Source organism: Oryza sativa, chromosome 1 (assembly GCF_034140825.1).
Source record: "Oryza sativa Japonica Group chromosome 1, ASM3414082v1".
NCBI classification, from domain to species: domain Eukaryota; kingdom Viridiplantae; phylum Streptophyta; class Magnoliopsida; order Poales; family Poaceae; genus Oryza; species Oryza sativa.
The window spans coordinates 8,258,242-8,368,416 of record NC_089035.1 but is presented as its reverse complement, the minus strand read 5'-3'; the positions used below and the strand labels follow the sequence as shown (position 1 = coordinate 8,368,416).

At 43.0% G+C, this 110,175-nt stretch overlaps 12 protein-coding genes and 1 non-coding gene across 21 annotated transcripts; 4 read left to right on the top strand and 9 right to left on the bottom strand.

The window, feature by feature from the left end:
- Window positions 1–5,546: 5,546 nt before the first annotated feature.
- LOC4327112 (probable glycerol-3-phosphate acyltransferase 3) lies at window positions 5,547–8,753 on the bottom strand. The gene is made up of 2 exons (XM_015781686.3): window positions 7,862–8,753; window positions 5,547–6,639 (listed from the first exon to the last, which is right to left on the bottom strand). Exons 1-2 carry the CDS (start codon window positions 8,657–8,659, stop codon window positions 5,725–5,727), a joined length of 1,713 nt encoding a protein of 570 aa, XP_015637172.2. The 5' UTR covers window positions 8,660–8,753; the 3' UTR covers window positions 5,547–5,724.
- A 1,753-nt stretch (window positions 8,754–10,506) lies between these two features.
- On the bottom strand, window positions 10,507–12,124 carry LOC4327111 (uncharacterized). Its single transcript, XM_015786607.3, has 5 exons — window positions 11,761–12,124; window positions 11,515–11,654; window positions 11,228–11,416; window positions 11,043–11,094; window positions 10,507–10,964 (listed from the first exon to the last, which is right to left on the bottom strand). Exons 1-5 carry the CDS (start codon window positions 12,070–12,072, stop codon window positions 10,857–10,859), a joined length of 801 nt encoding a protein of 266 aa, XP_015642093.1. The 5' UTR covers window positions 12,073–12,124; the 3' UTR covers window positions 10,507–10,856.
- Window positions 12,125–18,929: 6,805 nt separating this feature from the next.
- LOC4327109 (zinc finger CCCH domain-containing protein 3-like) lies at window positions 18,930–22,143 on the bottom strand. The gene is made up of 5 exons (NM_001409122.1): window positions 21,825–22,143; window positions 21,653–21,741; window positions 21,474–21,552; window positions 20,334–20,429; window positions 18,930–19,227 (listed from the first exon to the last, which is right to left on the bottom strand). Exons 1-5 carry the CDS (start codon window positions 21,958–21,960, stop codon window positions 19,124–19,126), a joined length of 504 nt encoding a protein of 167 aa, NP_001396051.1. The 5' UTR covers window positions 21,961–22,143; the 3' UTR covers window positions 18,930–19,123.
- A 356-nt stretch (window positions 22,144–22,499) lies between these two features.
- Window positions 22,500–26,846, bottom strand: LOC4327108 (shaggy-related protein kinase alpha). Of its 3 annotated transcripts, none has more exons than NM_001409047.1 (13): window positions 26,600–26,846; window positions 25,415–25,600; window positions 25,231–25,323; window positions 25,048–25,107; window positions 24,577–24,849; window positions 24,371–24,445; window positions 24,227–24,283; window positions 24,003–24,143; window positions 23,846–23,896; window positions 23,662–23,757; window positions 23,495–23,578; window positions 23,279–23,381; window positions 22,500–23,101 (listed from the first exon to the last, which is right to left on the bottom strand). In NM_001409047.1, the coding sequence occupies exons 2-13, from the start codon at window positions 25,523–25,525 to the stop codon at window positions 23,019–23,021; spliced, it is 1,227 nt and encodes a 408-aa protein (NP_001395976.1). In that variant the 5' UTR covers window positions 25,526–25,600; window positions 26,600–26,846; the 3' UTR covers window positions 22,500–23,018. The 3 variants fall into 3 exon arrangements, with proteins under 3 accessions (NP_001395976.1, NP_001395975.1, XP_066162990.1); NM_001409046.1 differs by having other exon boundaries at window positions 26,638–26,846; XM_066306893.1 differs by lacking the exon at window positions 25,048–25,107 and having other exon boundaries at window positions 22,591–23,101; window positions 24,577–24,873; window positions 25,210–25,323; window positions 26,638–26,759.
- Window positions 26,847–50,052: 23,206 nt separating this feature from the next.
- Window positions 50,053–50,861, top strand: LOC4327106 (MFS18 protein). The gene has a single exon (XM_015755407.3). The coding sequence runs from the start codon at window positions 50,132–50,134 to the stop codon at window positions 50,495–50,497; it is 366 nt and encodes a 121-aa protein (XP_015610893.1). The 5' UTR covers window positions 50,053–50,131; the 3' UTR covers window positions 50,498–50,861.
- A 3,341-nt stretch (window positions 50,862–54,202) lies between these two features.
- LOC4327105 (E3 ubiquitin-protein ligase hel2) lies at window positions 54,203–59,025 on the bottom strand. The gene is made up of 6 exons (XM_015755397.3): window positions 58,629–59,025; window positions 58,186–58,506; window positions 56,422–56,630; window positions 56,298–56,346; window positions 55,896–55,985; window positions 54,203–55,788 (listed from the first exon to the last, which is right to left on the bottom strand). The coding sequence occupies exons 1-6, from the start codon at window positions 58,980–58,982 to the stop codon at window positions 54,598–54,600; spliced, it is 2,214 nt and encodes a 737-aa protein (XP_015610883.1). The 5' UTR covers window positions 58,983–59,025; the 3' UTR covers window positions 54,203–54,597.
- Window positions 59,026–60,517: 1,492 nt separating this feature from the next.
- LOC4327104 (large ribosomal subunit protein uL3m) lies at window positions 60,518–65,237 on the bottom strand. The gene is made up of 5 exons (XM_015761895.3): window positions 64,848–65,237; window positions 63,788–63,997; window positions 62,630–62,734; window positions 61,069–61,182; window positions 60,518–60,976 (listed from the first exon to the last, which is right to left on the bottom strand). The coding sequence occupies exons 1-5, from the start codon at window positions 65,211–65,213 to the stop codon at window positions 60,812–60,814; spliced, it is 960 nt and encodes a 319-aa protein (XP_015617381.1). The 5' UTR covers window positions 65,214–65,237; the 3' UTR covers window positions 60,518–60,811.
- Window positions 65,238–67,574: 2,337 nt separating this feature from the next.
- LOC4327103 (protein TRIGALACTOSYLDIACYLGLYCEROL 4, chloroplastic) lies at window positions 67,575–72,154 on the bottom strand. The gene is made up of 5 exons (XM_026024363.2): window positions 71,826–72,154; window positions 70,826–71,057; window positions 70,219–70,576; window positions 69,411–69,748; window positions 67,575–68,209 (listed from the first exon to the last, which is right to left on the bottom strand). Exons 1-5 carry the CDS (start codon window positions 72,089–72,091, stop codon window positions 68,012–68,014), a joined length of 1,392 nt encoding a protein of 463 aa, XP_025880148.1. The 5' UTR covers window positions 72,092–72,154; the 3' UTR covers window positions 67,575–68,011.
- A 493-nt stretch (window positions 72,155–72,647) lies between these two features.
- LOC4327102 (uncharacterized) lies at window positions 72,648–81,131 on the bottom strand. The gene is made up of 17 exons (XM_015763686.3): window positions 80,718–81,131; window positions 80,362–80,459; window positions 79,301–79,420; window positions 78,974–79,063; window positions 78,772–78,887; window positions 78,591–78,690; window positions 77,729–77,800; window positions 77,607–77,654; window positions 77,438–77,515; window positions 77,217–77,336; window positions 77,007–77,112; window positions 75,871–76,034; window positions 75,071–75,205; window positions 74,712–74,842; window positions 73,682–73,744; window positions 73,514–73,592; window positions 72,648–73,139 (listed from the first exon to the last, which is right to left on the bottom strand). Exons 1-17 carry the CDS (start codon window positions 81,061–81,063, stop codon window positions 73,092–73,094), a joined length of 1,914 nt encoding a protein of 637 aa, XP_015619172.1. The 5' UTR covers window positions 81,064–81,131; the 3' UTR covers window positions 72,648–73,091.
- A 2,840-nt stretch (window positions 81,132–83,971) lies between these two features.
- On the bottom strand, window positions 83,972–87,006 carry LOC4327100 (uncharacterized). The gene is made up of 3 exons (XM_015767235.3): window positions 86,785–87,006; window positions 84,535–84,793; window positions 83,972–84,433 (listed from the first exon to the last, which is right to left on the bottom strand). The coding sequence occupies exons 2-3, from the start codon at window positions 84,680–84,682 to the stop codon at window positions 84,279–84,281; spliced, it is 303 nt and encodes a 100-aa protein (XP_015622721.1). The 5' UTR covers window positions 84,683–84,793; window positions 86,785–87,006; the 3' UTR covers window positions 83,972–84,278.
- A 6,060-nt stretch (window positions 87,007–93,066) lies between these two features.
- LOC4327224 (uncharacterized) lies at window positions 93,067–103,105 on the top strand. 5 transcript variants are annotated; one of them, XM_066306724.1, is made up of 13 exons: window positions 93,067–93,511; window positions 95,071–95,375; window positions 95,503–95,825; window positions 95,893–95,943; window positions 96,014–96,162; window positions 96,501–96,889; window positions 97,152–97,301; window positions 97,385–97,591; window positions 97,677–97,790; window positions 97,907–97,969; window positions 98,048–98,191; window positions 102,739–102,882; window positions 102,957–103,105. In XM_066306724.1, exons 6-12 carry the CDS (start codon window positions 96,520–96,522, stop codon window positions 102,759–102,761), a joined length of 1,071 nt encoding a protein of 356 aa, XP_066162821.1. In that variant the 5' UTR covers window positions 93,067–93,511; window positions 95,071–95,375; window positions 95,503–95,825; window positions 95,893–95,943; window positions 96,014–96,162; window positions 96,501–96,519; the 3' UTR covers window positions 102,762–102,882; window positions 102,957–103,105. The 5 variants fall into 5 exon arrangements, with proteins under 5 accessions (XP_066162821.1, XP_066162822.1, XP_066162823.1 ...); XM_066306725.1 differs by having other exon boundaries at window positions 95,071–95,825; window positions 96,501–96,654; window positions 96,742–96,889; XM_066306726.1 differs by lacking the exon at window positions 98,048–98,191.
- LOC107279559 (uncharacterized) lies at window positions 102,968–105,826 on the top strand. 3 transcript variants are annotated; one of them, XM_066306729.1, is made up of 10 exons: window positions 102,968–103,230; window positions 103,331–103,415; window positions 103,662–103,789; window positions 103,873–103,954; window positions 104,048–104,168; window positions 104,252–104,412; window positions 104,495–105,017; window positions 105,109–105,188; window positions 105,272–105,346; window positions 105,455–105,826. In XM_066306729.1, exons 6-10 carry the CDS (start codon window positions 104,294–104,296, stop codon window positions 105,471–105,473), a joined length of 816 nt encoding a protein of 271 aa, XP_066162826.1. In that variant the 5' UTR covers window positions 102,968–103,230; window positions 103,331–103,415; window positions 103,662–103,789; window positions 103,873–103,954; window positions 104,048–104,168; window positions 104,252–104,293; the 3' UTR covers window positions 105,474–105,826. The 3 variants fall into 3 exon arrangements, 2 of the variants coding, with proteins under 2 accessions (XP_066162826.1, XP_066162825.1); XM_066306728.1 differs by having other exon boundaries at window positions 103,077–103,230; window positions 103,331–103,789; XR_010738755.1 differs by having other exon boundaries at window positions 103,080–103,230; window positions 103,331–103,789; window positions 105,097–105,188.
- Window positions 105,827–106,191: 365 nt separating this feature from the next.
- LOC112938319 (uncharacterized) lies at window positions 106,192–107,764 on the top strand. Its single transcript, XR_010738756.1, has 2 exons — window positions 106,192–106,289; window positions 106,717–107,764. It is a non-coding gene; the product is annotated as an uncharacterized protein (transcript).
- The last annotated feature ends 2,411 nt before the right edge of the window (window positions 107,765–110,175 follow it).

The following is a 110,175-nucleotide window of genomic DNA, read 5'->3' as shown; positions in this document are numbered from 1 at the left end:
TGGTTCGGTATTCATGCAAGGTATTCGCATTCCCCAACTACTTTTTACTTGTAGGACACTAGCTTGTGCAATTTAGTTAGTTTAAATCCAATCAAACTCTACAAGTATCCAACTTGATTTTCTAGGGCATATCTTAATTACTCCGTGCAATCACAACAGAGTTCTGTGTTGGGTTACAAGCAATTGAACCCTTTTAAACTCATCAGATAACACAAATATCTAATGAGGTTGAACCTAGAAGAAACCATTTATGTATGTCTCCTCAGGAGTACCTCAACAATATTAGTTTGAAAGATGTTTTGTGAATATATTACGATTGAAAACAATGTTTAACTTTGTATTTTGGAGATCATGTCGGTCCCTCGGCGGCCCTAAAATTTACTTATCCATTGATGTACAAAGTTTAGTGAAACATTGTCAAATGGCAGGCAGTATTGTTGTCTTCTCAATTCTTGTTTTGTGATGGATGGAATTTTTAGTATTTTTTGAACTTCTGTTTTTTAATTTCAAAATAAACCTTTCTAAAATTTATTCTAAAATCTGAATCTTTTGGCCACGCCAAACAGTCATGCCACCTGCGGCGGGCGTGATAGTTTTGTTATTTATCCTACCATGCCAGTCAGGGTGGCGTGGTAGAACAATGTTGCCACGTCAGTCAGATCGGTGTGACCAAAAGGTTCCTATCTTAAAAATAAGTCTAGGAACGTTTATTTTGAAAATTAAAAATTAAAAAACACTCAAAATATAAAATATATCCGTGAAAGGAAGGCTTTATCAAATTTGATTGAAATTTTCTTTTTTTTGGCATGGTCTTTTCTGTACTGGTAATGCTATGCTAGGGCGTCTTTGTTAAAAAAAAATCACGTTTTCTCATGCGTGACAGTTTTCTTTCCTTTGATTATAACTTTGGAGGGGGTATATTAATTCCTGTTTGTTCTCGCGAGTTTTCTCCTTGTTTCTTTTTCATCGTTCTTTGGGTTGTAAGCATGTCGAATTGTCAATCTTGAAAGAGTAAATTACATGTTTGATATTTTTTTACCATGGTTTCACTTTGGGCTATCCTTAATATAATGTTTTCACCTTAGGCCAAATTTTATACCAAAACCTTTCACTTTGGGCGTATGGCCCATAGTCAGTCTCTCAGAGCCAATCTCTCATCACTATCTGATCATCTCCAACTGTTTTCATCGATGGCTGTAGACCACGAAGACTACGACGCCTAAGAGAGCTCGAGCATATATAACAGAGCTGACGCCCGCGCATCTCAAGCTCGTAGTCTAGCCAGCACGGGGTCAACCTCCCGCCAACACGGCGTCACGCTAGCTCGACTTTTGTTCCCGTCGTGCCGGCCGGTGATTAAAATCAAGCTCGATGTCCGGTGGCTTGATCTCGACTTCCGCCCACACTCGCACGCCATTCCCTGGCTTGATTTCAATCTCCGCCGATGTCGTCCGCTGGCTCGACCTCGACTTCCGCCTGTTCCCGCATGCATGCATTTCCCAGTCTCGATTTCAATCTCCGCTATCGTCATGCCCCGTCTTGACCTCGAACTCTCCCATAGTCCCATGCTGGCGTGCCACCCTCGGCCTTGACCTCTGCCGTGTCTCCCCCCGCTCGACGTCGACCTCCAGGCACCAGCAGGCAGCAGCATCCACACGCTGTCCTTGAGCTCGAGCTCCTATCCACCACCCCAGCTTGACCTACGCGGCTCCGTCGCCCCAGCGTGCCGTCCTCAAGCTCGAGCTCTTCTCCGCCGCCGTCGGCCCTCGCTAGCTTGACTTCGTTCTTCACCTACGCCCGCACGTCGTCCCCGAGCTAGAGCTCCTCTCCGCCGTCGTCGCACCTCGCTTGACCTCAATATTCAGTAGCACTAGCACGTCATACTTGGGCTCAAGCTCCTCTCTGCCGTCCCGGCTCAACCTCGATCTCCACGGCTACTCCGATGCCCGCGCGCCATCCCGGAGCTCAAGCTCCTCTCCACCACCGTCGCCTCCGTGACTCGACTTTTGCTGTACCTGGACGTGCACGAGCTCCTCTTTGCTGACGTCGCCTAACATCGACCTCCACACGAGTCTTTCCAGTCCCAAGCTCCCCATGTTGCCCCCAAGGCTTTAGCGTGATCTCTGCCCACACCGCCATGAGATGGTTGGGTGAAGTTGGAAAGAGATCGACGGTGTGGTAGGAGATGAGTCAGCGGACTCGCTGGTTCCTTCCCAACCGAGAAGTTTCCTTTTTTTTTCCCCTCAGCCACACTGGCAAGTGGGCCACTGGTCCAAAGTGATATATTTTGGTAATAAAATCTGGTGTAAAGTGAAAGCATTCAGTTAATGGTGGTCCAATGTGAAACCATGGTTAAAAAACATGGACCAATATATGCAATTTGCTCATCTTGAAAATACCCATATATGCATGCATGTAGCGATGGATTGACAATCTTGAGCACTCTCCTTTTGTACTTAAAACGTGAAGGGTACTTATCTGAACTACTTTGATATGGACCTTTTTCTTTTTTTTAAAAAAAAAAGCTAGATCTGAACACTTATCCAAAGTATTAGCTGGAGATGAACATGAACTCGACACTCCGGATGCACGCATGCCGTTGGACGTAGTCGTCCTTGGAGAAATGCATCGCAATCTTTGTCGTGCTGTGTTCGTGTCGCAATAATTTCGATTTCGGGATATCCTTCTGCTCGTATCTGTTTATCTACCTTTTTTATTCTTTTATGCCTGTTGCTTCATCCTGCTGAACTTCCATCAACTAGACAAATTGGAAACGAAATCATTAAATTTGTGCCGAGCCGAACGCTCCTGCAAATTGGTTGCATAGCCACATTTACATGATATACACACGGGTGCCCTTCTGTAGAAAGTTCAAAAAGCGCACGGGTTTACCCTTAGTTATCGTTTACTGAGTGTAGAACTACTGTACCATCCAGTGTGAATTGGGAGAAAAAAATATTTGTGTGTTGTAGTACATTACAGCGCATACTGCTAAATTAAATAAATTGCGCTATAATGTACTAATAGTACATTATAGCGCGCGCTGTGCATGATTTAACACTAACAGAGTGTTTTTTTTAAAAAAAGTAAATTGCACCCTTCGCTAGGTAGAGCGAACCTTGATTCACTTTGCATCTAGTTAAACAAGTACTTATGTAAGGGTATATTAAAATAGGTATGTGAGTAAAATATGCATTCATAGGTGTGATGCACTCGCTTTTGAGTTTGCCTTAAAAAAGCAGCGTTTGTATTCTTATCTTTGTTTTAACATCAATTATGATTTTGCCCTACTTTTCCTACTGTCCCCATTTTCCTTAACAGAATCTTGTGTTTGCCCTATTCCGCGAGAGGAAGATTCAACGGTTTTAAAATTCATGTCAAGCATGTGTGCACTCTTTTTTTTTAGCTGAATAAGTAAAAAGTTCATGTTAAAATTTTGATGTCAAAACAGAGGTAAAATCATAATTAAAGTCCTCATACAAGTAGGGCCAAATCTGTTAGGGCATACATAAATTTTAACATCGTTTAGTCCTCTTAAAAAGAACGAGGGCATAATAAGTTTTTAAAAAATGAGGACAAAATCACACAGTTGAAGAAGAAATAGTAGAATTACAATTGGAGATAAAATCAGGTGTACGAGTGCAATCCCCCTCCCCCACCCCAATACCCCAAACACACGGAAAGAAAGGGGAAGAAAAAAAAAAAAGCTTACCAAGCCAGGGTTTTCCAAACCGCGTCCCGGTGGTAAGCACGGTTACCGCGCGGTAACCGTGGTAACCGTAAAAAATCGTACAAAATTTATCAAAAATTTAAATTATTTTTTAAATTTATTTAAATTTAAGAAGGTTACTATTGTATTTATATTACTGTTCCCCGCGGTAAACCCTGCCTGGAGCCAATTGCTTGGTTAACAACATGCGCAAGCTCCCAAGCATATGCCATATTGCCATCTGCTGTTACGTGTGATAACCCCATGACTGCCTTTGAGCTAAATCGTTTGTTCTGTTTAATGCCATTGGCAATGCTGCCTGTTACGTGTGATAACCCCATGATATTTTATATTTACACAGAGTACGATCCATAACATATGTCTTGACGTGCTTATTGAAAATAACATGATGCTTAATTTTGGGAGGGAAAGGAGATGTTGATGCTAATTGTTAATTAAATGATTACACAAATCTTCATTAGTACAATTTGAATAGAGTGTTGTGCGGATATCTGATGACTACATCTGCATGTGGGTATCTCATGGACCACATGGAATAGGCCTCAACAATGTTGATGCTGACTAAATAATGTTTGACTTTATCAGTGATGCCATTTTTGAAATAATTAATATTGCTCCCAAGTAACAGACTAACCACATATATAGTGCTATTTAACGGACTTGAAAGCGATGCTCTAGTACAATGTCATGCAAAAGTAATTAACTATGTGTATTTTTTTTATTATATAGAAGACGCATGCGCACACATCACTTAAGACAGTATGTTCAATGGGACGGAGGCTAGTAGGTAAATCCTAACCTTACTTATATACTCCATTCGTCAAAAAAAAAAACTAACCTAGAATAATATGTGACTTCTTATAGGACAACCAATCTGAATAAATCTAAATTTAGGTTGGTTTTTGTAAACAAAAGGAAGTATGTATTCTTATTGAACGTGGTTTGGAATCTTTGGAGGACCGAGAACAGTTTTGTTTACTTAAATTGAAACCCATGATAAGCTTTGTTCCGAGCAACAAGCTAATGTTAGCGAAAATTAAGTTATATACCCGACTAAGTTTAAATTAATTTTATGGACAAGACTAGGGGTCAAACACCCGACCTGAGCCTCAAAACAAGGTGATCAAAATATTAAGTTATACATTTTGAAGAAAAAAAGTTTAGTTGTTAAAACATTCGAAACAAAATATGTGAGAAATCACCGCGAATGAAACAATTATAAATACACGGATTGAACATCTTTATAAGGGAAGCAACATAAAAATGAATTAAAAAAAAGTAAAGCACAGCTAAATCCAAATCAGAAACATGTTGCTCACATGTATGAAGAAACATTGAATTCTGATTACTAAAACATAAAAATAGATTAAAAATTAAAAATGTGAAATACAATATAATCTCTATCGGAACATTTCGCTCTCGCTATGAAACATCAAATTTTATTGGTTGAAACATATATATTTTTGTTATTAAAATATAATATGAGATCTTGTTTAAATACATTAGTGTAATCTTATCACGTACCATATAAATAGGTTAGGAGAAGAAAAATCATTAAACTCACTTATTTGGACCCTCTCCTTGTTACATGCATGTATGCTTGCGGACTTGCAGATATCGATAAATAAAAACAGAGTTTAGTGAATGCATTGCTCATGAGTCATGACTCGTGATGGCGTCTGATTTTTGTTTTATCTTGCAATCCAGCGCATGGTCATAGGCATTTTCTTTAATTTTATCAATAGATAATTAAGAGTACTATTAATTATTTTTTAGAAATTTTCTTCAAATCAAAACCCCAGAGTCCGGACCAAAATGAGCTATATAAAGTCTTTAATAAACTATTTTCGTGTTTATATATTTAATTACACGATTATGAGTATCATAAGAACTGTGTGAAGCAAGTTCTTCCTAGCTGTTGTTATGGTAACTGAGTTTGCAGTGTATGCATGTGCGATACATCGCCGGCGACGACGACCGGATCGAACACCTGTTCAACGACTGGCTTTGATGGTCGCCGCCGCCGCCGCGGCGGCGGCCACGACGCCTTCGTTGCCGGCGAGCATCATGTACTTGTCCTTCCTGGTCATCCCGGTGAGCTCGAACCCGAGCGCCTCGCCGATCTGTCGCTGCACCCGGTTCGCGACGCGGATGCTGTCGCCGCCGTCCTCCGCCGCCGGCGCCGGCGCCGCGCGGGGCAGGAACTCGACGCGGTACGACGGCTTCGGGTTCATCATGAAGTAGAAGGGGTCCATCCACTTGGCCGCCGGCGTCGTCGACGTGCCGTGGAACATGTCGACGCGGGCGTCGAGCGCGACGGGGTTCACGTCGGCGCCGAGCTCGGCGAACAGCGGGCTGAACCGGAGCAGGTAACCCTCCCGGCACGTCGTCCCCTCGGGGCACACCACCAGGTCGCCGCGCGCCAGCAGCGCCGCCATGCTCCGGCGATCCTCCTCCCGGTCGCGCGTCAGCCTCGCCGTCCGGATCGGCGCGATCATCTCCGACACCCGGCTCAGGCTGTACGTCACCGCGGTCACCGGCTTCCCCAGCGCCGCCGCCACCACGATCGGGTCGAGCAGCGTGCGGTGGTTGCACACGTAGAGCCTCCCCCCGCCGCCGCCGGCGGCGGCGTCGTGGCCGGCGCCGACGAGGCGGTAGTGCACGCCGGTGAGCGCGCCGACGAGGAACGTGGCGCGGCCGTAGGGGAGGAGGGACAGCGCGATGATGCGCGACACGGCGAGCGCGACGCCGAAGGGGAGGTAGGCGTACATGGCGAGCGCGGCGGACGGCGTCGGCGGGAAGGCGAGGCGGCCGTCGTGGAAGACGAGCGGCTTGACGCCGCCGCACTCGCCGCCCGGCGGCAGCGGCCGCCACCGCCGCTTGTCAGCCTCAGTCGCAGTGAAGGTTTCCTGCAAGGATTGGACACATGCACGTTAATTAATTGACATTAATTGTGTACACGTCACGCTCTGTGATAACAACGGTGTTAACTAAGTAACAGTAGTTGATTGCAACAATATCGAATCAAAGAAAAAACTCTTTAAATTATTATTAGGAGCATGTATATATAGAAAGGAAAGAGTATTCATTCTTTAATCACTAATTCACATTAACTACTTATGCATTGTTTCGCAAATGATATTAATTAGTAGCTTTCTTTTCTGGGGACATATTAATTAGCTTTTTTATCCCTGGGACATTAATTAGATTTAATTATTTTTCTAGGGACATTCGTTGGCCCTTTTCTTTGCTAGGGACATCAGTTAACAGTACTTTATAATTGGATAGTGCGAAAAGGATGTTCACCAAATTGGAAAAGAAAAACAGAGAGTAGCCAATCGTGGAGGTCATCTACTCATCTTTTAAGCAAATTAATGAGGTCGGCATGTGTCGCTTGCTGCTTAATTTGTCACTTACTCCTATTTTGGTACTACAGTGTTTAGGGAAAATACCATGTGATGTCTACAAGGAAAAATACCAAAAGACACAGATCGACTTTTTTTTTTCTCACGTCCATCTGCACCTATTTCATGATACAAAATCCACGTGAGCACACGACGAATACAAAATAATTAAGGTGCTGGCATACACATGGATATCAAAATGAATTTTTGAAAGAAAAACAAAAAGAAGACAAGAAGATGACATCACAACGCTATCCCTATAAGTTGTACTACCTAATTGGTATAAACACCAAAGCAGATATCTCGAGATGAATAAATGAAAAATGTAGAGTTCGGTTGAGATGCACAATGGTGCAAATGCAACTTTCTCTTATCTCCATTTAATTTGAAACTAATTACACCCTTTGTCCTAAAATATATGACGGCTTCGTACAAAAGTAAAATAAACAGAAAGAGTACTCCATCTATCCCATAAAAACTTTATTTCTAGATATAGTGACTGGCCGTCTTATTTGAAAAATTATGCAAAAAGTTAGAAAAAATAGTTGCATAGAAAGTACTATTCATATTTCATAATCTAATAAAAATAAAAATACTAATCATAATTTTTTTTAATAAATAAGATGTGCTGCGAAATGTTATATCCAAAAACTGAAAAATGGAGTTTTTTTTTAAGTATGGAGAGAGCAGTAAAAAGGAAAAGCTCAACGTAACTAGCTCGGCTCACCTTGCAGTAGTAACGCGAGAAGAGGTAGTGCACCGTGCCACCACTCCTCCCCTCTCCGACGAGCCCCACGGCGGCGCCGGCACCGTCGGCCTCGCCCTGATCCATCTCGTCGCCGAGCAGCGCCCGGAGCCTCCTCGCCGCCACCCGGGCCGCGTCGGCGTCATCCATGATCCCGGCGACGACGCCGGCGACCGACCTCAGCTCTGGCCCCACGACGGCGTCCACGCCGACGTGCTCCCGCAGGAACGCCTCCACCATCACCCGCGGGAGCGTCGCGCTCACGGCGACCGACCGCCGCGCCGCCCTCACCGCCTCCGCGCCCTCCGCCGCCGCCGCCGCCATGAGGAACCTCGGCATCACCGCCCGGCCCACCCTGGCCACCTCCCTCTCCTCCAGCCCCACCAGCGCCACCGTCGCCATGGCCCTCGCCCTCGCGCCGCCGCCGCCATCGCCGTCGCCGAGGAGGAGGCACAGAAGCGGGTAGACGAGCAGAAGCAGGAGGCCGCGGAGGAACCCGCCGGCCTCGACGGCGACGACCATGAAGAAGGTGAACGCGTCCACGGCCGGCAGCAGCAGCCACGCGTCCACGTCCACCACCACCGTCCGTCCGTACAGCCTGTCGAGCTCGAGCGGCGACGACGACGGAGGAGGAGGAGGAGGGACGTCGCTGCTTGCCGGCGGCGTGTTCCGGCCGCGGTGGTGGCGGACGGCGGCGGAGAGGCGGCGGAGGAGGAGGGAGGAGAGGGCGAGGAGTGGCTCGAAGAGTGAGGAGTAGGAGGAGGAGAGATTGGTCGGCATGGTGCTCGATCGAGAGCTAGCGTGCGTTGCCCTAGTCTCTGTCTGGGTGTTGCATGTAGGAGTACTTACTTGTCTTCAACCTCGCGTCTCGTAGTCGTTGGCTGTCCGTGTTAGATTACCTTCTTATATAGACGCCGATCATTTTCAGCGTGTAAAGTAATGGCATCTTTTAATTGTGTGTAATCTATCCGTCACTAAATATTTGACGCCATTGACTTTTTTACACATGTTTGATCATTCGTCTTATTCAAAAAATTTAAGTAAATTTTAATTCTTCATTTGATTCATTGTTAAATATACACTACTTAAGTTTTTGAATAATATTCACAAAAAAATTTTAATAAGACGAATGGTCAAGCATGTTTAGAAAAATTAATGGTGTTAAATATTTAGGGAAGGAGGGAGTATGTGGTGTACTTACATACATGCATGACGTTGGATCATGACTCATGAGACGGCATTTCAATGATCTTGCGTACAGAAGTTCGTAGAAAAAAAGTACTACGTCCGTTCTAAATAGATGATTTTTTTAGGACTTCAAAATTTGTATGTATCGCACTGCTACATAATTGATTTCTCCAGATAAGAACCATCCTGACGGTTCAAGAATCGTTTGTGAAAATAAACATATTTCGCAGACGGGTCAGTTGAGAGGCCTGCATGCCACAAACCCATCATCAGGTTGAGCTCATCCTTTAAATATTTCAGTTCCCCCTCTCTCTCTCTCCCCTCATCCTCTCCACTCCACCTCTCCTCCACTTCCTCTCCACCTTATCTCCATCACCTCATCCTCGTCCTCCTCCCTCTCTCTTTCTCGGCAGAAGCTCAGCATCGATGATAGTTCGGTGTGCGGAGGCAGGTCCGATAGTGTGGCACACATCGATGTCGGCAACGGGGACGGCCACCGGCGGTGGATCTGCCACTGCCAGCGATGGGAGGGGTGGATTCGCCTTCGTCGGCCTCGGAGCAGCCAACCTCCCTCACTTCTTCCTCTTCATTGTTGATCCAGCGGCGGCGACCACGGGTTGTGTGGATACACCGCCACTGGACTTGAGATCGGCCGGCCTCCCTTGTCTCTCCCTCTCTGTCGTCCATCTGGCGGTGACGGCCTTGGGAGATCCGCCACCGCCAGACTCGGGAACGGCTGACCTCCCTTCGCCTCTCCTTCTCCATTGTCAGATCTGGCGGCGGTGGCCTCAGGAGGATCGGATCTGCCACCGCCAGACTTGGGAGCGGAGGCAGCGGGCTTTGACTGAGCGGATCAATTATACTCCCTCCTTCCCTAAATGTTTGACGCCGTTGACTTTTTTAAACATGTTTGACCGTTCGTCTTATTCAAAAACTTTTGTGAAATATGTAAAACTATATGTATACATAAAAGTATATTTAACAATGAATCAAATGATAGGAAAATAATTAATAATTACTTAAATTTTTTGAATAAGACGAACGGTCAAACATGTTTAAAAAAGTCAACGACGTCAAACATTTTGGAATAGAGGGAGTAGTAGCGTGTGTGGTTGCCAAATGACAAATGGGGTCCAAATTAACAGAGGTGCCGATGATGGATAGTTCATCGATTACAGTTGCTAATTACCCCCCTCCCCCCAATCTTATTTAAATTATACTTGCTATGTTCAAATCACTTATTGTTTCAGCTTTGTAGTAAGTCACATAGTTAACTTTATCGTCGGTTCTAAAAATTTATATAGTTTAACACTAGACTCCTTCCGTCCCAAATATAGATACATTATACTAGGTTGCGTCTAATCCTCTCTTAGGTTGCCATATTTTGAAACGGAGGAGGTAAGATTTATGTTTTTAGTAACCATGATATATAATCCACATGCTGTCAAACTATATCACTTTTTATAAATTGATGGTAAAGTTAAAAGTATTTGATTTAGGACAGAGTTAAATCGAGAAGTACGGATGGGGAACGTCGATTACTTGAGACTTGAGAGAGATCAATTCTGGGCCATGAAACTTAATCCCACCTTAGCTTCAGGTCAAATGTTCAGATCCCCAAGAGATTCAGCAACTATCTCTCTCTACATTGATCTGCGTGATTTCCACTGCAATTGTCTCAGTCCTGCAGGTGCGTGTTGTCCAGTGTGGGCAGCGGCTGATCCGAGCAGAGAATGAACACATCAGTTGGACACCATGGCTGGTGGTGTGATCTTGCTCGCTTTCACCGTCACCGAGCTGCGTCGTCCACCGCCAGCTCCGCCTTGACCCATCTCGCCAGGTTCGCCAAGAACGGCGTGTACACGAAGTAGCACGTCGTCGTCCAGCTCACGATCCCCTGCACGCAACCATGCTCAGCTCAGCTCCCACCAATGGCGGCCGCTTCAGGGAGTGAGAAGATGCGGGTGTTCTTTACCTCGCCAAGAAGCTGGACGTCGGCGTTGGGGTAGCTCCAGCAGTCGAACAACCTGCGCACGATGCGGCGGGCAATCGTTGGTGAGATCAATCAATCAAGCTAGGCGCGAGCTCGACGCGACGCCATTGATGGGGGGAAGAGAGAATCAAGAATGTGGGAGGTGGCTAGTAGCTATATATGTGTACTTGATCAGTGGGATCTCGGCGAGGGGGCAGGCGGTGCCGACGAGGCACGCGACGGCGAAGCCCAGCCAGGTGCCGTCGAGGAGCAGCCACGCGAGCTCGGCGCCGGCGAACAGCACGTACGCCTCCACGTTGCTGGGCACCCCCGCCCTGTACATCTCCGCGCTCGCCTCGATGAACACCGCCAGGAACCTGCACCGGCGGCGGCGGCGATCGGAGATCATTAGTCACCAGAGAAACGAATCATCAGTGGTGGCGAAGATGTGCACACAGCATGGACATGGACGAACACTAGCGACGCCGCCGTCTTCTGCGGGCTCCCGGTGGCCTTCGATCCGCCCGCCGCCGCCGCCGGCGGCGACACCCTCTCGTCCAAGAACAGCTGGAGCATCCCGACGGTGGAGTAGAACGCTCCGAGCAGCGGCGGCACCTGCGCCGGCACGGCGACCACGGTTCAGCAACTCCGGCGAAGAGCAGAGCAAAGATGCAAAGAATCGTTAATGGATGGAGGATGTGAACGCGTCGCCGGTCATCACCAGGATGTGCGTGTGGAGGGGGCCGACATCGACGGCGCCGTTGTGGTAGAGCTGGAGGCCGACGCGGGAGTGGATGCCGTCGAGGAGCGGGCCGAGGACGAACCCGGCGCCGAAGAGCGCGGCGGCGACGCCCGGCCATGCGCGTCCCAGGGGGCTACCGCCACCGCCGCCGCCGCCGCCGTTCCCAAGGGCGCGCGCGGGTGTGGCGGGCGCACGGGTGGGTGGTGTTCTGGGGCGGAGGCAGCGGAACGTGACGGAGGGCGGCCGCGGCGGCGCCGGCGAGGGGACCGGCACGGCGAGCTTGGCGCGCATCGGGTGTGTTATCCTGTGGGGCTTTACCAGTGCCACCCGTTGTAAAGCAGTACATCTGCCCACGGTTGATTTGGATCCAACGGTGCTCAGCTCCGGTACAGTTTTGCTAAAAAAATATGGTGCCAATTTTTTTTTTCGGTTTTGCTACTTCACATGCGCATATTTTTGGAGGGCTGCTACCCCACGGTATTCCGTTGCTCCTAGCAGTCACGGGATAACTAAAATCCCGAGAGATTTAATAAGCTTCATCAATTTCGTGTGGAGGCCCACGCTATCCTGCGATTCCACCATATCCAATCCTCGTATCTTGGGTAAGGTACCGAGGTGGTACCTGGTACATTGGTATCAACTGGTACCCTGGTATCGACTATCGACTGATACCTGGTACCCTGGGTATCGAGCTAATACTAAGTATCAGGCCTTGGTACCTGGGTATCGACTGATACCTGGTACCCTGGGTGTCAAGCTGATACCTAGGTATCAGGCCTTGGTACCTGAGTATCGACTGATAACTAGGTATCAGGCCTTGGTACTTGGGTATCAGCGTGATATCCCAAGAGAGAGGAGGAGGAGGAGGAGGAGTCGTGGGTCAGGGAAGTCGAGCAGCGGGGCGGCGGCGGAGGAAGAGGAAGAGAAGGCGATAGATCTGGTGCCTACCTTGTGCCATTCCGTCGCTCGTCGTTGTGCCTCGCTCCAAACCGCCGAACCCGTGGCTCCATCGACGCCGCCTAGAGCAGCTCCTCATCGCTCATGTTGTGCCAAGCGCTCGCCCCCGGTGACCGCGTCCACCGCTCCCCGACCGTAGGAGGCGCCAGCGCCGCCGAGGAGGAGGAGGGCGGCATCGGCCAGGAAGCTACCGACAAGAACGACGAAGAGGAGGAGCGCCTTGAGGAGCTTGATGGGGAGGCTTCTCAACGGCGGTCGTCGCCCGTGATGGTCAGGAGCTCCGCCGGCTGTCGTCCAGGTCGTCCGCGGGGGCCGATGGTGATTGCACCGTCGTCGTTGTCATCGCCGTCGTTGCCGCCGCCGCCGTCTTCGCCGCTGTCGTCACCGCCGCCGTCGTCACCGCCGCCGTCGTCACCGTTGCCGTCGTTGCCGCCGCCGTCGTCGCCGCCTCCGTGCTCATGGGTGGTAGTCACAGAGAGAGGGATCGAGTGGAGGGGAAGATAGAGAGAGAGAGTGAGTGGAGGGGAAGAGACACAGAAAGAAGGGAAGAGACGGAATACTGTAGGATAGATTTTCTCTATTTTTGGGCTCTGATCTTTCACTCTTTCGTCCGTAGGATCTTGGGCCAGGTGTCCTAATACAGTTGCAAGGACGATGACTGCTACTCCCTCCCTTTGAAGTCAAACCGCTTCAAGTTTGATCAAAATTATAGAAAAAATAGTAATATTTTTTATCCAAGATAAATTTATTATAAAATTATATTTAATTATTAATTTAATAAAATTAATTTGGTAATGTAAATATTACTATATTTGTCTATAAACTTAGTTAAATTTGAAACAGTTTGACTTTGACCAAAGTCAAAACATTTTATAACCTGAAACGAAATGAAATGAGTATAATTTTTAATCTCTTAAGGTGAGGCATCTTGTGTGCCAATTAAATTTGTACAACTACAACTTCTCAATATTTCTTGGCAAAAGCAGGCCTAGGGTCATGAGCTATGAAAATCTGTCTAGGAAGATACAGAATCATTAGAAAAGAGAGCTGCTGAGACTAATGATCAGGAAAAGGAACTTGATTTTGATTAAACTTTGTTTTGCCAATTTCTCATAATTTTCCCCTTTCTTTTGTTTTGCTGTTGTGTTATTGGCATGCTGACCTAGTTTTCAAATGTCATTCTTGCAGATAACCAACGTGGCTGCTCAATTGCCAATTTTCTGATTTTGTTTCTTTTGTTGAAACTGTATATCTCTCCTTTGAGATAACTTGCTGGTTAATTTGCGATTGCACAGATTGTTACCATGACATATTCCATATTCAGAAATTAGTACTGATTGTGTTCATTATATAATTCTAATATCTGAATCTAGTGTCATTTTCTTAAGATCAATCGTCAATGATGCCATATCATTTATAGCTTGGACAGCAAGGTGTGGAGGGAGGCCGGAGGACTAGGATCCGGCTCCTCTGACCTTAGGAGCAAATGGTAGAGACGCACAGTAAAATGAGTCTGATGTTACAGTATGCAATAGTGATATGCAGTTGTTTACTGTAGACAAATGTATTGTACCAGGGTACTATTCACGATATACTGTAGTATACTGTAGCGATTACTCTCGTTCGTTCGCTGTAGATCGGAGGGCTGAAAATACCCCAAAGTTATGGCAATGTGCTTGATCTCAATCCAGAGGGCTAGCCCCGACACCGTTTGAAAAATGCACTTGAGGGCGTTCAGTTTGTTACCAAAATCAACCATACCAAATTTTTATATTGCCATTCTCTAAAAAAATTGATATTGCCAAATTTTGATAAGACAACAAACTAAACAAGATTTTACCATCACAACTTTCACTATTGCTACCAACATTTGGTAATTCTAGAAACTTCTACTCACAAAACTATGCCAAAATTTTGTAATGTATCAAACTAAAGACCACCTTCATATATTAGGGCCTGTTTACATTGATATAAAAAAAACCTTACCAAATTTTGGCATTACCATTTTGGCAACTTGCCAAAATTTTGGCAGGATTTCTTATATAGTTACCAAAATTTGGCAACAAACTAAATGTAGCCACTTTTTTAGCAACTTTATCAAAATTTGGTAAGGTTGAAAATGGCATCAAAGTGAACAGGCCCTTAATCTTGCTAAATTTTGTCTACACCAACAAATGGTAAGGTTTTTTTTTTTTCAATGAACTGAACAAGCCTTGAGTTAGTATGAATTTAAGTTTTTTTTTTAAAAAAAAAAAGAAATAATGCAACTATATTCAGCCTCTCCATCAGTAGTGATTTTTTTGTGTTTCTTATTTCGACTCCGCTACTGACTACTGAGCAAGCAAAACAGTCAATTTTCTCATTTTTTTTTGGAATCCGTTTATTTGGGAGCTCATAGAACATGGCAAAATTTACTACAGGACACCGAAAGATTGCAGACTTTGCTATGAGACACCTGAAGATCGTGATCTTTTCATGGGTACTATAAATAGTGGTAATTAGCTGCTGCACATTTCTCCTATTATTTTATTATTTCCGGTTAAAATAGAGAGAGAAAGCGTTGTGTAAGTAACAAAATGCCCCTAAACACTGTTCTTCTTCCCGCTTCCAGCCGAGTAACAGAGGAGAGGGAGAGAGTAGGGCGTTGGTGCTCCGGTGGCCGGGGATCGGCTACGTTGGTGGCGGATGATGTTCTTGAGCGACGCGCATCCGGGGAGGGTGGTGTCAAGCAAAGGGGAGAAGGAGATAGCCGGAACAGCAACACAAAGAGCTCAGCTCCGGCTGGCTATGGTGGTGGCGGTGGTGGTCTGGCTCAGAGGTGGAGGGAGAGGGGAAAGGGGAAAACGGACTCTCCTCGGTGAGGCAAAGCCTATGGTGAAAGGGAATAGGAAGGGGAGCAACGGAGGAGGAGATCGGCTGGCGGGAGGCGGCAGTCGGTCATGGCAGCGGCTGCGCGGTGGTGGGCAACCTGGGATGCGGCTTAGCCACTGACTTCGACACCGCCGTCGCCATCCCCGTCGGATCCGCAACGGCGAGTTCAAGCGTTCAACGAGAGTGGCCCGATCCGTGCGGAGGTCGTCAGATCCAGTCGGCCGTCCACGCCGTCCATCGCGGTCTGCCCGTCAGGCCTCGCCGCGGCTCGTCGTCATCGCTCTACCCGCCGCCGGCGCGGCAATTCCATCCAACTCACGCCACCTGTTAGCAGCAGCAAGCCCTCCTTGTCGTTTGGTTCGTCCTCAAGCAGCAGAATTTTGGTTTCTCATCTTCAAGCAAGAAGCAAGCAGCCCGTGATCCAGCCCGTCGCTGCCCTCTCCGCTGCCCATCGTGGTGCCTGGATTCAGCGGCTGTTCGCTCCGCCCGACGCATGCATGTCGCTCGCCGCCGGGGCTGGGGAGCTGAGGGTCCAACGACACACAGAAAGAGAGGAAGAAGAAGAATAGAGAAAGAGAGATTGACCATAGGCAAACTTGTCTTTAACCAAAGTTTCTCTCTCCGTTTCCACCGAAAATAATAAAATAATGCGGCCAATGTCCGCCAGCTAATTACCACATTTTTTAAGTGACCACGAGCAAATACACGATCTTCGGGTATCTCACAATAAAGGGTCCAATCTTTCGGTGTCCTGTAGCAAATTTTGCCTTAGAACATACAAGAAATACAGAAAGGCGTATTATCATATGAGAATGAGCACAAGTGTCATATTCTGAAGGGTTTTATTTAGTTTGTCAGACTAACTGGTATTGACACGACTGATAATATATCTTGCTAATTGTTATATGTATCAACGAGATGCAGAGAGAGCAAACATTGCAGTCATTTTTGTGCCATTTGTAGAAGAAAACGAGCTGTACTGGGCCTGGATCAGCAGTTGGTATGACCAACAAAGAGCTTGGTCATGGCGTATACTTCACCTGCTAATGCAGTGCACGAATTGAACGAATTGAGAATAGAATTCAGTTATTCAGTTAGGTAACACTGTACCAAATCATGCAGTGCAAAACTATGTGCTAAACCGAGAGAAAAATTCAGACAGAGAAGGACAGAACATTGTGCATGCATAAAGGGCTATCCTTTTCACCTAAAAGCACAACTAGAATGTTGGATGAACAAACTGAAGAACTAGCAGATATTTCGATTTACAGCATTCGCCTAATGATTCTGTTCACCTAGAGTCCACACTAGCAGAGCCCCAGAACAACCAAACCCTTGTCACAACCTTTCTGTGACCCACCAGCAAAAATATCCTTGCAAGAACAGTGCAAATTCCTTGCAAGAAATCCAGATTTACCTGAAACCTCTAAACAAACAACTTAAAAGCTCACTATAAGTAGCTCCTCCTTGAGCATCATTCCAAACCGCCATTGGGAGCTGACGAGCCAGTAGTAGCCAATGGCTTCCCTCCTGCTGCTGCTGCGAGCAATCGTCATCGGCGTCGACGTCGAGGAGAGGCAGCTCGTCAGCGGCGCGAGGGAGGCGGCGGAGGAGGCGGAGAGGTCTTGTTCGAAGCATCCGGCGATGCCCCGGCGATGCGGCTTCTTCTCCGACAACGATGTGGAGGAAGAACGGTGGCTGGTCTCATGCCTGCGGTGGCCTGGAGTCGATCGCCAGGCAGCTTGGATGCAAACGATCTGATCAAACTTATCCAGACAAGCATATTTTTCAGGATAATATATATAGCCGTGTGCTTGCCTATCGAATGGAGATTTGCTGGACCTTCCCTATTAATGTAATTCTGTGTGAAAAAAAAACTTTGATTATTTTCCGTATGGTCAGTGCAAATTGTAAGCTCGGTATGTTGCTTCTAAGATCAAGAGAAAGCATAAGGCTATTGCCCCTTATTGTAGGACCGAGCTCCTCTTACGTAAAATCAGAGGGACGTGGGTCCCTGACATGTGGGGCCCACCTTCATGGGCCCATACGTCAGTGGCCATGTCCCTCTGACTTTACGTCAGATGAGCCTAGTCCCTTATTGTAGGCAAAATTTGTCAGGCTGATGAGTGATGCAATCTTCCTGATTGCTGACGCACAATTGGCACTGTGAATTGGCCAAAATCCCAGATTATAGAACACGCCTTCTACAAATTTAAAAAAGTTGGTTGGTAAATGGAGACCAAAATTGAAACCTCAGTAACTAGGTTTAAGTGTAACATATCTTATGGAAGCATAATGTTGATGGGCTAGAATCCCTGCCCATCCAGGTTTCCAGCCCATTCAATTACAGACCTGACAGTGCCAAAAGGAGGCTGGACAACACAATTTTTTTTTTGAACGAATCGGCAAGCTGCCAATTTCATTGAATAGAGAAGGAGTAAACTTTACGAGTAAGAAAAACCAGGCCCAGGACCTTCGGTCCTACTGAGCTAAAAATAAAAAGCAAGCCAGCTACCAAGATGCCTCGCCCCCGCCCGAGACCATGTTTTGGCCTCCTCTTTAATTTTGGCCAACAGACTTCCTGTAGATAGCTCTTTGTGCTGGAAAATTCTACGATTTCTCTCGTTCCAGATTTCCCAGTTGACCAGAAGTGTTAACGTGCGGAGTGCTTTCTTTGGGACTTCCTTCAAGTTGGCGGTGGCCTCCCACCACTCTAACACCGATTGAGCTGGTTGCCATTGTCCAGGGTTCAGTTGACCACACCTAGTCCAATCAGATAACGCCGCCCAAATTTTCCTGGTGTATCTGCATTCTGCGAGGAGGTGGAGAGCAGTTTCTTGGGTGTGTCTGCATAAGGGGCAGAAAGAGTTGTTCTGCCAACCCCTGGTTGCCAGTCTGTCGGAGGTCCAAACTCTATTTTGGATGATCAACCAGGCAAAGGTCTTGCACTTGCGCGGTGCCCACGGCTTCCATATTAGGATGTTAAAGTTGGTGGCAGTAGTACCTAGGAGCTGCGCTTTGTAGGCCGACGTCGCCTTATATTCACCGTGGCTAGTGAGCTTCCACACTATCTTGTCCTCCTCATTCTCTGTGAAATGCACGTTGTGCACTGCACTCCAGACATTGATTAGCTGGCTGACCAGCTCCGTTGTCCAGCTTGAGGCTGGAGGAAGGTCTAGATCGAGCAGCCACTGGTCTGTGGCTGAGGTCTGTTGTAGCGTGCTGTTCTTTTTCTTGGAGGCCACGTAGATCAGGGGAGCTACATCCTTTAGTCTTCTCCCTTCGGACAACACAATTTTAACTACAAAGAGGGATCACTTCCTAATAGGAGCATTTTAAGTGAAAACCAGGCTCCCAGTTCACTAGAGGTACAGGTTCCACTGCATATGAGAGCATTCTCACAGCTAATATAAACCCATTTGTAGAGAGCAATAGTAAAATTCATTGTGTGTTTGAACTATTGCATAGCCGGCATGAAGTTTCAACATATGGCACCTTCAGATTAACAAGCAATTCAACCCCAGTCTACAAAAGGAAATGGAGGATAGCCGCCTTCAGGAGGTGGCCGCAGTGATGGAGGCAAGTTGCCCCATGAGGTGTGACCCCCTAGAATGTTCCCTGTAGAAAAAAAAGAGAGAAAGAAATCAATTAGATATTACTATCAACAAGAAACTCGCTAGAGTGAGATCTGGTATAAATACTTCAAAATATACTAAGGCCGAGTTTAGTTCCAAATTTTTTCTTCAAACTTCCAACTTTTTCATCACATCAAAACTTTCCTACACATACAAACTTCTAACTTTTCTGTCACGTCGTTCCAATTTCAATCAAACTTCCAATTTTGGTGTGAACTAAACACACCCTAAAACATATGCTACCCTTGCAGCTTTTGCATCCCAGAGCATCAGAATTCATTGCTTAGGGCAAGGCTTTTGAGCACGCTTCTCATGAATTCAGTAGTTTGACCACAGATTCTAGGGTAAGCCAAACTATTTAAATGTCATAGTATCTAGCCCCTCATTCATCAATAAAAGAGACCAACCGACAGACAGAGATGCAATCAAATTGCCTAGAAACATCGCACCACATTAGTAGCACCAACCATTGGACCTACATGGATAAAGGAGTACATCCAATGATTGCATGGCAACCTGGCAGGTGCAAAGTGTCCTATTCATGGCATGACAGGTGACTGGATGGAAAACATGCTGAATAAATAGAGAAAACCATTTTTTTCATTCACTTCTATCCCCATTTTACATTATCTATACAATAATGTTTCACAGGTCCAATAGCTGTGGCATGGCATGCTACAAAAGCAACCTACCTAAAATATGCTATGAATGCACGTTGGACCTTACTATATTGCAACAAAAAAAAGGCGAGAGTAAAGGTAATATATAGAGTCCATTTTACGACTCGTTGCGGCAGCTATGGTCGAGAGTCAAGACATTAAGTTCATATTTTAATAATGATGTGCTTGACTAACATATAATAACTACCAAATGTCTCCATTCATTGATTTAATCCAAGCTGAATGGAGAAAGTTATGTAAGAACTAAAAACCAGATCCTAAATTAATTAGAACAGAAAACGAGAAGTTGTGTTGGAATAAAATCCAATCATCAGTTGGGAGGAAGCAGTGAGAGCCATTCAATTTTCTGCACTACTCCAGCTAGCTGTAACAATATTATTTTTTGCTGAGTGTGCCATAATCAGATCACCTGAGAAAGAACTTCCATCTGCTGCCTGATATCCAACAAAATTGGGTTGACTTCCTTGAATATTAGACTGCTGCGCCATTGGTCCAGAGACAGGGCCTGGATAATAAAAGGGCAAGTCAGAACTTAAGTCCTATCCACAGTTTTTAATCTAATTTAGAACAACGTGTTCTAAGAATTATCTTATAGAAATAGGAACAGTGATTGTCGTAAATTTGTCGTGCACTCATAATAGTAGTAACAACTGATAAGGAAACTCAAATATGCGGATAGTACTATAGGCTACTAATTTCATGAAAGTTGCATTTGTGTATTTGCAATTCACAATTGCACACACATACAAATATACTACCCTGCTTTGTTTTGTGTACACTACACGGGGCTGAGAGAATTGAGCAGTGCTCTACAATGGTGCAAAAATATAATCCAACAGACTTGGTTACAAGCTTACAGGCAGCTAATTACTTCATCTTAGATAAAACTGGAGGAAGAAAAAGGTATTGGTAGAATTCCGAAACAAGGGCAAAATACAGATGATCCTCTAAAATAACTAAGTTGCACGGCAATTCGATGCACCAAGTTAACATCAAGCTAGCGTCTTCGCTTTGCGCGCCAACATCAAGATGAATTCAACTGTATATGAATCTGTGAAGACCTAATGGCAGTACCGCGCCAGTACGTAATGAAGTCTATATAGTTCAGATCAACACCCAATGGGGGCAAAGGCAATCCAATGAGTTGTAGAATATAACGAACAATTATATCCCAACATCAAGCAGACTTTCACTGAAGAATCTTACTAAAAATCACCTTTGCGGAAATATACCAAAAACTTTAGAGTAAATTTCAGAAAACTGCAACTATAGTGACAAAACTATCAGTTTGCTGCAACATTACTGATATATTTCAGTTTGCAGAAATAATAGCGTAGGAAATTATCTCAAAACTCCAACTTTTACATGATATACTGCTACGGTACACATAGGTAACAACTATAGCAGCATATCACGTAAAAGCTGTAGTTTTGTGATTATTTCCAACGCTATTATTGCAGCAAACTGATAGTTTTGTCACTATAGTTGCAGTTTTCTAAAATTTACTCAAAAATTTAAAAACAAAACAGAGCACAAGAAGTACAGTCACCAGAAGGAGCTGGTCCTGGATTAGCAGGAGGTGGCTTCGGGTGGAAGTATCTACATGAATCCCCAAACTTGCACGTCCCCTAAAAAAACACCAAAAAATGGGGTCAATTGCAGAAATGTTAGTCATCCTCGTTGAGTAGTAACAGATGTAATAAGATCGGCAGAATCGCAAGTACACACCGTACGGACGAAGTGTTGGCAGACGCCGATGGCGGCGGCGCCGGGCTGGTGGAGGAGGGGAGGAGCGCCGCCGCCGCCGCCGTGAAGCTCTGCGGGAGGGGGGAGAAGGGTCAGAAGGTGTCGGAGCGAGAAGAGCGAAGGGGAGGAGGAGGAGGAGGAGTGGGGGGGCAACCTTGGCGGCGGACGGCGTCGTACCAGAGGGCGCGGGCGCGGTGGTGCTGGGCGCCGTCGAGGTGGCGCTTGCGGGCGGCGGGGGTGTCCTGGAACTGCTTCTCGCAGTAGTCGCAGTAGTACTTGCCCAGCGGCATCTCCGATCCCCTTCCGCCGCCTCCCTTTTTTCCCCCTTCCGCGGCTTCTCTTCTCTCTCTCGACAACTCTTCTGAATTCTGATCTTCTCCCTCCAGCAGTTTCTGCTGTTGGGCGAAAAGAGACTGAAGAGTACAAAGTGTTCATGAACAACAGTACATTTGAATTTTACATTTCGATTATATTTTACATTATTCGACGGAAACTACGGAGTAGCAAAGGAACGCTAGATTTTAGAGAAGTTAATTTCTGCAAGAAACGGAACGCCTCCTTTTGGAACGAACGAAATTTCAAGCGAAATCTGTAGAAATCAATTAATTTTAGACGAATTCCGTAACTGAACTGAACTGATTCGTGCTAAAATCTTGTGAAATTTCTACGTCCAAAATGAGCCCCTACAACTTTCCAAGAGCAAGTAGTGTTAGCAGACTCCTAACAGCATTTAGATGACCTCTGCGGACGAACCAAACTTGCACACCTTGCAACGCAGCCAAACACCTGGACCAGCACAACTCGAACACAGGTAAAACTACCAAGGTCAGGTCATCGACGAACTTGTCCATACGTTCATATGCCAGAGCATCCTCATAGCTGAGGCTGGAGCAATAGCACCAAGGAGCAAACAAGTACAGTAGATAGAAGGTACTAGCAGCATTTTCAGAACAGTCTAAAAACCAGGTAGCAGTCTAGGGCACAAAGAACCAAGAAAATCGACGAGGAGGATCCCAACATATGGATCAACTACACCATAATAAATACATTCTTAAACTGCTCTAGAACATATTACAGATCATCAGCTATGGGAATTCTCAATTCTCAGGTGGGTGAGGGTTAGTAGGGGAGGGATGGTGTGGGTGCACCGGTTACATGTCAAAGTTTCGCCATCGCAACATACTGCTACTCAACTACACTGGTCAACAAGGTGGTCATACAACAACAACGTAACTTCACATCTTCACCAACCATCATGCACGCATATGCTGACGATCCATCGTCGTCCAGGGGGGAGGAAATGGGCACTTGTCATGGAAATTTCCAGGGGGGTCGTGCGGAAGCTGTCTCATACTCCTGCATAGGAGCATTGCTTCTTCACATGTTCTGGGATCAATTTCGCCATAATATCTGATGGGATTCCTTTCAGTTCTGCAAGAAACAAGAAAGGGGCAACGTAAGTAGCTGATCATATCAGAAAGTTATGACTTGCAGCTCCCAAATTGTAAGTTTACAACGGAAATAACCAGAACAATTGAAGTGCCTGCTTGAACAAACTTTAACTGGTAATATCAACAAGGATAAATGTGATCATGTTTCACAACTTACCATGAGGCTTGAAGTTGAAGAGAGGAGGCAAAAAGCGGCCATTCGGAAGGCGAGCATTAGGGTCTCGAAGCTCATCAAAGAATGGGTGAACAAGTGCTTCCACCTGGTCAAAGGTAACAGAAAATATTTATGAAATGAATGTCTGCACAATTATCTCAGGAACTAAGTGCCATAATACTAATTTATCTGTACTTCAACCATTAAATATATACTTACAGCAGTGCATCTTAGGTTGGGTGAGTACTGGAGCAGCCTAGAGACAAGATCAACAGCTTCTGGAGGCAACCTTTTATGGAATACCTAAATATTTTACATATATGGTTAATCACCTGATACTGGACGATTGCTGAAAGTATAACAACAGAAATAGATAGACTTTGCACCTTGTGCCATGGGTGTGCTTTAATCTGTGGAAACTTGAACTCGGTATAGTTTGGATTCATGCATTTAATTTCCTCCCTTGTAGGTGTTCCAAGGACCTGCGATGTGTGATCAGTTTTAATGTTACAAACTTCTGCACCTCCGAACAACTCGCAAGGCCAACTAAACACCAGAATTGGCACTAACCTTGATGATTTCCACAAGTTGGTCTACACCACTTTCACCAGGAAACAGAGGCTGTCGAACAGAAAACAATTGTAAGGCATACCGACTTCGACAATAGAGTCCAGGGTGGTAAACAACAAACTTCCCCAAAATGTGCAAAGAAAATCCAGCCGCTTACCTGCCCTAACATAAGTTCAGCAAGAACACATCCAGCAGACCAGATGTCAATAGCTGTAGTGTATTCGGTGGCACCAAATATGAGCTCCGGAGCCCTATAGTATCGGGAGCAAATGTACGATATGTTCGGTTCTCCCTTGACCTACAAATTAGTACATAGGGAGGATAAGACCAGACTGTAACTGCTTATAATATAACAAGTTGTGGATTTCTTAATTGTCTTACCAGAACTTTTGCACTCCCAAAGTCACATAGCTTGAGTTGATGGGTATGTGGGTTTACCTGATTAGAAGTTCAAACATCAATTATAAAGTTACAGAAATAAGAGGGTGGTATTTGAGATGAATGGGTAACAACATTCAAGCATACCAGAAGATTCTGTGGCTTGATATCTCTGTGGCAAACTCCGATGCTATTATGGATGTAAGCTAATGCCCTACAAATCTGTCAACAAATTTCAAACTAAATTCAAAGTCATCTCGGTATGCTACTGGCTAGTTTGTCTGAATATAGCCTGCTACACAACATAAGTCAAAAGAACAAAGTATCCAAAAAGGTACATAACAGAATATTACCTGGTACATATACAGCTTCACATAGATAAGTGGCATACGCTGGTTCATCTTGTTGTAATGCTTCACAACACGATGAACAGTTTCAGGCACATACTCAAGAACCAAGTTTAGATACAGTTCATCCTTCTCAGTTGTAGAGAAGAAACAGTGCTTCAGAGCTACAACATTTGGGTGGTCAAGAAGGCGCATGGTCTGAAGCTCACGGTTCTTGTAGCGCTTATCCTGAAGAACCTTCTTGATAGCAACTGTCTCACCTGTCTCCAGACATTTTGCCTGAAAATGGTCAAAATGATATCACTATTACAGACATGAAGAACATTTAGGACATCTTAACAAGAGAAGGTTATCGTGTATCAACAATTTGCTACATACAAAAAAAGTGGTGCTAGTAGAGTTAATGATGTTAAGTTAGCTACTTAGCTTCCTGGTGATTGGTGAAATATATGAAAACCCAAAGATGTTGCAACTAACCTGGAAGACAATCCCAAATGAACCTTGCCCTACAATACGCTCAGCCATGTAGCTAACTGTCTGCAAGATTATCCAAGAATATCAATTAGAAATGAAGATTGCTTTATAATCGATGAACAATTTCAGATCGCGACAGTCAGATGGCATTTGTTCTGAAATCACAACATGGTATCAGGAAATCACCTGTTTCGGCTGACCATTTCTGCCACCAGTAGTTGTGACAATTATGTGGCCGGTTTCTGTTCCCTTGCCGTTAATAATAGTCGCTTCAACTTCCTGGATTTACCATTCAGTTCGACATGTTACAACAAAGTCAAATTTACATGGCACATGGAAGAAATTAAACTTCTCATCATGATAGACTTACCTTATCGTCCCTTATCTTCAGATCATGCATCTGATCAGGCAACTTCTCAGCACCCATGCTGGTGCTACTGCTGTTCTTTAACCCAGACGGCGCAACCCCTACTGAACCCATCTCTTATAAAAAGCTAAACGATGGCGAATCAGCTTTGCATCAACACTCAACTCCGCAATGGATCTATCGGTCAACCTGCGAGATCGTCAATAACAAACATCAGTTAAAAAGTGGAACCACGCAGTTCACAAAGCACTGATTCACCATGCTAAGCAACTCAGTGCATCTAACACGCATCCACCATGAAACAATCATCAGGTGAAGAGCAAAGAGATGAACAGAGAGAAATGCACTCATCCAAGACTCATCCAGGAGGAGGAAAAGGAACAAGTATATAAGAATGCTTGGAGATTTACACTGAATGACTTGCACTAAAACACCATATTTTTAGCAAGAAAGCAACCATAAAAAATACTCTTTATGTCCAAAACCAGCTACAAAAAAGGCATTCTTTCATTGCCGTCGGCTCCAACACAAGCAACAGTTTGCTGCTATGCGCAAAAATGTTGTTCAGCTAAGCAACTTTCCCCCTCCAAAACCGCCTTCAATCAAGCCAAAATAGGGATCCCTGCACCCTGTTCACGTTTCTTGACGAACTCCTCCTGATTCAGGCTCTCTTCTGCATCTATTCTTGAGTTTGAACTCATCCGCATCTGCTATGAGGCAGGCGCGAGCATACGAGCCTCTAACGAAGGGGAAAGTGCAAACCAATAAAAAAAACTGAGCATTTGGGTACGAATCTATGGCGTAAATGATCTATCTTTACTCCAAGCCCCATCCGAAGCCAAGAACTTGCCCGATTTGCAGCAATAAATACCAGAAAATCCCTCGGAAATCCGTATAATTGCTCCACGTTGACTAATCGCCGACACAAATTAGAGACCCCCCAAAAAGAATCCACGCGCTTGGGAGGTTTGAACACAACCGCAACACACCGACGTCTCAAGAATCCCCGAAACCCCCGCAAAATCCACCGAAACCGCGAAGAAAACGTAGATCCCAGCAGACGGATCAGCCACCGCCCTCGCAGAACGGCGAACTCGCGTTGTAATCGCCTCAAACCACAAACAAGAAGAAGAAGAAGAAGAAGAAGAAGAAGAAGAAGAAGAAGAAGAAGAAGAAGAAGAAGCAAACCAAATCGAAGCAGCAAGAACGAACAAACCGCAACGCACCTCTCCTCCTCCAACGCCTCCTTCCTCCCTCCCTCCTCTCCACAGGGATGGATCTCCCGGCTGTCCCACCTCTTCTTCTCCCCTCTCTCTCGCTCGCTCGCTAGCCGCGGCCTCCTCCTCTTGCTTTTGCTTGTCGGGACGCAGCGCAATACTACATAAGCCGAAGGAAAAAAAAATCCTCTCTCTCTCTCTCCGAAACCGAAATGATTTCCGCCTGAGGGAGGGGAGGGGTGCAGTCAAAGCACCCACCACCACCACAGGACGCGGGGCCCACGCCCACAGACAGGTGGGGCCCACCTGCTGCCGCCTTGGGGTTTGGTTCGTGGCCACGCCTTTTGACCGGTCAAATCGCCCGGACCGGGGACTGCGTCGCGGTGCAGCCCCCGTCCGTGTCGCTGTCGAGTGGGGCCCATACTCCGCGATGGCCCACGCGTCAGTGGGGGTGTGGGAGAAGGGTCATTATTGTTGGTGTTGGTGTGCGTGACTTGTTTGTTTTTTTTTTACCGCATCAAAGGACGCAAGATTCGAATAAAGGTGTGGGGGGAGAATGACGAATCTGCCCCTGGTTGGGGTTGGGTCGGGGTTAGATCTGATCTGGGGTTTGAGTTTTGAACTCGAGGCGTGTGCACAGGAGGAACGGTCACCGGCGGCAGGGGAGGAGGAAGGGGAGGACCAGCGTCTGCGGGGGTGGGCTGATGCTTGCGGCGCAGGTGGTGGTGGTGGAGGTGGGATGGGTCAGGGCAGATGCGGGTGAAAATTCCAGGACCATGGGTAGTAGTAGTACACGCTTGATTCAAAATCGTTTCGAATGCTGATGAAACTCGGAGGCTGTACAGGATGGAAAGGGCAAAACCGTGTAGTACCTTTTTGGTCGCCCTTGGAACGTGCTAGTGCTACGGTGCTCGGTACAGGATCGTCATCCATGTAAGAATCCAAGAAAATTATTTTCACAGCTATTGAAGCTGATGGTGTTTGAATCGGAAGACTAAACTCTCTTTTAATATTTGACACTAATTTAAAGTATTAAACATAGACTACTTACAAAACTAATCTTATAAATGAAAGCTAATTCGCAAGACAATTTTTTTAAACCTAATTAATCCATAATTAGCACATGTTTACTGTAGCATCATATAGACTAATCATGGATTAATTAGGCTCAATAGATTCATCTCGCGAATTAGTTCAAAGTTATGAAATGGGTATTGTCATTAGTTTACGTTTAATACTTCTAATTAGTATCCCAACATTCGATGTGGCAAGGACTTAGTCCCTGGATCCAAACAGGCCCGAAGTCCAACCAAACAATTTCAACTCCATTTTAAAATAGGAGACGGAGCAGGTTGAAGTGCTATCACAAAATAAACCACATAGGTGGAGCGGGTTTAGTCTGATCAACAACTCCACTACAGACCCAGCTCTTAGAGTTAAACTTAGCAATTAGAGCTATGTCAAACAGGTCCTAGCGGTACTCCGTGGATAATTACAATGGGGATTGTGATTTTGTTAGAGCATCTCCAACAGTCTCTCCAAATCTAACTCTCCAAATGTCTATTTGGCCAACTCTCCATCTAATTTAGCCAGTCAAACTCTTATTTACTCCAACAGCCTATCCATTCATCCTCTCTATTATTTGCCTATGACAGTGGGACCCACGTGTCAGTCTCTACAACCCTTTCTTCTTCCTCATCTCTCCCCCCTTTTCCTCAAACGCACTCTGCTTAGCTCGCAACAGGTGCCGCCGCCGCCGCCCCATCGCCATCCGCCGCCGCCACCGAGAGCCATCCGCCGCCGCTGCCGCCGCCCCATCGCCATCCGCCGCCGCCGCCGCTCGGGCCGAGCTCGCATGGACGCGGGGTGGCCAATTGGCACGGGCGGCGAACACGACGGCAGGAGCGAGATGACGGCGTCCTCTACCATATGCCGCACCGGCCGAATCCGCCGGGGCATGGCGATGACGACGACAGGCGACGATGACCTCGGCTGGCGACGAATCTGGCGACGGCGTCGACGACGGCTAGCGACGGCGCGGCGTCGGGCAACGACGACCTCGGAGACGACGGTTGACAACAGCGCCGACGACGGCTGGCGACGGCGCAACGACGACCTCTCGGATCTGGCAATGGCACGACGACGGCGGCGTCCGGCAATAGTGGATCTGGCGCCGGCGCGACGACGGCGGGCGACGGCGGCGTCCGGCAACGACAACCTCGACAGCACCAGCGATGGCATCTTGACGACGACAGTTGGCGGAGAGAGAAAGGGGAGAGGGATGCTGTCGGCGTGGGGCCCACAATTGGCTAGGCTATTTTAGCTGGCCAAATTTGGCTAGTGGAAGGAGGACTTTGGCCAGCTCGATAGCCAGTCTGTTGGAGGATGAAATTGAGCCAAAATTGCTAAAATTTAACTTAGAGAGGGGGATAAGGAGGTTGTTGGAGATGCTCTTATATTGTATCTGGGAGAAAAAGTGTGATACAGTACTGTGCTACCTACTGTATCGAAGTCGTGCTCTTAAGAAATTTCTTCGGCATAATACGTGGTGGCTTCAAATGATATAAATCAATGTAATATATTTTTCTTCATATTGTTTAGGCCAAAAAATTACGGATAAAGGCCAATAGAAAAGGAACAAATTACATAACAACCCATTTTCTCCCTACGTTACTCTATCGTCACATTGTTTCTCATGTATCTCTCCTCCTCATCAAGAGTCATAGCGTCGTTGTTCTCACCTGAGTCGCTAATATCCATCTCACTGTCGGTGGCTCCAAAGCTGACTGGACTTAGTGTCATTGCCTTAGACCCAACTAGCACCATCCATATGCTCTTTCTCTCTCTCCTCCCGTCGGCTCCTCTATCTCTAGGTTGTCGACGACCTTAAAAGTGCATCTACGCGCTCCTAGTTTTGAGACTTATCTATTGCGAAAAATTTAAACACGTTCACCCCTAGGCAACATCAAGATTCTTGCACACCTTCAATTCAACGTTGTGAACCTCAAATCTGGTGTCGTCAAGTTGTTTAGAGTTTTCGGTCAACAAAGGTATATGCATTATATTCTATTTTTTGATCGGTGTTGGTGCACATGAAGTATCTAGTTCTGCATTCGTGTCTTGCAGAAGGCACCTTAACACCATACGAGATAAACGCTCCATTCTATGTTGGCTATCTAGGCCTTACCCTACAAAGCAATAACTTTCCTCCACGTTAGTTATCTAAGCCTTGCCCTAAAAGGCAACGGCTTTCCTCTGCGCTAGATGCAAGTCTACATGGTGAAGAAGGCCACTCCTTAGAGCATCGCGTTGTAAAGTGGTCGACAGAAAATCCTAAAAGATCTTGCGTAGGGTGTCCACATTTTAGCATGCCATAAGCATGCCCAAATCTCTTTTTTGCTAGCCATGGGCATTTACCATGGTTGTCTGTCTACTTCAATCGTCGACAGATGGATCACATTCATGTAAAAACTTACTACACGTATGTTAAGAAAACAAGTTCATGTTAGCTTCCTAACTTATTCATCTAAAATACATTTATTAAATTGATATACCCCTGCCCCCAAACTAATGAAAAGCCTCGTCTTTTCGCTTATACTTATACTTATCAGCCAAAATTTAAATTTTTAGCCTTAAATGTAGAGTTGATTTGGGGGTTTTTTCATCGAAGTTTATTTTCCAGCCTTTGCTTTTAGATCACTAAAAACACACATATAAAAGTTTTATTTACAAATTACTTTTCTTTTGCAAATATGCCGCAAAACGGATGGGTTCGGAAACCATTCACTTCCTTTTACAGAACAGGGTAAAAAGATTCATGAGCTCCACATATTGGCAGTGTTTAGTTCCACTGGTGGAGAAAGGGGCTTTACTCCCGGTTCATAACCCCCTGTAGTCCCGGTTTTCAAACCGGGACTACCAATCCGGGACGATCTTTAGTCCCAGGTGAAAAAACCGGGAGTAAAAATACATCTTTAGTCCCGGTTGGTGTTACCAACCGGGACTAAAAAGAGCCTTTCACCAACCGGGACTAAAGATAGAGCTAGCCTAGCTAGCTAGATCTGGTTGCTCTATTATTATTTTCTTTTCTTCATTGTGTTTTTAATATATTGATTTTACTCTATCCCCATCCCAAAATCCCAAATAAATTATCCCCAATCCTCAAATCCCCAAATCGGCCATATTCAAATAGATCACAAAATCTTAAAACAAAATTACATCACAACTTCTACAAAATTCATCACAAATACATCACATATTCACGGACATCACACACAAATCAAATACACAGATCCGAATCACAAATTTTTTAAAAAAAAAGAAAAAAAACACATGCTATCGGCCGCTGCCGCGCCGCCCGCCGCGAGGCCCCGCGGTCCGCCGCCGTGCCGCCCACCACCGTGAGGCCTCCGCCCCGCCGCGCCGCCGCGAGGCCGCCTGGGCCTCCGCCCGCCGCCGTGCCGCCGCGAGGCCACGCCGTCGCGCCGCAGCGCCGCCCGCCGCCGCGAGGCCGTCGGTCGCTGGCCGCCCGATGGGATGATGGTGAGGGAAGGAGAGGAGTTAGAGGAAAAGTTAGAGAGGAGGAAGAGGAAGGGATGATGGGGGAGGGAAGGAGAGGAGTTAGAGGAGAGGAGGAGGAGGAAGAGGAAGAGATGGGATGAAGAGATAAGGTCAGTGGAGGAAGAGGTGAAGAGATAAGGCTGTCCGTCTCCTCCTCCTCGATCTCGCAGATGGCAGATGCCTCGTACTTTCCGCCACAATTTTTTGTTCCGGTTGGTATTACCAACCGGGACTAAAAATAGATCTTTAGTCCTGGTTGGTAACACCAACCATGACTAAAGATAGTAGGCATCTTTTTTTCCGGTTGGTGTTATCAACCGGGATTAAAAATAGATCTTTAGTCTCGGTTGGTAACATCAACCGGGACTAAAGATTAAAAAGCAGCTCTAAACTTTTGAACCGGACTAAAGATAATCTTTAATCCCGGTTTTTATTGTAACCGGAACTATTGTGTATTTTTGCTAACCGAGCAAAGATGGTTTCTCCACCAGTGTTTCATTCAAACTTCCAAAAATTTCATCACATCAAATGTTTGGACACATGCATGGAGCATTAAATGTGGATGAAAAAACCAATTGCACAGTTTGCATGTAAATTGCGAGACGAATCTTTTGAGCTTAATTACACCATGATTTGACAATGTGATGTTACAATAAACATTTGCTAATGACAGATTAATTAGGCTTAATAAATTTGTCTCACAGTTTACAAACGGAATATGTAATTTGTTTTGTTATTATTTTATGTTTGATATTTTAAATGCGTGTTCGTATACTTAAAAAAAATGGCACACGAACTAAACAAGGCCATCATGCATTGACTGCTCCCATCTTCTTTCTTTCTCATTTTATCTCTTCTCTATTCCTTGTTCGTTTACCACCTATCCCTCATCGTAATTCGATCGTAAGCTGTATACAAACTACAAATCCAATAATGATTTAAACGTGCCGTGAAAAAAACCGTCTTGAGAAAACCATGAAAGAAAGAAAGAGTAATACGGCGGCAGTCAAATTTCTGAAGTACCACTCGAGTTGAACATATCCACACAAACACAATGTCAACAAGTTTTCACATATACGGAGTACTCCAGTTCTCACTATAGAGTTCGAGGTGGTTGTTTCACCCACATCCTCAATAATTTTGACCGCGTGTTTTCCTTTCCGTCTGGGTAAAGACAAGCTAGACAAAGGTTTGACCATTTTCACTGTATAATTAATTAACGGTACACTGAGCAAGCTGCACCCTTAAAATGAGATGGAAGCGAAGCACGCAGGTTTAATTTAGTTAGTTCTCTCCACCGAAAACGATAGCACGGCTAAACATTTTGGGTCAAATGGTTCGAAAGCTTATAAATTGGAGTGCTACTCATTTCATCATTTGGGTTTTGACTTGTTCCAAGAAAATGGCTATTAACATCAATCTGTGTTTATTATTACTTTTTTTAAGATAATGGAATAGTCATCCCGGCCTTTGCTCAAAGAGAGCTACAGCCTATTATTATAATCTAGCACTCTAAAACGAGTGTAGTTCAGAAATGATAGAAGAAATGACCACACAAAGGTAAATTTAACCAAAACAAGATCAGAACACATTATTGAAGTCTATTTGTGAATCTCCATCCATAATTGACAAAAAGTTGCATAACCGTCGTCTTAAGCTTACGACATGCAGCTTTTAAAAGCTCACCGTCTTCATCACACCTTTGTAGTTATGCCTAAAACCGGAGCCAATAGGTTGCCCTGAAAATTATCTGCATACATATGGTGATTTGTCAAAAAAAACCATATCATTCCTACACAATCACAGAGCCCAACAAATTGCAAAGCTCCCACCAATATTAATTTACTCTTTTTTTTCTCCACCCCCAGCAGCCACCCATCGAAAATATGAGATATGTCTATTATTACTAACTATAATGTTGACGTAGATATAAAAATCGAGGCTCCTTCAAAGTTCAAACCAAATCCACTCGTATGATGTAGGAGTATTAGTACTACCAGGTTGGCGCATACGCCAGTGTTACGGCACGGTCGTAGCCTCGTTTAACACGTGCCAGCGCCGGCGGCCGTTTTTTTCATGCTGCCGTAGCACGCAGGAAGGGGAAGGAAGGAAGGGAGGAAGGGACGACGAGAGCGCTGACCGAGCTAGCTTTCTGCTCTTCCTATTTATCTTAAAATAAATTTATATTTAGCGGTTATTGAATCGGAGTTTATAAAAGTAAGGTAAAAATGTATTGGGGATAGATAATCAGAGAAATGATTACATTGAAATTTGATAAAATAAGAATGTTTTTAATATTTTTGGTTTTGTATTTTTATGTGTAAGATGGGTGAAAAATGAACATATTTTATGTCTGAGAGAGTTGTGTTACATATCACTATCAGTGCTAAGCTTGTTTTATGTCTCATGCAAAACATACATTGGGGATAGATAATCAGAGAAATGACTACATTGAAATTTGATAAAATAAGAATGTTTTTAATATTTTTGTTTTGTATTTTATGTGTAAGATGGTGAAAAATGAACATATTTTATGACTGAGAGAGTTGTGTTACATATCACTATCAGTGCTAGCTTGTTTCATGTCTCATGCAAAACATGTGTGGCCGCCCACCGTTGCATGGTCATGGAGTGGATGAGAACTGAATAGAAAGTGTTGGCACAGCGCTATTAGTCTAGGAGGTTTCGGGGTGTTTAGTGTTTATGCTTTATACTCGTGATCTAACCATTGTATTATTTCTTCGTTTAGACATTTTGTGCTAGCTTTGATAAGAGGTTTTACTCTAAACTAGCAAAATAATTGTGACTTGCAATGGATTTCAAAAAAAAAATCTTAAGTTTCTTAACTTAGAAATGATAATTGTGTCCGAAAAAATATAGCAAACAAACATAAAAAAAAAAACCAAGCCACACACACAAAGATATATTTATCTTTGAATATGGCCACTCTAAGTAACGGTAGATTCACTATCACCAATGTATGTACTTCTATATAGTACAGACATTATGTAGACCGACCTTATATTTGGAATCAGAAGATGACGTGCTTGAATGCTTTTAGGGGTTTTGTACATATTTTTTCCCTGAGCAATCAAATTTATGGCTATTGTGCATGAAGATTCATGCATTATTGTGGAAATTAAAGCTAGAGGACCTCATCATTGATGTTGAAGGCAAGGTAGTACCTAAACCAAACGGGTAACAATTACTCCCTCCGTCCAAAAAAAAATCCTCTTCTAGTTTGTTTTTTTTATGGAGGAGGTATAAATTAAGGGCTAAGGACGGATTTTTTATTTTTTGAGTAATCATCTAGGGGAGAGCTTCCCCACTTAAATCTTCCATTAGCAAAGAAAAAAAGTTACACGTTATCTGTTTGGACGATGATAGCGTCGCATCGTTATACAGTTACATGTTTACAAATTGAAGAAGGGAGAAAATCGGCTTCCAAGCTGATACAACTATCTTGTATCTTGTCGTCGTGTTTGATTATTTCTGCCTAGAGACAGGCTTCTTGCACACAACAATGTATCGGTTTGTTCAGGTTTGCCTGTTCATTCCTGGAAACAACCTCTTATATATGTGATTCATAAGTGCTCAGAAACTAAGGAGGAAAAAGGTGCAGTGATGCGCCACCGGCAGGCTAATTTTTTTAGATAATGGAAATTTATAAAATCCGGCTTCTATATTAACGGGGGTGTATACAGCCTCTACGCTTAACTTTGAAGTTCTGATGGGATCCAGTGGTTTAGTGCCGGCAGGCTAGTTAGGGGTTATTATTGTAGAAACAATGAAATATACCGCTAGATTATTTTTTTGGGGGGTTTATTGTGGATTAATATAGAGGTTGGTCTCGCGCATTCATGTTTGATCCAACGGAATGCATGGATCACTGTAGCTCTCTTTGCAGTTGTATATAAAATTAATGGTTCTATTATGGAAGGCTTGTGATGAACTCCGTACTAACTATCTTCATGTTATAGGCTTGTTTCGAAGTGAGCAGGCTAGGCTGAAGGGTGGAATTTATACTTGTGATGTGGTAGCAATAATTGGGAGTAAGGATGGATTTTATACATGAGATGTTAAGTGATTTGGATTGACCTTCTGTAATCCAAAGTTACAATTTCGATTGATTTTTCAAAAAATTTAGTTCGGTTTCACAGACGAATCCTATTCTTATTCATGACCATAAGTGAAATTGTTCTCAACGAATTAAAGCTTCACCATATAGAAAATAATCTCCGGATACACTCACGGCAATTTTTTTAAAGATAAGGAAGATGAATACATCCGTGACCTCTGTATTTAGGATGCGCACAACTAATAAAGTTTGAGTTTTTTTAAAAAAAGTCTTAATAAAAGACAAAACTCACATGAGATGGCATGTTTAATTTGTTGTCACTTTCGACCATAACAAATTTTCGCATTACCAAATCAGAGTAGTTTCAGAAATTAAACATGTTATTATCGTTGCTACTCTACCAAAATGGTAGTCTTAGAGTTCCTCTCATAAAAACACTTAACTTGGTAAAGCTCAAAAATCAAACACATCAAACACCTCTAAAAATTGCCAATGTCAAAATTTAGTGTTCCTAATGATTTTGATGAACATGCCCGAAATAGCAAAGCTCAATAAATAAAAAACCTCTTCTCTGGCATGAAATAAGTGAAGTATATAAAACATGATGCACTTTTAAAAAAAAAGAAAAAAAAAGTCCGTGCGTTGCGACGGTAAAGGCTATTTTAATTTTATTATTGTTATACTATTTAGTTAAGATGAAATTCACTGTGAGAATTCACTTGGATATATATATATATATATATATATATATATATATATATATATATATATATATATATATATATATATATATATATATATATATATATATATATATATATATATATATATATATATATATATATATATATTCTTTTAGGAAATCATGAGCTGCAATTAGAAGTCGGATCATCTTAAGTTAGCATGTAAGTTTTTTTTAAAGAGATTTCTTATACAACTTCTCATGTATTTAAAAAAAGCGAACGAACTTCAAAACCGACTCATACACGGATGACGTACAAAAAGTACCGGCAAAAATTTTTATAATAGTAGAGATATACTCCATCCGTCCCTAAATATTTGATGCCGTTGACTTTTTTAAACATGTTTGACAATTCGTCTTATTCAAAAAAATTAAGTAATTATTAATTCTTTTCCAATCATTTGATTCATTGTTAAATATACATATAGTTTTACATATTTCACAAAAGTTTTCGAATAAGATAAACGATCAAACATGTTTAAAAAAGTCAACGGCGTCAAATATTTAGGGACGGATGGAGTATATAGCATGAAGTCTATTTGTAACTTGTTACTCCCAGAATATAAAAAGTGAAACGCAAACTTGTTACCCTGCCTCGCCTCGCCTTGCCTCGTAGACGCCGCTCCGGCTGTTGGTGGCACCGCGCCCCGCCTCGCCTCGTAGACAGAGATAAGAGAGCTGACATGTGGGCCCAAGGATACTTTTGACATTTCACGCGATTTCTCTCTCCTCTTCAACCGGAAATTATTATTTTAATGGCGTGGTGTCCGCTAGCAAATAACCATATTTTAAGAGTGTTTTTCCCAAAAAGTAACTTTGTGCGGTGTCCTGGAGCTAAAAACACGAAGTCGTGATGTCTTGTAGCAAAATTTACCAAAGTGAAAAGATACATGAGTGAAACCCTGTAATGGCTTATGAGTTGAGGATGTATAAATAAACGTGTCCATCGGCATGTGCTTATTTATATTGTTTATTAGTAATTAAAATAACAATCTATGAGTAAAATTTTTACATACATGTTGTTAACTATTAAAAAACCAATACTATAAAATAAATTACAATATTTCAAATTCTGGCTTAGGGCCTAATTTGTAGGAAAAGTGTAGAAAATTTGGATGATTCAATTCATATAGAAGCCTTTAAAACGAAGGATTGAATCATATCTTATACTTTCAAATTTCTATGGTATGGGTAATTGTATAGAAATTTTAAAGAAAAGTTGCAAGAGATCAACCTATTGGAAAATCCCTTTGAATCTATCTTTCATATGATTCCTACGTTTTTTCTATGCTCCAATCAAACGGTAATTCCTATATTTTTTTTATTTTCTAATCTTTTATTTTACACTTATATTTCTATCAGAAGTTTATGGTTTACCTATTGCTTTGTTTTTCCATTAATGTAATTCAAAAGGACCTGAACCTTCGGTCTAGTTTCTCTTACTCGCCAATGACCCAACCGAAGAAAAATCGAAATCACATGAGATGCAAATCGCGCGGGTATACCGTGGCGTCCTCGTAGGCGCGTTGCACACTAGTACTCCTATACGGATAAGACCACCTCCCCATGTGAGGCGAGGTGTGAGCCCCGGCCCGATTAATTAAGCCCTAATTAGCCAGCCACCTACCCAATCATCACCGCAGCTCATGATGGCGCCTCCTGCTTAAATCCTCCCACTAAACTTGAGTACTCCTTAAAAAAAAAAAACCTGAGTCTACGTATCCAATATTTGACTGTCCGTTTTATATGACATTTTTTTATAATTAGTATTTTTATTGTTGTTAGAGGATAAAACATGATTAATACTTTATGCGTGACTTATCTTTTTAATTTTTTCAAATAAGACGGACAATTAAACGTTGGACACGGAAATATAGAGTTTGTCTTATTTTTTTACGGAGGAGTACTCCAGTAGCTACTGCGTGCTACTCCTATCTATAGCTAAGCTCAGAGCAAGTAAAATAGTTAGCTATAAGCCTATTATAAACTTATGTGGAGGAGAGATGTAACAAAAAGTTAAGGGTGTTGGCTCTCATGCAAGAGCTAGCTTAACATAAGCTTCAAGACAAATACAATTAATATATAAGTGAGAGATAGAGAGAGGAGAAGAAAATTATATCCAACCTTATAGCTAATCTATTATATGTGTTGGTTTTAAGATTGATTAATATTAGGAAGTTAACTCTATTATTATAGAGTGCTCTCAGTAGGGAACTGGACTTGAGAAAGGACCCGTTCGTAAATTTAACTGAGATCCAGATGTCCAGATGCTGCAGGTTGAGGCTCCTGACGAAGATAGCGAGAGTTAATACAGTCGACAGGCACGGATTTCGAGGCCGGTCAACCGTGATTAGCGTTGCAGTTTCATCACTTCCCTAGTTGTGCAGCAGGAGCTCACTTCTACTGCCTGCAGAGCCAGAGGCAGGGACCATGGCGACGAAAAAGAGAAGGAGAAAGAAAAGGGAAAGGAGAAAGGAAAAAAATTGAGCTGGCCGGTGCGGTGGCCGTGGATTTGGGGACAGTGGCCTGGATCGGCGTGGCCACTGTCCCCCGGCCGCTCGCCGCCGGCGCCGGTGGCGCTAGCAAAGCTGCGTCGTCGAGGCTGTAGTCCACATAACAACCCATGATTTGTTTCCCGGTTAATTACTTCTCGTAACGACACGCATTATCTAGTTTGGTTACCGGAGTAGATCTGGGTCTCTGGGACTCTCTGGGCCTCACAGCTCCATCCCTTCTAGAGCTGACAAACAATTTCAGCTCCACCAAAACTGAAAGTAGAGCTGGATGGAGCTCTCTCACAAAATTAATTAGAGACAGCTCCACAACTCTACTCCAGACTTAACTCCTGAAGTTAAATTTAGGAGTTGGAACTGTACCAAACAGGCCCTCAGACTGGGGTAGATCATGCCGTTGTACTTGTATCACATATACATACACTATTACTCTCTCCATCTTAAAATATAAGTATTTTTAACATAGTATCAAATCAAACATTTTTAACTTTGACTATCAATAGCAAGAAAATAAAAAAGCGCAATCATGTAAAATTGACATTACTAGATTATCATTATACAATTTATCATAATATGTAACTCTTTTTATCTAAAATATTTTACTTTTATAGTTATTGTTGATCAAATTAGCATCTCAAAAACTGCGTCAAAGTCTAAAAAATTTATATTTTGAGACGGAGGGAGTAATAATTTTATCTATACCAGTCGATACTCTCGTGGAGTACTATACGTCCTGCCTCCTGATCGGCGGAATAATAGAGTAGAGTATACGGATGTGGCGAACATGATACATACTGTACATACTAGTACCACCCCCATTTCAGAATAATTAATTTCTAAGATACTAGAGGATTAGAAACAGCCGTAAAAATAATAGTAATAACCCTATTTAATGACCACTAGACATGCACATATTTTATATGTAAACTTAATTAAAGAAAGGTGATGTGCGTAGAAATATAGGGATTATATCTTTACCTAAATACTAATTTGTTGCTTAGTAGAAATACTCAATTCATACTAAAATATAAGAGATTTTAGTTAGATAGAATATATCTTAGTACTACAAATCTGTACTTCAGATTCGTAGTATTAGAATATGTCATATCCAATCAAAATCCTTTATATTGTATGATATAAGAAATATATTTTCTTAAGATAAAATTTAAATGATAGAAATACAATTATTTTAGAATGGAGATGGTACCATGTATTTTCTTTGTCCCAAAACAAATAAACATTACTATTATAGATCTAGATATTATATTTTCTTTAATCTGGAACCGAAGAAGTACGAGTTACGATCCTCTCCTGTAATACATGTGCAGTAAGTGCCACTGACATGTGGGCCCGGAATAGGTGGGACCCACACGTCAGGTGAAACGTACTGCAGGTACAGTACAGCAGTGGATTTGCATCCAAGAAGTACACATGTACTACACACCTCCTGATTGATCGATCGACACATGCATAATCATGGCGCCGCTCTTGGCCTATCTAACGTGAGTACTAGTAACCATAACCATAACCATAACCATAACCAGGACCAGGACCATCATCGCAATCGCGTCTTCGTCGCCATACGCTGGGGCAAAGCATATGTGCATGGCGGTCGTGAATCATCATGGGATGCCGTCGTGGCGAGCTCCGTGACGTAGCTATCAACGCAGCGTGGCCATCGCCCATCGTCGGGCATGTGGCCGTGGCGCCCCCACCCCACGGCGACCGACCGAATAAACGCCCTGTACGGTCTCTCTCTCTGTCCGGTTCGAGGAGCGTCCCCTCCCGGAATCCCGGCCCTGCGCCGCCACCGCCGCCGTGGTTGGTCGTCGTCTCCGGCCATCTTTGCGAGGAGACTTTTGCTATTTCGTCTGTGGCCACATGGGCCTTGACGGGGCCCTGTTCATGGCGGAGGAGAAGGCCTACATGAGAAGGGCCCGATTGAGACAGTGGGCCGGCATCTTCGGCCAGAAATTGGTTTAGAAAATGGGCCACGGTTTTTTTCTTGTCACTACTGCCACTGGTCAGTTTATTTTTCTACAGTATCAAAATATAGTTTTGCTATTTCCTCTCTATATATTTATCGATAAATTTATTTAAAAGTATTAAATACAAATATAGTACAATTGCAATATAATTATATTGTAACTTGGACGTAACTTCTGCATAATTTCAAATCATTACATTTACTTCAAGATTTGTGCATGTTGGGAGAAGAAAACAATCATAGTGCGCGTACAGGTGAGGAGATTCTATCTCACAGCCTTCGCTTCACGAAAATAGCGTGTTATCATAGGAGTTTTGAAAACTACATACAAATTGCATTGTAGTGCAAATTACTCTCTCCGTTTCAGGTTATAAGATGCTTTGATTTTGGTCAAAGTCAAACTACTTTAAATTTAACTAATTTTATAGACAAATGCAGTAATATTTACATTAACAAATTAGTTTTATTAAATTAATAATTAATTTTATTTTTATAATAAATTTATCTTGGGTTAAAAATATTACTAATTTTGTTTATAAACTTTGTCAAACTTGAATCAGTTTAATTTTGACTACTAAAGTCAAAATATTTTATAACCTAAAACTGAAAGAGTACAATGTAATTGTCATGCATTTATATTTGATAATTTTTAGCTAGCCTAAGTTCTATCCTCTCGAAATATTTTCGACACATCTTATCAACTCCACCAACTAATTTTTATTTGATTGCGTCAAACTTACCCAATAATTGACACTACGGAAATTTTGATAGAGGATCAAACCAAACTGGGTCTGTGTACGTATGATTAACGCACGCGGTTAGGCGGCAGATACTGTTGAGCGTTATTATGCTTATGCAATGCACCGACTATAATTAAGAAAAAAAATGAGGAAAATAAGAGCTTTGATCGATGAGTGTACTTAGTGTACTGGGACTATTGCTATTGCTCTACTCCATCCATCCTTAAAAAAAAGACAACCTAATACTAAGATGTGACAATTATAGTATAATAAATCTGGACATAGAGTATGTTTAATTCGCTGCACATTTTAGAATGAGGTTAGGTTTTTTTTTTATGGAAGGAGTACTTGTATTGACCACCTAATTAATGCCCTGTCTTTGGCGGTTCGACCGAGCCAGTGCTTCGCTATATCATGCGAACACATTCTCAAACTACCCAGCAATGTATTTATGTAAAAGTCTTTTATACATACGTTTCTTTTTTAAGAAAAATCAAATAAGTTTATTTTTATGTTTACAGTAATTAATACTTAATTAACTATAACAATAGCTTGTTTCGTTTACGCGCCGCAAAAATCCTAGCCTTTTTAAGTGTACTAAATAATTAACATAACTATTTCCCAGATAGACTGTACCTTGGAGCTCTTTTCACAAAGACGCTTACTCACTAACTGCACAATACGACGTTTTCCTTTCGAACCGAAGCAATGGCCAAGTGAACTCCTGTTGTGCTTCTCAATTTAGATAGATTTTCTGTGCAACGAAAGCGCCAAAAAGCCATTTAAAACATTGAGATAGCGGGCCGGCATCTTCGGTCAGAATTAGTTTAGTTAGTGGGCCGATAGGCAGCTGGTGCATGGGCCACGATGCTTTGGCAAAATCGTTAGCGGAAACTTCAGTCAATATTGCAGTTTTTGTTTTTGTCAGTATGTGTGTATGATAGCGAATCAAACACTACGTGAAAAAAAATTATCTTACCAAATATCTTGACATCACCCACATACTTATCTTTTGCCGGCGTCAATCCAAACATCTCTTATTACCAATTTCTCATCAAAATTAGCATCATTTTTTTCCCTCTAGAAAGATATAGTCTTACTTTCTCAAGGTATTCATTATTTCAGTACAACTATTACAGTAGAATAACAACAAACTTGCGTATAGCGAATTAGTTAGCTTAGTTACCTATCTAATTTATTGTAGAAATTTTAGATTATGTGAGTGGACATGGAAAATAGAAATACTTTTTCTAAAGGAACATATGTAAAAAAAATGTCTAATATTTATTTCAATTTCTTGATAGTTTCAAAACTTGTCCAATAATTTTATTTCAAAAAACATTCTTAATAATGTGCACTACTAAAACTGCTGGAGCATCAAACCAACAACTGCCCTATGTATGTATGATTAACGTAAGTAGTTAGGCGGCAGATACTGTTGAATATTATTACGCTTATGCAATGCACCGACTATATATAATCCAGAAATTTCTACTATATAGTCGGTGGGTGTCTGACCATAAAAAGGTCTATAATTCTCCTATGTGCTACTGTGTACTAGTTCTAGTACTACTATACTATACTTGTATAATTGTATTGGCATGCAATTAAGATATCTAAGTACTTGTATAGTTGTAGTAGTAACAGTAGAGTGCACTCTGAATGTACACCACCTTTATTCCAAGCAGATGATTACACTGGCAATATATAGTACCGGCCTTTTTTCGAAATTCAATCTCCACGCAGTTAATTTTATTTTAAAAGAATATCGCCCTGATATTAGTATGCATTTTATCCGTTGAAGGCTCAAATCTAAGTGGAAACTGACATTGGGTTTTAAATATTGTCTTTTATAAGAAATTATATATGAGGTAGTGTTTTCCTTATGACATGAGAGATGTACCCACATAGATACACACCAGACCCACCAGTAGTGCACCGAACACATACCTAGAGAGATGAAGGCCGACAACAAATCTCTCTTACCTAAATTTTTGATTGAAAACGAAGGCGTGTTCATATGTGCATAATATTTTTAGGTATCAGAAGTTTAATAATAAAAGCAAACAGGGGTAAGTATTGTTAAGTACACGGGGTCGAAATTCACGGAGCTGTCACCGGCTGGAGAATCGCGCATGGGGATTAGCCGGCTGTCGTCCAGGCGAGGCGGAAAACCGATGTGATGAGTACACCAGCATGCAGCAAATGGCTAATGGACAGCAAGTAAAAACTACAGCCCAAGTTAATGAATGAATGAAACATCTCGAGAATTCTCGATATGTATGGCCGTGTCTAGTTTCCCCCTATTCCTAACTTTCCATCACATCATATCACATCAAAAACTTTTTTACACACATAAACTTTTAACTTTTTTTTTCAAACTCCTAACTTTCTTCAAACTTCTAACGTTTTTCAGGAACTAAACACACTCCTGTGCGTACTCTTCCCATCCTAATTACTGTACTACTTCCTTCGTTTCACAATGTAAGTCACTCTAGCATTTCTCATATTCATATTGGTGTTAATGAATCTAGATAGATATATATGTCTAGATTCATTAGCATCAATTTAAATATGAGAAATGTTAGGATGACTTACGTTGTGAAACGGAGGGAGTAGTAACTTGCAAAGAAATGTGACATTTGCCAGGCAACATCGGCTGTCGATTGACGGATCCAGGGCAGGACAGGGCCATACACCTGCATCTCTGAATCTCTCTGTTCCCTCCTTTGCTCCCTGCTCAGCTGTCGTCGTAGCTCTCATTTACTGCGTTGAGCTAAGCAAAACCAGATACGTACGCATATGGCAACGCCACCAGCTAGTCAGCTACGTACACCCTCGGTCCCAAAAGAATTTCACTTTTAAATTTTAATCTAAATATAAACTATGTTCAAATTTAAGGAGTACTACTCCACCACCACAGTGCACTACTCCCCAGGGACCAGGAGGGCGCGCTGGCTATAGGTTAGTGCATTTTGATTGATTTTAGCGGAATTGTGGTCACCTGCGAGCGAGCGCACCAGAATGGTAGAATATATACCAGCAGGATCCAATGTGCTAGAGAGCGATTTAGCTCGATGGATCGATTAGTTTCACGGGAAATAAATCACAGAGTATATATCACTTTGACACTTTGGCTGAGCAAGAATCATCGGGGAAAGGGGAAAGGAAAAGGAAACAAGAAATCAAAGCCCCCATGTACCTACTTGGATAATTAGCTAAGGGTGTGTTTAGTTCACGTTAAAATTGAAAGTTTGATTGAAATTGGAACGATGTGATGAAAAAGTTACAAGTTTATGTATATAGAAAAGTTTTAATGTGATGAAAAAATTAAAAGTTCGAAAAAAAAGTTAAGAACTAAACCAGGCCTAAATGCGATAGCTCTAGGGAGCACGGAGGAGGGCAGGGGCCTGCTGGTTGGCCGGTGTCCGGTGTCCGGTGAGGAATTTAAGCTGGCAGCGTGTGCACTACGTACCGGTCGGTTTTGGGGGGTTAACTGGCCGGCTAGATACCTCCTTTTCTCTCTCATTCTTTCCAGCTAATTTGCTGTGCCTGCCTTCCTCTGTCTTTGCACGGGTCTCATGTCATCTCACACGTCGATCTAGCTCGTCTCGTCTCGTTAATTCTCCATCAGCTAAGCTAGCTGCTGGGTCCATCAGTTGTGGACTTGTGGTCACTAACTCGCTCACTCATCCATGGGCGCCGCAGCTTAGAGCTAATCAGACATGCATCCATGGGCAACGACGATCGATGTCACCGACGTACGTGACGCAGCATGCATGCCGGCGCTCTCCACTTGCCACCAATCGATCAACTCGATCGATCGAGGAAAGGGACCATCTGACGTGAACTTCCCCTGACGTGGTCATTGATAGGTGGGCCCGCGAGAGGTAGGGTCCACATGTCAGGCACCACGTTCGTCAGAGGTTTCCAATCCCTTGATCGATCGTGCTAGGATGGAAATTTCGGTAGTTTCACATATCCTCTGGGCATGAAACTGTCTCGCCCCACAAATTTGTATAGGCCGGTTTTAATCTAATCCATTATCTAAAAAAGAAACTATCCCATCTGAATTTTTTATTTTATTTTTGTTCTTCAAGTTTTTATGAGCTGACCAAAATATATTAGAATTCAGACATAATTTATTTAAAATTTAAATAATTTTAATATTTTTAAAAAATTTTGGTGACCCCTAAAATTTCTGAATTTTTGGCCATTTACAAGATTGTAAGCCTCATCGCGTCGTCTAAACCATTCACGTACACACCCCCTAATTTACAGTGGGCCATGTTGTTTTCATATACTTCATCGAATCAGTGACACCGATTATTTGTTTTACACTACACGTTTCCCATATTTTTTAAAAAATATGAATGCCTTTAGAAAATCTACTGTATTGCTTAGACCAATTGTTCTGAGTTATCTGTAAAATTTATATATATGTTTATAATATTTTTTACCTTTATAATGAAATTGATAGTAAATAGTAATAATCCAGTAAAAATTCTATCCCAAACGGGTTAGTATTGCCTCTGTGGGGCTACACAGCTTAGCTAGCGATGGCTGGCGCGTGACTCCGATCCGTGGATCGTTATATATACAGCTATCCATGGCTCAAAGTCGTCACACCGTGATCAATTCACAACGGGCGTATACGTACATGTACTGCGTGTAAACTAGGCTAGTAGTGTACATAGCTAGCATATATTCTGATGCAGTACGTACTACCACACTATGGAGAATTATATATATATCTTATAAGGTCGTCCTTAATTATTGCTTATAACGATGTATGGCTTCATGTATTACAAATTGATATCCTTTTGCAAATAATTTTGAAATGAAATTAATTTTGTGATCTTAAGGGTCTTTAACTGTTAGAGAAACTTATTAGTTCTTCTGCCAAGTCTTAATTAATGAACCTATAAAATCTTTTAAATTGGATCTGTCTAAATTTAGGTATTGTGGACATTCCCTCAACTTTATTACAAAGCTTCCTAATCTTACGCTTTCACATATACATGGTCCAAATAAATTTAAAAATGAATTGAAATACATAATCATGTCATATACATCCATGTACTAACATGTAAATTCAAATTTAATCCACACACGCAGAAACAAAATAACAATTCCAATGGCACCAAAGTAGTTGGATTGTTGTTTTAGTTCGTCCGTACATATAGACGAGTTTGATTATGCATGTTTTTATAGGCTAAGACACCCAATACAATATTTATTTTTCTAATTTTTTGAAGGATCTCTTATAACTATTTAGATCGCACGGAAGAAATGAGGGCTTAGGTTTTTTTTTCTTTTTTGGAAAAAATGGTTTAACTAGGACATTAGAGAAATGCCACAATTAAAATCAAATTAAGAGCAAAAGGAATTTATGCACATATAACATTAACAGTGACGCCATTTTATTATTTTATTAATTTGAAGAGTCGTTTCAAGATATGATGGCAATAGGAAAATCTCACCAATTTTCCAAACTCACTAGCGCTATGCCCATGCGTTGCAATGGGATTTCAAGGAATAATAGTTTTATATAGGGTTTATTTTTTCTATCGAGTTTTTCTAGCTAGTTAATTTTTAGCTGGGGAAAAATTGTGTATGATGGGAGGTGGGCCGATTCAGTTTTTTCTACGGGGTTTTCTGACATTACACGCGATGGTTTGAAAAGAGAACAACCATATTTTTAAGTAGCAGAGATATATAAAAGGACCACACGAATAATCAACTTGTCATTTTCTAGCTAACTAGGAATCTCTAGCTAGGTGTAATAGTATGATGCTATGAGCCAAAAGACCCCGGCCATATCCCTGATCAGGGCATGTTGGCCGTGCCCATGCATCTAGTAGCATTATGTCACCCAACTACCATTCTTCCAAAGTTCCAAGAGCTATAAATCTGCTTATGGGAGTAGATCGATCTGCAGGTGCATGCAATTAACAGCAGATGTATGCAAAGTATAAACTGGTAGTTCCAAGTTGTGTTTATTCCTCAGCCGCTAAAGGCAAATTATAACAAACAAAACAACAGTAATAGTTATCATTTGCTATAGTCACTAAATTAAATTAGTCAAGTAGAAATTTAACCTCCCATTGTTACTATCTAGCGAAGTTGAAGCTCCATCCAAGTTACGGAAATAGTACTCCAGCTAGCGAATTTGATTCTCTCTGAACTGGAGTAAAGAACAGAAGAGCTACTACACCACATGCACGCAAGCTGTAATGTCTGACATATTTGATCCTACCATTTTTTGTCAAACCAGTACTGGATTTGTGCTGCTAGTACGCACAAGACTAGCAGGCAGCGATGAGGTTATGATCTGACCGTGGTAATAAATTGATTAATAATTAACCCCGTGAAAGTTGAAGAACACTCAAGAACATATATATGGTCCGTTTTCATTAGCGTGGTAGTAACACACAACCATATAAATATATAATGTATACCAACGATGAAATGAATCAATCGAGCGGCGATATATAATGATTAATTGTTATAATTGCCAGGATGATACACATTAATTATCACTCACACGCATACACGAGTTCTTTCCTAGTGTTAAGTGTCACGATCAACTAGATTCTCTATCGTACGTATCCATGCTTATAGAAAGTCATGGCCAAACAGTTCTTTGATCTCCCTGTCTAGCTTCAACCGATTAATCGCTCTAAAATCTAAACAGATTTTCTTTCTTTTTCTCCTGGTTCAAAAATGTCCTCCTTTTAATTAGTTAAATGGAGAACAAACGGGTACGTTTATACGTCGGTTGTCCGAGAGCTGCCTAGAGTTCTCTGTGGGTTTGGGTTCAAAACTTCAAATCATCTCGGATTTTGGTATTAATCTTATGCGTGTTATAGTTTTGTAGCGGCATAATGTTCATGCCCATACCGTCGCGGTGGCGTGGAGCTCGGACACGCCGGCACTACGGCGGCCGCCCCTTCCCCGCGCGCCGCCGTCCACCGCAGTTGCCGCCCCGCCGTCGATGCGTAGCCGTGCGCCCACAGGACCTCATGCGCCGCCTCCACCGCAGTTGCCACCGCCGCCGCAGCTGCTGCCCCGCCCTGACCCGACGAGCGGGAACGGCCTTCTTCTCCTCTTCTCCCCCACTCCTCCTCTCCCCTCTCCTCTCCCGGCAAGGTGGATTGCGCAACCGTGTGGATCTGACGGTAGTGGGGAGGTGCGGTGGCCGTCGCCCGTGCGGATCCGACGACGGTCGTCCCCCCGTGTGGCGCCGACGGATTTGGTCGCGGGAACGGCCTCCTCCTCCGCCGCTGCTTCCTCCCTCTTCCGCCTCTCTTGCTCCTCCTCCCCGTCCTCCTCCCGACACCGCTCCAGCTCCCAACGTGCGCCTCCGTCCGCCGTCCCCCGTCCTCCCCCCGACGCTTCCGGCCATGGCCGCCGACGCCCGCCTCTCCCCCATCCCCTCCACCTCCCGGTGCGCCGCGTGCGCGCCGACCGCCGGCCCGCCCCCGCGCCGCCGCCCATCGCCCTTCCTCGCGCCGCGCCATGCGTGCCGGCCACCGACGTGTGCGCCGCTGCCGCTAACCGATGAAGAGAGAGAAAGAGAGAGGGAGGAAGAGAGAAAGAGGGGTCTGACATGTGGGTCCCACCATTAAAAATAAAATAAAATGCTGACTGGATTGCCACGTGTACGCCACATAGGCCAAAACCACCGCGGATTGGGTCGAGGGGGGGTAATTTGTCTGGTTTGCATAGTTGGGGGTGAAGAATGTCCGGTTTTGTGGTTTAGGGGGGTAATTCGGACGAGCGCGATAGATTTGGGGGGGTAATTCGTACTTTTTCCTTTTTAATAATCTCAGGCTCTCTGCATATCCTAGGGCATCCATATCCTAGCTATATGCAGAGGTTGACAGGTTGTCTCTTAGATCGATTAATAATATCACATTGATGCAATTAATTATCTGAGATCAATAAAGTTTTTCTTTATGTTAAATTAATATCAGTAATAGATGCTAAGTCCTTCATTAGTAGTATCCCACATTTAATCACAGTTGGACACACAAAAAAAAAGGCAATGCCATTAATATGCCATCTCTCTTGTTTTCCATTGCCTACCAAGTGCCATATGATATCATCATCAGGCACACCAATCCATAACTAGTTCATTAGAGCAAGTTTAATAATAGAGCTAACTATAAGCTTATAATTTATATTGGAGTAAACATGTATAGTAAATGAGCTATAAGGTTATTTCTTTTTTTCTCCTCCTCTCTCTATCTCTTACCTATATATTTAATGTATTTGTCTTGAAGTATGTGAATAGCTAGCTCTTGTATGAGAGCCAATCCTCTGCATTTTTTAAATTCTCTTTCCTCCACATAAGCATATAGTTGGCTTATAGCCTGCTATTATACTTGGTCTTAGTACACTAACCCCCCTTACATGCAATGCAAGCTGTCTAATTAAAAGGGTTTCACAACATTTTGAATGCCACTACTAGCTCCCAACCACAACCACAGATCTAGCTAGGGTTTGTTCATTTCTCTCCTCTCTCCTCCTCCTCCTTTCCGTTGTGCCAATTCATCCAAAGTCATTGAGAGCCATACTACTCCATATCATATTACTCCTACATGTGTACTACATTTATATTGATGATCTGTAAGAGCAAAAGTATTAATGGGGATCACAGGATTGCAGTAACAGCAGCAGGTACCCCCTCCTTTAACATCCGCAGTTACGCCTCCCACCTACCGTCTTCTCTGCCGATCGATGACGATGAGCTTCTCCTCCGCTATAAATCCTCTCCCCTCCTCTCTCCCTCCTCCTCCAACTCCACATCGATCAGCAGCAGCAGCAGCTTGCACACTCGAGCTTAGCTTAGCTTTTGCAAGAGAGATCGAGCTAGAGATGGAGAAGTCGAGCAAGATGATGGCGGTGGCGGCGGTGCTGGTGCTCGCGGTGGTCGGCGCGGCGGAGGCGAGGAACATCAAGGCGGCGGCGGCGGCGGCGGCGGAGAGCAAGGACACGGTGGTGCAGCCGACGACGTTCCCGCCGTTCGACCGCTTCGGGAGCGCGGTGCCGGCGTTCGGCGGCATGCCCGGCAGCAGCATCCCGGGGTTCAGCCTCCCCGGCAGCAGCGGCTCCACCCCCGGCGGCCTCGGCGGCTTCGGCAGCATGCCCATGTTCGGCGGCCTCGGCGGCGGCTCACCTGGCCTCGGCGGCGGCATGCCCGGCTCCCCCGCCGCCGCCGACAAGCAGGCCAAGAAGCCATGAGAGACCTCGCCGTCGCCGGCGGCGTCGCCGCTGCTGCGCGGGTAATGTGCTCTATGTAGCGCACGGCGTTGCATGCAATATGGATGGCTATATGACGCGCGCGCGTTATATCTTCATATGTGCAGTTAGCTTGCACTGTGTCTAGCTAGCGTTCTATTATGAGTAGTGTCTCTTCTATCTCTTTTCTTTACATGCATTTGGAGGAGGATTATTCTATCTGTTTGTTGGTTGGTTGTGTTTGTTTGTTTTAATTAGGTCCCTTCTTATATTTTGTGTTTTAATTAAGTTCGTGATCATGTAGTAGTACTACCACTGTTTCGAGCTCGAGGCATGAATAATGCTAAATGTGATCATTATTGTGTTATTGTATGGTGATGGCTATATATATTACTATCTCTGCTTCAAAACATAAGCATTTCTGGTGTGTCACATCACATCTCTCCGTTTCAGATAAATTTTAGAAATGTGGAGAAATGCTTATATTCTGAAACAGAGGTAGAAGTAATTACTGATCGTGCTCAGCATTTTATGTGTTTGAATATGGTCAGAGTTGAGGTTCTACACTGTCCCTTGGAGAAGTGACATACCTGCAAGACATTCTTATGATGGTGTCTCTTGTGTGTATGAGAGAGAGGAAGCTAGCCAGGAAGCTCTCATTTACTATATCAATTGGAATTTAGAAGCAAGTTAATTAATATAAAACAACATGCCATGCATGCAAATCAACCCTACAAACTACTAGTACTACACTGAAGATTGAACTTAAGAGCTTTTTATACTAATCATGGGACAGACATGAACATATCACAGTATTTTAAAAAAGAAAAAGAGAAAAAAAGGTACTAAAACCTAGCAGTAATGTTGAGGCAGATGCAAGACTTTAATTTACCACATGCTATTGCACAGACATTTACTTCTGGGTCAGAAGGAAGTAAATTCACTGTTCTATAGGTGGTACAGTTATTATCGTTTTCGCATTTATGAACGCCTTTCCTGTGTAGTACTGTATCCTACGTCTACACTCTACAGTCACTCTACACGGTCTAGAGAAGATAAAAATAAAGCTGATGACTACTCCAATCAGATGCAACCATGTACTCCTTGAACAACACAGCTGGGAAGACCAGAGAAAATAAATACTCCTCCATAACGTACAAGGAGTACTAGTCCATGACCATATATAAGGGTTAAAAAACAAGTTGAGAACAATAATTCCATATTTCCGTACGTACGCTGACACGGAGAAGTTTGAGATCACGCCATTGCAAAAAAATGGTTTTATTGAAACACCACCGTTTAAATGGGATTTAATAAATTACCACTGACAACTAGCGCGGTGTCAATGGGCGAACCTACGTAGTGCTTACCAGGGTCACAGGACCACAGGTAAATTACTCAATTCTAGCTAATTTATATCATATTAATTAGTATAGTAGTTAATAATTTGCTAATTGATATGTATAGGATTTTCAATAATTTTTATTCTTGTTCACCACTGCGTGGCGTAGATGGTACAATTACAATGCCATCCTGGATAGAAGTGCCCTTGGACTACTTTAGCTTCTTCCTCCCAGCGCCCATGGTGTTGGCAATGGCGACCATCGTGAATATAAAGCAGGCGAGCTCGATTTCGAGCCACCCCACTGTCTGGCAGGAGTTGGCACACCTAGACCTAGGGATGGAAACAAGCCAAGCCGAGCTTGGGATTGGTTCATGGCTTGGTTAGCATATCGAGCTAAAAGAGTACTGCCTCGGCTTGTCCTTGAGCTAGCCGACAAGTTTTGGCGGAGGAGCGACGACAGCTTCTTCCTTCGTGAGGGACATCGACATCTTTTTGAAGGCCGAAGGGGTAATTAGGCAAGGGGAATAAGTCTACTGTACCTCCCTCAATCGCAAAACCGGTTACAAGGCCTCCTCCATTCTTGGAAACTGGTGCAAATCGACTCTTTAAGTGGTTTCAGAAGCGATTTCATCTTACGTGGCGCTCATGGGACCCTATTGCTAGTTAAAAAAAATAATAAAAAAAAATCCCACATCTCAGTCATCCTCTCTCCCGTTCTCTCTCTTTCTCCGGCGTAGTGGTCGGCGAGCTCCTCCCTGCGCACGCCACGAAATCCAATTCAAGCATTCGTTGTTGAGATCGATTGCGGTTGGCTCTAGCGAGTTGTGACCAGAGCTAGCTAGCAGCTGCTACAGCGGTTTTTGGTTTGCGTTGTTCAATTGATTGCTTGCCTGCCTGCCTGCCTGCTTGCTTCTTAATGATGGAGCTATATCTGAACGACATGGCGTAAGGGGTGCTGAAGAAGTAGGAGTCGTCGTCGGTGCTCAGGTGTCCAGCTGCATGGCCATGCCGGCGACTACGGGGGAGGGGTCCAGCTTGACGCCGCCCGCTGCCTTCCCCGGCGATGCTCGAGTTTCATCATCCTGGAGGAGCTCGGCATCGGGCGAGAACGACGATGAGGAGGAGGAGAAGGCCACCCTGCCACCTCGCAGCACTAGCAGCCCCGGCCCATCATGTGGGAGCTCATCCTCCCCGCGCGCGATGACGCCATGGAGACAAACCCAGCAGTAGAGAGGGACATCGCGGCACGGCGTTCGTCGTCGTCGAGCCGTGGCGATGCGTCGGCAAGGCCGTCGGTGCGGAGGAGAGGGTGCTGTACAACACCGGGTAGGCCAATGGGCTGATCCATCTGGTCACCAAACGGGGCTGACCCGAGCTGGGGCCGTGGCCAGGAGACCCCGGCGAGGACCCCCGCCATGTCGAACAGGTACGCCGCGGTGTTCATGACTGGGTTGCGGGCGATTGGGAAGGGCTCGCCGGAGACGACGACTCCGCCAGGGAGAGAGAGAGAATGGGAAAGAGAGGTGACGAAAAAAAATAAAAGGATGACTGACACGTACCGGGTGTAAAATTTTTATTTTTTTTTTCTTACTGACATGTGGGTCCCACATGCGCCATGTAGGACAAAACCACCTCCAAAACCATCAAAGGAGTCGATTTACACCGGTTTTTAAAAATAAGGGAGGTGCTATATCCGGTTTTGCAATTCAGGGAGGCAAATTAACCAGGGGCAAGAGATGAGGGAGGTAAAATAGACTTACTCTTAAGGCAAGGCTAGGGCTAGAGGCTGTTTGGTTCATTCCCTCGTTTTACCAAACTTTGCCACACTTTGCTACAGTTTTTTAATTCAAAGACCCACATGTTATACACCCATCTTTTAAGCCAAACCTTGCATAAGGTGTGGCCATCAATTTATAAGCCAAATAAAGCCACATATTTGGCTAGGTTTAGCAAGGAGGTTTGGTAATGTTTGGGAGGGAACCAAACAAAAAGGCAAGGGGCCGGCCGCCGCACGCTTGTAGTTGTAGGTGCCCGGCCTCGACGTCATCGGCACTGGGAACAGCTAGCTGCTCGTACGTCGCCGTCGCCCAACAGGTGCTCCACGTAGGGGAACCACTAGTGGCACGCCGCCAAGCCGCTCCATGCGGAGGTGATGGCGGTGGCGGTCCGGTCACGCCTCGTCGGTGTCTTCTGGCTGGCTATGGATGATCGATCAATGAAATGTATTTATATGGCAAAGATGCAAATCAAACTCTGACTTGTCGGCAAAGCAGTGAACGACCGACATGGCTTGCACTAATTTGAGTAGTAATTAGCACTTCCTCGGCAAAAGTATTTACAGAACATATGAGTTTGACATTATCTTTTATCTCTATCAAGGTACGATTTTGACCATAACTTCGTATTAAAAGGAGTTTTGAGTTGACAGCAACAGAACCGTCTATAGCCCAAATTCACTCATGTGAAGTTGCAAAACTCCACTATGCAGTATGGTGTGGACCGTTCTAGTCTCAAGTTCCATGGTCTACCAAACGCACGCACCACACAAAAAATAGACAAAAAGAAAAAAAAATCAAAATGCAAACGCACCACACATGATAGACAAAAAAGAAAAAAAAATCAAAATGCAAACGCATCACACATGATTGCTGCACTCATGTACTCAACTATCAGACACACACCAGATAGACACAAACCTTGACATTTCGTAGCGGCTCAAATGGCAGGTCTAACTAACTTGACCTGCAAAACCAATTCGTCACTTCTTTGCTTTGCTCATGAAGAGTCTCTGGCCCCCACGGCTTTGCCAAGCACCCTTCAAAGGCAGACCCTGAGAAGATCCATCTGTTGTTCTCCCTTCTTTTCGCTGCACGCCACAACACCCTTCCTGGGGCATGTAATTTGACTGGAACTTGATGGCAGTATTCAGCAACTTATCTTTCAGCGGATCTGTTGCAGCATTACTGGTTCCTATGGCGTCAGGAACTCCCCCCTTCCCCTTCTTATTCTGATTGCCTTGTTTCGAGTTATCGGTTCCACCCCCACCATTTTCTTGGAGGCTTGTAAGGCGCAAATTGGCATAGTAGGCATCTGCAAGCTCCTTCTGCTTCTGAGCATCAGGCAATAACCTGGCCATTTCAGGAACAAGGTGCAAGAGACCAAACTGCTTTACATATGAAAGGTACTCTGAAGAATTGATAACACCTTGCCGATATTCCCCAGCGATCTCTTTAAATGCGTTGAACATATCCTGATCCATTCCTAATGCAGCCCGCATTTTCTCAACCAGGGCTTTATTTGCTGCAAGAATGTCCTCCACACTGGATAACACCTGGCTGTTGCTGAATGTGTCTTGCCTTTCATTTCCAGCAGAACTGGGGACATGCACAGGGCGGCTTGTTGAGCCAGAAGGGATCAAAGAATTATTTTTTAGGAACTGAGGCTGAACAGCTTGGTGCATGTTCTCAGTTCTCTTGCTGTATTGTGCAAGCCCAGATACATGGGTGTTTTCAGGTAATGTTCTTGTACCCTGCTGTGCTAAAGCAACATTCCTGTTACTAGTAACTGATAAAGGACGAAACTGCTGGTCCCCAATCCTTGCTGCAGTCCTTGAGCTCTGACTATGTGCTGGTGCCTTCCTTGATTGTGCTGGTAGGGAAGGGAATGAAGCTTCTTGAAGGACAGAACCTACTCTAGCATCATGGACCTCCTGACGGGAAAGAGGAGGAACACATGCTTGCTGAAGTACCCGATTTCTCGCAAAGCTTTGTCTTGTTTCTGATGATTGCCCAGAACTAGAAGAAATGCTTAATGATTGCAATGGCACCCGAGATGAATCACTTTGACCTCCCAACCCATGGCCTACAGCTGCAATGCCATTTTGCATGGACGACGAGCTACTGTCAACAGCACCAGGCATGTGCTTCCCGTGTTCCACACCATTATGCCTCTGGATGGAATAAGAGAATTGAATGAAAGATCAACTAAGCATAGACAACTCAAAAAGTAGAATGGTGACATTTCCAGCAAGTGATGTGCACAACTGTATTCACTTGCCTTGAGCTCTGCTTCACTTTCAAAGACAACAAACTTCTTCTCCAAGCACCCTTTATCCTCACAGAGAAAATGGTCTCTCTGGAAATGCATCTGAATACAGACAAGCACAATGCTAAATTGTAACCTCAAATCAAATACAAGTGAGCATTAAACTTAGTAGCATAAGATGGCCATAATTCAACTTATTAGATGGAACACATTAACATAATTCAAGTATGACTTATTTGGATATGGTTATGGACCAGTCACTTTTCATGCAACATTTCATCTCATCCTGTTTTTCTCTAATGTAATGTTGATGTTGGATTTGAAATTCACAGGGTCTGTGTCCATGTCCGGATTGAATTTAAGACAGTACTTGATTTCATACAAGTATGCCAGCTTGATATATATATAGCATACCTCTAAGTCATCATAGTTCCTAAAGTAGTCATATTGTCCAGAATGTTGCCTGTTAACAATCACAAAGTCAGCATTATGCTGTTGCCTCACCAAATAAGATAATGACTGCAGTCTTGCAGAATACCTTTGACATATATGGCAGGAAAAATGTTCTCTTGTCATATGGGTGTATAATTCATTATCACCATAAAATGGGCTTTTGCAAAACTCACACATTGGATGCCCTCCAAAGCCACGGCGCTCAACCTCTGAGCCATCCACCTCCGAATCACCAGATTTTATGTGCTGATTTAATTGAGACATTGTATAAAGCTTCTGCTCACAAATAAATACCTGCCAGAGACAACATACAAGTCAGGAACCACAATTATAAAGTAATCTATCTGTTCAACTATATAAGGTGTATTCTTTCAGCACGTAGAGTAACCAATGATCCAGGGAAAAGGACTACTGCCCTCAATTATTGCCTTAATTACATTCCTTAACTTGTACAGAGAATACTACTTACTACATGCATGCACATTAAATGGTATGATGCAGAACCAGGTTAGCAGGGAAAGTGAGTACTCCCTCTGTCCCAAAATATAAGCATTTCTACCTATTGATCTGGACAAGTGCTTGTCCAGATTCATAGCTAAAAGTTGTTATACTTTGAGACAGAAGTAGTAAAAAATTAGTACTTTGAAAACAGTGTGTGCCTTATATAGTTGAACATGCATGCAAGTAAAGGACACCCTACTTAGTTGAACGGAGGGAGTAAAAACCATGGACTAGTTTGTAACATTCATGGAGGAGGCTATAAACATGTTAGGCATTCTAAACATAGTAGTTGGTGTTAACAAAATTATGGAAGTCAACAACAATGCCATCCTTCAAAAAAGTGCTCCAGATTGATACAAATGCTCGAATGGACCAGATAGAACACACTTATTTAGAGGACAGTAATCAAATCATCACCATCTACCACATGATCATGATATCAGGATCTATATTCAAATACACATTTTGCAGTACTGATATAAGTAGAAATCATCATGACAGGCAAAGAAAATAAGGTGAAACATCATGACAGATATTGGCAGGGCTTGCTGCACATTCTGAATTAGTGTCTAAGGAAAAGCAGTGCTAATTAACTATATAATATCTGTTCTAACCAGTTTAAGCATGTAAAAAACTACTTGTGTGCATGCCTGCATCTGTAAATGTCCAGTTATACACACATCGTCCAAATGTATCAACTATTTAATTATTAGACATTCAAATATTGCATTACAGAAAAGCACGGGAACTTCAACGAGGTTGAAGAATATGGGCTATTATACATAAGGTAACAGATCTAAATATAACATCAACTGGTAGGTAAAATCAAGGGATAAACATGTGAAGTTGTGCAAAAGTAATTCAATCTCAACACTACTTAAATCCCCGTGCAGAGTCAACCCTATGTTTCTCTACAGTGGAATGCTTTGGTGTTAAATCAAATAATTTCTGTGCAAGTTAAAACTTATAGCATCATGCAACTAAAAGAGATAAGAATTAATAATAAATTGATCGTGCACAGCAGGGTAATTCCTGTCTCATATGTATCATGGGCTCGTGGCATTGGGCACAAAGGAATTTTTAAGGGGGAAAAATGACCATAATGTACCTAATTATTTTCACAATAGTTAGCGATGGAAGTATGGAACTGGAAGTACAAAATAACAATTTTATTCACAATGAATAATATTGTCGAACCAGTTAAAACGTACATCAGAACGAACATCAAACTTGTGTAACAAACTAAATTTAATACAGCAAACCAAAGTACATATCACATACTTCAAGCAATGACTCAAGTATCAGTTATTCAGGTAGGATCATGTATTGAGAAAAAAAAATAGTTCACCTTTCTGCCTTCCAAGCAAAGGTCACACATGTACAAGCCATGGCGATCGAGGAGATGCCCCTTGAGCTGATCAACGCTCCGGATCTTGCTCTTACGCTTCGCCTTGGCCGCTTTACCAGTACGCTCCTCCTCCTCCTCCTTGTTGCTATCACAGACGCTACAAGAGAGCCGACACATGGCACTGATCATCCTGTACTGGTCGGCGTCGTCGAACCACGTCTGCGTGGCCTCGTGGTGCCAGTACTCCCCGGCCTTCCCCTCGCCGCCGGCGCCGCGGAGCGCCGAGAAATCGGGGATCACCTTCGTCCGGTCCCCCATTGCCTGCCCAAATCGAGAAAACCAAAACAGGTGGTGAGCGCGCGCGCGCGCGCAAGGGAGAAAGGGGGGAAATCGGGGAAGCGAAAACCCTAGGGTTCGTGGGGAGGAGGGGGAGGGAGGGGGACCTTGGTGACGAAGACGGCGGGGCAGGGGGTGATGCAGAGGCAGCAGCGGAGGTCGCGGAGGACGAAGCGGAGGCGGGCGACGCAGGTGGAGCAGACCTCGCGGTGGGCGCAGGCGCCGTAGGCCACCCACTCGAGCGGCTCCGCGCAGACGGCGCAGGCGTCGTCCATGTCGGCGGCGGGGAGCTCCGCGGCTGCGGGCGGCGGCGGAGGAGGCGGAGAAATCGGAGGAGGTGGAGGAGGAGAGGGGCGGAGGAGGGGGAGGGGGAAGGTACTAGAAGGTTCGAGAAGGCGGCGAGGGGTGGTGGTGAGGAGCGAGGCGGGGAGGGGAGGTGTCCAGTCGAGGGCGCGACGCATTGCTGGTTGGTGGGGGTGGGCTCGCGGTGGCGGTGCTGGTGGCAAGTGTGGTAAGCCGCAGCCGCGGTTGGTTTTCATAGGACACGACTGACGAGTGGACTGTAGACTGTAACTGTAGTAATATGCTTTTAAAATTTTGATATTATGCCATTGTCACAATTGGGTATCGTTAAAATACCATTTCATGAATAGGTTTCCATAAAATATCGCTCTCAACATTAAAATACTATCTAGGACTAAATTACCCTTCTTCTCATCTTCTTCCTCCTCCTAACAGCCGTTTGGCGATGGCAAAGCTCCTTCTCATTTTAAACATTACAAGTATGTTAGTCTCATGGAATTCTATATTATCCTTTGAAATTTTTATGGAATGGACAATCCTATAAAAATTTTAGAGAAAATTTAGCTTCAACCTCTTGGGAATTTCCCTTTGAGCCTATCTCTCTCACCCGATTCATGCGTTTTTCTACGGTACAATCAAAACGATCATAGATGTGTTTTTCCTATATTTTGTAATCCTTTGTTTGACACTTTCATTCCTATTAAAAAATCTTGAGTTTTTCATATTTCTCATTCATGCGTTTTAAAGGGGCCCTAAATATGGGGTGTACCACAACACATTTTCATGATTAGATCTATATTTGACCCGAATCAGAACCATGTCGAAGCGTACTGGGATTCGTGTAACGCTCATACGTTCCTTTCAATTCGATGTGTTTACCTTTCTCGGTTGACCATTAGTTTTTATAAATCAAACAATAATAAACTTATGAAAGAACAAGATTATTTCAAGTAACACATTGATCGGTTCGTCGCAATTCAGTGAAACAATATTTAATTACATTTGTTAGCGTGATTTATAGGTACCATAACCATAGGAAACTCCAGAGACGATCACCGTAGAATTTTCAATTGATCAACTTCACTACAGTTACACCTTATTTCCAAGGATATAAGGTAAGGCAAGGATATAAGGAAGGCCTTTCTAGTTCTGAGGGTGAAAAATTTTAGCGTGTCGCGGATATACGGACACACATTTGAAGTATTAAACGTAGTCTAATAATAAAATAAATTACAGAGTCCGTCTGTAACCTGTGAAACAAATTTATTAAGCCTAATTAATCCGTCATTAGCAAATGTTTACTGCAGCACCACATTGTCAAATCATGACACAATTAGGTTCAAAAGATTCGTCTTGCAATTTACACACAAATCTGTGTAATTAGTTTCTTTTTTCGTCTATATTTAATACTCCATGCATGTATACAAATATTCGATGTGACAAGGTAAAAAAAAATACTCCATGCATGTGTACAAACATTCAATGTGACAGGATAAAAAGTTTTTGCGTGGGAACTAAACATGGCCTAACATGATGATCTACAGGTCTAGAGCAAGAAACATACACCACTCAAAACTCATTTCTTAAAAAGAGAAGGCCAATCAAAGGTTACTGTCTGGTTTCAAGGAACACAAAACCTAGCCTGAATTGGAGAATACAGAACTGCAATACAATGCTGACATACATCTATCTCTGCGGTGAATCTTTCCCATTTTATATATCTATCTGAAGCTTAGATTACACAAATTATTGAACAAAAAAGTTCCATTTTGTCAAACAATCAGCTCAAAACCCTAATCGAGTTAGGGCCCTGGCACATTTGCCAAGTAGTGTACATGGAACAACATTGATCAGAGGCGGGCCAGTAATGGGATGACTCGCAATCCAGCAACTACTCATATATCCATGCAAAATTTAACAATTTTGTCGGATGGTCAAGCTGAAGTGCACAGAAAACAAAAGGACCCTTCCAAAGTAGGCCCTAATCTTAATCCGCTACCATGAATGGGTCGATGTCACCAAGATCAGCGACGAGGAGCTCCTCCGACTCACCTTCTTGTGAGAAATATGTTGGGAAAGGCAGCTTAGCTATGTCGGGTTTCTTGTATATTGAGTCCTTAACAAAAACAAAGCTGCCTTGAGGACCAGGAACCTGCAAAATAAACGATAAATACATATTGCGCATATCAACCTCTATACATCAGCAAGACATACCATTAAGTTCAAAGGTACAGATGAAACTACCTGGCCTTTCAGATACAATAAGTTCCTGGCAGGGTCTATTTGATAAACCCATACATTTTTCACGGTGCGCTGTACACCACCCATACGTCCAGGCATCTTTCTGTTTTTGAAGACCTGCAAACATATTACAGCAATGTTACCAACTATATATGCAAGAATGCTTGCCGCAGGCTGCTTTCAGTTAACTACTTCATTGTTTTCCAACCAACAGCTTCAGATTACAAACTGCATATGATAATTTAAACCACTGCATTTCTTTTGCTTATGATATGGAAAAAAAAATATTTTGTTCAGCCCAAGAGTAACACAGGAAGTCTTGAAGTGACGTCACTCAGGGAAAATACCAGAAAAGTCGCTTCTAACTGCAGGTTATACCTTGAAGATGCCATATCATTAGACAAAAATATAAGGTCTTACAGGGTTTTATTTGTCTTTTGCTCCACACATTTACTAATTCACTCACTCACACCATTAGGAGTCACTCTCACAAAACCGGAGTATTCATAAGGACCACAAAACCAACCGAGGGTTTCCCTTGAACGTATTCAAGGAAGAAGTGCTCTATTGCTGTAGGAAAATCTATGATTTGCTGCTCCGTTGTTGCACTCTAGGACTCATCACAGGATTTCTAAGTAACATGTGTTCCCAGGCTCACATGTCAGTGGGACATCAAATGGCAACTCTTTGGTAAGAAGCCAGCAGTTGGTATACCGAAGTTGAGGCCAGTAGTAGGTGGGAAGGATAAAGTCAAATCAACAGCAACATTGTCTATATCTAGATTCTAATTCATTTTTATGAAGAGAAACAATCTCTCCATTAGAAACGATACCTAGATAGCTAGATGAAGAAAGCTGCAGCTGCCCTGCTTCCGTTTTTTTTTAACCATTTGAGTTTCATTCAAATCAAGATACCCTTGTTTTGTTTTAACAAATTTTAAGCCATTTTAAGCTAAACGGCTAAAAATATTTGGGATGCATTTTAATTTTATGTAAAAAGCATTAGCTTGTATGTCTGCATCTCCAGTGAAGGGCATTATCAGTTCAACATAATAAAAACTCCACTTAAATAAGGCTGTACTGTTGTTTTGGCTATATGTATGTGCCATTTACTATGTTAACATATTCACACTTGATAGCACTTTGTGGGTAACCATAACAGTGACGAGAATATGCAACGCAATCTACTAACTATTATGAACAATGAAGGAATAATAATTAGTAGTGTGGAAAAAAAAGGCACAAATTGACACTTGATAGTGCTTTCTGGATAACCATAACAGTAACGAGAATATGCAATGCAATCTACTAACTATTATGAACAATGATGGAATAATAATTAGAAGTGTGGAAAAAGAGAACTGTAAGAAGCACTATCTTTTGATCAACTTAAGCATTGGGATAACTTGCCAGTTATACTTATACAGGATTAATCCTTATATCAGGAAAGTTCTATTAAAAACTATGCTGCCACGTATTCTATAGTGGCAATTACCTGCCTCTTCTGGGAAGAGAAATGTATACCAATTATCAAGTGGTCAGTGCATGGATATTATGAGACATACCCTTCCAGGAGCATCTCTTTGACCAGTAGAACCGATGCTCCGATGTGATAGAGATGCACCATGTGATGCAGGCATCCCACTAAAACCATGTCTTTTCATACCACCCTACACAAGGAAAAAGTGTTAAAGAAATGACTTATATTCATACCGTGGAGTGATGACAAATGGATTATGAAAGTGAAATTCTGAAGTATCCAAATAACTGCAAACATGGATGCTACGCTATTGTGGTATTATGAACAGTTAATCAAATGAAATAAAAAAAATTAATACATCTGATTGCAATAATATAGTCAAATGTGAAATTAATATTAAAGCCTTAAACATTGAAAATCATCAACAACTTGCATTAATGTGGTAAAAAGGTCCCCAGGACCAACTGTTAGAGTTAGCCTTTACCAAATACCAAGCACAGATCCTGAAGGTTCTTAAAATCTCTATACAACTCTTTTCTTTATCATTAGCACAATAACAACTCAGAGAAGGGTAAATCAAGTTGCTATATTGCTTCCTCTCAACCTTAACTCACCTAGCTCTGCTTTTCTAGTATATATGCTAAGCCATCAAGCAGGAAAAAAAAAACTACTCCCTCCGTCTCAAAATATAAGAGCCTAGGACCGGATGAGACATTTCCTAGTATTACGAATCTAGACAGCTACCTAAATAGAACTCAAAGTAACTGGAATTACATTATGTACGAACTATTGAACACTGTGACTGAAAAGTGACAACACCATATATTTTTCATCTACCATATAACTACACTGGTTTTTTTTATTACAATTGGTCAATATTCTAATAATGACTTCCACACTTCAGCTCTTCCAAGGGCTTGCGTAAGTCCTAAAGCACTTCGAAGAATAGAAGCACCTCCAATTTCAACAATGAGCGGTGTTCATTATCTGCTTGCATGTTCAAAACAATTGATAGGGACACAAGTAAATGCTGCTTACATTATTAGAAAGTTACATATAGAGTCACAGCAATGCATTTCTGTAAGTAATTGTTTGGAACAAAATCAGATAACAACTATGAGCTGGAATTACGCCATACAATTCAATTTCAAGTAGATGCACAAATTGCTGATGCTCTCTTTTTACATTATTAAATGCAGAACAAAGCTGGCTTAACAAACATAGATAGGAAAATAATACATACCGCAAAACCTTTGCCCTTTGTGATTCCAGTAACATCCACAAATTGTCCGGGCACAAAATGGCGAACTGTGATTGTTGTTCCAAGAGGAATAAGTGCATCTTCAGTAACAGGAAACTCCCTTAGTTTTCTCTTTAGAGGGACTCCTTGTGCTCTGAAGTGGCCCACTTCAGGTTTTGTTAGATGTTTTTCCTTCTTTTGGCCTGCTCCAAGCTGATAAATACCAGGAAAAGAGTTCCAGAAGTTAGGAACAGATCTTGCAAAATGGAAGGCAATGGACCAAAGTTAACGATCAATAACTCTAGAGATTTACCAACAAGTTTACGTTTGGGCCAATAAAATAAAGTCTAAGAGCACACGTTTATTACGTTATGTATCTGAACTATTCACGGTGGAGAAGAGTCATCTACAGGTAAAGCAAATACAAGACATGTACTCCTTGATGCCAAAATCCCAGAACCAGGTGCCTGATCTATAAATAAGTTGTTGTGATGAATTTCGGAAGTGGCAGGGCCTCAGAGGTAAAACAATGCTACTATAAAATTTCAACATTGTCATTTCTACACATTTTTCTATCCACAACGGGAATAGACATTTGCAGAAAATTGCTACATGGTTTTCATTTCTTTTGCAGGGATATGCTTCAGTTACTGTTTACAGTACATCTCAATGAATTACCAACCAGGTATTGGAGAGGCCCTACAATGTGTGATCAGATTTATATTATTTCCTCCGTTTCATATTATAAGACTTTAGCATTGTGCACATTCATATACTGTCTAGATTCATTAACATCTATATGAACGTGGGCAATACTAGAAAGGCTTATAATATGAAACGGAGGGAGTATATATCATTTCATGTCTAAATCGAACCTCAACACTCTTGGAAGCCGAAAAATCTCCCTCTAAATTATTATGACTCCAACGGAAGAGTGAAGAAACACTACTTTCATTTTTGACCCCAGCACTTAATAATTTCCAGCGAAACGAACTCAGCTGATCCACTGGCTCGCGATGTCATCGAAACAAGAGTTCACACAGAGATCAGAAACGCGTAGCACCTGAAGCGCGAAGAACCCCTCCTTCTCGGCGGTCTTGACCTGGCAGACGACGTTGTCGTCGACCCAGAGGACGGTGATGGGCACCTTGGCGCCCCACTTGTCCCACATCGCCGACATGCCGCACTTGACGCCGATCACGCCGGTCCGCCGCGAGTCCGGGCCCATCACCCCCGCCCGAGCCTCTATGATCCGTCCCCCTCCCGATCCCTCGCCGCCGCCGCCGCCGCCCCCGGCGGCGGCGTCGTCGTCGTCGGGGTGGGAGACGAGGGGCTCGGCGGAGAAGGGGCGGCAGCAAGGGGGCAGGCGTGGGCCCGCGATGGAGAGGTGGCGGAGGCGCGCGAGGAGGCCCCTCGAGACGGCCGCCATGGTGGAGGCGGGTGCGGCGGCGGCGAGGCTGGAGATGGTGGTGGTGGTGGGTTTACGCGGCGGCGAGGAGGAAGGTTGGGTAGGGTTTAGTGAGCTTCGGAGGCCGAGGGGAAATGGCCCAGTGGGCCGGCGGAGGCGGAGCACAAGCACGGGCCCACTTGCAGGTGGGCTTCTTACGGCTTGAGGCTTTCCTCTCTCTGTCCGTCTCTGCGTTCCTTCGAACTCTTTTCAGAATCACACTACAATTTTCTCCAAATGTAGGTGTTCGCAAGACGCGTACTCTCACTAATATAAATACAAACACAAACATTTTTAGAAGACTAACCCGACGTATCTTGATATTGACGAAGTTATCATGGGTGTCTTACTGTCTACAAAGACTTGTTCGACAACGATCTTTTTTACTATACAGCATCCAACAGGAACAGTGTTTTGTATTTAGGGCAATTGTATTTCTACCCTTGCTTTATGTCTCAATTGTGATTTTACCCCTGCTTTTTAGGGTTTGTGATTTTGCCCCTGCTTTTTTAAAACGAAGCAACCGTCTACCTCTGGTTTGGACGGTAGTTTGGTGGGCCCGGGATTTCCGAATTAAACGAAGAAAGAAAATGCTATTATAATTTGTGAATGACTATTCTACCCTTTTTCAATGAAACAACCAAATCCCCAAACCTTTGCTGTCCCGATCCAATCGAAAACCCTAGCTTGCTGGGTTGCAAGCGGCGGCGGCGGCCGCTTACGCAACAAGCGGCGACGCGCGGCAGGGAGGAGTGGCGGCTCGGGCCAGCGCGCGGTGGAGTCGGGCGCGGGCAGGCGCGGCGCGGCGGCCCCGAGGAGCGGCGGCTCCGTCGGCGCGTCGGCGTTTGCTCGGCTAAAAACTCTGGGTTATTACATCCTTTCTATAAGTTGTGAGAGCAGGCTGCAAAAACAAATAGGGCAGCCAGCTCTGAGGTGATCTGGTGATGTGGTCATTACTTCTTCCACGAAATTGTATGATATTGTTGCTGCTTACTGCTCGATCCGTCGATATAGATTTGAGCTCTTCCAGAGTTCTCCAGCCAGTTTACATCTGAGAAGGATGTGGTCAGATGGACAGATGATTCTATCGTCGGACAAGTCTCACAGTTGGTGTTTAATATGTTTCTGAATGCGAGCCAGAGGGAGATTCTGCAGGTATTTGGGATTGCTTTGGGTTCCAGATTTGTAAGTAAAGTATAGTAGGCAGCTGAAGTTGTTTGTTTCTGTTGAAGCTAGGAGGACAGTTCTTGTATTTTGCTGAATTTGATGCTCCGATAGGGCTGCACCTATTAGCGTCTGAAGTTTGGGGCAATTGTGTTTCTGCCCTTGCTGTCAAAATTTTGTCAAAAATATTGTGTTCTGGCATCGTTTATAAACTGTGTTCAAATTATTGCGAAAATTCTATCAAAATTGTCCAAAATATTGTGTTATGTCAACTTTTATAAAAATTTTAAACATTTAGGTCCCGTATGAAATTCGCACAAAATTAACTTGAAACATGTATCCTGTGCAAGCCAAAACATGTCCAGGGGTATATTTATCTATTCATCACACATTTAACACCGTTACCATTAGTTAACAGAGTAGGGGCAGGTGGTTGCTTCGTTTAAAAAAAAAACAGGGGCAAAATCACAAACCCTAAAAAGCAGGGGTAAAATAACAATTGAGATGCAAAGCAAGGGCAGAAACACAATTGCCCCTTTGTATTTCTAGCTGCAGCAGCGTAGCGGCTGCATATAGCAGCCGAACATGCCCAAATACAATGTCTATTACTGAAGGAATAAATAGCTGTAAATGCAAACACCTGTCTCAAGTCTAGTGTTCAAAATTTTGTTAGAACCCAAGTTTTGTTTGGAAACAAGTACTCGCAATTTTCGACTAAAAAAATATAGCTTTTTTTTTAACTTGTTACTAGGAAACAACTGTTAATTGCCTCACTCAACACCTTTTTGGGTTGATAGCAACACTTTGCTTATGGTGATGCTCAAATTTTAACGAAGCACCAAAAAAGATCAAACATGAAACATATTTAAATTCAAAAGAAACAGCTTACTATTGTTTCGTTTATACTTATAAGTAGAATTTAAATTTTAAAACCTAATTTTGAAATTGATTTTGTGATTTTTTTTAATCGTGATTTATTTTCAACATTTGCTTTTGTATCACCAAGGACATGTAAATAAAAGTTTTTTATACGAGTGTTTTTTTTCTATGACTAAGTATAAGGATAAGCGAAACAATGGAGCCATTAATGTTGAGCTTATTTCTGAGAAGATTTCATTTATCAGATGTGATTCGCATCAACAATTCAACTTGTAAGATAGATCAACTACTCTTCAGGCCTGACCGAGCAATCAGTGGATGAATATATAACAGACGGCATTCAGATGACGATCACTTACATCAGCAAGTATTCTTCTGATGCCCAAAGCAAGTATGAAACACAACTAGAAATATATTGTCGTCGACACGTATTGACTTATTGCATAACTACACTATTCTACAGAACCGAAACAATCTAAGAACTGCCCTCCGTCAAGGCTCATTGCCTGTTAAACAGCAAGCTGTTTTAACCAATGAACAGAACTACAGCCTACAAGAATAACAGTCTTCAACAGGTGAATGCAAGACACCGAGATAAACTTGATCACATCTACAAACTGCCTTGATGAAGCACACTGCGTAACATCTACAGTCACCTGACCTAGTTCTCATTGGCACCAATACGAGAAAGAAAGCCTTTGAAAATCATGTTTATGTGATACGATGAGCCAACCTCTTCAGGTCTCAAAGAACCGAAGCTCCACCATTGCCTCCTGATGCTTAGGAGAATACCAAGCAGTGGCCTTTGCGGAACCCAGGACCTTCAGAGCCCAGTCGATTGCAAAAACTGAGTCGTCCACACGAACGAAATGGTCTTGTTTTTTAGGGTCAATGGTAACTGTGGATTCAACACGAAAGCTGAAGGGTCCAACTATCTGCAAGAAGAACAAAGAAGAGTGAACTTAAAGTAACAAAGAATAGTGTGAACTTGAAATTTTCTATGATAGCATCCTATGTAACATAATCATCTTGTCTAGTTAATTTATCTTCTCGGAAAATAAGGAAAAAGCTAGCAACAAGGAAAAAAAGGGTAAAAAAGGTATACAATAGAATCCGTCTGCAATTAGACAACCTGGATGTAATCATGATATGTTTACCTTATCATTCAAAATTTTATTAAATGAAATTTGTTCATTAATGTCAGAAGTAGAGTACAATAGGATTTACATACTAAAACTGCATGTCATGATATCTTCTGTCACAGTACGAACTAGGAGATGGGGCTATATATCTAAACACAATTGGATGACATATAGTTAAGCTCTCTTACATTCACTGGCTTATGTTAATGATTATATGAGAGCTTTACTTAATATTTGGCGTTTGCCCCAGTATCTAACCGGTTTTCATAATCACTTTACACATTTCGACATGTAACTGGAACAGTAAAAACCAGACGTCAATACCACAAGTCTGCAATCATCAGTCAGAAAATGTGCCAAGCAGCACTGAGATTTTGTAAATGATATTATTTGGTGATAAACAAAAACACTAAGTAGGGGAATCACCTATTTTAAAGCATGAAATTAGTAGTAATTATCTATGCCAGTTTGGATAGACATCATAAATTCCAAAGTTGATTTTAACATGAAAACGGTGATACGGATGCTGCAGGCTAGAGCAGCATCCCTTGACCCTCATAACTAAGTAGTTTATTGATTTCAAGGAAAACTGATATCTGAACTGAAGTAGCGAATATCTAGGACACCAAGCAATTGTTTCTACAGAAACATCGATAAACTAGATATGTCAGAATATTTTTGTATATAATAAAGTACCACCAATGTTTTCTATCTTGCTGGAAAATGGCAATACAATTGAAGTCTTCATACCTTATTTCTATTATCACTTGAAATATCGACTAATTATTATAGTAAAGAATGTCGGGAAAAATATACATCCACCTATTGGTTGAACAACAACGAACCATATCCATTTGAAAATATGAAAGCAAAACAAAAGAGTAAATAGATCACATGAATTTGTGTCAGGGTAATCTTCATACAGAATGGCCTTCTAGTTCTAGCTTTCTAGGTATAAAAGCACAAGCTGATGAAAAAGGAAGATGTGATTCACCTGTTGTTGAAGAGAAACAATCACATCAGGACAAACATCACAGAATGTCTCTAAATCAGGGCGTCGAGAGAAGAAGAAATCTTGTGCAAGCTGAGAAGCACCACGTAAGAACAATGATCCTGAGGATATATCTAACCGGGCGCTTACCCTTGTCAAATCCAGGAGAAGCCTCTGAAAATTCCCGTGTTGAGCTGTAAAATTAACAGACGCAAAGAGGTCTGCAAAGGCAGCAAACTTGTTCCTCTCATCAAAATATTTAAAGGCATTGGATTTTAGTATTTCATTTTGCATGGACATTCTTTTTGAGCAATCCCCAAAAGAACCACTGGCTACTGCACCTGAACAAAAAGAAAGTAGAAATAGTTATTTTGTGCACAGCTGATAACACGTAAATCTAATAGAGAGGGTTACAGAATTAAAAATATAATTAATTCATGTACCCATGCAACTATAGGTGTTCATGATTCTTCAATGGACATAGCTCCAAACACTTGGCAGTAAATCATACAGGACAGGTGGTTTACCAAGCTGTAGATAGTATATCAGCCATTGAGAATGAACACTACTATTGACATATGGTATCTCAAGATGCATCACAATGCCAGGAAACATATGCATTGATCAATAAGTTATATTCCAGAAAATGTGTCAACAAAGAGGACAGCATGACTTGTGAATGAAAACGTTTATAAGGCAGCTAGGAAAGCAATAGCAGGACCTCTAAGCAAGTAGAAGCAAGAGTGTTTCCTTGAAATAAGCTTACATAACTAATTTCCGAAGATCAACAACAGGAAAGGTGAATGCTTACCAATGATCCCGGTGAACGAAACATGAGGTTCTGAGAGAAATACATCATACGGCTGGACATTTTTTAGCTTATCTTCTTTTTTCCTCCAAACATCAATGCTTTTCTTAATCGAAACAGCTGCCTTAGCACATAACCCTGGTAACAGAGCAACAGGAACATCACTGGTTTCTTCACCACCACCAAAACATTTTGGTTCTCCACTATTCTGCTGCAATAGTACATGATAACTCAATCCAGACTCGGAGCCAACTGAAGCCAGGTCAGCTGATAATGACAATGGCACATCCCAGTAAACCCCGTTTTTATCAATGAATAATCCAGGCCAAGATGCTTCTAATGTAATATTTTGATGAGGAAGCTGGAATCAATGAAGAAATCTTCAGTTTTAATCCAAAAAATTTAGTAACAACTATCATTAGTTAAGTAAACTGATTGTTCCATAAAGAAGGATGAAATTTTCCATGAGTCAAGTCAAACCTTCATAACTAGATACCTAATCAATATAGGAACATAATGTGTTCTATTGAGAATCCCAGTGTAAGCACCATGAATACCCACAAATAGCTAATATATACCAAATAGCATAAAAAGTATCCAGATAATTTGCCTTGTGTCGAAATATTGCTTTGCCCCGATCCCCCTTCTTCAGATTGTACAGCTCCAGTAGCAAAGTGGTATCTGGTGTAATCAAGAGTTCTGTGCCAACACCTAGAGACATAACATCATGCAGGTGCCTTTTGATATCATTGGACCAGGAGACCTCTTGCCGATTTGATAACTTCTCTTTCACAACAGCTACAAGCTTCTGTACATGAAGTTGCTCCAAGATAGTAAAAGACCTGAAAAGAATACGCCGGGTCGTTAATGGTAGTGCACATGTGTTTTGGTCAGATACATCTTACACACCGGGTTGTTAATGCCAGTGCATATGTCACAATCAGGGGCAAGCAATCGTTGAATTTTACAGATTTTTTTTGCCTATGACAGGAAAGGGTTGGAATGAACGAAAATAATATCCAAATTCTGTTTAGAAACAGAACTGGACAAATCTACTACTGATGGTTTATCTAGCAGACTGTTGATGATTGGTAAGCGGGTACAGAAACCATTGCCCTTGAGATCCTGAGTCTCCTGACACATACTCAATCACATACATTGGCATATATGGACTAGAAGGTGATGGCTCCAAGCAGATGTTTTTTACATAATCCCGAAACCAATCTCGAACCATTTAAGAAAAAAGCAGACTACATAGCTAGAATTATTCCACGGTTACCTCAAATGAACCTACAGGAACCAAGCACACAAAAACACATCCATCGTCAGTTCATTAGAAGTTTGAGCGGCGTGACGTTGCGAACCACATTTCAGAATCTAATAACCGCATAAACTTGAGCTGCGTAGATATGTACAGATACCATTTTTCTCACTTGAATTTTGCAACATTGCAAGCCTGCATTTCGCTATCTAATTAACCGCAGCAGCCTAAATACGAGCACTTCCTCTGTCTCTCTCTCTCTCTCTCTATCTCTCTCTCTCTCTATCTCTCTCTCGTAAGATCGACCGTGAGTGGGGGGAGACGGGAGTGACTTTCAGTTACCACTTACAAGTTGTGGGCGAGGTGGACGAGGTGGGCGTGGTGGACGGAGAGGCCGGCGCCGGAGGCGGAGAAGGAGGGGACGAGCGGCGAGGCCATGAAGCGGTGGAGGAAGTCGAGCTGCTTCGTGCGGGTGACCCGGGGCCCCCGCGAGAGGCCGAGCGGCAGCGGGTCGCCGGGGACGGGGCGCGCCGCGCCCTCCATCGTCGCCGGCGTCTCCACGTCCAGCTCCCACCGCCCGTCCCCGTCCGCCATCCATCGCATCCGCCGCAACATCTCCGCCGCCGCCGCGCGTCGGACGCGGGCGGCGCAAAGGAAGCTGGTGACCGAGGCGAGGATAGGGGGTTTGCCTTGAGAAAGTGCGGATTATACTCGATCGAACTGCACACACAGTACAAGCGTATTTTGTCAAAAATTTCGAAATACAAATTCGTTAGGGAAAACTCAAATACAAGTATGGAGTTGGACTTGTTTTTTCTCCAATCTCAGATGTAAATCCCTCTTTATTTTATTCACTTGTTAGGTGATGAAAAAGCTCTTTAAAAAAAAAAGCTTCATGCAATCTGGCTTCTCAACCAGTCATCTGTTTTTAGATTATTATCAGTCATAGACTAAATGTGAATTTTAAATTTTAATTTTGGAGTTCATTTGGATTTTTTTATCCAAGTCTGTTTTTCAGCATTGACTTTTAAACTACAAATAACACATACTAAAAATATAAAAGTTTTACTTACAAATTGTTTTCGGCTGCTTTGTTCATGTTTCCACATAGCCCAAGCTCAAACGATCAGAGCAGCTCAACTAATTTATGAAAACATACGAAAAAAAAGCATACAACAATGGGACTTCTTCTTATTTTTCTGGAATTTAACTGTTTCAAGTGACAGTCCAGAGTTTAGACAGATGCTGAGATGATCAGATGAAAATCTTACAAAACTTAAAAGTTTACAAATTACATGCCCAACTTTCCACGGTCGTTCTGCCTAACCAAACCAAATTTCTTTTGAGTCGGCGAGCAGAAAGAAGAAAACGACCGCACGGGCTTATTCCAATCGTGTTATTACAAGCTAATGACTCTACTTACACCCCAAGTACACACAGCTATACACGACATAATCGCTACGTAACGCGAAAACGTTCCAAATGGCCTGCCTCGCTGCATCAAGATCAATCGCCACGGCTCACACACTGGCACAAGCACGTCCATCCAGCTGCCTTTCTATCTCTACCGATTTTTCTCCCAACTCCACCACATGAATGATGAATCGAACGAATGTCAGTGTTGTTGCCTCCGGGAATAGGAATGCACGTCATGCCCAAGCGTCTGTAACATGTGCTCAGAGGATAAACAAGGTCGTAAAACAGATGAGACGGGGAGTGCGGCAGTGATTATCTTATGAAGAGACATTAAACAGTGGGCTAAAGAGACGATAGCATGGAAGTCAGAGCATTTGGATGTTCTACTGTCTTTACGGAACTGGTGATAGCAAACTGAACATATGCTGCATTCTGCAACCAGATGTAGTGTTTTTCATTTTGGCAGATTTAGCAAACAAGACACAGCTCTACTTGCTGCTCAAATTTTTGTCTTTGATTGTTTTAAGGAAACAGAAATATCAGGTCTCAATCAGTCGAAATGACTATGATAAAAATGTAGAAGGTAAAAGGGAAATAAATCATCTAGAGTTTTGCAATTACCTGTTCTTGTGATTGGAAATACATGAATGGAGTATAATGTAGAAAATTTGAAACCCTTGATGTGTATATATCAGCATATCTGCACCGAGGACAAAATAATTGCATTTACACAGATAAAATTTGGGCTCATAAAATAATATTCACCACTGCAAAACCATAACCACTCACTTTTCAATTTGCCTCGTCAGATGACTCTTATCCCATAGGCCCGTACGTGATAGCCAACCCCATCTTAACAGGCAAAAAAAAAATGCTTGCTTAGCTTACAAAGGTATTATAATTCTGTAGTTCTGGCATAGGCATTATAAACAAAAAGCAAATATCAAAGATTCACTGGGATTCGGAAGCAACAAAACATATAAATGCAAAGGGCCTCGCGTCGTAACCGCTCTTCTAAAAGGTGTTAATGAACGTTAGACCAAAAGTAGTTACTAATGATTAGGGGCAAATAAGGATAAATTATGGTGTCTGGATTCCACAAGTTTGTTTCAGTATGGTTCAAAACCACAACCCCATGAAAGCATGATTAAATGTGATTGGCCAAACCCAACCTCATTGCATAAAATCAAATCTAACCATCCAATCATAGATTAAAAGGCTATGGTCCTAGCACTAAGGGTTGGTCCTAGCATACTCCTCATTTCCTCAGATTGAAGATATTCTTTAATGAAAAAGAGGAAGATATGAGAAGCTAATTGCAAGTTAACCCTGTTGATATTCTCAACTCTCAATCATCAAATTACAAATGCAACTACGAAAAAGAATTACAACTGCAACTAACTGTTACTTATTTGATTGGATTCCCATATCCACTGTGTCCAATGGATGGAATTGGAGTGAAGTAACGACAGTATATCATAGAAGGGAAGCAAAGCATCAGCAAGAAAAAAGTGGGTTCTCGAGCAATCTATCTTAGCACGGTCTTATATTTAACTTTTCACACCTCATTGCACCCTAAGAGTCATTTCATAATAGGCCAGCCTATTATTACTGATACAAGAATACCCATTATCATTAGTAACTGCTTTTTTCTTTAAGATTCACAAACCTTTCTGAATGAGAGGTCTGAAACATGGCCTTTAAAATATGATTTTTCTGCAAAAATACATAGGGCAACAGATCTAGAAGCGACGAATTTCAGACGTTTCTTGCATTCAAAGACATGAGGAATTACGCAATGACTGCATGCCTGCTTTACCTTTTATTGAACAGCTCTCCATCTGATTCTAGCATTGGTGCAATTTTTTCATCTAATCTCTGCATAACAATGAGCAACTTTTGCATACTTTCTGTAAGCTCCTGATCATCCATACAAGTAGCAGCAAGCGTCTGGAAAAGAAAACAATTGATACTTCAGTAGAAAATAAACTAAATCACCAAACTATCTTTATTTTTGGCTTAAGATTAAGATAGTTACTACATGATAGATTAGAACAGCTGAAATTATACTGTTACCAACATAATGTATAGGGCAGAATCTCATGTTTCTCAAGAGAGAAAATTGAGACATGTTAAAGCTAACAAAAGCTTCATTGTTCCAATTTAAGACATTAATACCTGTGCTGGGCGTGAATTTGTTCGTCTCTGCAGAGCCAGCCGAAGCTGGTTAAAAAGATCTCCCACGACTTCCTTTTGTTGTATAAGTGTGATAAGCTGTTCTTTCTGAACATGGCTTCGAATTAGTGCATCAAACTGCAGAAAACAGGAGAGAACAAAATGGTCACAGGACATGATAGCATGCCTCTATCAGCAACTAGAGCATGCATAGAAACTAAATGCTGCCCTTACCAGTTAGTCTTCAAACGAATTCAGAATCAATATATACACAAATATTGCAGATAAGCCAGTTAATGGTCTAAAGGGTAAAGGCATCAGCTACATAATGGGATCATATATTCCAGGACTTGAGATCCTCCATGGCATTGTTTTGTCACTTCAATATTTCACCAACAGAGAACTCCGATAAGTGGCACCCTTGTGTAAGTTTAGGTATTTAATAGGCCAAAACTAAAAGTCATGGACCTAAGCGAGACAATAGGACATGCGTAAAGACCAAAGACTGATAATTAGAGGACAATCCGTGATTCAAAATATGTTTTCCTCAAGAAAGTATAAGAAATCAAATAAAGAACAGGGGAAAGATCAGTTATGTAATTAAAAAGGGTATCAGAAAAGACTTTCAACCTCACAGACATATAGCTGGAAAACTAAATTTTAGTGCTAAGTCATATACTCATATATATAGATCGCCAGTGTGCATAAATTTAGTGTTATCAATATTTTCTTATGGTAAAGCCCCTCAGCTGACAGTTCTCATCCTGTGCTGAAGGTAAATGCATGAGAAAGAGTACACTGACCTCGTCTTCTAGTTCTCTGCAGATTAGTGCTGTCCTCCATCGTAAATGAACTTTAGACTGGCTTACATCTGTGTAAATATGATCCCCCACATATAATATTTCATCTCCATGGATGTCTAGTGACTTCTCAACCATCTGAGCACTGCCACCAGAGTACAATCCACCTAAATACCCAATTAAGAAAAGGTTCACAAGTCAGTTGCAGAAAAGAATGTTTTCTTTCAAGCTAGCTGCTAGTGCATCAGAAACACATGCTTAGAAATGAAACAATATTTTATGGTTTCAAGATATATAACAAAAATACAACCTAAGTCGGAGAGGTAGCAGAGAAAGGAGGTATCTCAATTATTGATGAACAATGGCATAGGGAGAAGAAATCATCTTAGATACAGAAGACTGAACAGTGTTTTCTTCGCTGTGTGATGCACTTGCTCTTGTTCCACCTTATGTTATAATGCCATAAAATAACAACACTCAAGCGAGCATATGCACATGCCTCTTGATCTCTTATGCAATTTCACAAAGAAACCTACTTGTGTTGTGGGCATATGGCACATAAGATCCACCTACGGAACTACAGAAAATCTGATCACTTCGGATTATTGTCTAACAGAGGTTAGATGTGCTTTCAGCTCACAGAAAGTCATAAGCTAGAGCTGTAGATAACTGATATGCAAATCAGTGTCCTGTTCCTCTCATAGCATGAATGAACTTGTATTGCTGTTTTTACACCTTATGTTTCATTTCCATCTACCGTTTTTATCGTTTTACCCTGCCTAGAGTTTAAATGAAACTATGGGCCTGTTTGGCAGAGCTCCAGCTCCATCTCCACCTCTCATGGAGCTGGAGCCCAGCCAAACAGTTTCAGCTCCACCCAAAATGAGAGTGGAGCTGGCTGGAGTGTTCTCACAAAATGAACAAGAGAGGTGGAGCTGGGTTCAGACTGCTCCACAACTCCACTTCAGACCCAGCTCTTGGGAGTTAAATTTAGGAGTTGGAGCTCTACCAAACATGCCATAAAGTGTGTATTTGCTGGTTGAAACTTGAAATTGATCGTTTTAGAAATCAACAAAAGAAACAAAGCAAAGAGACTCTAGAGAAATTTGGCCATAGAAGAAAAAAATCAAGATTTACACCTGAATTAGCTTTAAAACAGGGACGCATTAATCCATCATTTGTTACAACCTCGTATAACGGATGAGAGATTTGGAAAAACTCTGGCTTCCTTGCAGAGACTATAACCTACAGTAAGAATAAATCAAGTGATCTTAGTAAAGTTTTCAGCATGGCAGGCAAGCAACGAATGACAAACAGTTCAATCTAGAACCAGCAACTTGATTACTCACCATTTCAAACAGATCTCTCCATGCCATATCATTAGGAAGGAAGCGATTGAATGCATGATTCATCATTTTGTTCGTATAGTGGTAATCTGAGTTTGTAATAAGAAGCAACCTTTTTCCAGCCTGATGAGTTGAAAGGGGAAATCAGCAAAGTAATGCAGAGAAGTACAAAAGTTCTAATATTATTAATGGATCATGAACTTGTAAGGTAATTGTGTGTTAACCTCCTTTTGATCCAGAAGAGCTAAAGGCAGTTCAGGATCAGGCTCTACAAATCGTTCCGGCTCAGCCATTATCTCACTCTACATTTCAACCAGCTAAAGAATTTTTTAGACCAATATTGATCATATAGAGTATTGTCATATCTAATGAGTAATGACAACCAGACATTACCTTGAGTTGACCTTCTACATGCGCTCGAAAAAGTGCCCTGGAAACAGCCTAAAAAAGAAAAGCCTTAAAATTTTACAACAACAAACGTGCACAACGGTAAAAGAGGTAGCAAGGCTAATTACATTGTACAGTCCTTTGTAATCCAGTGGCCCAAGTTCAGCTGGCACCAACCCCTGATCCAACTTGTCGACCATCTGAACAGAAGACCCACGCCCATATAAATATGGATCAATTCAAACTTCAATAGACATTCAAGGTAGCACACTATAAAATGTAAATGTCAGACAGTCTAACCACACTGAATTTTCAATTAAAAGTGCAAAAATATTATCAATGAATCAAACAGGACTGATCATGTCAAATTATATGTATTAGGAGTAGATACTGTCCTTTGTGATATGAGAGTATGTTTGCTGGATTTCTTAGATCACAACCTGGTCTCTGTAATCACACAGGACACTTTTTTGCAAACCATATGTGTATTACATAATGTATGTAAAACGTCCAAACTCCAAGCACTCAGAGACAAAGGAGCATTATTCATGAATGAAAAAGACAAGAACATTAAAAACCTAGCAAAGAGAACTCTAACCAGGCCAGAACTGAGCGTGATTTTTATCTGAATTTGTCATCCCATGACTGCAATTCCTATCAAGTGTTTTACTAACACTGAAACTACTCTTGTACACACATGTGAACGATGGTTCTGGATTGATGGATGATGAGATGTCAAGTATCATAGCACAAGCATGAAATTTTTTAGATAATGGAAGCTTTATTAAGACTCTATCAAATACACCAAGATGATACATTCCAACTGAGCCCAACCCCGGCCTCTGCATAAAATGCACACAGCCAATAAAAGGACAAAACTAAACCCCCATCACGAAACATAGATATTAGTGACTATCAATCCGTAGACTAGGTCGCCACCCAGCACAAGCATGAAATGAACACTATTAGATAGAGAGACAGGTAATTGACCTGCATGAACATAACAGCTTCTGACACAGAGAAAAGGGTATTAAGGAACTCCCATCTACTTTCTTTCCGTAGATCCACCAATTCTCTTCCATATATTTCACTGTTCATGGACATGAATAAGATTTATTATCTTCTCTCAGCTCAGGACCACAGTAAAGCTGACAAAATGTCTTAACAATACCTCACAGCACTAGTAGAAAGCATCTGGGTGCCATGCATGGCCCTTTTAATGTAACCAAAACGATCAGCTTTGACCAAATTCCCTTTGTCTTTATCCATAATTAGACCCCTGATGACCTGTGAGAGTAATGGTATCATTAGGGATTATGCATGTGCCTTGAGATATTATGAATTATGGAGTACCCAATACTACAGTACAGTACCAGGTCAGGATCAAATTCAAGGTCATCTACAGGGAAACCCATGCCCTTCAGATTGGCCATACCATAATCATAAGCACGCCCTTCCCAAGCCTGCATAGATGTAACAACAATTTGGTTTTTCTGCAATTTACCACAAGGACCATATGGAAGGACACAAAGCACTCATGTTGTTTTTTTATGTCTGATGTGAGAATCAGGAGGCCATACCTAAATTATCAGCTAGTATCATGTCATATCAGTTCAACAAATATGTAAAATTTTGTACATATGTAATCATCTACTTTAGAATGATTCGTAGACAATTTGATGATATAGATATTGAAGTACCATCACATTGTAGTGAATCAATGTATAGTCCATATCATAGCCAATGACACTGATGGATCGAAGATTTAGTGTCCTGGTGCAAAATATTCCACGAGGAGAGTGTCTTACGGAAAAAGGATCCTGCGTGTTAACAACCATTCATTAATATTGTATCATCATAAAGCTAGTTTCTTCATCAAGAAGATAATCAATCAAGATACATCGCGATAGTCAATCAAGATACATCGATAGACAAAGGAATAACAAATCATTGGAGTTAAAGAAGGAAACGTTTAGCAGTAAAAAGATAATTGCAAACTATATTCTGATATCCGCTATACAGAAATTCAGAGTGAATGGCTAAACACTGAACTCTTGGAGCCTTTTCAAGAGTTCATGCTGAAATGTTGGGTAGACTTTAACAAAACATGCCATCAAGTGTTCAGAATTTTCTTGGATCTCTTTTCACCCTAATTGTTTGGCTTTTGCCATGATTCATGTGAACTGTTGGATATCACTAAACATTGGGATTTGGAGTTCATGTTGCTACAAAGGCATGCCTTCTTCTGGATTTTTATAGAAAACTCCATGTATTTTCAAAACAATCGTAAAACATTTTCAAGCGAAATTAGTGATTTTTTCACTTTGGAAAGAAAAATAAATTTTATTAAGCTTTTCTACAATAGACGAAGACTTCTACATATTCTGCTATTCAATTGTAAATTGTTTTCCAAGAACAGAAGTGAACAATATTACAGTATTATCACCTTTATACCATTCTTCAAAGTTAACTTCGTCTTGGTAATTGACTTTCTCAGTGCAACATGAGTGTTACAAGTTACAACAATTTGATGAACACAGTCATGAAAGTTCTATTTCCATGCTAGTGATTTGAGATGATGATCATCATGCCGGAAGCAAATTGAATGCCAAGTTTTAAGTTACTTCAGTCACAGGCTCACAGCAACAATAGGTGCCCTACCGAATATATTTAACAGAATATGAATAGAAATGGAAGAAAGCATACCAATTACCAAACATCAACAAGGAGGTAAAATAATGCTAATAGAGTAGAATATTACTGCAATTCCCAACTCACGGAGCAACGATTCAGCTTCTCTCGCTTCTTGCCAAGCTATCTCCTCTATAGGGCCATGCAATGTCGACTTGCCATTCCCACCTAGAATGCAAGCATTTCGGATTAATTATAGCAAAGACTCTGGCACGGTTTTGATGGTGCTACATATGAGGATGCCTGATGCTGTAATTTAGTGACATCGTAGTACTGCTAATTTGCTTGTTTAGTCTAAGTGTCTAACATAAATCGAATCATTAACAACTACGGGTTAACAAACACAACATCTCCTCTGAACAGGGGATTGCAAGTAAACAGCTCAAATTTATTTTGTGTGGAGGTTGGAAGAAACCAGTAGCTCACCAAACGCGTCGAGATGCTCCCTCCGCACGTTCAAATCCCCCTTGGTGCTCTCCCCTAGGTAGTCCACCCGCGAGAGCCTCGACGAGGTCAAGGCGAAGTACGACTCCCCCTCCTCATCCTCGTCCTCCTCGTCTCCCAGGCCCCCCTCCACCGCGACCGGCCTGGTGGAGTCGAGCGCGCGGCACCGGAGCGACGACCAGAGGGAGAGGGAGAGGGAGAGGGGAGGGCGCGGGACGCGGAGGGAGGGAGCTCCGAGGCGGCCCCGCGGCCTGCACCTTCCCGTTCCCGTCCTCCGCGCCGGAGGCTGGAGGCAGAGGCGGCGCGCGAGCTCGATGGAGTCCGCCATTGCTGCCGCGTGCGGCGCTGCTGCTGCTGCGGCTTTGGGGCGTCGCGAGTAAAGCCTCGTGCCTCCGCGAGAAGGGGGGGGAGTGGTGGTGGTGTGGGATGGGGGCGTCGGATCGGGCTGACTGGGCAGTGGGGCCGGCCCGTGGACCGTGGAAATTGAAAATAGGGAGAAAAGAGCCTAAGCGTGGGGCCCACAGTTACACCAGATTTCTGATTCCGGATAATAAATATTCATACGGTTAGTAGTATTAGTGAACAAATTTTGTTATATGTTTTTAATAATATATTTTAGAAACAAGTTATCAAAGTTTGAATTTGTTAGCGTGAAGGTATTTTCTTTGTCCTAAAATATAACTACGAAAGGAGTAGAAAAACGGCCACGGAAATTCCCGGTTGACCAAGCTCGTTTTCATATAAGGGTCCTGTTTTCCGACCGTACCTTTTTTTTTACTATTTATAAAAAAAAATTTCTAATTTATTTCTACATCGTATTAATGTTGATACTGAGCAGTTTAAATGATAAATATAGTCGATTACCGATCGATCGAGCATCGTTGTCGAAGATATGTTACCGACTCCGACCGTTTTCACCCCTCGGAGTAGTACTTAAGTGGATGGCATTTTAGCCACGGGGTTAATCACATACTCCATCTCTTAATTTCAGACAAAATATTAACAGAAGTTTGAGAGGAAAACACATCCTTGCGAGTGTGAAACTTCATGCGTTTTTAATTACTTGTGATGGATTCAAAATGCCACAGAACTTTGTTTCCCTTTTCCTCAAAAGGAGTAATAACTGGTTGTGTGTTTTCACGTCGTTTGAGTGGTTGATCCACCGAACCTGCTCCTGTATGTTCCATCGGAGGCTCGGAGCAAAGCACGCAGCATAGATTCTTTGTTTTCAAGACGACAGATGGACAGAGATACGGCGTCGCAGAACATGATCGCTACATCTGTGGTGCCAGTAAAACTTGCTAGTCCTATCGCTACGACCGGTCAGTACAGTTCATCACTTTGTGCAAATAAATATCGTGTGAGATGCCAAAAAAACATACTCATATATCTTCAAAAGTTATCTAAAAAAACTATGAAAAAATTAAAACAAACAATAGGAAAAGCGTGATCGTGATTTGATCACGTCTATTCATCGAACACGACGTGCTGACACTCTCAGGATTTCGCAATTTCGATATCGAATCAAAATCCGCTGAAGGATGGTATCATCAGATTTCGCGCAAATCGTTTAAATCCTGATGAAATTATAAAAAAGTAAAATCCAATTTGAACTTTTTTCTAAAAAAAATAACAAGACCAAAAATCGAGTAGTTTGCGTTATCTCTAACTCAGTAAAAGAAAAAAAACGGATTTCACTGAACCCGAACTGAATTAGTGAATTGTGAGCACACGTTAGTAGAGTGTAAGTGGGCTTACCTGCGAACCCGCTTATAGATAAAAATAATGCGTAATCCGCCGGTTTGACTAGTGGGTTAACTATAAAATTGACTTATAAATGACTTATAAATGAGTTTATAAATCGATCCACTTGTATATATTTAGATGCGGCAAATTAGACCGTGACAAAAAAAACCCATATAAACTATTATTTATATAAACTCGTGGGTCGGCCCGCTTGCACCCCTACACGGTGGTGAGCTCGTCACGGGGAGCACGGAAAACGTTCGTGACAGCCTCTCGTAGACCGACGCGATCCACGGCTTGGCGACGAACCCGACGCCACCCGCCGCCGCCGCCGGCGAGACCAGCTGCTGATCGTCGGCGTCGTCCCTAACCCCCGGCGCCCCCCTCGTCGTCAGCTCCAGCCCATCGTCGTCGTCGTGGTCGTGGTCGTCGTCCTCGTCCCCTCTGGCCAGCCCCCGCGGCACATGCGGCGGCGTCGAGACCGGCAGCTCCTCGTAGCAGCACCAGTCGCCGCCGTCGTCGGCGGCGGCGGCGTCCACGCGTAACGGCGGCACCGCCTGGTCGCCGGGCGGCCGGCAGCAGTACGCGCCGGCGGCGGCGCCGCGCCCGCGCGCGCAGCACAGCGCGAGATTTAGCGGCATCGAATCGAACGCGCGAGAGGCAGGCAATGGCAATCTCGTCGGGAAGGAGGAATCAGCAGAGAGAGGTCACCAGGAGATCGATCGCGCGTTTCGTTGGTGAGCACAGTTTCGGACTAAGTTTGATTGGATTTGGGAGAAAGAAGCGATGCAAGTTTTTGTAATGCGCGCGATTCGAATTTCGAAGTCAGGATATGGATGCAGTTTGATTTTGATTTGATTTGAGGTGCACCGGGGCGGCGAAGGATCGCTGGTAGGGTTGCAACTCCAACTCGGATTCTAATGAAACAACCCGAAACGTACACTGAAAAGCACGTTTCAGTACTCTAGTCTTTACACGGGTTATGGAGGACACCAGTGATCTCTCTTCTCTTGCTCTTCAAAAATACAAATTCACAAAATAAATGTTGTCAGTCCCCTTCTCTCTCTCTTCAAAACAAACAAATCCAATACGTTTCTTTCCCTTCAAATTTTCAAAACAAATTCAAAACAACAAATTCAATACATTTGTCTTTCTCTTTTTATTTTGACTCGAAAAAGGTAGAGAGGCAAGACCTTATGACCATTTTATTAATGGCGGATCAAAGATTATTTTGTCTTTCTCTTCAAAACAACAAATCCAATAAATTCGCGTTGTCAGACATGATCACATGAAGGACGATTCTATTTGAATGAGTAAAAAACCCCTAATTTATGATGTTTAAAACAGGTGATTCATATTTTCAGAGACAACTTGAGGTGAATGCTAGAGCAAATGCGAACTATGAACAGAAGTGCAGTTCTTTGGGCAGGCCATATTGAGCGTAAACATCTTGCAGAGAGCACACAAAAATACATCCTCATTGACAGTCCTTTTCTCTTCAAAGAAGAATCTTATCAAGTAAATAAAACCCACAGAACAACAAACCTAGCGTGTTTCCTTAAACTTATTAAACCCATCAGGTTTCAGGTAAAATAATAACAATCATTGTCCACGGCAGCCAGTGAAGTGGATACTCCTATGGAGGGAAGGTCTTCAGGCCAAGTTACATCATGCATAAACATCTTCCAGAAAAAGACATACAATATATCTCCTAGACTGAATCAGCAAACGATACAGAGGTTTGCTACCTAGCTCTAATTCTTTAGATGATGATCAAGACCTAATATTTCTATAATACTATCCAGTCTTGTGTCCAAGTTTGTCATAAGCTGCTATATTCTGTGGTTCACACTCTGGGCTGAAGAGTCGCACGAGCAATGCCGATGCTGAGCTCACAGAGATTGCTCCGCATGATGCCCACCTGAGACTCCTTGGAACTGTTATTCTTGGACCTACAAAAGAAACACAAGGTCAGTACTAACTACCATTGGCAAGATGGATAGAATATAGAACAGAATGAATCATGGAGAATTAAATGGATAAGAACAATGACCGTAGTGAAGGCGGCAGAGCACCCAGAAAGAAAGGGCACCGCCAACAGAGAAGACGCCAGCAGTCTGTCGCATCAACCGGGAGCAAGGCTTAGACTCTGGACGCATTACCTCCCCCTCTGACCATCCCAGTGCTCGCCGGAGTGCCATTGCTATCCTTGGCTTCTTTGGCTAGCTAGAGATTCTACTGTTCTGCTGGAGTTGATAACTGGTTCAGCTGATCAAACTTCAGGGGTTTCCAATTTCAACACCTCCTGGCTCCTAGAATACAATTATTTGTAACTACATTACATAGCATTCATTTTTTTTCTTTTAATAAAGAATAAGAGATTCCTTTCCTCTTTTAAGCCTTGCCATTAAGGCTATGCCATCCTAAGGTGCTACTGTAAAGAAATGCTCACAAGAAAACCTAACTCTTCTTTTGGAATTAGTTTTGGAATTTCAGTATCGACAGTCTGAGAGGATCAATGTACATAGACTTACGCACTGCACTGATTTCTCATCTATTAGAGTGTTACCCATCTAATAAACAGCACTTAATCATCTATTTGGCAAACACTTAATCAATTTATAATAAACAGCACAGACTAATACCCAAACTCCTGCAGTCCTGCTAGTTTCAAAGAAAAGAAAAAAATGTATTAAGTATAATTGTATTCCACTCTGACTCTTGTGTATACTGGCCTTCACAGACAACAGAAGGTCTGCTTGTCTACCCATGGACCTCCATCCCGGAGGATAAGACTTGAAAAAATCTATGGACCTGTTTGGTAGGGCTTCAAATCCTAAATTCTAGATCCTAGATGCAAATCCTCTAGGATCTGGAGGTGATTGAAAAAGCATTTGGCTAAATATTAGCTCTAGAAATCCTATGAGTAGAAGGAAATGGACAATGATAACCCTTGGTTATTCTTCTATTTACAATATTTTACGCTCAAATAGGTTTACAATATTTGTATGAGACTTTTGCATCAACACAACAATGCATTTGGAACAACAATATATGGGTGAATTATATAACGGATATAAGCAGAATTGGCCATAAATTCAATGTGTTTAACATTTGCAAGTACTAAACTACTCATTGACAATTGTTCAACATATCAGATATGATAAGAAATCTTACAATATGGTATTTTAGTGCCATTCTTCCTAAAAAAAATAGCTGGACCATTTTTTCTCTTCATGTTTCAGACTAAAAAAAAAATCAACAATATGGTATTTCAGTATTACTTATTGATAGTGGCAGAACCAGGATCTCTACACGCCTAGGGCTCAAAATGAAGGCTAAAACTATCCATGGCAATTCATACATTGAAGTACAGTACAAGTGCAGAAAAAAAAAAGCTAGACTGAGCATCAAAGGAGTGAGTTGCATTTTTGCAATACCAGAACCCTTCACCAGTGTAGCATTCAAAACCATAATTCAAAAGAAAGCAATAAAAACAGAAAGCTCCTCTGACTTCTGAAACACTATACTCTAACCAATTGTGTTTTTGGAACCATATGACTTCTGAAAGCTCGTCTTCACACCTTCTATTTTTGTTTGTGGATATTTATGATCAACTTGTTGACATGGACCGGCGGGCCTAGGATTTTAAGGTTGGGTATTCGAAATAGGAAGAGGTAAAACAAAATTCAACCCAAAGCCTAACATTTGATATCTATAATTTCATATAGTTCTAACTAATAGTTGTATAATATATAACTGATATAAGCAGAATTGGCCATAAATTTAATGTGCTTAACATATGGAAGTACTAAACTACTGATTGACAATCGTTCAACATATCAAATATGATAAAAAAAAATCTTACAATATGGTATTTAAGTACCATTTTTTTTCTAAAAATAGCGGGACCATTTTTCCTCTTCATGTTTCAGATTAAAAATAATAATCAACAATATGGTATTTCAGTGCTACTTATTGAGTTATTATTGTGATACTTTGTGAAAAATATATGCACTACAATCTACAGATTAAGTATATATCCACGAATCCATCAACATCACGCCATCACACCATGGTTAATGCACAAAATTAGGCAGCCATTCACTACAATAAACAAAGTACAGCTCTCTTGAGTTAAAATCTGGTGTATACTTGTCCAGTCTACAAAATTAGGCAACAAATTGGGTTCAAATTTTCTCTTATATGGACCGCTTAAGCAGTTCAACAGGCAGCAAGCTAACAAATGTGCGATTCAAACTTCACATTCAACGAATTGGAAAGTGAGGATTGGATGGCTTACCTCTGGCAATCGATTGAATCGAATCAGAACTACTCGGCGAGGCAGCTTGCCAAGGGCGGTGGGGGCGCGCCGCGCGCGGTGAGCAAGGGGAGATGGCCGACCGAGCGAGAGAACGTCGTCTGCAACCGGCCGAGGGCGATGCCTCGACGGCGTCTGTGCGCCGCCGCGCTCGCGTGTGACGCGCTTCTGCTTCTGTGCGATGGCGGCGCCGCGCGTTCGAGCGAGGCGGAAGGCACAGGAGGTGCCGAAGAGGTCTAGGGTTACTTGATTTTGGGCCTTCGTTTCGGCTATTGGGCCTGCAAAATGAGGAGATGAGGGAGGTGGAAGGAGGGAACCAGCCTGCCAGGCTTTTTTATGGGGCTTCTTTCTATCAATAGTTTCTTTTCTATATTTTCCCATATACATACGAAATATATATTTCCTCCGTCCCATAAAAAATCAACTAGTGCCGGATGTAACACATTCTAGTACAACGAATCTAGACATGTATCACATCCAATGCTAGATTCGTTTTTTTCTGAAAAGATGAAGTACCTCATATATGTATTTTTTATTCAAAAATCTAGGTATTCATCTAAATACCCTTGAATTGAGCTGAGCCCGCCCGAGGGTCCGACCCAACAATACTCCCTTCTAGCAGCATCCCTCCCGTCCGAGGGCCCGACCCAACAATACTCCCTTCTAGCAGCATCCCTAATGTTTACATCCAAATGTTCAATTGGTGTGCGAAGCCCGGTATCAGCAACAACAACATTTGGAGCAAGCGCAACATTATTTTGCCTATTGTTACTAGCACTGGTTCCTGCCGTTTCTAGGGTTGGGGTGGATTCATCGGTTTCTGTAGTTGGAGTGGACTCACTGGACTGGACTGGACTTGGTAGAATGATTTTTAAAGTTGTGCTCCTCTTCATCTAGCAAATCAAACCAATTTCTAAATGACTCACTGTTACCAAATACAAAACAAATCGAGGACACTGAACACTTGACCTGGATTTGGGGGCAAATGGGGAATCAACCTTTGAGAAGTGGCTGACAAAAGGGTCGTGCTTCCCGCTGACCCGCTGTCGTCGGCCTCGGCTCGCCGCCGATGTGCGCGCTACCGCCGCGACCGGATCCCTGCCGCCGCCGGTGTGCGCTGCGGCAATCGTTGATGTGCGAGAGCGTGAAAAGAAAAGGGAACAGGATGGGGCGGCGCTCGTGACACACGACACCAGAGGAGAGGGAAGAGAGAAGGTTGGGTTGTTTATTGGGCTGGGATGAACATAATACGTGTGAGGCTGGGCCACCGGGAAAATCTGAAAAAATGTATGGGAACTAGTCCACTAAAATTTGTGGAATAAGTCCACTTTGACTCCCTTAAGCGACACGAATCTAATCCGTGACCCTGAATCACAAAAGATATAATCTTGACTCCTAAACTGTTAAAACCGGTGCAAATTGACTCCCCCGCTGACGTGGCGTCTACGCGGCAGTGTTGACCTGGTTTGTCATTGACACGGGTGCTTATGTGGCGTTAGAATTAAAATCATACACGTGGAACCCATTTGTCATTCACACAGAAGAAAAAATTGTGGGGCCCACATGTCAGTCTATTCCTTCTTCCCTTCCTCCTTCCCTTTCTCTCCCTATCTCTCTCCCCCTTAGGTGAGTGGGGGCCGCCGCTGGCGGCAGCGATGGCATGCGGGGGCCAGAGTGGTGGCAACGGGCGAGAGGGCGGCGACAATAGGGGACATGACTGCATCCTCATCAGCGGCAGGAGAGCAGCGAGAGAGAAGGAATAGGCAGGAGAGGGGATGCGCGTGGCAGTGGAGCTCACCGTGAGCTCGAGGCCACCCTAGCGACCCTATTTTCTCGATCAGGCCATACCGCTGACCCTGCCTTCTCTGAGCTTGGCCAAGGGGTATGGGCTCCATGCATGAGCGGAGACGGGAAGGAGGAGAGGGGCGGTGTGGTGCCGCTATGGTCGTCGGCCGTCGCTCGGAGAAGGGGGTGCTCGATGAAGATAGGAGCTCAAGAAGGAGGAGCAAGTCAGCCGACTGTCGCTCGAGAAGGAGGTGCCGCTGCCAAGCTCCGCATCTCTCTTAGGTGGTGTTAACGCCAGAATTTGGTAAGCCCAAAGTCATCATCGGCTTAGAGTCACTATCGGCTTCAGAGTCCTGGAATCAGCCGATGGGAGTTATCAAGTCGTCAATAGTCGGATTCCTGCTAGATTCGGTTAAGGAAATTAATCTACTAAAGAAAGTTTATCCATAAGCGACCGAGTTCAAAGAGGATGCGGCATGACAGTTTATCTATTAATTAGGAATAGTTTGTTAGTTTCCTTTTATCTTTAGGAAAGTGTGTTTAGTATCTGATAAGGACTTTATGTTTTCCTTTTATCTTTAGGAAAGTTTCTTTCTTATCCTACAAGGACTAGTATCTACCCATGGGTATAAATATGTACACCCAGGGTCATTGTAATCATCTCCACGATCAATACAATTCGGCGCATCGCCACCTTTTACCTTTTTTACTTTATTTTATCGTCCGGCGGGACTTGGCACCTGACGCGTGGCTGCATTGGTGTTCAATCTCCGGCTAAGGGGTAAATCCAATATTCCGCCGGCCCAGGCAATTGTATCGTTTACGTCGGCGTTGTTCAAGGCTGCATTAGTACATTCGACCTCTTGGATTGCTCTGGTTTGGATGGTATATTTTCCTACCTATTTATCATATGTCTTTGTTAATCTAGTCTTAGCATATCAATTTAGCTCTATCGGCTGCTTCTCGTTTTAGGGTTTCTGCCATTATCGGCTAAATCGCGTTGCTAGATTAGATTAGCTTAGACATCTACCACCCTGAAAACTCAGTCATCGGCTTGATTGTCTAGATATTATGTTTCTTTTTATACTTAGTGTTGCATCAATTAAGTTTGATCTACTAAGTCATGCTTAGAACTATAATCTCTAGCCTGCTTCATGATTGCCAATAAGGGTTTCATCGGGATTTCAGCCGATGAGTTATCTGGACATTGCATTGGCTTACAAGGATTGCATACATATTGGATTTAGCCGATGGCAATAAAGATTTAATTGTTTAATCTAATCTTGTGGATTTTATGGCAACGGACCTCCAGCCGATGTATGCTTTAACCTTCGGATCAGTGCTTATTCTATCATATTGTTAGCCGATTGGTTTATACTAGATTATATTGTTGTTATACTATATTATCGTCAGTCGATTGCCTTTATATCATTATCTACATTAGACATATAGCCGATAGCTCAAAACCCTATCGCTATCGGCTGGCATTGGTTATCGGCTGGCATCGGCTATCGGCTGGAACTACTCCATCGGCTTGTCAGCCGATTGACTATTTGATCTACTGATTACATATCTTGTCAGTTGCAGAGTCAAACTGACTGGCACGCCCGCATCTCATCATATTTGGACCTTCACTGGAGCTAAGCAGATCTCCCAGGCTAGTGTGTTTTTTCGCATCAACAGGTGGTCGACGCCGAGCTTCGCTTTTGAGCCTCGGTCAGGTTGGGCGGTAGTGGAGGAGCTCCGACGAGCTCCATCTCTCCCAGATAGTCGACACCGTCCCACGCCTACGAGAGCTTCATCAGGACGACGATAGTAATAAGGAGCAGATGCCGGTGGGCCATGCCTGGTGAAGCGAGCCGCTGCCCGCCGTGTCGCCACCGGGGCAGCTACCGCCGGTCTCCTTTTCTTCTTCACGGCATGGGGGACAGCGAGGGAGCGCGAACAATGATGGCAATAGGATAGAACTCGGCGAGGGAGCTCCAGTGGACACCACCGGGGCAGCCACCGTCGGCGCTGATAGCCCCGCCGCGTCAAGCTCATTGGGGACGTCGCAGGGGGAACAAGACGAGAGACAGAGAGAGCTGGGTGAAGGGATAGAGTGACATGTGGGCCCCACCTGTCAGTGGGTTGCACAATTTTTTTTTGAATGACAAATAGGCCCTACATATTTTTTTAAAATTCTAATGTCATGTAAGCACCACGTCAACGCCACGTGGGACGAATATCAGGTCAACACCGCCATGTAACGTGCCACATCAGCAAAACCGTCGAGAGAGTCAAATTACACCGGTTTTAACAGTTTAGGGGGGGGGGGGGGTCAAGATATCTGGTTTTACGGTTCAGGGTCACGGATTAGATTCGGGACACTTTTAAGGAAGTCAGAGTGGTCTTATTCAAAATAATTTTCACGAGTGGGGCTCGAGCCCAAGCTGCCCTAGACCCAATTCCGCCCCTGCTTATTGAGTTATTATTGTGATACTTTATGAAAAACATATGCACTACAATCTACAATCTACAGAATAAGTATATATCCATGAACGCATGACCATCACGCCAAGAAAACTTAAGATAAGTTGAGGACTGGGTAAGTGAAAAAAAAAACAACAAATTTACAACAAAACATGTGTTTTCTTAAAAAAATGGAGAGCAAAAACCAAAAATGGTAAATATTATATAAGTTAATTTCAACTTTCAATTTCAAAAATAAAATGAATTTTGAAAACATGCAAATTTTTTAAAGAAAACTTAAGCATAAAGAAGATAAGTTGAGGACTGGGTAAATAAAAAAAAACAACTACTCAAATTTATGGAAGCCAAGAGTTTGAACCTTGAACGTGGAAGAAGCAGCAAAGCGGAGCCTCCACTAGGCTATACCCTCACATCTAAACAATAAAGTCTAGCTTTCTACTCCATCCGTCCCATAAAAAACCAATCTAATGCTGGACGTGACATATCCGTACTATAAATCTGAACGTATCTCTATCCAGATTCAGATTCATTGTATTAGATTATGTAATATCCAGTACCAGATTCGTTTAGGGAGTATAGTCACATATAAAAGTCAGCGCCATTAGATTTGATTATGTGGCAAAATCTGATGTTAGCGTTAATGCTGTAGCGCTGAAATATTTTTGGCGCTAAGCAGTCGGCTTATTTTTACAATTAATTTTTGATACGGTTATTATTGAAATAAATTTTTCAAAAGAGTCAAATTATCAAAATTGCAGCCAAAAATTTAATAAATTGACCATTTTAAATACTTATTTAAAAAATAATCCATACCAAAAACTAATGACAAAAATGAACCGTTAGCTGAACGCCAACATCTCAGTGCCACCTGGCTAAGTGGGTTGGAGGTAGCGCCAATGCGCGCTAACCCCTTATACACACTAATCAGTCAACAACGTATGGATCTACGCGCATATATGTATATGCCTATATGCTACCCGGGGCGGAGACAGGACTAGGGTTGGCTGCAGCCCTACTCCTGATCCTAAATATTCATTAAAATTCCATTTTAAAACTTCAAAACTAGAAGATAAAGATAAAATTATATACATTCAACTAATTGAGCCCTAGGTTTGAAAAAATTCTGGCTTCGCCACTATATGGTACTAATCACTCTATTACCCACCAAACTGAAAGAAAACATCGGCCAATGAACAAAATTAATGAAAAACAATGTTGCTATGTCAAGGATTCGAAACCCACATTATGTGCTGCATACAAGTCTAAGCATCACACCACCAAGCTACGTTCACATAACAAATTTGATGATACTTTTGTATTAATTACCTTGTACCCCAATCTACGTGGAATCATCTCCAAATATAGTGGCGCTGTGATGTTATAGCTTAGTATTATCGGGGTTGGCGCTGAATCGACGGTTTATTTTTGTCATTAATTTTTTATATGGGTTATTTTTCAAATAAGTTTTCTAAAAGGATAAATTTATCAAAATTTCGGCTGGAGGTGACTAATTTGTCTTCGACCCGACCTAGTCGGAGAGATTAAAGGGGACCGCGAAATGGAGCCACCACAGCGCTCCGGGGCTTTTTTGGCTGGCGTGTTCGCTTCCGGTGATATCCACGTCGCCCGGCGCTGGAGGTGGCGTTTTGCAAAAAAGTCCTCTATCTATATAATAATAGCTATTAGATCCCTCATTGTATGGCCAAGACCAGCGCGATTCTAAATATAGGGCCGCGGTCTAAGAAAAAAGAAAGTCATGGGTTTTTTCGAAAAAGAAAACATCCCTATCCCTTCCCTTCGCTGAAATCGGCGCTAGAGGTGGCGTTTTGCAAAAAAATCCTCTATCTATATAATAATAACTGTTAGATCCCTCATTGTATGGTCAAGACCAGCGCGAAGGAGGTAAGATTCTAAATATAGGGCCGTGCTCTGAAAAAAAAGAAAGCCATGGGTTTTTTTCGCAAAAATAAAACATCCCTATCCCCTCCCTTCGCCGAAATCCTAGCCGTCACTGTTCACCCTTCCTCGCTTCTCCTCGCCGCAATCGTCTTCCGCGGGTGGCATCGCTCACGCTGTCCCCCGCCCATCTCCGCCTTTCTTCCTCCGCCCATCCCCGCCGCCGTCACCCAGCCACCTTTTCCCTCCTTTCTTCCTCCATGATTACAGTCGACCAGGTGATTGGACGGTGCGGCGCCAAATCAATGGTGTGGGGGATCGATGTTCTGGTCTTGATTCCTTTTCTCTCTTATCTTCCCTCCTTTCTTGCTTATGGCATGCCAAATCGATGGTGTGGGGATCGATCGATGTTCTGGTCTCGATTTGCTGGTTCCCCTTCTGTTCAAGCTCGAGTCTTTGCCATCATGCGGCACCAAGCTCCGCCGTTCTGCGCCGCCAGCGCTGTTTGCCGATTACAGATATGATGATATTGGTTGGCTTCCCATATTCACTTTTGGTAAGTTAATCCACAGACAGTTCCTTCCTATGTTCTTCGCTTGCAAAGAATGGGCTGCCTACGAAAAAACAAATTTGTGATTCCTATGTTTTCCCCTGGTTGTGTTTGCATTTATCCGGAACAATGCTAATTCTGATTTGTGATGGTTAGATTTTGCTTTAGTTGTGTTTGTATATAGCCCGAACAAACAGATCCGAGGTGTTTGTTTCCCCAGTGTTTTCCCTGCCGAGACAACAGCTCTGCCATAGTTGCACAGATGCAAGTTCATTGCCTCTTTGGAATTTAGGTCAGGCTAAGCAGAATTAGGCCTGCTGGGATTTTTTTTGTTAGCCGACAACACCTCAGCCATAACTGCACGGATGCAAACTGTTAGATTACATGACCCCTTTAGAATTCAGGCCAGGCTAACCAGAACTAGGCCAACATAGAAAATTTTTCGTTGATATTTGGATTTTATTTAACACCCGCATGAGAATATGGAAAGTTCTCTACTTTTTTTAAGTTTGGGACTAGGTACCATGTCCTAGATATCGAATAAGAGATTACTCTGAAAAATTTTCTTCATAAACTGGTGTGAATGGGGGAGCATCAGTCATTGGATTATACCTGATAATTTAGATGTACGTTGTCTTCCTATGGCTTTTCATCTAATGTATATGATTTATTATTCAATGGAAAGGTACTGTTATACATGCAGATAGGTTGCCCCTTTCTTTGGAGGGTGGTAGGTACAGTCCTATTATAAATAACAAATGTGAATTCTTCTTTTATCTTATTCATGTAAAAAGGATTGGTTCCCTCCATGTATGGTGCTCATGTATGTCAGAGCTATATGCCATGTTTCTTGCTATCTAGCAACCTCCTTTTGAAATTTAGGCTAACAGGAGAAAGTAGGGCTGTCAGTTTTTTTGTTTAACGGCTTTTCCAACATATTCAGATGCAAAGACATTTCAGTGCCTTTTAAGAGATTACCAACAGACTGAGATGACTATTTCAAAGCAGGACATGCAACAGCGATGTTCACGCATGGAACAGCTTTTAGTAGGGAAATTTGAGGGTGTCTACCCTTTATACCTGAACAACATTATTTTCACAGCGAGTAGGTGTAAAAAGGGATTTGTAATATATGGACTTATGTCTGCCATTTCCGGTGTGTTGTCTGCACTAATCTGCATGTCGCATAAAACGCACGCACGCACCAGTTTCCAAGATTGCAATTTTGCAAGCAAATAGAATCAGAAACCTGGTGCACGCGAATTCTTAGAATCCCCAGAGCGCGATTGAAGGACATGTATCTGAAATATTAAAGAGAACCACAAAATTTGCTAAATTGTTGCATACACGTAGCCCTTCACATTTCTATGAGACCATATTGGACGGTTAATGTTTGAGAGAGTCTGGTTTAGAATAGGCATTGGATAAGGCTAGCTTCATAACGTGTTTTAAGAGGGCGATCAGGGCAAGGTTTAGGGCATGAATCAGAACATTTAAGAAACTACAGTACCGTACCTTACTTTTATCTGTAAAGTTGCTCTTTTTAATATTTAAATAATTGGCAGGTTGGAGACATCACCAGGTTTGTTGTGCTCTATATGGTCTGTGCTGTGCTCCCCTCTGTGCCTGGTTCGCTGTGGGGATGTGCGTGGGTGCCTGTCTACCAACGGAGCTGACGCTCGATGGCCCACCTGGTAGTCACTTTGGTCCATGGTGCGCCGGTGCTAGGTAGTTTCTTCCCTGCCTGACAGGCTTTCCTTTTGGTACACCGCCCACTTTTACTCAGGACAATGCACTGTCTCTCTGTGTGAGACACGTCTATTCGTGGTTCTCCTACCAACGTGGTGCACCATGGTCCCCCATCACACAGGTGCTTTCCTATATGCGTGTTCCGTGCGCTAGGAGCACGTTCACCTAACACCATTGAAAGTAGCTGAGAAATTATCCGCTGGTTAATACCACAAAAATCCTGATGCACATGCATCTATTCGTTGCAGTCAGCGACAGGTGGGGTCAATTTCGTGTGCTTCCCCACCTGCCATACACTATGCCCATCCGGGAGGTTATAGCTGTATGATGCCATGTTTTTTTGTGAGCGCCGCGCGCTACGCCACCGCGTGAGGCACCATCAAATCGACGTCCATACACACCGTACCGGCGTGCGCGCGAGCACCGATGCCCACGTCATGGTCTTAGCCTTTCCTTCTCCTCTTCATACCCGGTTCGTTAGTTCTGCTCGAGGCTGTTGCTGGTTCGGTTCGCTGGTGTGCTTTGCTCCCGTTTTGCCCCTTTTCGCTGTTGCGCACATGGCGAGCACCAGGTGATATGCTGCCCCATATGTCTTTCGTTCTCCCTGACTGCTATTCTGAATGTGTATGCGTGTGCAGGGGACATTGTGGATACTGCGTCGACACTTAGGATTTGCCCCGCTCATCTAGGTATATTGCCTAACTCAAGCTTTGTGCTTCCTTATTGTCCTGGATCTTGATTGTTGTTTTTGCCTTCCAGTGTACGACTTTAGCTCCTCGACGCCCTGTTCATTTCGCTCGAAGGTCTTGGTGGGGTTCGCGCTGTAGGCCAGGACGCTCGGCCGAGGTGACTCTGCCCATTGGCTTCTTCGCTAGCCCATGTCTGCACGCGTTCCTCGATCCTACGAGGTATATATCCCTCCTTCTACGGCTTTGATGTTCATTTGTTCTTCTGCGTTTCTTTCCATTGCGCTTGGCCTTTATTTCGTGATTTTATTGTGGTTGGTTTGTTCTGTGCCTGCTCTATAGTTACTGACAGTATAATATATGTTATATATGGAAAAATGTGTCTCAGTGCCTTACCAGGCACTGCATATGGGCCCATACAACCATACTAGCTGCAGCTGCTTGCCTCTTTCTGATCTTTCCTTTTCTCACTTCAGTGCTTTTGCATAGTACTGCCTGATAGTGCTAGAACTGCTGTGCGTCTCTACACGCCCTTTGAAATATTTCTCTGCGATTCGCAGTGTTAGCTCTTTCTCCAAGATGGCGGCTGTGGGAGTTTCCTTTGTTTCTTTGTTGAATGCCGTCGCATGGCATTGTCGCCTGCCATCCGTCTCATACCTCTGGGAGCTAGATGGGAACGATGCTCTGCCATCCGATGAGAGTCCCAGCAAAACCGTAAGCAAGTTCTTTTGGATCGCTACATCTGATCAGCCTATTGTTTCCCATGAAATGGTTGCACATCAGGCTGTTAGATTTCTGCAGGCCAAGTATGGGTTCGCAGTCCACGACTACAACCTGCAGACTTTGCTTTCATACCGTCAAATAGCTGCCTCTGCAGTCGATGCAGCTCTTACGGCCTCGACGCACCTTGCTAGGTTTCGGGCGCGCTATGGTCCCATGGATCTGTCATGTGAGTGTATTCTGCGACAGTGCATTGCTCTGTGGTCCAATTTTGTTAAGGAAGACCACTTCTTCTATAGCACATATAGGCCATAGAAGTAGCTACTGCACCAAACAATTGTGTTTTAGGATACGCGTTTCGTAAAACTATGTGTAATAGTACCTTTTCTTCAGCGTATCTGTTTCTAATGGATGAGTCGTTGTTTGGATTTGTATGTGCGTGCCCATTTATATATTAAATGCTCCATGGTTTCTTACTGATGATTCTGCAGTTTTGGTATTTGGTTTGTGCCTGCCCCCCTTCCTGTCGAGCAACTTACCCAGTTTAGGATTTTCCCTATACACGATGTCGGGTAGCTCTTCCCAGCGTGTACAGCGGGCACGGGAAAGTCGAACGCGCCGACGTGCTTCTATAGGCCAGGGTTCGTGCTTCTTTGCATTGCTTAAAATGCTACCTACGATTTTTTCGGTGGGCCTCACCCAAAAAATGGTTTTCCCTTTTTAGGATTCTTGCAGGCTCCTGTGTTCAGCAATGTTAGCCCTACAGCCCCTAGGCTCACCACTGTCCTCCCAGGTCTATCAGGTTCTATACCGAGTGTGCCGAAACCTGCTCTCAGCTTGCCTACTATCTCGGATGTGGGTGTTGAGTCTCAGACCGGGTCGATTGGCAGCACGTCGTGTCCTGTGCATGACTCACAACCCGCTCCTAGCAGTAAGTTTACAATAATCTACATTCTACACCATAGTTCTCTCCAATGATGCTTATGTTTAGCTTTCCATGCTGCCGTTGGGTCTAGGAAAAAGAACACTCTTAGATGTGCCACGGCATGCCGCTACAGCAAATAGAGAACGACGCCGTTTGAAGAGAGCAGGAGGTGACTCGGGTCATTTGCTGCAGAAAATTCTGGATGGTAAACCTGCTGCACAGCCATTTTTTCTTTCTTCTTTTTTCCCCTTGGTACAAGTGTGTTGTTTGATAGCCGTCATGGCTTAATGAGGTCTCCTTGCTGTACTTTCAACTACATAGGTCCAGTGCCTACTCTTGATGATGTCCTGCCCTTGCCTAAGGACTATATTGCATCATTGAAAGGTCTGTTCAATGCTGATTAGTTCTTTTGGTACTTTTAGCTCCATCTATCTCCTTGCTTCGCACCTAACAAATATGCAGCGTTGTGCCCTGAGCGATCCTACTATGGTGGACCGTCGCATGAATGCCCTTATTGTGGTGCTGCCTTTTGGTACCAAGAAAGGGTCAAAAGAGATAGCGCTGTTACACAAAGAAGGATAGTGTACAACTTATGTTGCAGGGCTGGTAAGATCAGCCTGCCTGAGCTAAGGTTTCCACCTGCTATGTTAGCGAACCTTTTGCGATTTGATGGCGATAGACGGTCAAGGCGTTTCCTACGCCAAATTCGATCATACAACTCTCTTTTTGCGTTTACTTCCTTAGGAGCTGATGTAGACAAGTCGATTAATAATGGAACTGCACCATGTGTTTTCAAAATCAATGGTATTGTTCACCACCGGATTGGCAGCCTGCTACCACAGCAGGGTGCCCCGCCAAAGTTTGCTCAACTCTACATATACGATACTGAAAATGAGGTCAGCAATAGGATGCGTGTATTCGATAAAGAGAGCTCCACTGATGAACCTGACCCATTTATTGTTACAGAGTTAGGTGCTATGCTTGATGAACACAACGACCTTGTCAAATCCTTCCGCTTTGCTAGGAAACGTTTAAAAGATCATGGCGATGAAAAAATTGCGCTTAGGCTCCTTGGGTGCAACTCAAAAGATGAAGTGCAGTATAACCTACCAACAAGTGGTGAAATAGCGGGGATAATTGTTGGCGATTATTCAAACGATAAATACACATACGATGTTGTTGTCCAGTCCTGTGATAGTAGGCTAAGACGAGTATCAGCTTTGCATCCATCCTATATGGCGCTGCAATACCCTTTGCTTTTCCCCTATGGGGAACGAGGGTTCCACTTAGGTATAAAATATACTGATTTCCCGAGCATAACTGGAACATCACGACGCTATGTGACAATGCTTGAGTACTATCGGTACCGCCTACACTATAGACTAAATAAACCAAACCCATATACGTGTTGCGGTCGTCTTAGTGATTCTATATGTGTAGATATGTACTCGACTGTTGAGGGCTCGAGACTGAAGTTCATTGCTGACAATCAACCTGATTTGCGATCAGAATGTGTGCAGGGAATTGCGGATGCAATTGACCATGGTCTTGAATCTGGTGATTCTGTGGGCCAGAAATATGTATTGCCTTCCAGTTTTACTGGAGGCCGTCGTTACATGGTCCAAAATTACCAAGATGCAATGGCTGTTTGTCGTGTATTTGGTTCCCCTGACCTTTTTGTTACTTTCACGTGCAATTCAAAATGGCAAGAGATATACGATGCCCTCCTATTTGAACCAGGCCAGGTACCGAGCGATCGTTCCGACATGATTGTGCGAGTATTTAACATGAAAGTTAATGAATTCATCACTGATATTAGGGAGGGAAAAACTTTTGGCCCAGTCCTTGCAGGTAGGGGTCATGACTATGGTGTTTTGCAGCTAGATAGGTGTATTGTGGACTGTTTCTAACACTTAAAATCATTATGTAGTGTTATACACAGTGGAGTTCCAAAAACGTGGCCTACCGCACATTCACTGCCTTGTGTGGCTTGCAGCAAACACCACTGATTTCAATGCTGCTACTGTCGATGGTTTCAGTTCTGCTGAGATTCCCGACGTATTTACTGACCCTTTAGGTTATGCTTTGGTTGATGAGTTTATGATACATGGTCCTTGCGGTGAGAAAAATAAATCATGTGTGTGTATGAAAAACAATCAGTGCTCTAAACATTTCCCTAAGTCTTTCCAGGACGAGACAATTATGGATGAGTTTGGCTTCACTGTATATATGCGCCGAAACAATGGACGATATGTTGTTAAAAATGGAATTAAACTTGACAATAGATGGGTTGTCCCATACAACATGAAACTTCTGAAAAAATACCAAGCCCACATTAATGTTGAATGGTGCAATAAATCGAACATGATAAAATATCTTTTCAAATATGTAACGAAGGGATCTGATAGAACTAAAGTATATTTTGAAACTACTGGTAACACAGCAAACAAGCCAACCGACAGTAATGCAGCACCACGAAATGAGATAGACGAATACATCAATGCTAGATTTCTATCCACTTGTGAATCAATCTGGCGTACTCTAGAGTTTGATATCCATTATAGGGTTCCTGCTGTTGAGCGTTTGGCTGTGCACCTTCCAAACATGAATTTTGTGCGATATCAGAAAGGAACTGACCTCAAAAAATTACTTGAAAGCCCTGCTGCGAAAAAAAACCATGTTGACAGAATGGTTTGAAGCTAATAAAAAACATTCTAAGGCACGACACCTCACATACTGTGATTTCCCGAAAGAATGGACCTGGGACAACAGCGCACGCTGCTGGCGTCCATTAACACCGGTTGAAAAAATCGGTAGAATGTACTATATCAGCCCAGTTGCTGGAGAACTATACTACCTACGGATGTTGCTGATGATAGTAAAGGGTGTGATGTGCTTTGCCGATATAAGGACCTACGAGGGTGTTGTTTACCCAACTTTTAGACAAGCATGCGAGGCAAGAGGGCTTCTTGAGAACGATAACGAGTGGCACTTGCTCTTTGATGAGGCTATTGTGTCTGCGTCCTCCTACCAACTAAGGCAGCTGTTTGTAACCGTGGTAATGTTTTGTTCTATTGGAAATGTGCGATCTCTTTTCGATAAATATTGGACATACTTTACAGATGATATACAACACCGCGTTAGAAAAATGTTGTCAAACCCTTCTTATGTTATCCCCCATGACAGGCTTCTATCTCTTTTGATTAAAGAATTAAAATCTGTTTTTGCAAATAGCGGCGGTAATATAGACGATTACGACCTGCCACAGTCAACAGCACGCACAGATGACGATTCTGGGAATAGGATGGTCAGTGAAGAGTTAGCTCTTGATAGTGTTGCTCTTGCTGCCCATGCTGATTCCATCATACCGAAACTAAACTCGGACCAAAAAAGGGTATTTGACACAATAATGTGCCGTGTTAATGAATCGAAACCTGGTTTTTTCTTCGTTTATGGTCATGGTGGAACTGGTAAAACATTTTTATGTAATGCACTGATTTCTAAAGTAAGGTCCGAGAAAAAAATTGTCCTCGCAGTTGCTTCATCTGGGGTTGCTTCTCTCCTCTTGCCAAGAGGACGCACTGCCCATTCTAGGTTTAAAATCCCGATTGATATAAACGAAAATAGTTTATGCACTATCAAAAGAGGGACCATGCTTGCTGAACTTATTCAAAAAACATCACTAATCATATGGGATGAAGCTCCAATGACTCATAGGCGGTGCTTTGAGGCTCTAGATCGAACTTTACGAGACTTGCTTTCCGAACACGCTCCTTCCAACGGTTTGGTGCCCTTTGGTGGAAAGGTTGTTGTCCTAGGTGGCGATTTTAGGCAGATATTACCAGTTGTAAGGAAAGGCTCCCGTGCTTCTATAATCGATGCATCTATAACGAATTCTCCGCTTTGGAGTCATGCTGTTCTTCTAAAACTTACTGTCAATATGAGGCTCCTACAGTGTAATCTTGGTGAACAACAGCAGCAGGAGCTAGAAAAGTTTGCTCAGTGGGTCTTGGCGCTTGGTGATGGCAAGTTTCCTATGTAAAAAAGGAACGATGAATCTGAAGCAACCTGGATTGACATCCCTGATGATTTGTTGATAAAAACAACTGGTGATAAAATACATTCTATAGTAAACGAAGTATTCCCAGGTTTTGCATCTAAGTATACAGACCCTTCTTACCTAGCATCGTGTGCTATTGTATGCCCGAATAACTCAACTGTTGACGACATAAATGACCGAATGGTTGATATGGTACCTGGTGAGGTGAAGGAATACCTTAGTTGCGACACTATTTCAAAATCGTCTGAGCACATACCAGATTTTGATCTTCTGTACCCAACCGAATTCTTAAATTCAATTAGCGCCAACAATTTCCCAGCACATAAACTTGCGCTAAAAAAGGGTGTCACAGTGATGTTGCTACGAAACCTAAATCAATCAATGGGTTTATGCAATGGAACCAGGTTGTTAGCCCTTTCTCTTGGGCAACGACTCTTAGAATGTCAGATCTTGACTGGAACAAACATTGGAGATAGGGTGTTCATACCAAGAATAGCGCTTACAACTACGAGCCCTAAATGGCCTTTCACTCTTCAGAGGAGGCAATTCCCTGTGCGTGTATGCTATGCAATGACAATCAACAAAAGCCAGGGCCAAACCCTTAAAAGGGTTGGCGTATACCTTAAAAAAGCTGTCTTCACGCATGGACAGTTGTATGTTGCGGTGTCTAGATCGACTTCAAGAGACGGCCTTAGGATTCTTACTGAGGGTGATGATGAGGCATGTAGTTCCAAGACTAGAAATGTGGTGTACCATGAGGTGCTGCAAACAGTGGATCTGATGGTACATCATGTATTGCCCGATCTTATAGCTGTTACCCATGAATATCTTAAGTTCCAACAATCTAACACGCTGCTACGATTCTGTTCCGTAGGATGCTGATACCTAGCTGAAACTCGAGACTCCGATGCTTGCTGTTGTTTGATGTTCTGTCTGATTGTTTTCTTCATTTCTTCGTATCTTATTCACTGTGCCGCTATTGTTTTCATTTTGGGTCACGTTTTTTGTAAGTTTTCCTTGCTGTTTTGCTTTCGGTTTTTTTAAAACTACAGCAAACTGGCTACTGACAAATTCTTTGTTAATTTCCTTGCAGATGGGACACACCCTGCTCTCTGATCTCTCCCTTGGTGACGACAATGAGCGCATTTGTGTTCGGGTTTCGCGATTTTGGGCTTTCTGTGACCAAAAGGATGATGACAAGATTCTTCACTTTGGCTTGGTCCTGATTGATGAGAAGGTCAGATCTGTGCAACGATTACCTTGATTTGTTTAGTTCACACAAGGTGTTTTCTGACTTTGTTATTGCCACAGGGGACTAGCATTGCTGCTCAGATTTATCCCCCATGTGATGAGATATTCAGGCCAATCATCACTGAAGGCAAGGTGTACTACATTAAGTACTTCCGTGTGAGGAAGTGTAACAGGCAGTACAAACCAGTCGACAACTGCATGTCCATCTATTTCACAAGGTGGACTAAACTAGAGGAGCGTGTCGATCCACCAGCTGAGATTCCTTTGTATACTTACTCACTCTCACCATTTGGCGGTCTTCGCTCACGTGTCGGCAAGAAAGACTCATTCACAGGTAGTCTCACTTTACTGTTGCTAATGCATGCATAGTACTTCATGTTATGTTAATTGGCAAATGGCTGATATTGTTCCCTTTATTTGTCAAAATCAAAAAGATATCATTGGAATTATTACTCAGCTGTCGCCCGTGACTCCGCTTCAAGGCACCGTAAAGAGGAGTGTCTTCATCCGCAACACTGAGTTAGCCCCAACTCTTGCATACTAAAATAAAATAGATTCATCAGGACTAACTTAATCTTGATTTGTTTATATGGTTCCCTTTTATCTGAGCTAACCAATTACCAAAAGAGATACAACTTTCCCCTTATCTTCACAGAGATTCTTAATACAACCATCATACCTCTAACACAGCCAAAAGATACGCCAGATACATCTGGCCACCTGCATTTTGGTTTTCATGCATCTGTTACTGCCTATTTCCTATAGCAATGCAATCTTGAATGTGGCGCTTTGGGGGGAACGTGCAACAAGCTTTCCTGTCGATGAGGTGTTTGTTGCTGGTCAGAAAGAACCACAGATAGTAATCTTCGTTGGCACCCTTGTGAAGGGCTATGGTAATGAATATTCCAAATACTCAACCATGTTTCTACATCGTAGTTCCAATGGTTCCATGCTTAATAGAATATATGTTCTCTAGGCGATGTCTCTTTATCAGGTAACTCAGCCTGCAAGTGATACATTAACGCAGACACACCTGAGGTCATCTCTCTGAGAAACAGGTCTGTACTAAGGTTTCTATACAAAGTGCATATCGTTTTCTTAAATGTAGCTTGGCTTATATATACATACTAACACTGTCGTTATGTGTACAGCATCCAAGCAACCTATAGTCCTATAGAGTGGACTGATCTACCTCCTGCAGCACCTGCTTATAGCAATGCTGAGCCCAAGACGATTATCCAAATTAAGGATCTGAATCCTTTCGAATTCAAGGTACATTGTGTGATTTATACACTTTTGCTATCCAAATTCCCTAGAATGAGCTATAACCATTGTTTCATACCTCTTTTGTGCAGAAACATGAATTCTTGGTTACTGTTGTCATCAAGAAAATAGACATGGAGTACTCTTGGTGGTACACTGCATGTGATATATGCAGGAGAACAGCAAGGCCATATGGAAACACATACAAGTGCCAGAATGAGTCATGCCCTCCTCTTGTGGGAGCATCACCTAGGTCAGTAACATTGCTTTCCGGAACCACACTTATGTCAAACCAAAGAAGATAAGCCAGTTCTAACATTACTCTATGTTTGCAGGTTCAAGCTTAGCGTTGTGGCAGGTGATGACACAGCTGACGCTAAGTTCGTGCTCTTTGGCCGCCTAGCACAGCGTCTTATTGGTCGATCAGTGGAGATTCTGTTAGAGGGCAACGCTGCCGGCAAGGAGGCCATACCCAAGGAGATCACAAATTTGCTTGAGGAAAATTTCACCTGGAAAGTTGCTATTACCGAGAATACCATGTCTTCAGGCAATGTCTCATTCCAAGTGAATATGATTGTCGGAAACGGCAACAGCCAGAATCCTGCCATCCCACAATCTCCATCTGCATCTCAGGCATCCTCCATGGTACCTTCTCTAGCTCTATCACCAAGTGTAACACATGAACTCTCTGTTGGCCAGTCCACAGCAGCATTTGCTCCATCCATTGGATTCAGTGATCCGCCTGCCACTCCATCGGCTGGATTAAACAGTCCGTTGGTTGTTGGAGCCAAGGACAAAAATGATGATGTTGAATGCCAGTCCAAGACTCCAGTTCAGGTCCTTGACGAAGAAGATGAGGTTAGCCTGCTTAGCAAGCGTACCCAACCTTTTATTCCTGAGTCTTTCTGTGCTAAAACTTTCCTCGCTAATGATTTAGCTGATCCTATAGGATGATGACAATTTGCCCCTTTCCCAAATGGGTGGTCATTCTGCTACTAAGAAAACCACATCCAAGTCCCACAACAAAAGGTTACAGCTCTTCTCAGTCTTCCATGCTTTTAGTTAAAGTAGCCTAGCTTTGCTCTGTTTAGCTAACTATGGTTGCAAAACAGGGCAAGGCCATCTCCTGGCACTGGCACAGCTAAGAAGTTGTTCAAAGAAAGTGGTGACGATACCGCTGATGGCAGGTACTACAGATTCAGAGTGATTAGCATTGGCATTTGTTTTCTTATATGCAAAATGACAACTGATTGTTGCTAGATTATATAATTGACAAATTTTCATCTGCAATTCAGCGGCGAGAACAAGGCCTGATGCAGCAAAGGAATGTGTACGCTTTTGTTTTGCACAGTTGTATCAGACTCGGCATCGGTCTCATGCTCTGCTTGCATGGGTACCTTAACCAAGCTTCTTTAGAACCACTCTACAGTGTTTCGTTGGTTAATATTGTGCCATGCATTTACAAACTGTGCTATTTTGTCGCTCGCTATAGACCTTTGAGCATGGTTGTAGCTAGACGCTTCCTTTTGTAAAGACTTAACAGCGACCCTACGCATTATGTGGCTAGGATTCTATGTTATCATGCATAGCACATGATAAACACGAATGCTTGCTGCTGTACCCAGTATGATGTTACTTACGCAATAGTAGCTCTGTGTTTCGGGATACATATATATTCCAGCTCAGTGTGTATTTCGACTGTTGCTTGCTTTTAGCCTATTTCTACCTTCGATTCACAACCTGCGAGTATTGATTCGGTACGCATCGAGCAACTATTCACATACACTCTCACCGCATTCTATCCCAATCCAACAGCACACTGTGCAAGAATGCTCATGAGAAGGCATGTATCTAACTCCCAACCACCAGCCGTCCAGTCTAGGTGTGCCGCCCCATGCCACCTTGCCAGCACGTTTGCATGCAAGAAAAGGCTACACACCTACCTATTCCCTTCGAATAGACAGCACAGGGTGCTAGCACGGTACATCCTACACTTTCTCTTTATCCTCTTCCATGGTTAGCTTCTTTGCCTGCAGGACACACTGTTGCTGGGTAGAGCCCAAACATCGAACAAGAGCTGCGCTCTGAAGAAGCCTTTCAAGGGGAGAAAACAACCGCCGCTTCGTTCAGGTATTAGGCTCTGTTCTTTTGGTTGAGTTGGGAACCCATCCCTCCGGTACGAAAAACGAAGCAGTCCATTAGCACATAATTAATTAATTATTTGCTAATTTTTTTTCAAAAATGGATCAATATAATTTTTTTTAAGCAACTTTCGTATATAAACTTTTTGTAAAAAACACACCGTTTAGCAGTTTGAAAAGCGTGCGCGCGGAAAATGAGATGGGGGAGTTGGGAACTCCAGGAAACGAACAGAGCCTTAATCAACTTCGGAAACTCTTCTTCATGTGGCTTTATATGCATCAGTGCTATACATACTATGTTTAAAAAAACAAAGCGACAACAAACAGATTGGTTAAAACACCATTCATTTCCTCGCTGTTTATTTGCTATCTCACATTGTGAAATCTTTGCTGCCTATTGATTTCTGGATGGCTAGATCAAGGTTCAACGCTCTTTCCTGGGAAAAGGAGCAGCTGAGGATGGAGTTTGGCTATGGTGGTGAGCTCAGCGTAGCACAACCTCGGCGGCCTTCTTCCTACGGAACACAGCGACCATTGGTTGAGACAAAGTTCTCAGGGTGTGGAGAGATATCGCAGCTGCTTGCTGATGTCATCTATCAGCAGGGTGTTGTTGTGAAAGTCCTTGGAGCTGGTGATCCAAACAGCACAAGGATATCTGCTATGGTAAGTGCTGTGTGCAGGTGTGAAATTGATGATTTTGCTCTGCTACCCTTTCGTCCAAAGATGTATATTGTTCTATTCATGGATGCTGACAAGCAACAAGAAAGGGCTGAAATGGCCTGCAAAAAAAAAAATTCACGTTCAAGACAACTCGCCTCGAGTTTGAGCCTTTCAAGATGAATCTTCATAGTGTTACAAACCCACTGCGTCAAAGGGTTATACTTGCCCTTGAAGGAGTGCCGCCGGAATCATGGAATAAGCAGGCCATAACAGAGCTAATGGACAACAGTTGCATGGTTGAAGAGTTGTATGGAGAGCACCATATACATGACCTTTCTGTTTTCAAGCTAGCTGCCTGGACCACCGACTGTGACCTTATACCCAAGGCGATTAGATGGAACATTGAGACCAAACAGGGAGCACGAGCATCAGCCAATGTTAGCTGGAACCACAACGCAGCTCACTCTCTGATTCTGGTACACATGGAAAAACTATTCGACTACACCGACGAAGACAGTGGCAGTGATAGCGATGGTGAACTTCTTAGACAATATGAGCAGCAAAGGCCTTGCCTACCTGTTGTCAAGACATTTACCTGGGTATCCTGTCAAATTGACCTAGACAATGGACCAATTGAAGGTGGTCCACCGGCAATCCTCCCACGTCGTCTTCCTCTCGAATTTCGCAGGCATGGCCGTCAGTAGTCTTCCGCATGATTCCTTGCCTATTTATCTATGTTAGTTGTGATGCTTCCATGTATGCTGTTATAACATGATCTAAATTATGTATTGTCCTTCGCGAACAGTGTTCACATCCATTTCATGTATTTTTTTCCTGCTTAATCCATTATAGTTACTAATCACAAACTGAATGGTCTGAATGACAATGCTATAGCCAATGAAATGAGTAGGCTCTTCAGGTCTTTCTAATGCTTTCACAGATTCTTCTTATCAACTTCCTCCTTTTAAAGCACCGGTAGGGCGCCGCGAAGCGCGCCGCAAGTTCTAGTAGTAGTTAGCGTATACGACTAATACCATTACCATACATGGACAGATGGACTCCGAATCCGGCTTAACTGCAGTCGCGCGTACATATACAAGGCGGCAGAAGGAAACAATCGAATCGATCGAGTTAGGATTGACCGATGGCGTCCTCATCGGCGGCGGCGCCGCCGCTGGCGGAGGAGGACATGAAGCTGATGCGCATAGGGAGGACGATCTTCCGATCCCAGGATTTCTCCGGGACGTGCCGGAGGGACTCCTACTGCATCCGGTGCGGCGTCGCCTTCTGCTCCCACTGCTGCCGCTACCACCACCGCCACGCCGCCGTCTCGCGCTGGTACGACCCGCTGCTCCGCGTCGACCTCCACGGCGGCGGCCGGCCGGTGCTCCCCACGCGGACGGCGGACGGGCGGCACGCGCTCCCGCGCGGGGTCGCCGCATGCATGGCCGCCCAGGACTACACGTCCCGGCTGCCCCGGGACGCCTTCTGCCTCCCCTGCGGCGCCTCGTTCCGCGCCGACCTCTGCCCCCACCACGGCGCGCACGCCGACGCGGCCACCGGCGAGCCCCTCGCCGACGCCGTGCTGCGCGGCATCGAGGAGCACGGCGGCGGCGGCCGGCACTGCGTGCGCTGCACGGGGTCCGAGTGGTGGGCGGACCTCATGGGCGTCGTGCTCGGCGACCCCGTGCTGACCGGCGTCGACGAGGAGGGGGCGTACTACGAGCTGCTCCCGGTGCTGAAGGCGACGGAGAGCAAGTGCCTCCGCTGCGGCGACGACATGGAGGGGAAACTCCGGATTGGGTTCTACTGCTCGCTCGACTGCTTCCGGGAGGACCAGCGGACCATCGAGGAGAGGAGGCAGCGGAGGGTGGCAATGCATGCCGCGCGCCACTCCGGCAACAACTGAAGCTTTGAGCTAGACGATCTATGACCTAGCTGGTACCCTTTCTCGCTCGCAAATTAACCTGTATATAGCTTCTCTCTCTTTTATTTCACTGTATATTTTTTTTCTTTTAAGGGGTTACTTTTATGCCACTTGTGACCTAGCTAGCTAGTCGATCGGCCCGGTGCGCAACCTTAGAATGCCTTATTACTCCATATGCTTTTGATTTTTTGATCAACGACGTTTGATATTTTGTCATAGTCAAAATTTTTAAGGATGATGCCTACGGATTGTTTAGATCTAGGGGTGTAAAGTTTTGACGTGTCGTATGGGGTGTTCGAGCACTATAAAAAAATGATTCAGGGGTGTAAAGTTTTGACGTATCACATCGGGTATTATTCAGAGTGTCGCATATGGTGTTCGAGCACTATAAAAAAACTAATTACAGTAAACTGTCAAACGAATTTATTAAGTCTAATTAGTCCGTCATTAGCAAATGTTTACTATAGCACCACATTGACAAATCATGGAGCAATTAGGTTTAAAAGATTCGTCTAGTAAATCAGTCACAATCTGTGTAATTAGTTATTTTTTTAGTCTATATTTAATACTTTATACATATGTTAAAATGTTCGATGTGACATGGTGAAAATTTTTGGGGAACGGAGATAAGATAATCACCATCACCATTGATGTGATGACAAGCTCAGGTTGAACAAGAGTGGCGAATTTTCCTAAGACAGCCTGAAAAAACCCTATAAAACCTATATACTGTCAGATTAGAATATAAATCATCGCGCCGGTTGACGCTTCTGCTGATTAGCCTATATGTCCTACTAATATTTCAATTTCTCTTTTATGATTTTTATTATCATGTTGCCTAGATTTGTCATAAGACTCCAAATATGAATCCAACACTGGTATTGTCTCATAAGACTCCAGATATGGATCCAACACACTAGTATTGTCAGACATGGATCCAACACTAGTATTGTTTGTTTTATTGTAACGTTTTCTAAAAGTAGAAAAATCTACATATTATTTATTTTATAATATAAGCAGAAAATACATATATTTAGAAAATGGTTATCACGAATTTATTAAGCCTAATTAGTCTATCATTAGCAAATGTTTACTATAGCACCACATTGTCAAATCATGAAGCAATTAGGCTTAAAAGATTTGTCTCGCAAATTAATCACAATCTGTGCAATTAGTTATTTTTAGCATATATTTAATATTTTATACATATGTTAAAATGTTCGATGTGACAGGGTGAAAATTTTTGGGGTGTATCTAAACATGGCTTTCATCTTCTCCCCAACGATCA

Coding starts and splice junctions, on each gene's coding strand:
- LOC4327112 (XM_015781686.3), bottom strand. CDS start 8,659: ATGCCGACCAATCTCTCCTCCTCCTACTCCTCACTCTTCGAGCCACTC. Junction 6,640..7,861: donor TCTCGCGTTACTACTGCAAG/GTGAGCCGAGCT, acceptor CAATCCTTGCAG/GAAACCTTCACTGCGACTGA.
- LOC4327111 (XM_015786607.3), bottom strand. CDS start 12,072: ATGCGCGCCAAGCTCGCCGTGCCGGTCCCCTCGCCGGCGCCGCCGCGG. Junction 11,417..11,514: donor AAGACGGCGGCGTCGCTAGT/GTTCGTCCATGT, acceptor CCGCCGGTGCAG/GTTCCTGGCGGTGTTCATCG. Junction 10,965..11,042: donor ACGTCCAGCTTCTTGGCGAG/GTAAAGAACACC, acceptor GGTTGCGTGCAG/GGGATCGTGAGCTGGACGAC.
- LOC4327109 (NM_001409122.1), bottom strand. CDS start 21,960: ATGCCGCTGGGCAAGTACTACTGCGACTACTGCGAGAAGCAGTTCCAG. Junction 21,553..21,652: donor GCCAACACTTCGTCCGTACG/GTGTGTACTTGC, acceptor GTGTTTTTTTAG/GGGACGTGCAAGTTTGGGGA. Junction 19,228..20,333: donor AGATGGAAGTTCTTTCTCAG/GTGATCTGATTA, acceptor TTTTTTCTACAG/GGAACATTCTAGGGGGTCAC.
- LOC4327108 (NM_001409047.1), bottom strand. CDS start 25,525: ATGGGTTCAGTAGGGGTTGCGCCGTCTGGGTTAAAGAACAGCAGTAGC. Junction 24,144..24,226: donor TTGGGAGTGCAAAAGTTCTG/GTAAGACAATTA, acceptor ACTAATTTGTAG/GTCAAGGGAGAACCGAACAT. Junction 23,579..23,661: donor AAGCACACCCATGGCACAAG/GTGCAAAGTCTA, acceptor TAAAATATTTAG/GTATTCCATAAAAGGTTGCC.
- LOC4327106 (XM_015755407.3), top strand. CDS start 50,132: ATGGAGAAGTCGAGCAAGATGATGGCGGTGGCGGCGGTGCTGGTGCTC.
- LOC4327105 (XM_015755397.3), bottom strand. CDS start 58,982: ATGCGTCGCGCCCTCGACTGGACACCTCCCCTCCCCGCCTCGCTCCTC. Junction 58,507..58,628: donor CCGCCGTCTTCGTCACCAAG/GTCCCCCTCCCT, acceptor CGATTTGGGCAG/GCAATGGGGGACCGGACGAA. Junction 56,347..56,421: donor TCCTGCCATATATGTCAAAG/GTATTCTGCAAG, acceptor GATTGTTAACAG/GCAACATTCTGGACAATATG.
- LOC4327104 (XM_015761895.3), bottom strand. CDS start 65,213: ATGGCGGCCGTCTCGAGGGGCCTCCTCGCGCGCCTCCGCCACCTCTCC. Junction 63,998..64,847: donor AGGGGTTCTTCGCGCTTCAG/GTGCTACGCGTT, acceptor GGTATTTATCAG/CTTGGAGCAGGCCAAAAGAA. Junction 61,183..62,629: donor AAAGAGATGCTCCTGGAAGG/GTATGTCTCATA, acceptor ATATGTTTGCAG/GTCTTCAAAAACAGAAAGAT.
- LOC4327103 (XM_026024363.2), bottom strand. CDS start 72,091: ATGTTGCGGCGGATGCGATGGATGGCGGACGGGGACGGGCGGTGGGAG. Junction 69,749..70,218: donor TTCGTTCACCGGGATCATTG/GTAAGCATTCAC, acceptor CTTTTTGTTCAG/GTGCAGTAGCCAGTGGTTCT. Junction 68,210..69,410: donor TTGTTTCTCTTCAACAACAG/GTGAATCACATC, acceptor TTCTTCTTGCAG/ATAGTTGGACCCTTCAGCTT.
- LOC4327102 (XM_015763686.3), bottom strand. CDS start 81,063: ATGGCGGACTCCATCGAGCTCGCGCGCCGCCTCTGCCTCCAGCCTCCG. Junction 77,516..77,606: donor ATGTAGAAGGTCAACTCAAG/GTAATGTCTGGT, acceptor GTTGAAATGTAG/AGTGAGATAATGGCTGAGCC. Junction 73,140..73,513: donor ATTTCCAATCACAAGAACAG/GTAATTGCAAAA, acceptor CACATGTTACAG/ACGCTTGGGCATGACGTGCA.
- LOC4327100 (XM_015767235.3), bottom strand. CDS start 84,682: ATGGCACTCCGGCGAGCACTGGGATGGTCAGAGGGGGAGGTAATGCGT. Junction 84,434..84,534: donor GCTCTGCCGCCTTCACTACG/GTCATTGTTCTT, acceptor TTTCTTTTGTAG/GTCCAAGAATAACAGTTCCA.
- LOC4327224 (XM_066306724.1), top strand. CDS start 96,520: ATGGCGGCTGTGGGAGTTTCCTTTGTTTCTTTGTTGAATGCCGTCGCA. Junction 97,302..97,384: donor ACGTGCTTCTATAGGCCAGG/GTTCGTGCTTCT, acceptor TTCCCTTTTTAG/GATTCTTGCAGGCTCCTGTG. Junction 97,592..97,676: donor CTCACAACCCGCTCCTAGCA/GTAAGTTTACAA, acceptor CGTTGGGTCTAG/GAAAAAGAACACTCTTAGAT.
- LOC107279559 (XM_066306729.1), top strand. CDS start 104,294: ATGGAGTACTCTTGGTGGTACACTGCATGTGATATATGCAGGAGAACA. Junction 105,018..105,108: donor TCCTTGACGAAGAAGATGAG/GTTAGCCTGCTT, acceptor CTGATCCTATAG/GATGATGACAATTTGCCCCT. Junction 105,189..105,271: donor TCCAAGTCCCACAACAAAAG/GTTACAGCTCTT, acceptor GTTGCAAAACAG/GGCAAGGCCATCTCCTGGCA.